General features: G+C 43.6%; 4 protein-coding genes across 9 annotated transcripts; 3 read left to right on the top strand and 1 right to left on the bottom strand.

Annotated features, from left to right (window-relative positions):
* Positions 1–48307: 48307 nt before the first annotated feature.
* On the top strand, positions 48308–58766 carry LOC311104259 (chromobox protein homolog 1-like). The gene is made up of 6 exons (XM_084146036.1): positions 48308–48529; positions 50860–51024; positions 54711–54885; positions 56323–56506; positions 56611–56705; positions 56836–58766. Exons 2-6 carry the CDS (start codon positions 50910–50912, stop codon positions 56978–56980), a joined length of 714 nt encoding a protein of 237 aa, XP_084002162.1. The 5' UTR covers positions 48308–48529; positions 50860–50909; the 3' UTR covers positions 56981–58766.
* A 2583-nt stretch (positions 58767–61349) lies between these two features.
* LOC311104225 (endoplasmic reticulum membrane sensor NFE2L1-like) lies at positions 61350–81022 on the bottom strand. Its single transcript, XM_084145966.1, has 6 exons — positions 80859–81022; positions 75586–76391; positions 65652–65813; positions 64640–64729; positions 64385–64540; positions 61350–64237 (listed from the first exon to the last, which is right to left on the bottom strand). The coding sequence occupies exons 2-6, from the start codon at positions 76129–76131 to the stop codon at positions 62897–62899; spliced, it is 2295 nt and encodes a 764-aa protein (XP_084002092.1). The 5' UTR covers positions 76132–76391; positions 80859–81022; the 3' UTR covers positions 61350–62896.
* Positions 81023–81670: 648 nt separating this feature from the next.
* LOC311103306 (coatomer subunit zeta-1-like) lies at positions 81671–92505 on the top strand. Of its 6 annotated transcripts, none has more exons than XM_084144837.1 (10): positions 81686–81754; positions 83881–83949; positions 84112–84196; positions 85037–85128; positions 87084–87139; positions 87858–87935; positions 88404–88455; positions 89454–89492; positions 90313–90345; positions 91596–92505. In XM_084144837.1, the coding sequence occupies exons 1-10, from the start codon at positions 81695–81697 to the stop codon at positions 91641–91643; spliced, it is 612 nt and encodes a 203-aa protein (XP_084000963.1). In that variant the 5' UTR covers positions 81686–81694; the 3' UTR covers positions 91644–92505. The 6 variants fall into 6 exon arrangements, with proteins under 6 accessions (XP_084000965.1, XP_084000964.1, XP_084000963.1 ...); XM_084144836.1 differs by having other exon boundaries at positions 85034–85128; XM_084144841.1 differs by lacking the exon at positions 90313–90345.
* Positions 92506–117615: 25110 nt separating this feature from the next.
* LOC311104317 (uncharacterized protein) lies at positions 117616–122536 on the top strand. The gene is made up of 7 exons (XM_084146131.1): positions 117616–117993; positions 118121–118219; positions 118870–118929; positions 119072–119177; positions 119385–119656; positions 120695–120881; positions 121696–122536. The coding sequence occupies exons 1-7, from the start codon at positions 117877–117879 to the stop codon at positions 121860–121862; spliced, it is 1008 nt and encodes a 335-aa protein (XP_084002257.1). The 5' UTR covers positions 117616–117876; the 3' UTR covers positions 121863–122536.
* Positions 122537–123200: the final 664 nt, after the last annotated feature.

The raw sequence follows: 123200 nt of genomic DNA, 5'->3' as shown, positions 1-123200 counted from the left end.
CTGTTGTCACAACATTTGCTTCAGGGCATTGCAACTTATTTTCAATGCGATTTTGCTCCACTCAGCACCAAGTGAAGTAGAACATTGTTTTGTTCAACACCTAGCCACGCACAGCGAATTATGGAAATGGTATAATGACCCCAGCAGCATAGATGTTCACGTTAGGACACCAGTGTTGGTTCCCTACTGCTGAATTAGACAGAATTAAGACAATACTGAATTGGACCTAAAAGACAGGTTTAACAAATTAAAGCCACATCCATGTGCAGCTGTAGAGTTGGAATTTGATTAATTTTCGTAGGACTGTCTGGGAGTCAGGGCCAACTCTAGCCTTTTGGGGGATCTAAGCAGGAAAACATTTGTGGCTCCCCTCTTGATGGTGGAGAGAACATTTTTAGTTTTAAAGTTAATTTCCTGCAATTCTACACATTTTGCCATGGGGTGTAGAGGAAATGTTGGCAGAAATGTCAGCCTGTTTTGGTGGGATGGAGTTTTGGCCTTCCATGGGGATATCACAATGCGGTAAATTAGTTAATAGACCAATAAGCAAGACAGTTCCAAATCTCTCTGCCAATAACAGCTAATTGTCAGTTTTCCCCTCCCCACTCAGACCACTCCCAGACAGTCCTAGCAAAATTATTGCTTGAGAAATTGCTCTTTGCTAAGAAGAAGAAAAAAAAAACTGCCGCATTGGACCTTTAAAGCAGGGTTTCTGCAATTCTATACATTTTGCCATGGGGCGGAGATACAATCTTTTTCTGTTTTAAAGCTACTTTCCTGCAATTCTATACATTTTGTAATGACTTATGCCATGCTAATATGATATCTGAGTGAGAATGACTAACAAAATCAATGGGGGCCCCTTGGAGGTCAGGGCCCCTGGGCACGTGCCCTGTGTGCCCGGTCGGTATTCGGCCATGATTACTACAAGTGTAGATAGCTGGCTAGACTAACTACTAATCAAAAATGTGTTAGCTGATATGGCTAATTGAGTGACTGCCAGTGACTGACATAACAAGAGAAAAACTGCTTATGCACTACCAAATTTAGAAATTGCACTTGGTGTATTCTACTATTCTTACTCTCAATAAGTAAGTAGGTTGATTAATTAATAAGTAAGTAAGTTGAGACCCTGACTGAGTACTCAATTATTTTGTTTTCAATATTTCACCAGGCAAGCCAAAGGTCCATCCCACCCAAACAGGTTGAAATTGCAGGTGGTCTTTTCAAACAGCTCTTACAGTTTAATTCCAAACTCATAATGTGGAAATATACGCTGAGTGTACAAAACATTAAGGACACCTTCCTAATATTGAGTTGCCCTCAGAACTGCCTCAATTCATAGGGTGTCCAGTATGAATTTATTTATTTTAATTATTATTATTTTTTAAAATTATGCAGTCACTAACTGTAAGTCGCTCTGGATAAGAGCGTCTGCTAAATGACTAAAATGTCAAATGTGTCAAAAGCGTTCCACAGGGATGCTGGCCCATGTTGACTCCAATGCTTCCCACAGTTGTGTCAAGTCGGCTGGATGTCCTTTGGATGGTGGACCATTCTTGATACACACGGGAAACTGTTGATCGTGAAAAACCCAGCAGCGTTGCAGTTCTTGACACAAACCGGTGCACCTGGCACCTACTACTATACCCCGGTCAAAGGCACTTAAATCTTTTGTCTTGGCCATTCAACCTCTGAATGGCACACATACACAATCTATGTCTCTCAATTGTCTCAAGGTTTAAAAATCCTTCTTTAACCTGTCTCCTCCCCTTCATCTACACTGATTGAAGTGGATTTAATAAGTGACATCAATAAGGGATCATAGATTTCACCTGGATTCACCTGGTCAGTGTATGTCCTTAATGTTTTGTACATCACTCCGTTCACAGAAATGGTTAGCTCCTACAGACAGTAAGTCACGTGGCCGTGGCTTGCTATATAAAGCAGGCAGACAGGCATTGAAGCATTCAGCTACTGTTCGATTGAACGTTAGAATGGGCAAAACAAGTGACCTAAGCGACTTTGAGCGTGGTATGATCGTCGGTGCCAGGCGCGCCGGATCCAGTATCTCGGAAACGGCTGGCCTCCTGGGCTTTTTACGCACGACAGTGTCTAGGGTTTACCGAGAATGGTGTGACAAACAAAAAACATCCAGTCAGCGGCAGTCCTGTGGGTGAAAACTGCTCGTTGATGAGAGGTCGAAGGAGAATGTCAAGAATCGTGCAAGCTAACAGGCGGGCCCCAAACAGGCAAATAATGGCGCAGTACAACAGTGGTGTGTAGAACGGCATCTTGGAACACACAACTCGTCGGTCCTTGTCACAGATGGGCTATTGCAGCAGACGACCACACCTATCAGCTAAAAAGAAGAAGAAGCGGCTCCAGTGGGCACGCGATCACCAACACTGGACAAATGAGGAGTGGAAAAACATTGCCTGGTCTGACGAGTCCCGATTCTTGTTGCGTCATGTTGATGGCGGAGTCAGGATTTGGCGTAAGCAGCATGAGTCCATGGCCCCATCCTGCCTGGTGTCACCTGTACAGGCTGGTGGCGGTGAAGTAATGGTGTGGGGAATGTTTTCCTGGCACACGTTGGGTCCCTTAGTACCAATTGAGCAACGTGTCCATGCCCCGAAGAATTCAGGCTGTTCTGGAGGCAAAGGGGGGTCCGACCCGGTACTAGAGAGTGTACCTAATAAACTGGTCATTGAGTGTATATCAAACAATGATAATCATGCTTTTGACTGTACTGGGCCTTTAGAAATATTGTGTGTGATGCTTTTAGCTTCAAATGCTTTTACTGACATCTGGCCCCACCAACCATCCAGTTACTGCCATGATATAATCAGACTACACTGTAACTATCTATGGCATTCCCATCAGTGAGTTTGGAAAACCCTACACCTCTACACTACCTAACACAGTTGGAAGGTTTTCAAAACCAATATACGGCAGATTTTCTATGACACCTCAATGAGACTACCTGGCGCTGTATCTCTGGAAGATGGAGAGCGATAGAGGGAGAGCGAGGTAGAGGGACAGAGAGACAGAGAGAGGTAGAGAGAGAGAGACGGTGCTACCTCTCTCTGGTCCATCTCCTGAGATAATGACGGGGCTTCTCATCCTGCGCTGGGCTAAATGAGGAGCCGAACAACCGTCCGTTCACGCGCTCACACAAACACTTTGCTCTCGCTACGGGGAGAAAACAGAGATGACAGTGCGATGAATCTCCATTAAAAGACGCTGGCGCCTTTTATATTGACTTTCAAACTTTACGGGAGGGAAAGGTAGCAGTAGAGAGTGGGAGGAAGAGAGAGGGAGAAGAAGATAGATATAGAAAGAAAGGGAGAGAGAGAAAAGGAGGAGCGAGATGGAGGTAGAGGAAGAAGAAATGCCACAGCTGTGGTTATGTTTTTTAATGTTTTATTATTATACCGTCCATTCCAGGAAGTAGTATGAAAGGGCGCATTGTGTGGAGTATTGGGTTGCGATGATGTTCTTCAAGATGGATGGTGGGAACAGGAAGTGTGGTATCTGTGTCAGCTCTGGGGTCATCGATGGTCTCTGTTGTCAGAGTATCTCCTTGAGACCGTGAGTATCTGCCTGAGACCCTCAGCCAATCAGTCCCATAGACAGAGCACTCAACAGCATCAGCAAACAGCTGATGAAAACCTTGAGGGATGACTTAAAAAGGCCACAAACCAAGGCAGACGATTTGGTGGGGCACTATATTTCTCTGAACAACCCCAAATGACTCTGAGAGAGTGAGTAAAGCTCAAGCCCTTAGCTGAATTGGCCCATGTTAGATTTACGCTAGCGCCACGTGTCTCTGAGTCGTGCGTGGGAAATAAAGGCCCTGCTGTCTGAGCGGATCATTAGGACATTACAGGAAATCAATGCTATAGAGCTCGCCACTCATGTTTGTTTGGCACAAATTCGTTTCTGCCTCTTAATCTGAGGCTAATTAGCTAGCGATCGATACAGCAAATTGCCTGAATTCCCTAAGCCCATAAACCAATGCTAGCGACAGACAGGCAGGCAGGGGCCTCAGTCCCTTCCACCACCACCTTTGGACAGGCTGACATCCCATCGCTCATGATTTAACCTCAGTGCTTACCATACTGTTTGAACTGTTGTTGACGTTTATGTACTGTACTACGAGGCTATTGTGCTGTGAGACCTACTGGAGCTGTGTTGAATGATTGAATGGAGAGTCTAGCTAACGATCAAGTGGTAACTTCCACCTTTCAGGACAGGAGTGTAGAACTTTTGCTTTTCATCATCCTCCCTCTTCTCTTTACACTGCTTACCTGTGGATAAGGTTGCAACAATTACCCCAAACTTTCCCAAAATGTCCAGGTTTTTCTGGAAATCCTGGTTAAAAGATCCCCAAAATCAGAAGGGAATAAGCAGGAACACCCGGAGTCCTCCAATCAGGATTTCTTTTTTTTTTTTTTTTTAGATCAGATATTATGTATTTTACCAATGCAAAAATTCTCATTAGCAAAACAGTCCAAAAAAGTTATAAACAAATCAATTTCTAATAAAATAATGTAGATTGCTCCCGTAATGAAAAGCCCTAACACTGAAAATAAAAATATTTAAAATGTAATTATTAAAATATATTTTGTAATTTATCTCATTACAGTAACACATAACCTTTTTTGAATATTTGTTTTGTCATAATCACTTGTGTTTATGTATTTTATTTATGTAAAGAACAAAAGTCACACTATCAGATTCATCCAAAATTGCTGAAGTATTTGTTAGATGTTTTGTAATATTGAATTAATATTACGGTAATGATGAGCAGGTTTCGGAGATGAGACTGCATATTTCGTTAATGAGTTTTGCACAGTTTGCCAGAAAACTTGAGCGTGCATAACTATTCACCCCCCCCAAAGTCAATACTTTGTAGAGCCACCTTTTGCAGCAATTACAGCTGCAAGTCTCTTGGGGTATGTCTCTATAAACTTGGCACATCTAGCCACTGGGATTTTTGCCCATTCTTCAAGGCAAAACTGCTCCAGCTCCTTCAAGTTGGATGGGTTCCGCTGGTGTACAGCAATCTTTAAGTCATACCACAGATTCTCAGTTGGATTGAGGTCTGGGATTTGTTTAGGCTATTCCATGACATTTAATTGTTTCCCCTTAAACCACTCGAGTGTTGCTTTAGCAGTATGCTTAGGGTCATTGTCCTGCTGGAAGGTGAACCTCCGTCCCATTCTCAAATCTCTGGAAGACTGAAACAGGTTTCCCTCAAGAATTTCCCTCTATTTAGCGGCATCCATCATTCCTTCAATTCTGACCAGTTTCCCAGTCCCTGCCGTTGAAAAACATCCCCACAGCATGATGCTGCCACCACGCTTCCCTGTGGGGATGGTGTTCTCGGGGTGATGAGAGGTGTTGGGTTTGGGGGAGACATAGCGTTTTCCTTGATGGCCAAAAAGCTCAATTTTAGTCTCATCTGACCAGAGTACCTTCTTCCATATGTTTAGGGAGTCTCCCACATGGCTTTTGGCGAACACCAAACGTGTTTGCTTATTTTTTTATTTAAGCAATGGCTTTTTTCTGGCCACTCTTCCATAAAGCCCAGCTCTGTGGAGTGTACGGCTTAAAGTGGTCCTATGGACAGATACTCCAATCTCCGCTGTGGAGCTTTGCAGCTCCTTCAGGGTTATCTTTGGTCTCTTTGTTGCCTCTCTGATTAATGCCCTCCTTGCCTGGTCCATGAGTTTTGGTGGGCTGCCCTCTCTTGGCAGGTTTGTTGTGGTGCCATATTCTTTCCATTTTTTTATAATGGATTTTATGGTGCTCTGTGGGATGTTGAAAGTTTCGGATATTTTTCTATAACCCAACCCTGATCTGTACTTCTCCACAACTTTGTCCCTGACCTGTTTGGAGAGCTACTTGGTCTTCATGGTGCTGCTTGCTTGGTGGTGGCCCTTGCTTAGTGGTGTTGCAGACTCTGGGGCCTTTCAGAACAGGTGTATATATACTGAGATCATGTGACACTTAATTTGCACATAGGTGGACTTTATTTAATTAATTATGTGACTTCTGAAGGTAATTGGTTGCAACAGATCTTATTTAGGGGCTTCATAGCAAAGGGGGTGAATACATATGCATGCACCACTTTTCCGTTATTTATTTTTTAGAATTTTGTGAAACAAGTATTTTTTTTTAAATTTCACTTCACCAATTTGGACTATTTTGTGTATGTCCATTACATGAAATCCAAATAAAAATAAATGTAAATTACAGGTTGTAATGCAACAAAATAGGAAAAACGCCAAGGGGGATGAATACTTTTGCAAGGCGCTGTAACAAAGGGGCTTTTATACAAGGTCTTTACAGGTAATATTGGTGTATTAGGATGAGGATATTTGTGGTTGTAAGGTATTTTATATGTATTTCTGGATTGAATGGGCAAACAGCATAACACAATATGCCTATAAAGTATCAAAATATGTGAGATATGGACCAAAAACTGTGTTGGGATATCAAACAAGAGTATAGGTAAGTGTGAAAACAGGTACACATGTCAAAATGGGGGTTATCCTCCTTTAAGTTGTGGGGTTGCTCTTTGCTGAAACACAAACTGCTGATTGTGGCCTAAAGTAAGTTAAATGGGGTTTATACACCCCATATTTCTTGACAAACCCTACTTACAAATAACTGTTCATCTATACAATAGGTCCTAGTAAATGAATAAAGTTACCAGCAGAGCACAGCCATTGACTATACATTAGAATCAGCTTATTATCATTTCCAATATTACGGTTCTCATTACCGAAACGTACCTAAAAATTACATGGTAATGAGACATTTGTGTTTTGTAATGAGATGACCTTAGCTCAATATGCAAATAATAGGAGACATTATGAGTTAGCAAACAATTGACCCCATCACTAAAGCCCATTCATGACTCTGTGTTGGTAAGATAATGGTTCCCTGACTTTTTCCCAATTTGAGCTTTATAGCCGTTTCGGTAATGAGAAGGCCAAGTGGGGTAAAGGGGGTGTTTGAGAATCTAATTCTGAAGGCATAAGCGAATAAATTAACTTAACTTGTGCTCAGCTAAGCACTACTCTTCCAGATGATACATCAAGGGTGAATGAAACTTTATTTAAAAACTGACAGGAGTTTTTACAGGAACTTGAAAAAAAATTATGTTAATGAGACATGACACATTTACGTAATAAATATTATAGCTTAATGTAAACTTCAACTAGTATACAATTAGTATGATTTATGGACGAACTACATCTAAATATTTTGTGTTTTATTCAAATAAATGAGTTTTTTCTAAAGTAAAATTGTATAAAATGACCCGAGAATTTAAACCAGACACATTTCGGTAATGAGAATTTGGAGTGTTTCAGATAGTTGATTTTTGCAGATGCATCATGGTTATCTAACTCAATTTGCTACAGACATGTTTAAAACTGGTTTCATGAGAATCACCCACCTGTGGAAAAACATCTTAGCAGAATATGCTACGTTGACGATGTCCTGTATTTTGTATACTCTTGTTGTTTACCCCCACAACTTTTTAATAGTGACATCATAAAACTCAGTTAGACCGGACTGACGGAATCATGTAAAGTTTCCCCCCAAAACCAAAGCCTCTGTCTTTAATGACTTTTTGTTATTCTCTCTGTTCTTAAAGAAGACGCTATAGCTGCTGCTATTAAGATAATCCACTCCAACATCCTGAGGAGCTGATGAGAATTAATGAGGGTCATTTAGGGGAGAGCCGTTCTGGACCAGCTCCTCTTCTCCTCTTCTCCCCTCGTTTGGACCCCCCCCCCCATGCCCCCGTCCGCCCTGAGCTGGCCAGCGGGGGAGTAGCGTTGGGGGTGGGGGGCAGTAGAGGGGGGACATGTGTGGGAGGACAGAGGCCCTGAAGCCTGGTTGGTGGAAGAAGTATCTGAATCGATGCTAATGCCCTCGCTGGTCCCTCAGGGTCCATTTGGTTATGAGGGAGTGTTGACGTCCACTGAAACTTTTCTACTCAGTGTCTGTGAGTGTGTGATTGTACTGGTGGCCCTGTGTAAGGGGACGTGTATGGGGATGTATGATGGTTGGATACGGTGAATGAATGAGCATGTTACTCTGATTTTAGTGGTCATGGCTGTGTGTTAACATGGTGCTACTTTCGAGTAGGTTTTGTGAGAATGTGGCTCTGCATGTACAGTATATATAATTGGGTGTGTGTGAGTATATATTAATGTGTGTGGATGTGTGTGTGTGAGAGTGTGTTTGTGTGGTGTAGGAAGCCACTGAGGGAGGAAACACCGGCTCTCTGTCCTGTCTGAGAGGAAACAGAAGCTGTCCTCCACTGGGACAGGAAGTGAGGTCACAGACATATGATGATGTCTGATGTATGTACCAATATACTAATATATTGAAATATACTAAAGCCAGTATATGATATACCATACCGATATGGAATAGGCAAACGTGTTCCTTATAGTTTTATACAATTACAATAATAGAGATCCAATAAGAATACGTTTCTTTTTTCTTCTTACTTACTTTCCTTCCTCTTATTTAATTCCCAGAATCTTAGAATCTTCAGTTATTATTATTTGTGTGTGCGGAGACGTTCCCAGCATTCACAGAGATGCTGGGGGAGTTTGAGGGACTGGGAGGAATGTCTGGAATGCCGTGGCGTTTCCCTTCCCTTCCGCTCCGTCCCTGCTCCCCGTAGTGGTAATGGGCTCTCAGGGAGAGCCTGGCAGATGGACAGCTGTGTCCGGGCCCAGGCCGAGGGGAAGTCTCCTGGTGTCCTTCCTACAAGCACCTCCTCCTTTTATTGGATGAGAGGAGCACTGGGGTCAATGCCGGGGTTGATTTGCCACGTCAGAGGGGTCACTTCCTGGATAATAATTATATCCACGAGAGGAGCATACAAACCAGTATGCATTCAAACACACTATGCGCCAACACTCACACTACAAACACTACAATCACTACAATTCTAATCATCACAACAACAACACACACACACACACTGGCCACATATGCTAAAAGTGGAGCAGACAGTCAGGCAGACAGCAAGGCCGTAGGAGGGGTTGTGGCTGATGGTCTTTCCTCCCTCTCACCTGCAGAGTAACAGCGGGGGGCGGTGGGGGGGTCACCCGGTTCCCAGGTCGTAAAACTCTGCGGATGTTGTTTTTTCTGAACACACCGCCTCCCTTTACCGTCCCCCCCCCCCACCTCCCCTCCATAGCGTGTGAGCCTCCCATTTAGGCAGCAGACCCAAGCATCCTCTCTCTCAAGGTGGGTATCTCTCTACTGTTTTAAACCCAACGCAACACCAGTCTGAGAGAGCTGAAGGACAAAGCAGGAATGCTGCTAGTTCGATGTGACAATGATATAAGTTCTATCCTGGGCTTCCCTGCACGCTACAGTACATACCACACTCCATCCATCCCTGTATTCTCTCTCTTTTTTCTCCATCTCTTTTAAAACCATTCTTCCTTCCTCTATTCTCTCCATCTCTGTCTCACTGGGGATACCATTTTCCTTCTTTTTCTATCTCCCTCTCCCCCTCTCTCTCTCTCTCTCTCTCTTTCTTCCTCTTTATCTTTCTCTCTCTTTCCTTCTCTCTCCCTCTCTCTCTCTTTCTTACTCTCTCTCTCTTTCTTTCTCTTTTTCTCTCTCTTTCTCTCTCTCTCTCTCTCTCTCTCTCTCTCTCTCTCTCTCTCTCTCTCTCTCTCTCTCTCTCTCTCTCTCTCTCTCTCTCTCTCTCTCTCTCTCTCTCTCTCTCTCTCTCTTTCTCCCTCTCCCCCTTTTCTCCCCCTTATTGGGCCCTCAGGGCTTGGTACCACACCCCATTACCCCATTACCCCACTGTCTCTTCTCAGTGCCACGCTGGCACAATGCCCAGTCAGGCCACTGCCTCCAGGCCCCCTGGTCAGAAACCCCAGTGGAGCTCCTGCATGTTCTGTCCCGACAGAGGGCCCAGGTTGGCCACACACTGCCCAGGGATGCATCCTGTATGCATCACTTTTGAAGTTGGGCACTATAGGGAATCGGGTGCAATTTGGGATACAGCATATAGACACTGAGCTAGGGGCAATGGACTATGCGCTTGTAACCAAAATGTTCACTGACATCTAGGAAGGTGTGTGTAGTATTTAGTTGGGAAACATTTTGGACAGCAGCTTTGCCAAACTACAGAATATCGAGAGAAGGGTTGTTCCACTATTTCGATGCCTTTTGTGAAGTGTAACTTGATAAAAAAAAATACTAATATATGATTTCACCCATTTTAACATTCTGTCATAAAGAGCACATGTTCAACTTCATAAAAAAAACATTTTCCCATCTCAAGAGGTTAAATTAAAAAAAAAAGATTATAGCAAGTGCCAAATAAGTAAGTGCCAAATAAAGTAACAGTGTTCACCGTAATAGGGTTGATGATTTCATCTTAAATCAGCCATGAATTCCCTTGTGACAGGGGGAATGGAAGCTTGTTGTGTGCAACAGAGAGGGGCAATTGAAGTTTCACCAAAATAATTTAATATTACAGAAATTCTATCCTGTCTTTCTATGGGTAACAGGGTTGATTTGTTGATTTCAGTTTTACCCCACAAAACACTAGAAAATGGCCATAAAGAGAAGAACTAGCTCACCTGCTTTTACACTATGATTTGACCATTATATGTTTATTTTGAAAATAATGTTTTAAAAGGAATAGTTTCAGTTCACATAAAATGAGGGACAGACGTAAATGCATCACTTGCATCACAGGCTTTTTAAAATGCAATATTGGTGCACAATTTCTACTTAAAATATCAAAGGCACTAAAAGGCACTTTTCGTGGAACAACCCAGAACATGACCCAACAGGAGACAGAGTATGAACCCATGTGAACTTTTTAAACGACTTGATACATTACTGCTCCATTATACCAGACAGGTCAATAATGCCAGTTCACTGGAATCCCAGCTGTCTGCAGACTTCTCAGTCTGATATGTTTGGTGGTATAGAAAAACACTCAAACATAATGGTACAGTAGCCATACAGACTCCCTCTTTCTTACCTAAGCCAGGCTGACTCCACACACACAAACACACACACCACCAAGCCACCTCCACCACTGTCTCCTAACCCTCCCCTGGTTGGCTGGTATAGAGGCAGAGGGATCAATGCCGATGGCTCAGCCTCTAGCATCCTGTCTAGCTGTGGGCTCATTTACTGAAGTGCAGGGATGGAAGATGGTGAGGTACCAGAGAACTGTGGCTCCAAGCTACGGCCTCTGGCTCCGACTCTGTCTGGCATGGGGCCCAGTCGCATCGTCTGCCATCGTCGCAGACAGACAGACTGAGCAACTGGAGCGAGGGATAGAGTTTTCGTCATAGAGTTCTGAGTAGGCATCGAGTTGACTTATACAAATGTAACCTACATGACAAACTTAACCACAGAAGTCTGACATCCAAAGATCAACCAACAATTATGCACTTTCATAAATACCAAACACAGTACACAGTACTATCCATTAAACACATAACCTTAGAGGAGTGATAACCAGCTCAGTATACATCCTCTATCATCTTTTATACTCTCCTTTCCTCACCTTCTACATTACTACCGCTTTCATTTGCAGTTATTGTCTGCATAAATCAACCAGGAGACTCTCCTGTCCTGCTCCTGTAATTGTCATTTGTTTCTCGGACTGCAGAGTTTGGTTCCACCCACCTGCCAATGAAAATGAAATAAAATAAAATAAATCTGGATGGAATTATAAAAATTGGCCAATTTGGAGCATCCCCCACACAGACAGACACACATCAGCTCACATGTGCGTACCCAGAAACACACGTACACGTACGCACACACACAGTCACAGAGATATGCACACATGTTCAGCCTAGTTTGATTTATGTGCACTCTGCAGGTAGGCCGGCATTTGCACACATGGCAGTTATGCAAGCAAACACATGCATGAGAAGTCATGCTGGGCTACTGCTCCTTATGGTTTGGTTGAAGTGCACAGACCCTTCCTCTTTTCGACTGTCTCTCCCCATAAGCTTTCTTTGTCCCTGTCTTTTCCTTGTTTTCTCCATATTTCCTCTCCTCCCCCTCTCCCGTCTTCTTTTCCCTCTCCTCCCTTATCCTCTCCTCTTTTCCGCCGGCTCTCACCAGCTATCCTGCTCTCTCCCTTCCTCCCACCTTATTGGCTCTCCGTTCCTCTCCTTTCTACATATCTCCTCTCCAGCTGCAGTGCAGACAGTAATGATGAGCTATGTGCAGTTGGCTCAGGGATGAAAGACACATCAATCTGTCCACACTGACAGACTTTACATTTGATTTGTTTTGTGACAGCGCTGCGTACCGGTACACACTGAGAAAGAGAGAGAGAGAGAGAAAGGTAAAGGAGGTAGAGAAAGACAGAGAGAGTGAGAGCGAGAGAGAGAGGGGGTGAGAGAGACAGAGAGATGAGGTGAGGTGGAGGCAAAACATAAGGAGATGGAAAGAGAAAGAGAGAGGTCAATGGAGAGAGAAGGACTGAGGGAGAGTGAGTGAAAGATGAGTGCCCTGAAAGGTATGTCCTTTGATAAACGGATAAATAGAGTGAATGACTGATGGATGCCTGACCGAAACAGAAGTAGGGGGGTTAGGAGAGAGAGATACCTGGCCTCTGACAACCAGGCACAGGTAGAAAAAACTGTGATATGGCCTCTGGTAAGCAGGAAGAGAGAGAGGGAGAAAGAGGGGGGATTGCAAAAGTCAGCTGCAGCCGTGGGTCACTCCGACATTTGCAACATTGTTTACCAATATTCAAATTCTTTCTCCAGCTGTCCCATAGTAATGAACGTGTCGGGAGTCGGGATGAGACAGACAGGCAGGCAGCGTTTCTCAACCAGTCGAAATCATGAATCAGCTGGCATAATTTTTATGGATATATAACAAACGAAACAAAGTGCAGCTAGTTTGCAGTCTTTCCAGCTTCAGTTTGAAGTGATTGTGTTAGCTGTGTTGTTGCCTAGCTCCTCTGAACAACAGTGTCCTGACAAGAGAGCACATTTTCTATGCCAGGTGAAATCGTGCCTCATAGGCTCATTGTTATGAATGTGTCCAAATAAATGTCACTAGAAAACAGCTTAAACAAATGCAAATGCAGCTATTCTGGCTGCACTGTTTGACGTGAATGTAAGTTAGCCGTAGTTGGCTAGCTAGCACGCAAGGGATAAGAACATTACCAGCCAGAATGGCAATGGAACATTTAGAACGAACGACTGGGCCGATAGAACGAACGACCAGCCGGCTTGGGTTGCACCGCTAGATTTGTGTCAGGACTATATCTTGTGGAAGGATGAAATAATATGAATAAATGTATCAAAATAAAAATTGTAATTGAAATATGTCAATCATTATTTGAATATGTTGGCAACCCGTTTGGATGATATATTGACAACACCCGTGCCAATATATCCTCCAAACACCGGCTTCGAGGGCATTATCACTTAAATGTATATCCTTTGTATGGCATTGGCTTGGTCAGTGAACATGTATCTGAAGTGTTATTGTTGTCATTTATGTACTTAAAAAACTATCTTAGATCTAATCTGTGAAACCACCGACCAGACGTTTTCCATCCAATAAAGGCAAAATGGAATGTAGCATTTTTCTCCCCCTGTTGAGATGGTATGTACATGTACAGAACGTCTATGAGGACCATTCATTTTTCACATTAAAGTGAGCAGAATGCGCCCGGTGCTTCTGAAGAGAAACTACACAAGAAAGAGAGAGAGCGTCGTCTGGTGGCTTGTCGCTAAGAGACGCCACGGTGTGGTCGCCGGCGGGGATGTGTTGTGGCATAATGGGATCGGTGTACGAGGCTAAGGCTGTATTAAAGGAGATAATTGAGTTGCTCACTCAGGCGAGACCGAGACTCTGTGTGTCGCTTTGTACTAAAGGTACAGAACCAGAGCATGAGAGAAAGAGAGCTCGTAACTCTACTCATCTCCTCCCTCCCCCTCTCTCAGAAAGCACCCTCCAATGAACACACACACTCTCTCTCTCTCTTTCTCTCCCTCTCTCTCTCGCTCTCTCACACACACACACACACACACACACACACACACACACACACACACACACACAGATATTGTGAAGTGCACAATTCTACAATTTGCCTACTCATTCCTCTGAAGTGACCATGTGACCGAACATACTGAGTAAAACATTGTCTGGTCGTTTACTGCAGACACTAACCATGTTACTCAACATGAGTCAAATTCTGTCCCAGATATTGTTTAGGGTAATATACTGTTAACATTATTCACTGTCACCTATCCATTGTCCAGTAATGGCTCTAAAACCCCACCCTGTCACTCTATCTCTGTCTTGGTTCTAAAGCTCTGTCTTCTCACTAAAACATGACCTGCTCAACCACAGTAAACACTGAACCGTCACTCCAACCGAGTACCTGTCAACATACTTTAATGCCACTACTACCCCCCATTCCTCCCCAGACCATTAGTAGGACTAAGCCACTCCTGTGTCACTGAAGTACTGCGCTGACATAAGTAGGCATACTTAGTACCTTACCACCTGCCCCTGAAATATTGTCCTGTCACCAAGTATTACTGTGGCGTCGTGAAAGTATTGTATTCCCACTGAAACACTGTCTGACGGCTGGGTCACTGATAGTGTCAACTGTAGAGTTGTGTTGCTACACCACTGGCAGGTGGCGAAAGATGTGGCATGTCAGGTCTGACAGGCAGGTTCACAGAGTCGTGTGTGGGAGTGACTGTCACTGATTCCTACCTCCTATTTCCTATTTCTCTCCCTCTCTTTCAGCCTCTCTCCCCACCTCTCTATCTCTTTCTCTCCCTCTCTTTCTCTCTTTCTCTCCTTCTCTTGTTCTCTTCCCATCTCTCTCTCTCTCTTTCTCTCTCCAGATGGCATGTTCTCTTCCCCTCTCAGCAACAGCACAGAATCCTCCAGAAGCACGTTTATTTAAAAAACTAATTCAGCTCCAGCACTGAGCTGTGGTGGGTGGGTGCATTCCTCTGTACATAAGCATGTGTGAAGTATGTGTAGTATGTCTATAAATGTTTTGTGTGCATATGAGAGTGCTTGCGAGTTTTTCCCTTACAGCTAAATAAATAACAGAACAGATAAGTGTAAAAACGAGGGATGGAGGGAGGGAGGGATGGATGGAGCGGCTCAGCTGCGACTTGTTCTCATTTTCAATCTCGGCCCAATTAATTTGGCTGAATTAATCTCACGCTGCGTGCAGACACCACTGCTGCAGCACGCTCACACACTCACACACACACACACACACACACGCGCTCTCTCCAACACACACTCTCTCACACACAATGCTCTCTCTTTCTCATCTCTCACACACACACACATGCTCCCACACACACACACACCACCCTCCTCCCCCTCTCCTCTGGCACCCAGCACAGTGAAACATGAAATAGTGTCTAATGCCACCATCCATCTGGCATCTTTACGCCCGCCCCGCTCCGCAACCCTGCCACCCCTGCCACCCCTGCCTCGCCCTCCCTCTGACATTTGGAGAGAGGGGGCAGGGGGAGGAGGGATGTTTATGATTTCCATTTCTAATTAGAATTAAGGAGCGAGTTCTCGGGTGGTTGAAGTAGAATAGCTTCTCATCTCCTCTGGCTCCATGGGACAGAAGGGGAAAGTTGTCTTACGTGTGTAGACTCCCTGTCATAAATTCAAGTTACATTTGACAAAAAGGTTGTCCCTTCTCAATCCGATTGAAATGTAACAACTTTTAAAAGCACATTACATTTACTAGATACACAGATCTACAACGCACCAGCTAATCAGAATTCTGTGAGAAAAACCAAGCCTCTCTTTCCACCAATGAGCATCTACAGTAGCTACACATTTGATTGGTAGGTCACCTCGGTTGAAGAAGGCAGAGCTGAGGAAATCTTCTTTCATACACAAGTTCACCCTGCCATGCCATTGGCCCCTCCTAGGTGTCAGGGTTCTAATTTATGCATGTGGGACTGAAAGGTTCCTCCTCAGGCCAACCGACAGTCTGCATTCCAGCGTTCCCACGGGGCAGATTTACGAGCGGAGGGATCATGGCCTTCCCAGGTGCAGATTTGACAGAGGTCCCCATAAGACTGTCTTTCTTTCCCCCTGAAACGGCTCCCTGATTGGCCCCTCTATTCTCTCTACCCACCCTCCCCACCACCATTTTGAAAGCTCCCAACATTGGGTGAATACGCCAGTTTCAGATAAATACACATTCAAGGGATATGGCTAAAGCTGTGTTGCTATTAAAACCTCTCTTCTCCCTCTTTCTTCTCCCCCTCTCCCAGCAGGATTGGGTGTCCCTTCAGTGGCTGTCCTGTGAGTCGATCCATCAGGCACATCGATCCAGATAAAGCTGCCATGTTGGATCCCTCCGGCTTTAACTCAGTTACTGGAAGTCCACACATACACAAATCATTTACAATGTATTTCACACTGCTCTGCATTTACCGTAGGGAAGATCCCATCTTTTATCTTTTGGCTGGAGTACTGGCTGAGGCTATACCAGCATACTACAGGATACACACACTCTGAAGATCCTGCCGAATAGACATAAGTGATACTGATCAAGAATACATTTGAGACTTTTCTGTTGTCCTCCTCACATTGAAGTGCCTTGTCCAGTCACTACATCTGATGTGTGGTGAACATTCTGATAAAAATGCCTACATTATTCTCTTTGAAAGGTATGTTGAGAGAACCAATGACACCCATATAATGTGCATAGCACTCATGCACAGCACACGACTGTCCTTTGGCTTGTGGTGAGAGAAAGTGAGCAGGGAGTGTAACAGCAGATATTAGCTGTTTGCTAGCTGGTGGGTAATAGACATTAAATCTCTCTGGCGCTCTCCTGGCAGGACCTTGCTCCGCTCATTAGATGGCTGGCCAACTGCCCCTCGGTCGCTCGGCGACAGGTTGCCCGGGCAACGGTGCCACAGGCAGAGCCCAGGCCCCCGGCCACTCCTCATTGGTTGGTTGCAACAGGGTGAAGTCAAAATGGAGGTGGTGAGGATAGGGACCACTACATTGAAGGTAAACATACACAGAATATGTTGAGAAAAGCTTTGATAATTTCCTTTCTCTTTTGGAAAAAACAATAGCAAAACAATTCAAAGCTGTCTATATTCTTAATAATGTTGGAATGACTAAGAATGGCAAAAGGCTATACTTGCAACTTAGAGTGTGTGACTCTTTTGGCCTGTGACTCAGAATAAGAAGGGTTCCTGTGGAGGCTTATGAGAGGATCATTGTTGGACTAAATCAGAATGAGAGTGAATCAAAGTGGGCTACTATGTGAGTCCTGTATGTGGTACTGAGAAAGAGACCATTTAGAATGACACTCCAACTCCACTGTCTCTGACAGTCACTGCTGACACCTAGGGGCCAAACCCAGGCACTGCCTTCCATTGCTACATGCTATAGGTCCTTTAGAAAACAGAAGTAGGTTCATCTGAACTGTGACTGTTTCGTTTCGCTAGTCATTATTTCCTCTGGTCATTCTACTCAGTCTGACCCCTTGTGAGGTCAAATGGTTCAAATGGGCAAAGGAACCCTGAGCCCATCATGACTATATGCAAAATGACAAGACAGAAAACCTCACGTTGACTTGTGTCTCTTTCACTCTGGTATGTCCTTGTTGCTATGTAGTTGTTCTTTGTTCACTACTGTAGCCTATGTCAGCCATGCCAATGGCCGTTCTTCAGTGGCCATGCAATGCCTTTCCCTGATGGCGCATCATGCTGGCTCTGTTTTAGTAGCAGTAGTATGTGATGTGGGGCTCTCAGTGTATTTAGAATGCAGCGTTGTTCACTGATCTTTCACAGTAATAAACTCAGCAAAAAAAGAAACGTCCTCTCACTGTCAACTGTGTTTATTTTCAGCATACTTAACATGTGTAAATATTTGTATGAACATAACAAGATTCAACAACTGAGACATAAACTGAACAAGTTCCACAGACATGTGACTAACAGAAATTGAATAATGTGTCCCTGAACAAAGGGGGGGTCAAAATCAAAAGTAACAGTCAGTATCTGGTGTGGCCACCAGCTGCATTAAGTACTGCAGTGCATCTCCTCCTCATGGACTGCACCAGATCCGGGCTCTTCGCTGGCCATGGCAGAACACTGACATTCCTGTCTTGCAGGAAATCACGCACAGAACGAGCAGTATGGCTGGTGGCATTGTCATTCTGGAGGGTCATGTCAGGATGAGCCTGCAGGAAGGATACCACATGAGGGAGGAGGATGTCTTCCCTGTATCGCACAGCATTGAGATTGCCTGCAATGACAACAAGCTCAGTCCGATGATGCTGTGACACACCGCCCCAGACCATGACGGACCCTTCACCTCCAAATCGATCCCGCTCCAGAGTACAGGCCTCGGTGTAACGCTCATTCCTTCGACGATAAACGCAAATCCGGCCATCACCACTGGTGAGACAAAACCGCGACTCGTCAGTGAAGAGCACTTTTTGCCAGTCCTGTCTAGTCCAGCGACGGTGGGTTTGTGCCCATAGGCGATGTTGTTGCCGGTGATGTCTGGTGAGGACCTGCCTTACAACAGGCCTACAAGCCCTCAGTCCAGCCTCTCTCAGCCTATTGCGGACAGTCTGAGCACTGATGGAGGGATTGTGCATTCCTGGTGTAACTCGGGCTGTTGTTGTTGCCATCCTGTACCTGTCCCGCAGGTGTGATGTTCGGATGTACCAATCCTGTGCAGGTGTTGTTACACGTGGTCTGCCACTGCAAGGACGATCAGCTGTCCGTCCTGTCTCCCTGTAGCGCTGTCTTAGGCGTCTCACAGTACGGACATTGCAATTTATTGCCCTGGCCACATCTGCAGTCCTCATGCCTTCTTGCAGCATGCCTAAGGCACGTTCACGCAAATGAGCAGGGACCCTGGGCATCTTTCTTTTGGTGTTTTTCAGAGTCAGTAGAAAGGCCTCTTTAGTGTCCTAAGTTTTCATAACTGTGACCTTAATTGCCTACCGTCTGAAAGCTGTTAGTGTCTTAACGACCGTTCCACAGATGCATGTTCATTAGTTGTTTATGGTTCATTGAACAAGCATGGGAAACAGTGTTTAAACCCTTTACAATGAAGATCTGAGAAGTCATTTGGATTTTTACTAATTATCTTTGAAAGACAGGGTCTCTGAAAAAAGGACGTTTCTTTTTTTGCTGAGTTTAGTATGCTGATTTTATATGAGGCTACTCTCCATAGTGATATTATTATGGTGTGCATTGCATTGGCATAAATCAGCATACCGTGACACAAAGTGTGACACACACACACATACACATACACACACATACACACATTCATTTCAGTGTCATGATTAGGTTCAGGAGGTTGAAACTCCTGGCTCCAGTCTTTGTGCCCACTCCTCCAAAAAGCCCTCCGAAACACAGACTCTTATACCATAGCCTTGACAGGAAAGAGCCTGCCTTATTTAGCCAATATGGGCCAATGAAACGCCCTCGGTCAGGGGAAGTCCAGGGGTCAGAGGTCAACCCCAACTTATGGCCCAGCAGGAGATCAGCCCATCTTTCCCTCCCTCACACTGACTCAAAGAATGGACAGAGGAAAAAACCATGCTCTGACCTTTCACCTCTGACCTGACTCCTTTCTCTCGAACTTCACTCTCTCTTTCTGTGTGTCCAGTGGAGACCCACCCTGTGGCCTTTGTGTCCCCTAGTAGACGACCACAACTCCAAACGTCCACTTTGAGGGGTCAACCATCGGCCATGGCGACGGGGTTGAGTCTGGGGTCGTGGGGTCATCGTGGGGACAGCGATCATCTAAAGGTCAGCTCCTCTCCCGGTCGGCTCAGCCCGGGGTCACCTGCAGGTCAACTACAGTGGCTCATTGTCCGAACACCCCCCCTTCCTGGAGCGTTGGTCAGTCCCGAAGGCATGCGGTCCCATCCATCCAGGGCCTAATCATTTCAAATGGCGGGGAGAGCAGCGTAAACAGCCATCATTACAGACACTCGGCAGCGCACTCACGTCCACTTTAAACGGCCATTATGGCTAAGGGGCCATCCGTAATGCCAGGAGGGAGGGAGGGAGGGAGGGAGGGAGGGAGGGAGGGAGGGTGTGCCCAGAGGGAGGAGGAAGAATGAGAGTGGGAAAGGAAGGCTTTTGTTGAGGAATTACTGTGTCCTCTCCCATGATGTTTTGTCATTGTATTCATGACCGCCATTAGGCTCAGTCTCTATCTAACCTGTTGACCTGAGTGATCAGACTCCTCCAGAGGAGGGCGCTATCCCCTCAGAGAACTGGGCAAGGCACCGTGACCCGGCCTTCACCCCTCCCCTCCATTCACGGGGCATCGGAGAAGAGGTCACCAGACGGTCGCACAGAGGCTTCAAAATGGCCGCCGCCATTTTCTTGGGAAGTAAAGTTGGTGTGCTTACCAAGATTGATGAGCCACATAATACAGGGTGCCAAATCAAATTAGCCCTCCAGCAAGCCATTTGATGTGTGTTGTCAAAGGTGAAAACATCACATGGACAGCACACAATATCCTTGTTAGCCGAGGAAACACAGATGTTAGGATATTGTGGCCGTGGATCATGTTTAGAGGTCTCACTGAGTTTGCATGAAAATGGGAGGATTTTCGTTATGTTGTGCAAATAAGGGCCGGTAGCAAGCTAGTGTGTGTGTGTGTGTGTGAGAGAAAGAGATTGAGAAGGGGAGCGAGAGAAAGGAGGAGGAGGGAGAGATGCACGCTGTGAGTTCAACGGCAGGGCAATAACAGACTTCTCATTCTCCATCACAACCCAGCCCTGGGGGCAGGCAACGCAACGTGGCGTGGTGCTACTGTTAGCAACCAACTGCTCCGTGTGTGTATGTGTGTGTGTTTAAGTGTTCAGAGGCACCAAATGAGCCCCAATATTGTACAACAGCCTGAATGAACAAGAGAGAACAAGATGGAGGATAGGAGAGAGGGAAGAGGCTGAATGAGGCGAACAACAAGAGAAGAGGACAAAATAGGAGAGGAAATGAGAGGGAATGAGGGCAGAAGGGATTGAATAAAGACAGGCAAAAAGAAAGGAGAAAGAAAGAAAGATGAGAGCGACATTAGAGAGAAATGATGGAGGGTGACAGTTGCCTTGTGATAAGTGACATCATCCCTCACCATCATCCACCTCCCCACCCTCACCCACACACACGCCACTGGTTACTGAATTACAGCGCTTACGCTGCCAGTCCCAAAGCACCCCCTCGGCGGTAAACACATGATATCACAGGTCCACCACTATAGGCGTTGTCTAGGTGACCAGCACCCCAACCCTCCCCCTCCCTCTGCCCCCCCACCCATCCTTTGCTTTCTTCGATACATGTATGGATCCTTCCCTCTTTCTCTCTTTCTACATCCCATTACATCTCTCTCATTCTCTCTCGCTCCCTCTCTCTCTCCCTCTCTTTCCACCTGCCTTTCACCCCATCAGAAGTGGGGTCGCTGCGAGGTCGGGCAGGAAAGATTAGACGCCCTTGTGGTGCTGCGCTGCACTGCTCTCTGCTCTCTGCTCCCTCTGCTGATGAAACGACAGCCCTCCCTCCCTCCCTCCCTCCCTCCCTCCCTCTCTCTCTCTCTCTCTCTCTCTCTCTCTCTCTCTCTCTCTCTCTCTCTCTCCCCTCACTCCATTTGTTCTCATTCTCCTCTTATCTCCTCCGTACATTCTTCCCCCTTCCACATTCCTCATCCCCCCTACCCTCCCTCTCTCCCTCCCTCCCTCTCTCCCTCCTTCCTTCCCTCCATCCACCCCAAAATGGAGTCACGCTAGCGATGCGGGTTGGTTCCCGTGGCATCTGGAAGATGGAGAGCCCCTCACTGTTGTAAGAGAGAGCGTTCTGCCATAGCGGGGGGTTGGGGGGGATTAGGGGAGACTTACTGTGATTCCCACATATTTACCCTGATTTACACTGAGAGAGAGGTGATTTACCACGGTCTGAGATGCATGGCTATGGTTCTCACCCTGATGTATGGTGCTGGGAGATGTGAGGGCTGGTTGACGGGATGGATCTGTCTCGATCACATCAGAAATAAGACCTTTGTAGTCTGGGCTAGTTCAGTGGGAGAGCAGAGTGAATGTTAAGATTGATTGGAATTTGGTTGCTTATGGGTACATTGTGTGACTGTGTGTAATAAAGGGTATGTTTGTATGTAATGATGATGTGCATATATATTGTACACTGAATATAAATGTATTTGAGAGTATTCAAGTGTGCGTCAGTCTGTGTTTGAGTTGATATCCATTCTTGACTCCCTCAAAGTCATGCTATGCTGTGCTAAGCCATACGGCTCAGTTTGAGAAACACCAGAGAGAGAGAAAATGTACGTAAAGCCAGAATCCCATTCAACCCAAAGCCTCACTGATCCCCCATACAGCCCCATAGGTCAAGAGTTCAAGGTCAGAATTCAGTTACATTATCAACATAAAGCTTGAATGAAGAAGATGAAGCCAAAGTGTCTCCAAAAACATACTTTTGCTTAACCTTGCCTATAGCCCTTTAAATTAAGAGAAGTAACAGTGTTTGTTTTCTCGCTCTTCAGATGATGCATCCATTTACATTCATTTATAGTGGTTCACTCCCTCTGACTGCTCCCAGCATTGAACTGCAGCAATATTCATCATCACAGAACATTAACGCTATGATTACCCCTCTAACATACGACATACATCCATCTCTACATGTCAATATTCATTGCCTTCTCCTCTTGTTTTGTTATGTTTCCTAACGCCAACCCCACCTCCTCCTTGACATTCCTAGAACCCCACCTCCTCCTCCCTCACCCCCCGCTGCCCCCTTAACCAAATCAACCTGGTGCTCTCCACCGTCAGGCCCGTCACAGCATGGCTTACAGATGGTAGTTTAAGCGTCACGCCGATCAGAAGTATTGACCATAGCGACGGAGTCAAAATAAGTTCAATTGAGCGGGGATGATGGGTAATGCGTTAGGATGAGGCATGGGGCCAAGGTCTTCCCCCTGGAATAGGCTGGCTTGGGCTGGAACACAGTGGGGGGGGGGGGAGGGGTTAACATGGAGGAGAGGGAAAGAGGGGAAAGGGGGAGTGAAGAGAAGAGGAAGTGATGGACCATAGGGGCTAGATGGAGTAGTTTTGAGGGCAGCAGGGGAGAGAGTGTGTGTGGGGGTTGGGAGGGGGTGGGGAAGGGAGGGGAGGGGGAGGGGTGACTAGTAGTCATGAAGTGCAAACCGTACGCTCCCAAACTAACGTCGTCAATGTGTGTACTCTGCGTGAACTCTCTCGGCCTCGGTGAAAAAGAGCAGGAGAGGGTGAAAGGGAGAGCGAGCGAGCGAGAGGGAGAGTGTGAACAAGAGGGAGTGAGGGATCGAGAAAAGGAGAGAGAGGAGAGAGAGGGATAGAGAGAGGGCATACATCAGTGCCTGGGTGCGTTGGCTCGGTGCATCTGGTGATGAAGAAGCATATTAAAAAGGCAGTGATGATCATCAGAAAGCCCTTTTCTCTAGCAGTGGGGGAATGTAGAGAGAGCAGCGCACAGATGTGCCGGGGAGATGTTAAAACTGCCTGTCACAGCGGAGAGCGGGAGCTGCAGGAGAGATGGAGAGAGGGAGCGAGAGAGCAGAGGAGGAGGGGGGATGTAAGAAGGAGAAAGAGAGAAGTCGAGGAGGAAAGAAGGGAATGGAAGGAATGGAGTAGGAAAAAGGAAAGTGAAAAAGAGAAAGGGACTGTGTGTGTGTGTGTGTGTGTGTGTGGCTCATCATCTTGTTTAATTAGCCATCTTCCTGCTACCTCTCTTCTCATCCTTCCCTCCAGCAGAAGAGAAGGGCAGGATCAGTGGTTTTGGACGTGAGAGTTGGGGCGCCCTCTGGTGTATCTGTCATTACAACCAGAGTCCCGCGTTCTGTTTGCAGCATTTGGGTGCTGTGGTTTGTAGCTATGTGCAGAAATAGAAGACATTAGGAAACAGCTTTCCCTCCCTAAGTCTTAACCTTATCCCATAAGGGTAGTGGAGTCCAAAAATGACCTTAGATCAGTGTCATGGGGCAACACATTATGTGGTTTGTTGGGGAAAAGTTGACTCCATTTTGAGCCAATGGTTCTATCACATGACTCCATTTTGAGCCAATGGTTCTATCACATGACTCCATTTTGAGCCAATGGTTCTATCACATTACTATATTTTGAGGCTATGTGCTCTACCTTCACACACATCTTAATAATCAGCACTGTCTCAAATGGTTCGGGGGGGGGGGGGGGCATCTTATATTTGTTTGGGCTTCTTGTGGTCAATTTTCAGTCTACAAAATATTTGTAATTATGTTCTGGCCCCCCGACCATCCGCTCAAGACAAAATTGCCCCGCGGTTGAATCTACATACAGTTGATCATCCCTGCCTTAGGGTATCCATACAGCTTAAATCAACCTTGCTCTGAAGCACCACCTGGTGGCCAAAAGCAGCAAAGCTTATAGCTGTAAAGCATTCAGCATCGGACAGAGGAGGTATGTTATGGTCCCATTAACGCCTGGGGTGGGAGATTCGTATTAAAGCCTGCTATAAGTAGTGGCTCGGTTTATGGCTTAGACAAGCCAGCTGAGATAATAATGTATTGATTTTCTTCTTCCCTGTAAGACCATGCAAGCCCTTGAAACAGTAGACTATATAGTATACTACAGGGTAGGGGGAGTGGCGGACAAAGTGATATACTCTCCCAAGGGCACATAGGCTGAGTATGCACTCTGATCTGGTAGTGCTCTGCTTGTAAATATTATGTTTGGGAAATGTTTATTTAATATTGCTTTAACTATACCCAAAGAGGGCAGAAACACTAGGTAAGTTAATTGTGTGTGGACACATTCTCATTTACCATTACTGCTCTTGTGACCAATGCCTGATTCAGAGGGGTTGTGTTAAATGCAGAAGTTTCCTTTCCATGGAATCTGTAGTGAGAGAGTCAGCACCTCGTTTTAACATTCCACCCAAAGAACAGTTTATATCTGTTTCAACTTGTACTTTAACTGTCACTAGGACACATGTAAATCATCCAATACTACCTCCCCTATTGCTACAGCAACATTTTACATGAACCCAATCTCATAAAGCTGCCTTATAAAAATGGGATAACAGTTCTCACAAGCAGTCATTATATTCAAATGAAATACCCCTTGCAACTCAATATTAGGAAGGTGTTCCTAATATTTGGGATACTCAGTGCAAATGACAGAAAACCCTATAGTCTGCTTTGCCTATGACGATGGTGCCACAGCTTCCCATGGGCTGTAGTGTGCCAGAACCCTTTAACTTCAGTATCATGTTAGGCCAAAAAAATATTTTGCGTTTTAATTGCAATTGTTCTACATGTGTATATTATGTAAATGTAAATGTAAATGTATCAGTGACCACTCTCAGTATTTGTTGAAAGAGAGCGCTCAACACTTTTATCCACAAGGTGGGAGCATTGAATAACCTTTGGAACTCATCCTTCCACATTAACCAGTGTGGACAATGCAATGGCATGTTGAGAGGATGTGCACTGTTTTCCGATACTAATTCATGTGTTAGTTAGTACTTTCCTCATCTCCTGCAGTGCCTCTTGCCCCTTGATGCTTACAAAGTAGGGTTTTTGAGCAAAAGTGTGGTGACCTCATAAAGGTATCCCAACATCATGACAACATGCAGTAATCAAAAGAAAACATAGAATTTGAATTCAACTGAAATCATCCTAGAACGTAATGTCACAAACAACATATCCCAACAACACCAAACATTAAACATTCTAGGAGTGGACCAAAAACGACATTCTACACCAAATCCAACAGTTCTGTTTTGCTACCAAAGAGAAAAGACTCACTGCAATTTTGTGCACACCATTTGAAGGATTCTTTCATGTGATTTCAGTCTAATTTCAAGGAAACAGATCATAAGTAAGACTATTATTATAATAAATTAGAGCTTTGAGATTTGCCATTTATCCATAACTCTAGCTTCAGTCTCTAAACTGCCATAGCTGACGGGTAGTGTTGTGTGTCTCTCTGTGTGTCAAAGGATGGATTCATATACATCCTATCAGCTTTGGGGTCCTCTCTCTGCCTTTAAGAAGTCCCTGTGTGGAATGTGGTGGAGCTCGGCCCTGGATGAGCCTTCAGTGGACAACTCATCAGTCTGGGACCTCCATCCTGTCAACACCACTGATTGGCCAGAGAGCCATGAAGTGACCTCAGAGTTTGACCAGGTTGAGCGTGCCATCAAGAGGCCCTCGCCCCTGGCTTTCAGCCCGCCTGTAAAAGGCCTCAGGGAGATGAGCCTCTCTCTCAGCCTCCACTGCTTCAGTGACTGGGCATTAAGCCCCACTGACCAGCACTATGAAGACCTCTGCTCCCTGTTCCAAAACCATACTCCATGAGAGCTCTATCCTAGATTTAAATAGAACAGATATATTCAATAAAACATTATTTTTATTTTTACAGTAACATCTGTTTTGTGCCTTTCATTTACTAGCTCTTATAGTCAATATTCAGATACATTTCATTTTTATAATTTACATTATACATCATTATAAACTGGGTGGTTTGGGTGCTAGATGGCGCTGCAGTGGATAGCAGCTGCCTTACAGGCTCCTGACCAATTCTGCTATTTTATGTGGGGTGTTTTACGCTGATCTTAACTTTTTCTGTACATAATGTCTCCGCCATCATTTCCTACGACCGAAAAAAGCTTCTGGACATTAGAACAGCGATCACTAACCTCAATTTGGACAAACATTTCTACTTCAATGAGTCAGCAGTTCTGGATGTTCTGCTTACTCTAAAGTGGAAGCAGCGGCGAAAATGAGGCAGGCAAGCTGGCACCCTGATGAGACTACATCAGTGAGGAAGCCATTGCCCTCTGTTATATTGGCTAATGAGCAATCACTTGAGAATAAACTGGATAAGCTCTGTTTGAGACCATCCTATCAATGGGACCTGAAAAACTGTAAAATCATATGTTTCTCAGAGTTGTGGCTGAACGAGGACATGGATATACTGTACATCTTGCTGGTTTTTCTATGCAAGACCGGACAGCAGACTCGGGTAAGAGGAAGGGAGGAAGGGTGTGTCTCTTTGTTAACAACAGCTGGTGCGCAATCTCACATTTTTGCTGGCCTGAGTTGGAATACCTCATGATAAGCTGCAGACCATATTATTTACCATACTATTTTCATAGCTGTCTATTTACCACCACAAACCGATGCTGGCACTAAGAACTCACTCAATGAGCCAAATAGGGCCATAAGCAAACAACTAAATGCACATTCAGAAGCTGCGTTTCTTGTGGCCTATGATTTTAATGCAGGGAAACTGAAATCCATTTTACCTCATTTTTACGAGCATGTCACCTCTGCAACTAGATGTGACAAAACTCTAGATCATCTTTATTCCACACACAGAAACTCATACAAAGCCCTCCCTCGCCATCCCTTTGGCAAATCAGACCATGACTCTATCCTTCTGCTTCCTGCTTACAAGCAAAAACTCAAACAGGATGTACCAGTGACGCGCTCAATACAGAAGTGGTCCGATGAAGCGGATGCTAAGCTACAGGACTGTTTCGCTAGCACAGACGGAGTTTACCACATCCGTCACCGGCCTCATTAATAAGTGCATCAATTACGTCGTCCCCACAGTGACCATACATATCCCAACCAGAAGCAATGGATTACAGGCAACATCTGCACTGAGCTAAAGGCTAAAGCTGCCAATTTAAAGGAGCGGGACACTAATCCGCAGTAGCGGTGAGTGAGTAAAATCACCGGGGAAGTCAGAAAAAAAACAACTATATTACAACCTATGTTCCAGAAAAACGCATATAAAAAATGTTATACATTGATTTGCATTTTAATGAGGGAAGTAAGTATTTGACCCCCTCTCAATCAGAAAGATTTCTGGCTCCCAGGTGTCTTTTATACAGGTAACAAGCTGAGATTAGGAGCACACTCTTAAAGGGAGTGCTCCTAATCTCAGTGTGTTACCTGTATAAAAGACACCTGTCCACAGAAGCAATCAATCAATCAGATTCCAAACTCTCCACCATGGCCAAGACCAAAGAGCTCTCCAAGGATGTCAGGGACAAGATTGTAGACCTACACAAGGCTGGAATGGGCTACAAGACCATCGCCAAGCAGCTTGGTGAGAAGGTGACAACAGTTAGTGCGATTATTTGCAAATGGAAGAAACACAAAATAACTGTCAATCTCCCTCGGCCTGGGGCTCCATGCAAGATCTCACCTCGTGGAGTTGCAATGATCATGAGAACGGTGGGGAATCAGCCCAGAACTACACGGGAGGATCTTGTCAATGATCTCAAGGCAGCTGGGACCATAGTCACCAAGAAAACAATTGGTAACACACTACGCCGTGAAGGACTGAAATCCTGCAGCGCCCGCAAGGTCCCCCTGCTCAAGAAAGCACATATACAGTGGGGAAAAATAGTATTTAGTCAGCCACCAATTGTGCAAGTTCTCCCACTTAAAAAGACGAGAGTGGCCTGTAATTTTCATCATAGGTACACGTCAACTATGACAGACAAATTGAGAAAAAAAAATCCAGGAAATCACATTGTAGGATTTTTTATGAATTTATTTGCAAATTATGGTGGAAAATAAGTATTTGGTCACCTACAAACAAGCAAGATTTCTGGCTCTCACAGACCTGTAACTTATTCTTTAAGAGGCTCCTCTGTCCTCCACTCGTTACCTGTATTAATGGCACCTGTTTGAACTTGTTATCAGTATAAAAAGACACCTGTCCACAACCTCAAACAGTCACACTCCAAACTCCACTATGGCCAAGACCAAAGAGCTGTCAAAGGACACCAGAAACAAAATTGTAGACCTGCACCATGCTGGGAAGACTGAATCTGCAATAGGTAAGCAGCTTGGTTTGAAGAAATCAACTGTGGGAGCAATTATTAGGAAATGGAAGACATACAAGACCACTGATAATCTCCCTCGATCTGGGGCTCCACGCAAGATCTCACCCCGTGGGGTCAAAATGATCACAAGAACGGTGAGCAAAAATCCCAGAACCACACAGGGGGACCTAGTGAATGACCTGCAGAGAGCTGGGACCAAAGTAACAAAGCCTACCATCAGTAACACACTTCGCCGCCAGGGACTCAAATCCTGCAGTGCCAGACGTGTCCCCCTGCTTAAGCCAGTACATGTCCAGGCCCGTCTGAAGTTTGCTAGAGTGCATTTGGATGATCCAGAAGAGGATTGGGAGAATGTCATATGGTCAGATGAAACCAAAATAGAACTTTTTGGTAAAAACTCAACTCGTCGTGTTTGGAGGACAAAGAATGCTGAGTTGCATCCAAAGAACACCATACCTACTGTGAAGCATGGGGGTGGAAACATCATGATTTTGGGGCTGTTTTTCTGCAAAGGGACCAGGACGACTGATCCGTGTAAAGGAAAGAATGAATGGGGCCATATATCGTGAGATTTTGAGTGAAAACCTCCTTCCATCAGCAAGGGCATTGAAGAGGAAACGTGGCTGGGTCTTTCAGCATGACAATGATCCCAAACACACCGCCCGGGAAACGAAGGAGTGGCTTCGTAAGAAGCATTTCAAGGTCCTGGAGTGGCCTAGCCAGTCTCCAGATCTCAACCCCATAGAAAATCTTTGGAGGGAGTTGAAAGTCCGTGTTGCCCAGCGACAGCCCCAAAACATCACTGCTCTAGAGGAGATCTGCATGGAGGAATGGGCCAAAATACCAGCAACAGTGTGTGAAAACCTTGTGAAGACTTACAGAAAAGGTTTGACCTGTGTCATTGCCAACAAAGGGTATATAACAAAGTATTGAGAAACTTTTGTTATTGACCAAATACATATTTTCCACCATAATTTGCAAATAAATTCATAAAAAATCCTACAATGTGATTTTCTGGATTTTTTTCTTCTCATTTTGTCTGTCATAGTTGACGTGTACCTATGATGAAAATTACAGGCCTCTCTCATCTTTTTAAGTGGGAGAACTTGCACAATTGGTGGCTGACTAAATACTTTTCTTCCCCACTGTACATGCCCGTCTGAAGTTTGCCAATGAACATCTGAATGATTCAGAGGAGAACTGGGTGAAAGTGTTGTGGTCAGATGAGACCAAAATGGAGCTCTTTGGCATCAACTCAACTCGCCATGTTTGGAGGAGGAGGAATGCTGCCTATGACCCCAAGAACACCATTCCCACCGTCAAACATGGAGGTGGAAACATTATGCTTTGGGTGTGTTTTTCTGCTAAGGGGACAGGACAACTTCACCGCATCAAAAGGACGATGGACGGGGCCATGTACTGTAAAATCTTGGGTGAGAACCTCCTTCCCTCAGCCGGGGCATTGAAAATGGGTCGTGGATGGGTATTCCAGCATGACAATGACCCAAAACACACGGCCAAGGCAACAAAGGAGTGGCTCAAGAAGAAGCACATTAAGGTCCTGGAGTGGCCTAGCCAGTCTCCAGACCTTAATCCCATAGAAAATCTGTGGAGGGAGCTGAAGGTTCGAGTTGCCAAACGTCAGCCTCGAAACCTTAATGACTTGGAGAAGATCTGCAAAGAGGACTCGGACAAAATCCATCATGAGATGTGTGCAAACTTGGTGGCCAACTACAAGAAACGTCTGACCTCTGTGATTGCCAACAAGGGTTTTGCCACCAAGTACTAAGTCACGTTTTGCAAAGGGGTCAAATACTTATTTCCCTCATTAAAATGCAAATCAATTTATAACATTTTTGACATGCGTTTTTCTGGATTTTTTTGTTGTTATTCTGTCTCTCACTGTTCAAATAAACCTACCATTAAAATTATAGACTGATAATTTCTTTGTCAGTGGGCAAACGTACAAAATCAGCAGGGGATCAAATACTTTTTTCCCTCACTGTAATCTCTACAGGCCTGGACATGGTGTAGTTTTTAAATGCATTGGGCTCATGCGGGGCCTACAGGTTGGTATGCTTTCTCTCTATATGCAGCTATTAAAAGGCTATATTTGGTTATGTTGATATGTATTAAAAAGCTGTTTAAGATAAATTAGCAATGGAAGTCATTACTCTATTCTTCAGTATTGCATTGTATTAATTGCATGAATTTTTGTTTCTGAGGTATGTAATTTTGAGAATATATTTTTTTTACATCTCAAAATAGGACGCTACCCGTTTAAGAGAACTGCGTTCCAAAAGAGATATCACCTGGCTGTGTGTATTTTGTGTATATTTTTTTTGCAGACTATCAACAGTAGCCATCATATTGCTAGTATGTTGTTCACTATTGAAGGTTTACTTTTGTAAATTACTTTCCCTCAAATAAATAAGCTCAGCGATTAGATTGATGGGCGCTTCTTTTTGCTCAGGACAGCTTGCATGTGTTGTGTGAGTGTAGCTATCAACTTCTGTACAATCAACTTCTGCACTGCTCGACTCCAGTGCTCGAGAGGTTGTGAGTGACTCGCGGGAGTGTCATGGTGCTTGAATGAACAACCAATCATATTGCTAAAATACAAATAGCACGACTTTTATGTGTGTAGTCTTCAATGGTTTTTCAATGGTATACTACGACAGAGCAGGTAAATGTTAAACTGCAACTCAAAAATGTACTGAGAACTGGCCTGGTCAGTGCTGCTGCTCTGCCGCCACACCTGACTGAAAATTACTGGGGCAAATGCGGTCTTGCCACACGTTTTCCGGCAGGCTCTGCAACTTGGTACGGAAATACAAGGCAGCCGACCACCAGGCGCTACAGATGATAGTGAGTACGGGCTGAGCTCCCTGCCACCCAGAACCTCTATACCAGACGGTGTCAGAGGAAGCCCCCCAAAATGGTCAAAGACTCCAGCCACCCAAACCATAGACCGTTCTCTCTGCTACTGCACAGCAAGCGGTACCAGTGCACCACGTCTGGAACCAACTACTAAAGACTGCTAAAAAAAGGCTGCTAAATAGCTAATCAAACGGATACCCAGACTACCTCCATTGCCACTTTTTTTACTAACTCTCTTGCACTGACTCTATGCACACACACTGGTCTTTACCAACACACTTACACATATTTACGCTGACACCCACACACACACACACACACACACACACACACACACACACACACACACACACACACACACACACACACACACACTGCTGCTACAGCTCAGTCTACTATCTATCATCTTGCCTAGGTTACTTTACCACTAGCTATATTTACACTGAACAAAAATATACACGCAACATGTAAAGTGTTGGTCCCATGTTTCATGAGCTGAAATAAAAAATCCCAGAAATGTTCCATACGCACATAAAGCTTATTTCACAAATTTGTTTTCATCCCTGTTAGTGAGCATTTCTCCTTTGCCAAGATAATCCATCCACCTGACAGGTGTGGCATATCAAGAAGCTGATTAAAATGTGCAGATTTGTCACACAACACAATGACACAGATCGTGTAATTGGCATGCTGACTGCAGGAATGTCCACCAGAGCTGTTACCAGAATATTGAATGTTAATTTTTCTACCATAAGCTGTCTCCAACGTTGTTTTAGAGAATTTGGCAGTACGTCCAAACGGCCTCACAACCACAGACCATGCCAGCCCAGGACATCCACATCCGGCTTCTTCCCCTGCGGGATCGTCTGAGACCAGCCCCCCGGACAGCTGATGAAACTGTGGGTTTGCACAACCAAATAATTTCTGTACAAACTGTCAGAAACCGTCTCAGGGAAGCTCATCTGCGTGCTCGTCGTCCTCACCAGGGTCTTGACCTGACTGCTGTTTGGCGTTGTAACCGACTTCAATGAGCAAATGCTCATTGTGTGCTCTTCACGGATGAATCCTGGTTTCAACTGTACCGGGCAGATGGCAAACAACATGTGGGCGAGCGGTTTTCTGATATCAACACTGTGAACAGAGTGTCACATGGTGGCAGTGGGGTTATGGTATGGGCAGGCATAAGCTACTGACAACGAACACAATTGCATTTTATCAATGGCAATTTGAATGCACAGAGATACCGTGACGAGATCCTAAGGCCCATTCATCCGCCGCCATCACCTCATATTTCAGCATGATAATTCATGGCCACACATGTCGCAAGGATCTGTACACAATTCCTGGAAGCTGAAAATGTCCCAGTTCTTCCATGGCCTGCATACTCACCAGGCATGTCATCCATTGAGCATGTTTAGGATGCTCTGGATCGACTTGTACGACAGTATACAGTTACCACCAATATCCAGCAACTTCGCACAGCCATTGAAGAGGAGGGGGACAACATTCCACAGGCCACAGTCAACAGCCTGATCAACTCTATGCGAAGGAGATGTGTTGCGCTGCATAAGGCAAATAATGGTCACACCAGATACTGACTGGTTGTCTGATCCACGCCCCTGCCTTTAAAAAAAAAAAGGAATCTGTCACCAACAGATGCATACCTGTATTCCCAGTCATGTGAAAACCATAGATTAGGGCCTATGTGAATTTATTTCAATTAACTGATTTCCTTATATAAACTGTAAAATTGTTGCATGTTGCATTTACATTTTGAAGACACAAAGGGGCGAATCTGCTACCTGCCAGTTCATAGCAGACCAAAATAATAGAATGTAAACGGATATATGATAAACCAGCTACTCAGGTTAAAACATGTCAGAATCAACTTTAATTCACCAAATACATTTGCATGTACAGGAATTTGACTCTTGTGAAATGGTGCTGCCACAATAAACAGAATATACAGACGATAAACAGAATATACAGATCCACATACAGTATGTACACTATGAACACTATAAGCTACATTGTAAAGTATGCTTGTGTAAAGGACGTCACGCTGCTTGCTTAGCGAGTACCACTTCCTCCCGATTCGGCCTATACCTGGCGGGAATGCGGGACCTCTGCCTCACAAACACACGTGACCGTCCTCTCTCAAGCGTCTTAGCCAATCGCGCCACCTCAAAAGCTAGCTAATGAGGTGACACAAGCGGGACACTTAAGGCTGAGGAGAAGGGTCACACATCCCCATCGGCTACACATGTAAGAGATGTGCAGAGAGCGCAAAGAGCAACTTTTAGTTCTGGGATGATAGTGCAAGGTGCCTAATCTGTGGATGAATAGTGCAGAGTGCGAAGTCTATGGATGAGAGGTTCATCATGGACCAGGTGGCCGGTTGGTGAGGGCCACGAAACTGTTCAGTTGGCGGGAGGTTTCAGTCATGATTGACCTGAACCGTTTGCCAGAGGGGAGTCTTTGGAAGAGGGTGTGGAAGGGGGTCGGGAATTATCTTTCCTGCACGCTTCCTTGCCCTGGAGTTATGCAGGACCTCGATGGAGGGCCAGTGGTTGCAAATTACCCTCTCAGCAGACCGGACAATCCGTTGCAGTGGAGGAAGTTAGGATGGACTCGATGATGGTCAAAGGAGGACTGAGGACAAAACACCATGCATTCACCAAACATTGCACTGAGGGAAACAGATTTGTTTTATAGCAATTGTCTGATTGGGAACAACCATTGTCTATCAATTACATAATCTACAATTATTTCAATTTGGCATTGGAAGTTTTATTGAATACAGTCAGTAATACAGGAGTCAAATCGGATAAGGGGTCTCATCTGATCAGATGTTATCAGCAAGCCATCTGTGGAAAGAGCACAAGTAAAACAAAGATATAAGTGCAAACAGAATAAATGTTTCATTCAACATGTTTCCACCTAAAACAATGACATGAGCTCTATCCCAATTAATCTCTGCTCAACTCCTCACTTCCTCTACATGCCTCCTTCTCAAAAGCCATTGGAGGAGGTCTGAGGAGAGGAACCTTGGGTCGTCTCCTCCAATGGGGTTTTAGGAGGCACGATGGTCAGTCCTTGCATCTATAGCTCTGTCTATGAATTTGAGTGGTAACATTTCTCCATCTCCATCCCTCAGCTTTTTACTGAAACAGGGGCGGAGAAAACGCTTTGTTATTGTTTGAACTGCTGATTGCTACTTTAATAAACACATAAATAAACATACACGTACAGTTCTGGCTGCAGTGGAGGCTGCTGAGGGGAGGACAGCTCATAATAATGTCTGAAACGGAGCAAATGGAATGGCATCAAACACATGGAAACCATCTGTTTGATACCATTCCACTGAATCCGCTCCAGCCATTACCACGAGCCCGTTCTCCCCAATTAAGGTGCCACCAACCTCCTGTGGCATACAAGTATGTTTAAGCATACATTACTTTTGGGAGTGTACAGTTGTGGTCAAAAGTTTTGAGAATGACACAAATATAAAATTTCACAAAGTCTGCTGCCTCAGTTTTTATGATGGCAATTTGCATATACTCCAGAATGTCATGAAGAGTGATCAGATGAATCGCAATTAATTGCAAAGTCCCTCTTTGCCATGAAAATGAACTTAATCCCCAAAAAACATTTCTACTGCATTTCAGCCCTGCCACAAAAGCACCAGCTGCCACCATGTCAGTGATTCTTTCGTTAACACAGGTGAGAGTGTTGACGAGGACAAGGATGGAGATCACTCTGTCATGCTGATTGAGTTAGAATAACAGAGTGGAAGCTTTAAAAGGAGGGTGGTGCTTGAAATCATTGTTCTTCCTCTGTTAACCATGGTTACCTGCAAGGAAACACATGCCGTCATCATTGCTTTGCACAAAAAGAGCTTCACAGGCATGGATATTGCTGCTAGTAAGATTGCACCTGAATCAACCATTTATCGGATCATCAAGAACTTCAAGGAGAGAGGTTCAATTGTTGTGAAAAAGGCGTCAGGGCGCCCAAGAAAGTCCAGCAAGTGCCAGGACCGTCTCCTAAAGTTGATTCAGCTGCGGGATCAGGGCACCACCAGTGCAGAGCTTGCTCAGGAATGGCAGCAGGCAGGTGTGAGTGCATCTGCACGCACAGTAAGGCTAAGACTTTTGGAGGTTGACCTGGTGTCAAGAAGGGCAGCAAAGAAGCCACTTCTCTCCAGGAAAAACATCAGGGACAGACTGATATTCTGCAAAAGGTACAGGGATTGGACTGCTGAGGACTGGGGTAAAGTCATTTTCTCTGATGAATCCCCTTTCCGATTGTTTGGGGCATCCGGAAAAAAGCTTGTCCGGAGAAGACAAGGTGAGCTTCACCATCAGTCCTGTGTCATGCCAACAGTAAAGCATCCTGAGACCATTCATGTGTGGGGTTACTTCTCAGCCAAGGGAGTGGGCTTGTCACGATCGTCAAAAGGAGCGGACCAATGCGCAGCGTTGCGAGTGAACATGATGACTTTATTATGTAAAGCAACCACGAAGAAAACAACAAATGACGATACGTGAAGTTCAAATACGGATACAGACTAACAGCAACACGGAAACAATAACCCACAAAACAAAGGAGAAAACACACAGAATATATATGGCTCCCAATCAGAGATAACGAGCCGACAGCTGACACTCGTTACCTCCGATTGGGAGTCATAGACCAATCACCATAGACACAAACAAAATGAAACTCACCCATCCCCAACACCACCAAATGAAATACACCCAAACACATGAAAATGAACAACCCTGGCTCAATTATAAAGTCCATAGAGCCAGAGTGTCACAGTACCCCCCCCTAAAGGTGCGAACTCCGGGCGCACCAACATCAGGACTAGGGGAGGGTCTGGGTGGGCGTCTGTCCACGGTGGCGGCTCTGGCCCCGGTCGTGATCCCCACCCCACCACAGTCACAACCTGCTTCGGTAGCCTCCTCCCAATGACCACCCTCCAACTAACCCCACCTGGACTAAGGGGCAACACCGGACTAAGGGGCAGCATCGGCCTAAGGGGCAGCACCGGGATAAGGGGCAGCACCGGGATAAGGGGCAGCACCGGGACAAGGGGCAGCACCGGGACAAGGGGCAGCACCGGACTAAGGGGCAGCACCGGACTACGGGGCAGCACCGGGCTAAGGGACAGTACCTGACTAAGGGGCAGCACCGGACTAAGGGGCAGTACCAGGCTGAATGGCGGATCCCGGCTGGTCGGCTCTGGCGGATCCCGGCTGGACGGCTCTGGCGGATCCCGGCTGGACGGCTCTGGCGGATCCAGGCTGGACGGCTCTGGCGGATCCTGGCTGGACGGCTCTGGCGGATCCTGGCTGGACGGCTCTGGCGGATCCTGGCTGGACGGCTCTGGCGGATCCTGGCTGGACGGCTCTGGCGGATCCTGGCTGGACGGCTCTGGCGGATCCTGGCTGGACGGCTCTGGCGGATCCTGGCTGGACGGCTCTGGCGGATCCTTGCTGGACGGCTCTGGCGGATCCTGGCTGGACGGCTCTGGCGGATCCTGGCTGGACGGCTCTGGCGGATCCTGGCTGGACGGCTCTGGAGGATCCTGGCTGGACGGCTCTGGCGGATCCTTGCTGGACGGCTCTGGCGGATCCTGGCTAGACGGCTCTGGCGGATCCTGGCTGGACGGCTCTGGCGGATCCTGGCTAGACGGCTCTGGCGGATCCTGGCTGGACGGCTCTGGCGGATCCTGGCTGGACGGCTCTGGCGGATCCTGGCTGGACGGCTCTGGCGGATCCTGGCGGGACGGCTCTGGCGGATCCAGGCGGGACGGCTCTGGCAGATCCTGGCGGGACGGCTCTGGCGGATCCAGGCTGGACGGCTCTGGCGGATCCTGGCTGGACGGCTCTGGCGGATCCTGGCTGGACGGCTCTGGCGGATACTGGCTGGCTGACGGATCTGGCTGCTCATGGCTGGCTGACGGATCTGGCTGCTCATGGCTGGCTGACGGATCTGGCTGCTCATGGCTGGCTGACGGATCTGGCTGCTCATGGCTGGCTGACGGATCTGGCTGCTCATGGCTGGCTGACGGATCTGGCTGCTCATGGCTGGCTGACGGATCTGGCTGCTCATGGCGGGCTGACGGATCTGGCTGCTCATGGCTGGCTGACGGATCTGGCTGCTCATGGCTGGCTGACGGATCTGGCTGCTCATGGCTGGCTGACGGATCTGGCTGCTCATGGCTGGCTGACGGGTCTGGCTGCTCATGGCTGGCTGACGGGTCTGGCTGCTCATGGCTGGCTGACGGATCTGGCTGCTCATGGCTGGCTGACGGATCTGGCTGCTCATGGCTGGCTGACGGATCTGGCTGCTCATGGCTGGCTGACGGATCTGGCTGCTCATGGCTGGCTGACGGATCTGGCTGCTCATGGCTGGCTGACGGATCTGGCTGCTCATGGCTGGCTGACGGATCTGGCTGCTCATGGCTGGCTGACGGATCTGGCTGCTCATGGCGGGCTGACGGATCTGGCTGCTCATGGCTGGCTGACGGATCTGGCTGCTCATGGCTGGCTGACGGATCTGGCTGCTCCTGGCTGGCTGACGGATCTGGCTGCTCATGGCTGGCTGACGGATCTGGCTGCTCATGGCTGGCTGACGGATCTGGCTGCTCATGGCTGGCTGACGGATCTGGCTGCTCATGGCTGGCTGACGGATCTGGCTGCTCATGGCTGGCTGACGGATCTGGCTGCTCATGGCTGGTTGACGGATCTGGCTGCTCATGGCTGGCTGACGGATCTGGCTGCTCATGGCTGGCTGACGGATCTGGCTGCTCATGGCTGGTTGACAGATCTGGCTGCTCATGGCTGGCTGATGGTGCTGGCTGGGAGGCTGGCGGTGGAGGCGGACCCCAGCCTCGGATTGCAGTCATCACCTCCAGCAGGGCGGCTCCCATCTGCAGGAGCTGCTCTTTCTGGTCCCGAACCTGAGCTTCCAGTCTAGTATGGGCTGCGTCGGCTCCTGCTGATTCCATAGCAGGTGTATGATTCTGTCTGGCGGCAGGCTCTAGCGGCTCCTGTCTGGCGGAAGGCTCTAGCGGCTCCGATCTGGCGGACGGCTCTGAAGGCTCATGGCAGACGGACGGCTTTGCAGGCTCAGTACAGACGGGCGGCTTATGCAGCGCTTGGCAGACGGGCAGTTCAGACGCCCTAGGGCAGACGGCAGACTCTGGCCGGCTGGCGACGCACATCGTGGACCTGGTGCGTGGAGTAGGAACAGGCCGGTCCATACCGGGAACACACACCAATGGCCTTAACTGCGGATCAGGAACGGGCCGGACCGGACTGGTAACACACTTCAGTCTCTCATGCCGTGCCACAACAACTTCCCTCCTTCCACTCGCCAATGGCTCCCGTACTCCGTTAGCCTTCTCTCCTTTTCTCCCTGTGGCAGCCTCCTGCTGCCCAGCTGCCCAAGCCATGTGCCCCCCCCAAAAAATTTCTTGGGGTTGCCTCTCTTCCACGGGCTTCCAGCCTCGCCTTCGCGCTGCCTCCTCGTACCACCTCCTCTCGGCTTTGGCTGCCTCCAGCTCTTCACAAGGGAGGCGATATTCTCCCGGTTGTGCCCAAGGATCCTTTCCGTCCAATAACTCTTCCCATGTCCAGACCCTCGGCTCCTGGACACGCTTGTTACGCTGCTTGGTCCTTTTGTGGTGGGTTATTCTGTCACGATCGTCAAAAGGAGCGGACCAATGCGCAGCGTTGCGAGTGAACATGATGACTTTATTATGTAAAGCAACCACGAAGAAAACAACAAATGACGATACGTGAAGTTCAAATACGGATACAGACTAACAGCAACACGGAAACAATAACCCACAAAACAAAGGAGAAAACACACAGAATATATATGGCTCCCAATCAGAGATAACGAGCCGACAGCTGACACTCGTTACCTCCGATTGGGAGTCATAGACCAATCACCATAGACACAAACAAAATGAAACTCACCCATCCCCAACACCACCAAATGAAATACACCCAAACACATGAAAATGAACAACCCTGGCTCAATTATAAAGTCCATAGAGCCAGAGTGTCACAGGGCTCACTCACAATTTTGCCTAAGAACACAGCCATGAATAAAGAATGGTACCAACACATCCTCCGAGAGCAACTTCTCCCAACCATCCAAGAACAGGTTGGTGATGAACAATGCCATTTCCAGCATGATGGAGCGCCTTGCCATAATGCAAAAGTGATAACTAAGTGGTTCGGGGAACAAAACATCGACATTTTGGGTCCATGGCCAGGAAACTCCCCAGACCATAATCCCATTGAGAACTTGTGGTCAATCCTCAAGAGGCGGGTGGACAAACAAAAACCCACAAATTCTGACAAACTCCAAGCATTGATTATGCAAGAATGGGCTACCATCAGTCAGGATGTGGCCCAGAAGTTAATTGACAGCATGCCAGGGCGGATTGCAGAGGTCTTGAAAAAGAAGGGTCAACACTGCAAATATTGACTCTTTGCATAAACTTAATGTAATTGTCAATAAAAGCCTTTGACACTTATGGAATGCTTGTAATTATACTTCAGTATACCATAGTAACATCTGAAAAAAATATCTAAAAATACTGAAGCAGCAAACTTTGTGAAGACCAATACTTGTGTCATTCTCAAAACTTTTGACCACAACTGTAGTGCCATACCTTTAGCTCCCAGGTGCAGCAGAGCTGACACCCTAAAGATGAAGTTGGGGCAGATGTCTTGACCACCCTCTGGCTGTTCTCTAGACAGTGGTAGCGGCTAGAAGGTGTCCTAGACACTGTTTGTGGCCACATCCCCTCCCTCAGAACCAGTGAAGATCTCCAGGTTCTTACAGTGGGGCATCAGCATAATCTATGCAGAGGGCAGAACAATACAGGAGATGGAATTAGATTTAGTATCCTTGAACAATCCTTAGACATTGATAAAAAGGTCAACAAACGTAAGGCACTGGAGTTTGAGGAAGGTGGAGCGATACAAATGTGCTAAGTTGTGTAAGGCATAAGATGAGTTGGTGACTCACTGGTCCAAACTTGGCGTCCTCTGCCTCGTTGGTCTAGTGGTCTAGGGAGATGAAATAGAAGCCTGACGTGTTCTCTCTACACACACGCACTGACCTGTCGCCTGAGAATAACTGGAGTGAGAGAGAGAGGAAAATAAGATGCCAGAAAATGTCAGAGTTCAATTGGAGTCTAAATGTGTTAACATCCATTTTAAGACTGCTGTGGCTGTATCAAAAGAGGCAACTATGGATGATAATTTAGCCAAATAAGTGATAACACACGATTTGGGACTGGACTGAGCCGAGCTGTAGGGCAATTCCACGGTACAGAGTGATGCTGACACTCAGAATTTTCATTTTAAAATGTATGTCAAACAAAGAACAATGATTTCAAAGTGAAACAAACCATACAACTTTTAATAATTTGCAATCATTGGTTTGTTTACCATACATTTTAAAGTGAAAAATCTGAGTCCCAGCATTACTCTGTAACTGTGGAATTTCCCTGTACCAATCCACGCCACATGTCAGTCGGCATGGCTCAGTATTGAACAGCTTGGTGTCATTTCATGCCCAACCCAACACTTTGAGAGCTATTGTTTAACAATGACTATCGCATACATTCAGTATATAACTTTTTTTCTAGCCAATAGACAGCAGCTGGTCATCATCCTCTTTATGTGACAAATGTCCTATGGCACAATGCCTTCATACAGCGTCAAAGACATTTGAGGAACTCTCAGTACCACTAATGATTAAGTTAATGGGGTGATTGGTGGATGTCATGGTTACCTGCAGGAAGTCCCCAGACTGCTGTGCATAGAGGAGAGCCAAGGTAACCTACTTGGAACAGAATGGTCTCCTGTATTTCCCATCTTTGTCATCTGAGCTGCGAATAACTTCACCACTACATTTTAGTGACAGTGGACCTGCATGGAAAGAGGGATGGAGAGAGAGAAATGGTTTAAGGTCATGCTCATTTATTGTAACTGCACAAAATCTGAACGAGTGAAAGTTATACAATCTTTATTTCAGTCAGATTGTATCTTAAAGTATGCGGTTAGCGGTTGACAAAACATTGGCTATTATTTGGTTAAGAGCCTGACCTCTCTTGGCTCCCCCTCCTCAATCACTGACCTCTTCCACAGACCTCTTCCCCTGTCTGTTCTCACCCTGCCTCTCACCCCTCTTCTGCCACCCAGTCATGCTGATCTTCCAAGCCCTCCTCCTTTACTAAACCCCTCCTAAACTTAGGTACAATGCTCTTAGTTAAACCAGAGACGGTATAGAAAATTAAACTTACGTTTCTCTACTGAAAAACAATCGAACGTACCTCTTTATTATTGTCAGCTATCGTTCACCTTTCACTGTCCCCTTTTATCTCTATGGTCAAAAATCCAGATAGAGAGCAGTCAAGCCGTGATTGGTCCAAAAACCTGACCAAGTGCGTTTCAGTAGACTGCTACAGGCTATGTTCATTGGCTAGAAATTCCCCCTGTTATAAAATTATAGTACGCAGTTGCGAGAGTAAAATGGATTTTGGAGAGCAAACTGGAAAATTGGTGTGAGAGGGAGAAAAGACATCCATGTAGGGACGCAGCGTATTTGTGAGTGCGGTAATTTCTGCGTCTTGGCATGTAGTAAGTATTTCTTCAGGACTGTGGGGGGCGGGGCCCAATGGCACGCTCAGCAAGGAAGAAGCCACTGCTCCAAAACCGCCATAAAAAAGCCAGACTACGGTTTGCAACTGCACATGGGGACAAAGCGTACTTTTTGGAGAAATGTCCTCTGATCTGATGAAACAAAAATAGAATTGTTTGGCCATAATGACCATCGTTATGTTTGGAGGAAAAAGGGGGTCGCTTGCAAGTCGAAGAACACCATCCCAACCATGAAGCACGGGGGTGGCAGCATCATGCTGTGGGGGTGCTTTGCTGCAGGAGGGACTGGTGCACTTCACAAAATAGTTGGCATCATGAGGAAGGAATATGATGTGGATATATTGAACCAACATCTCAAGACATCAGTCAGGAAAGTTAAAGCTTGGTTGCAAATGGGTCTTCCAAATGGACAATGACCCCAAGCATACTTCCAAAGTTGTGGCAAAATGGCTTAAGGACAACAAAGTCAAGGTATTGGAGTGGCCATCACAAAGCCCTGACCTCAATCCTATAGAAAATTTGTGGGCAGAACTGAAAAGGCGTGTGCGAGCAAGGAGGCCTACAAACCTGACTCAGTTACACCAGCTCTGTCAGGAGGAATGGGCCAAAATTCACCCAACTTATTGTGGGAAGCTTGTGGAAGGCTACCCGAAACGTTTGACCCAAGTTAAACAATTTAAAGGCAATGCTACCAAATACTAATTGAGTGTATGTAAACTTCTGACCCACTGGGAATGTGATGAAAGAAATAAAAGCTGAAATAAATCATTCTCTCTACTATTATTCTGACATTTCACATTCTTAAAATAAAGTGGTGATCCTAACTGACCTAAAACAGGGAATTTAAGTATTTCTTCAGGCGAACAAAAGTCTCTGGACTCGAATTAATTTACTGCGTGCGGAAATGCAGTTGTGCCTTTCTAAAAGTCACACTGGCAAGCTCTCAAGTTTAATTTGCACACCATGCTGGCCTGTGCTCGTGGGACCCGTCATCTGCTTGCTCGACCACATTTCTTCTCTCTCCACTCAAGTGTTAGCTTGTTTCATCTTTCGCACGATCGCCATCTCGCTCCCATTCGACTTTTGATTCGGATTTGACGCCATAGATAGCTACCTCAATTACCTCATACCCCGGCACATCGACTCAGTACTGGTACTCCCTGTATATAGCCCTGTTATTGTTATTCGTTATTAACTGTGTATTTATTCCTCGTGTTACGATTTCTATATTTTAAAATATAGATATTTGATGTTTCTCTTTAACTCTGCATTGTTGGAAAATGACCCGTAAGTAAGCATTTCACTGTTGGTTTACACCTATTGTTTACAAAGCATGTGACAAATAAAATTTGATTTGGATCCTGGATGCTGATTGGCTGAAATAGCTTTTCAGCCATGTGTATATCAGACAATATACCACAGCTATGCAAAAATACAATACAAATATTTATGTTGCTAACCAGTTTATAATAGCAATAAGGCACCTCTGAGGTTTGTGGTACACTATATGGCCAATATACCACAGCTAAGGGCTGTATCCAGGCACTTCGCGTCACGCATAAGAACAGCCCTTAGCTGTGGTATATTGGCCATATACCACACCCCCTCGGGCCTTATTGCTTAATTATAATAGTAATTCCAATGGTAGCACATAATCTCTTGAAAGGTTGATCTCATGCTGTTATCACTGTATGTAGACTGTCGACACTTTTTTCTACAACACAACTTTTTCTACAACCTTCTCCCTCTTTATTTTTCTCTCTTTATCGGACCCTCTCTTTTCCTATTACTCTGTTTCTCTATATCTACCCCTCTTTGTCTCTCTCTGTCTTTTTCTCACCCCCCCCCCCTCATACACAGGGCCACTGGTCCTAGTGAGTAATGGGGTAATTAGACCAATCATGCTGCAGAGACACAAGATGAATTCTGTGTGCTTTCTTCTTTTGTTCTCCGCTAAAACCCAATCAGGTTTCTTTCCTCAACATTACCTGAGAGAGACCCTCTCACCCCTTATCGCCCTCCCTCCTTCCCCACCTCTCCCTTCACCCCTTCTCTCTCTATACCCTCTTTCATCCTACTGGGGTAGACTTCACCCCTCTCAACCTCGGTTATCCTCTCCTCTTTCAGTAAGATCTCAAACTTTTCCTTGTCCTCGTTTCCTCCTAGTTCGTTCACAACTTATTTCAATTTTTGTTCACCTATTTCCTCTATTATGAACTGAGATTGCTGGTTGAAGATAGATAAAGAGAGAGAATGTTCTTTGTTTTTTAAACTGTTTTTCAACAGAACATTCATGCTGAATTGTGAGTACAACGTACATTTGAATATAAAAATTGGCAATACTAACTAAACCACAATCATCAACTACATAGACTAAGGACATGGACCATACAATCGGAGCAGTTCTTTGGCCACCATATCATCGAGACATTTTTTATTTTATTTTTATATACAGTGGGGAGAACAAGTATTTGATACACTGCCGATTTTGCAGGTTTTCCTACTTACAAAGCATGTAGAGGTCTGTAATTTTTTATCATAGGTACACTTCAACTGTGAGAGACGGAATCTAAAACAAAAATCCAGAAAATCACATTGTATGATTTTTAAGTAATTAATTTGCATTTTATTGCATGACATAAGTATTTGACCACCTACCAACCAGTAAGAATTCCGGCTCTCACAGACCTGTTCGTTTTTCTTTAAGAAGCCCTCCTGTTCTCCACTCATTAACTGTATTAACTGCACCTGTTTGAACTCGTTACCTGTATAAAAGACACCTGTCCACACACTCAATCAAACAGACTCCAACCTCTCCACAATGGCCAAGACCAGAGAGCTGTGTAAGGACATCAGGGATAAAATTGTAGACCTGCACAAGGCTGGGATGGGCTACAGGACAATCGGCAAGCAGCTTGGTGAGAAGGCAACAACTGTTGGCGCAATTATTAGAAAATGGAAGAAGTTCAAGATGACGGTCAATCACCCTCGGTCTGGGGCTCCATGCAAGATCTCACCTCGTGGGGCATCAATGATCATGAGGAAGGTGAGGGATCAGCCCAGAACTACACGGCAGGACCTGGTCAATGACCTGAAGAGAGCTGGGACCACAGTCTCAAAGAAAACCATTAGTAACACACTACGCCGTCATGGATTAAAATCCTGCAGCGCACGCAAGGTCCCCCTGCTCAAGCCAGCGCATGTCCAGGCCCGTCTGAAGTTTGCCAATGACCATCTGGATGATCCAGAGGAGGAATGGGAGAAGGTCATGTGGTATGATGAGACAAAAATAGAGCTTTTTGGTCTAAACTCCACTCGCCGTGTTTGGAGGAAGAAGAAGGATGAGTACAACCCCAAGAACACCATCCCAACCGTGAAGCATGGAGGTGGAAACATCATTCTTTGGGGATGCTTTTCTGCAAAGGGGACAGGACGACTGCACCGTATTGAGGGGAGGATGGATGTATCGCGAGATCTTGGCCAACAACCTCCTTCCCTCAGTAAGAGCATTGAAGATGGGTCGTGGCTGGGTCTTCCAGCATGACAACAACCCGAAACACACAGCCATGGCAACTAAGGAGCATCTCAAGGTCCTGGAGTGGCCTAGCCAGTCTCCAGACTTGAACCCAATAGAAAGTCTTTGGAGGGAGCTGAAAGTCTGTATTGCCCAGCGACAGCCCCGAAACCTGAAGGATCTGGAGAAGGTCTGTATGGAGGAGTGGGCCAAAATCCCTGCTGCAGTGTGTGCAAACCTGGTCAAGACCTACAGGAAACGTATGATCTCTGTAATTGCAAACAAAGGTTTCTGTATCAAATATTAAGTTCTGCTTTTCTGATGTATCAAATACTTATGTCATGCAATAAAATGCAAATTAATTACTTAAAATCATACAATGTGATTTTCTGGATTTTTGTTTTAGATTCCGTCTCTCACAGTTGAAGTGTACCTATGATAAAAATTACAGACCTCTACATCCTTTGTAAGTAGGAAAACCTGCAAAATCGCAGTGTATCAAATACTTGTTCTCCCCACTGTATATACAGTATACAATGAGAGTTAAGATTTGTTGAAAGTTCCCACCAAGGTCACCTCTTTCCTACATGTAATTGACTTGGGATCCTGGGTGAATAATGGGCCCCCTGTTAAAAGAGGTTGCTATTGGCTAATGAAGCTGAACGTGTTGTTTGTCCTGTCCTCCTCCCCATACCCATCTCCCTCCTCTCCCCCTCCGCATCTCCTTCCTCTCCCCACTTACTCATACTTCTAATGCAGACACCATTTGTGTGCATGTGTTTCTGTACATGCAAAAGGTGGTAGGGGTGCATATGTGTGTTTGCAGGGGGAATAGGTGTGTTTGCATGCATGCATGTGTGTGTGTGTGTGCGTGTGTGTGTGTGTGTGTGGTGTGTGTATTCATGTATTTGAAGAACACATACGTTACCCAGCCTCAGGAGACAGGGGACATGATCACACCACTTGTCATCCTGCCTGACCCTTAACGCTTCGCCACACAGTCAAATCAATTAAGGATCTCCAAAAACAAATATACATCATACAGTCCACCTGCCCATATAGACCTATGAGTTCATTCCTTCTCTATTTCAATTATATCCAAATTATTCAATTCATGGTTTTGATGGGAAATGGAGAGGCATTTGCATTTCCATTCAAAAAGTACAGGTATGGTTGGACAGCTCCTTTTTTGTGTGTCAAAGGAACAAAGAGATATGACCCTATGTGTGTTGACAAGATCACATACTGTAGATGTGGGAGAGCAGCAGAAGAGATCCTGTTTAATGGCTTTTGTTTGTGCATTCCAGATACAAATAATAATTATCATCATCATCATCATAAACACATACACACACATGTTGGATACAGTGTCAGCCGCAAGGCTAAGCTCTGCAGCAGTGTAGTCTTGTTTTTAACAACCTTTTGACTGGTGCGTGTGCAGGTAATACAAGCTTTTTACTGATATTTTGTTTGTCCGCATTACATTAATGTTGTGTTTTTTCATCTGTTCCTTTTTCTTTACATGACAACATAATGAATGCACATTTTGTTGTCTATCTCTGGAAGCATTGTTTTTCTGGGCTATTGACTGTTCACTATTAAGATTAATCAAACAATTAACAGGATGGCTTCTAATGATATCCCAGAGGACACAGAGAGGGTGAAGATGGCAGCTCTCATGGGTGACATCGTCATCAAAGGTGTGAGTGATTTCACATACACCAGTTTGTCAGTCGGGACATCGAAGATGCTATAACTTCAGAATATGTATGATATAAGTGTCAGTGCAGTCATGCAAGTGCAGTCAGTTAAAAATAAATCTGGCAATGGAGAAGGAAAAGGGAAAGTCTGCCATTCGCTTTTCATTGGCCGAAGTCAGTGAAGGCTAACCAGCCAAAAGGAATAGAGAGAGAAACATGGAGAGCAAGGTGGGGGGAGACGAGTTCAGGCTTCAACAACTGGTTGGTGTCATAGGTTTTTGAATTACTACTGTCTTTCTAGAATTTGACATTTTTTATGGTACATTTATGAATCAATCCTGAAATTCTACAGTATAGAACCAAGTACAAGACATTGCAAGTAAAGTAATTGCTCTACCCATTGGCATGCTGGACCAATAATTAAACATTGAAAAACAAAAGATAATCAAACATCTTTGAATAATATGTTTATAATAGAGAAAAGAAAGAACGAAAAAGAAAATGTGTAAAGACTTCATCTCCCATGGTGCCATACAATAACACGCTGCGTATCCACGCTCTGCCGGAGTTGGCGGGTACGAGGGAGGCGCTGGAAGGCTTTTGTCTGTAGCTTTACGCAAAAACGAGAAGAGTGTCCTTTTAAAATAGATATTACAATTTGATATTTACATAAGATAAGCACTAACATTTTTTAGATAAACCATTGGTATCCTACTGGTTTTAATTTGATAAAATTAACTCAATTTCAGACAATTCATTCATTAGAGTCAATTCTCTGTAAAGGTAAGTGGCTAGTGACTTCACCATAGCCTTCTGCTCTGTAGCGGTTTTCCCCCACAGCGTTAACCTTCTATTATGCACAATGCGTAATAAACATGTTTCAATAGGCCAATATATTGACATTGCAATGTGCATCTTGCTACGTTGTTGCATGCGGATTCTGTTTTGAGTATTCAATTGCATTGTTTTCGCGCGAGTTCGTGTAGCTTGCTCATGCTGTGATTCAGGTCAACATGGACGACTAGTCATTCCGTCTCGAGAGCTGTGGGGAAAAACCCCTAGCACCACCATTTGAAACGGGAACGGCTGATGGCATAGTGAACGGGTTGGTTAATACATTGCAATTGTGTGTAGCCCTTTACAGTTCTCATCTATTTAACCATGTTGTTACTTTGTTGCACTGCTTGATTGCCCGTTATTGAAGTAGGAAAACAATTAGGATGCTTCATTTCATTACCCCCTTTCAGGCAGGAATGTGGCTCATCGAATTGGTTACTTATAAAAGAGAGGAAATGTGCTGTAGCAAAGAAAGGACTGCTTATGAGACATATATTTGCATCGATTTACACGTGGCCAAATTCGCATCATTGATTGGCATTGCCTGTTACGAACATTATAGCCACCAGCGAACTACAGCGTGCACCTAAACTCAATGTTACCCAAATAGGGCAATGCAATCAGAAATGATCACCTTCTTGGAATTACTTTCATTTTGAAACAAACTGTTGAATTGCACATCAAAGCTGGCACTCATAAATGCGTTGTTTAGCCTACAAAATATTGGATGACACTGAAAAACTATATGTCCTATTAAATTATGTTTTTAATACATTTGTGTTGTCAGTGTTCGTATGATAGTGATGGTTTACCCCTGCTTACACCAATGTTCAGTTAGGAGGGGGTGGGGTAAGCGTTTTATTGGTGTTGTGTGTTCTATAGGGTAAGAATCTCTCCCCCCCCCCTTCTTCCTCCAGACATTCTCTTGTCCTCACCATGTTTTCTGCCAGTGGTTTGTAGTGATTGTGTGCTTTAGTTGATTCGACTGTATGTGGCATAACTGTGCATTGATGTCTACATTAGAAGCTTGACCCCTTCCCCTGCTGAATCTCATGTCATTTTATGTGCTTAACTGCATGATTGCTGGTCTGATTGAAATGATTGTGCTTCTGACATGTTTAAACTTTCCTACCATATTGGTAGGTGTGCTTTAGTCTACATCACATCAAGGCTACAACCCCAATGAATGTTCAAGAACTCGTGTAGTCCCTACCCCCTGCCTAGATCATGTATTGAAGATGGGTACCAACCCCTAGGGCTCTCCTCGGGGAATCACACCAACAGTATACCATCATTTAGACTGTCTAGTCATAAATATTTCTGGAAATGGTGATGACAAACCTAGTGATTCTAGTCAACTATGCGTTTTTCTGTGTATTTGTTTGCATTAGTTGCAGACTTGCAGTACAATCCATGCATGCCAGCTCTTTTAATAGAAACATAATATATTGCCGCTCCATGCGTTTTAGGAACCGTAGTCAAAGATTATAACTAATCCAAGATAGATCACAGCCTGTTGTTTCCAATAGGCGCAAATGAATCATAGTGGGCAGAGCCAAGCAGGAGCTAGCGAGATCCTATTGGTGTGCTCTAGCATGTCTGTTAAGGAAAGGAAAGGCTACTTTAAAGTGCTCGTGCATTAACTCATTTCGCCCGTGCACAGAATTTTTTACAACTCTGGCAAAGGATAAAGTTGACAACTTAGTCCATTCTGTTTGTAACAGATTGTAGTTTTGGCACATAACTGTATTGAGATCAACTGTTTTATAGATGAAAAGGTTGAGCTTCCTCTTATCACCATGTTTGGTGGGTGGAAATGCCAACTCGATGCTTCACATTTATACATCCAATGAAACATCTGTCTCATTGTTCTATCTGTGCTGTAGTGGTATGCATGTGTAACAGTTTTGCTTCCGTCTCTCTCCTCGCCCCAACCTGGGCTTGAACCAGGGACCCTCTGCACACATCGACAACAGTCACCCTCGAAGCACCGTTACCCACCGCTCCACAAAAGCTACGACTACTTCAAGGTCTCAGAGCGAGTGACGTCACCGATTTGAAATGCTACTAGCGCGCACTGCTAACTAGCTAGCCATGTCACACCGGTTACACATGCATTACGCGTTAATCGATTGACTGTGAGAGATGATACCATGTGTTCTTCTTACCAATGCCATTCTCTCCTGCCTTCTGTGATTTCTCCCTGATGCCTCTGATCCATGCCCCCTCCCATCACCCATGCCCAAGTAACCCCACTCCTCTCTCACCCTGTTTAGCTGTGTTGACAAGGAACCCGCTGGTTCCACTGCCTTCTCCCAGCCCGAAAATGAGCGAGCCTACCACTGCAGCTACAGAACCCCCTAGTGATGTGACCCCCAGTGTTACTACTACTACTGGTGTTACCACTGACGGTGTAGATCAACTTTCTTCTAATGCAAACGGTAATCCATTGTTTCTGTCTTATGAATGTCATAGGGGTGGGGTGGTGGACTGGCCAGCTTCGGCAGAACTTAAACGCCCACGAGTGGAAATTCACTTTTTTTTAGGTAAAAGACGATGCCCATAGCTTATCCATGATGTTGCACAAGGTTTTAAGTCAATCTCTTTAGTCAAAGTATGATATATTTGGGCTTGAAGTGAGAATTCTGAAGTGGTAACTTTGGATATTTTCCGTGTCAATGCTGTGTGTTTCCCCTTGAGATTACGTGCTAATACTTCTCAGTTTTTTCAGGGCTGGGTTTTATTTGAACGTTACCACCAACTAGCATGGCATTGTTTAATAATCAGAAACACCTGCAATGTTAGGGGTTGTTTTTGCCCCTCCACATTTTTTACCAGCAAATTATCATAATCCATTGGAGAATTTGTCAAGTTTCACTTATTTTTTTTAGCTAGTCTGTATAAAAATAAATAGTAAAACTGCCTGATATGCATTTTGGAACCCCACTCCCCCCCGTCGCCCCAAGATGAATGATTTTGACCACTAAAGTTTTGGGAGAATTCATTTTGCATGGTCCGGTGCCCCAGGTGGGCGGGGTTTGCTCATTTTATACCATTTCATTGGTCCTACGAAGAAATCTCCGCCCACCTGGGGCAAGACTAACTTGCCCATTGCTTCACGACATGCTCCACTGCTTTGATTGGTGCAGCTAGAAACCACAATATCCTACAATGAAAAGGCACCCGCGAAAGAAAATCCAAGGAACTTGTTTATATATTTTGTTGTGCTGTTACATTTGTATTGGTGTTTCGTGTCTGATGTGCTTAGGGTGTTGTTGCATGTCATTTGTGGCGTGCATCATGGGCAAAGTTATGGTAGTCTCATTTCACTTCCTCTGTGAGAACCGTGAGCACGGGCTGGTTTTGCTTGGCTGTACTGCAGCCAAACCCTGCCACTTTCCGTGTCCATTACAATGTAGAAAAACACATCTCTAAACCTTTCAAAGTTATCCATATTACCGGAGCTTCATCTTAAAACTTTCTATGGTGGATTAGCGGTCGCAATTTATGTCAAAGATACTGGTTTCCATCTGTGGCAAAGTTTTCTCTAAATGATTATAACAAATCCAGCTCCAGAACCAGTGATTATGACAAATCCAGCTCCAGAACCAGCCATAGCCACCTGGCTAATCTTTTGAATACGGTGTAGTTAAAAAGACCTAGCAACAACAGATAACATTAGCTAGCTAGATAAGGTTGGCATGGTCGCTAGCTACACTGACAGCTGTCAGTGACATATTTGTTGATGTTTCTCCACTCCACGGGGAAAGCACCTCTGGAAGATCTCAATTGCATAATCCTTGCGTCCTCTCTCCTCGTCTCCTCCTCAAAACCCATTGGAGGATAAGGTCAGAGGGGAGGGACCTCTGGCTTTCTCATCCAATGGCTTTTGAGAAGGAGACGAGCGGCGAGGACGAAAGCATTATGCAATTGAGATCTTTCCCTCTACGTTCCTTCCCACCTCCAATTCGTGAATATGTAATGTAGCCTGCGTCATTCTTCGGAGGTAGAACCTAAACAAGCTTTTCCGTTCTAGAACAGGAATTACCTCAAAATGTTTTTTTGCGGGGCATCCAAAGGATTCTCTCTGACTTAGCTGCCGACCTTGACAAGATTAAGGGGATATGTAGTATGCTTGGGCGGTATCCAGATTGTCATACTTTCATACCCACCTTGTGCCATACCGGGATATTCGGTAATACTGGCACTGAACACAAGGGGCGCTGTTCTCAAACTCCACTGATACTCTGTAATCCGAAGGTTAGCAATGCTAACAAGTACATGTACAATTCCATAGCGAATGCTAACAAGCGCATTGCAAACATTTTGTACAGTTTCTGACCTAAACTATACAAGTAACTAAAAAAATGCTACTCACAGTTTACTGCACACACAAAACAAATATTAGCCAGCAAGGCTCTTGATCCAGGAGGGGATTCTCTGCTATTACCAAGCGAATGCTTGATTTTGGAAAAGCTAACCACTTAGCTAGATAGCTAACTAGCTACTAAATTAGCAAACCAAATGCACAACTGCAGAGTATTTAGCACATTTTAGACAGTTAACTTAATAGTTATAATATATCTAGCTGGAAAACATTTAGCTGTGAATTCCATGCTGCAATTAGATCACCTGGCGCATACTGCACAACAGTGAGTGACTCAAGGCTCCGGTCTCTCGTCTTTGTGTGCTTGTAAACAAACACCAGGTGACTGGGGACTACCATAAGCTTCATAATAATGTGACAGCCGAAATGAAGAATACAATCTGCTTTATCTCCTAACGTATTGCACAAGTTGACTGCAGGTATTTACTTAAGTAGCTACAAATATTCAAATGTATTAAAACATTTCAAATAAATAGTTTAAACGGTATTGAAAAACCATCCCGTGGCTTTTTCCAAATACCCCGAGATGCGCTATATACGGTATACCGCCGAAGCCTAATATGTACTGCACTGTGTCCACCCTCTACACACACACACACACACCATTCGTCAACTATGCACTCATCTGTGACTGTTTACTTTGATCGTCATCCTTTACACCATCCTGTCCATCCTCTTTCAGATATCCATGAATCGTATAGGTCGTGCCCTTTACTTTTTCAAGGGTGCAGTCCAGCTCTTTGATGTTATGGTCTAAGCTAGAGGTGGACCATAGTTTCAGAAACCTTGGGAACACTTTTTCTGGATAGTCCATCTGTAGATCCTATACATACTATCAGTATCATTTCAACTAATTATCTACTAACCCTAATATTAACCTTTACCTTCATCCTAACTCTAAACGTAGCCCTAACCCTTATTCTAAACCTAACCTTAGCAAGCAGTTGCTTATCAACAGATAGTTTGTTGATAGTATGACCATCTGTAGAGCATCTACAGATGGACTATCCGGACTATCCAAATAAAGTGTGACCGAAACCTTTCATTGGCTGTGATGCCTCTTATCCTTTGCCCAACCTGTATGTCTATGTCTATTTGGGCTTCAAATCAGCAGTGATAGTGCATCCCTCTCCAGGACAGTGTATTTATGTATGTCCTTGAAATGTTCAATCCTTGGGTCCAGTACCCATACCGGACACCTTAAAACTACTTCAGGAGCATACCAAGCTCATCTAACCCCCTCTAAAAACAAATCCATGAGGGTCAGTTGGAGGATCTCTCTTTGAATACAAAAACCCATTGCCATGGTTTGGTTGGATTTACAGAGTTACAAAAACACAATTGAAAGTGGATCAGCTGGATATTAGTGATTCAGAACCAGAGATCTTGAGGCACACTGAAGCTTACATCAGAGAGCCCGTCTCAGCATAATCCTCTACAATTCCATGAACTGTAATGAAGAAACGGTTGGCATACTGGGTTGATGATAAAAATATACGAAGGTTGCCATGCTGGCACTGCTGCTTAATTGCAGAAAAGACACAATTTGTATTTTGATTGGCAAATCAAGTCCAACATGATTTGGACTTGATTCCTGCATTTTGGGACGAATCCCATCTGTATAATCTGACTCACTCAACCTGACCATAGTGAAGTGTGCCCATAATCATTGGGGCCTATAGCCGTGAACCAAGGCTTTGGAGTCTAACCAAACTGTTCTGCACTCCTCCCCTTCACTAGAGCCCCCCAAGGAAGAGGTAAAGTTGGCGGCAACAGCAGGGAAGAAGCAGACCAAGAAGAAGGTGGAGGAGGTGGTAGAGGAAGAGGAGGAGGAATATGTGGTGGAGAAGGTGCTGGACCGACGGGTGGTAAAGGGACGCGTGGAGTTTCTGCTCAAATGGAAAGGCTTCTCAGAGTGAGTTAAGACTTAATGCTTGTAATGCTACAGTCACAGAAATTAAATTAGCATGCATTACATAAAATCATGTAGACATAAGCTATTTTTATTATAATTTTGCATCTCTTTATTGGTACCCATGGGGTAGTGGAGCTTGGGGTAGCTGGGGGACTTGCGCAATGCAACAGGAGTTGTCATATGCCCTGGGCCCTCCGGATCTGCAACAGGTTGAGCATATTGGTCACCATTTTCCTCACAGAGCATGTTGTGCAAGGTCTACAATGGTCTCCACTGTCTCTGGCTTGAGACAAATGGTGGTGTGGAACACTTGCCAGCGGTTGGCAAGTATGCCAAATGAGATCTGGCTGTCCTGTTTTCAAGGGCATGTTGAAGAGAGCATCCCCCAAAAACACCTACAGTGAGGGAAGAAAGTATTTGATCCCCTGCTGATTTTGTACGTTTGCCCACTGACAAAGAAATGATCAGTCTATAATTTTAATGGTAGGTTTATTTGAACAGTGAGAGACAGAATAACAACATCAAAATCCAGAAAAACGCATGTCAAAAATGTTATAAATTGATTTGCATTTTAATGAGGGAAATAAGTATTTGATCCCCTCTCAATCAGAAAGATTTCTGGCTCCCAGGTGTCTTCTATACAGCTAACGAGCTGAGATTAGGAGCACACTCTTAAAGGGAGTGCCCCTAATCTCAGCTTGTTACCTGTATAAAAGACACCTGTCCACAGAAGCAATTAATCAATCAGATTCCAAACTCTCCACCATGGCCAAGACCAAAGAGCTCTCCAAAGATGTCAGGGACAAGATTGTAGACCTACACAAGGCTGGAATGGGCTACAAGACCATCGCCAAGCAGCTTGGTGAGAAGGTGACAACAGTTGGTGCGATTATTCGCAAATGGAAGAAACACAAAATAACTGTCAATCTCCCTCGGCATGGGGTTCCATGCAAGATCTCACCTCGTGGAGTTGCAATGATCATGAGAACGGTGAGGAATCAGCCCAGAACTACACGGGAGGATCTTGTCAATGATCTCAAGGCAGCTGGGACCATAGTCACCAAGAAAGCAATTGGTAACACACTACGCCGTGAAGGACTGAAATCCTGCAGCGCCCGCAATGTCCCCCTGCTCAAGAAAGCACATATATATGCCCGTCTGAAGTTTGCCAATGAACATCTGAATGATTCAGAGGAGAACTGGGTGAAAGTGTTGTGATCAGATGAGACCAAAATGGAGCTCTTTGGCATCAGCTCAACTCGCCGTGTTTGGAGGAGGAGGAATGCTGCCTATGACCCCAAGAACCCCATCCCCGCCGTCAAACATGGAGGTGGAAACATTATGCTTTGGGGGTGTTTTTCTGCTAAGTGGACAGGACAACTTATTTAGGAAATTCAAGCTGTTGTAGCCTTTTTAACCTGTATTTATTTGCCACAGTGAGGACAATACATGGGAACCGCAGGACAACCTGGATTGCCCTGACCTGATTGCTGAGTACATGCAGAATCATCATAACAAAAAAGAAAGTTACAAGAAAGAGTCTGGTGGCAAGAGGAAAGCTGGCGAGTCTGACACAGAGGCAGGGGGTGAAGAAGGCAGGCCAAAGAAGAAGAAAGATGAGGTGAGAGCCTGTACTTGGTTTCAATATTAAAGAACATGCCTGATACTATAGACCGTGAATGTAGCCTTGTACTGAACCTTCTCCCCCTTCCATCACTCTTTCAGGCAGAGAAGCCCAGAGGCTTTGCTCGTGGACTTGACCCCGAACGGATCATTGGAGCCACAGACTCCAGTGGAGAGCTGATGTTCCTCATGAAATGGTGAGTTCTGGGCAGCATTGGGATTTTGACACTTTTTGCTATACGGTACTGGGAGAGTGGAAGATTTGTCAAATACTAGTTGTCCCCTCCAGAAAAGTGGGACAAAAAAACGTACATTCTGTCTCCACAGGAAGAACAGTGATGAGGCGGACTTGGTGCCGGCCAAGGAGGCCAACATTAAATGTCCACAGGTGGTCATCTCCTTCTACGAGGAGCGTCTGACATGGCACTCCTACCCCACCGAGGAGGAAGAGAAGAAGGATGAGAAGAACTAGCCACAGGTCCAGGATGAAGGGGGAGGGGGTTTAGAGTGGAGGGGTGGGACAGAGAAGCTGATTAGTTTCAAAACCCTTCTTTCTGCAAACCTGGACTGTTGAAACTTAAACAGAGGTTGACAGATGGGTAGGGATGATGGGAAGACTTGTCAAGGAGTTGGGTTGGGGGGCATGGGTAAATAGAACTCGCAAGTCTCAAGATCATTTTATCAGGCCTCACTTTTGGGTCTTATCAGCTAGGATCATGGGAAATGTCGTTTTCAGTCCCTGAGCACTGAATTGCTTCAAAATCACCAGCCTCCTCTTACTGTAGCTTCGCCTCAGAAAAGCTTTTGTCAAGATACACTTTTGAGTTAGCAAGGTATTACTACAGCAGCTGAGTTTACAAAATGGAATGGTCAGATTCCAAAACATGATCCAGCAAAAGTTCTCAGCTAATTCAATTGAAATAGCCAATCTTAATTTCCAGTTTTCTTGCGTGAAATGTTGAAGTTGATTTCTAGTCAGAGCATTATCTTGTACCTACACAAGATAATCGAGCAACTTGCGGTGCTTTTTGTTTCTCTTTCTACTTTTTAAGAAACTCTGTTTTAAGTGTTGGCACCTGCCTTCCTTTGCCATATCATTATCATATAATGTGTAAATAGTTGTGGTTTTATTTGGTTAGTTTTATTTGGTTATGAGTGCGATCTAAGAAGAAGGATTCTATTTGAGTGTTTTGGATTAGTTAGTCTGGATTCTGGTCTTTAAGTGTTACGCATAGGAGGTATATAGAGTTGTGAACAATGGTATGGAGCAGGGTGTCCGTTAGGAAAGCGTGGTGCTGGACATTTGACTGGCAGCATTTTAATTTACCGGACATTTGAGAAATGTATCCGACCCATATGCATTGGGTGCGTAACCTGATTAGGGAGTACAGCCACAGTGCTCAGAATGACAGAAATCACATTTGGATTATGGTAATTCATCTAAAAATAACATGCAAATCGAGGATGCAATGGCGTGCATCCTTACCAAATTCCGATGCGCACTTTGAAGATGTTAGAATAACTGTCCACATTTTACTTTTCCTCAGCCAACAAGATGAGTAATGAACAGCAAAATCACTAGCCTATGTCAATCTACTATCCCCCATAGTAGAACGTTTTACCTATTTATTGGTCAGCTTGTCATTCTGTGCGAGAAAGAAATGGCCTACTCCAAACAGACTCTGGGACAGTTGTGGGACGAAAGATCCCAAATTCATACAACCAGTAGGCCTAGGATACATTAACAAAAAACATCAAAGCAATGAGGCTGATGCAATGTTCCACAATGCTGAATGTTCGTTCCATAATGCAATTAGCAGGAAAACACTGTTGTTTCATGAGATGAAAATATCCATTAGATCTCCCCTCTTCATCTAAAGATGCAACAACTAGCATGGGTTGCTAATATGACTAGGATTGTGCCTTTGACTACTGGACAATGAAAGAAAGTTGATTTGAAAACCAATAGAACATGAGAGAAATAGGCTACTGGTTTCAATAGCATATGGAACTCTAAAACAATTGCCTTTACGTTTCTATGGTCGGAATTTGGCTAGGCTACTTTGAAGCAAGGTAAGACATGTCTCATAATATGTAGTAAAACATTCAGGTTTCAAACAATTAAGAATGTTTTCTAAATGCATACTGCCTCCATTTCAAGTGGTTTGTGACGGGCTGAAGCCTGCATACCGTTGCCTAGGCACTTAAAATAAGGGCGCTTCAATTACCAGTTAAGAAATAAAAAGAATAGCTATTTTTAATGGTGGCCATCAACTTTTTTCAACACACAAATGCATTTAGAATTGTTGCTCAATGATTGGGCTTATAAAAGCATGTTTCACTCCAGCAGCAACGAACACATTTCACTCCAGCAGCAACGAACACATTTCACTCCAGCAGCAACGAACACATTTCACTCCAGCAGCAACGAACACATTTCACTCCAGCAGCAACGAACACATTTCACTCCAGCAGCAACGAACACATTTCACTCCAGCAGCAACGAACACACTGTTTGAGAAGCTGTACCAGCTGTCTGACAGATTTTCTGCTCAAATTAGGCTCTGCATCTGTATGCGTGTGATAAATAAGATACATCAAGACTAATGAAAATACACACGCGGCAATTTAATTCCTCTAAATTATCCTAATTAACCTATAGACTGATAAGCTTGACCGGTCAAATGTATTTGCATCGACTGGTATTTCAATCAATTAATAGGCTAAAAAGCTTTATTTTGCAATGTTTTTTTGTTTTTTGTTTTCATACAATTGGCCGGTGCCAATTTCATTTATCGGCTTTTCACTTTTTTTATCGGCCAAAAGACTGCTATTACCGGCTAGCAGAAACCCTGCTATGGAGCTACTAACTTTATTGTAGAGCACCAGTATGACCTATGTAACCTGAGTTGTTTGTGGTCTCGTACCCGTGGCTAGTAAGACTTGATTGGTGTGATAACACCCTCAGAAAACAGGCAACAAGTAAGAAGCTAGAGATGAAGATGGGAAAGATGGGCTTTCACTCAGATTCATCTTTGGTGCAAAGCTTCATTTACTATAACGCCCACATATTCTGTCCCTATTTCTTGTTGAGCTCTTCCCATGTGCAGTACATGCTCACCATTCATAGGCTTCCTTGCGGTGATTGGGGCTTTTAGGAGGTTTGGTATTAGCGTCAAACTGCACTGTAAATACGTGGATTTGGATTAAGGGGGTGGGAAGGGTAGGGCTCAGTCAAGGCCCATGGTTTTATTTGATTGGCAATCAGTAAAAATTGGCTATGTGGTTACGAAGATGATGGATCGACAAAAACCAATAATGATGACATTTAATTTTTCTTGCAATGCAACCAACATAAGCCAGTAATTCAAGTGTCAAATCTCTCCCAATAGGTATACACAGAGGTAAATGTAGTGTCTATGCCAGGGCTCTCCAAACCTGTTCCTGGAGAGCTACCGTCCTTTAGGTTTTCGCTCCAACCCTAATCTAGCGCACTTCAACGGGGGTTGAAGATAACCTACAGGAGAGTAGCTCTCCAGGAACAGGGTTGGAGAACCCTGGTCTATGCACATGCACCTCTTTTAAATAAAGATGATGGGCCCCTAGGTATAGTCTGTATTGTGATTCAAAGTAAATACAACGGTTTTATGGTGGTCTGTTTTATAGTGTAAAGTAAATCTATCCAAGTTGTTGGCAGCCATGTGAATGTAGATCAATCTAGCAATTTATCCATCTCACACAACTGACAAACTGATTATGGGCCTTCTCCCCAGGAAATCGCAAGACCAGATAAAGACGACTTCTCCAACTAAGCTATTTCTATTTTCAGACTTTACCTTTGAGCTCTGATGTTAATTCTCGCTGTGTCTGGACCTGTTATATTAAAATGAGCTGCCAATTAAAGATCTGACACCCTCACAGAGGTGGGTGGGTTATATTCAAGTTTGGTTTGTGGGGCTTCGCTACCTCAATTGCAGAATTGTTCACTGCTCTACTGTGTCTGAATATCCCTCTTCTGGCATCTTTTAAATCCTAAATTGTTGTCATTGATTTAATTGATTAATCACAGCTAACAATAGCTTGAATGAAAAAGTGTTAATCGATTTTAACTGATTTAATTGTGACTAACATTTAAATGTTGAGGTACTGAAGACAGCCACCAGTACCAGGGTTTTACAGCCCTGGTTATAGAGCCCGTTGCCTTGGATTGATTTTGCATTGGCATTTTACTGCTCATTTTAACATGACAAGTCTAAGAGGGCTGTATATCTTTTCTAATATACCAGACCGGAAGATGTCTATATATACAGTATATCCTAGTCAAGTGGCTCATATGTAACCTTTTAGTTATTTTGTCTTTGACTCTTTCTCGTGTCTGCTGAAGATACATCTCTTGTTGCATGTTTCTTGCTTTCAATCAATGTCACCATTTGCAGTGGTTAATTTTACTTGTTTAAATGTTTTTGGACAATAAATCTTTTTTGTTAACAATGGTGTTTCATATAATTTGTTGAAACAAGTTAACTTGTAATTCTTTAGTACGTATAAGTATTCTTAGAAATATCACTCAATCGTCAAGGCAAAAAGGGATCAAAAAGAGATGTAGGTTGAAAATGTTTGATTCACCCAAAAGTAACAACCCTTGGTTGCCAGCAAGTATTCAAAAGCATGAAACAGAATGGGGTGAGAACTCCTCGTAAAACAAAATCTTATTTTCAAACCAATAATACAATAAAGCACCTCTAATTCAGTGTTTTTGTTAAATACTTTTCTGTTGATGATATTGGACACTTGGAAAGTGCTTTATAAAGCATAACAGTAGTGTAAAGACACAATCACAGTACTTGTAGTGGCATTTAATACATTTCTTTACTTATTTTTAACGTTTATGAAAATGCAGTGATATTTTATGCAGCTTTAATCGTTGTATTCCAGTATGATACCGGTGATAAGGCATTCAATTTCAACTTGTTACACATAAAAGTCCACAACCATATTATTAACACAATATTGTTGGCACTGGGCCTGAATAGATACTATATCCAGGTACTTTAAACCAATCTATTTCCTGAATATCATTGTACCATTGTCTGCATCATGTTGTCATACAATCACATCCCCTGAGAACCACAGATCGCTGTGTGGGTAACTAAGGCTTTACTAAAGGCACTATCCAACTCCTTCACAATCTGACAGCTATTATGCACCAGTTAATGGCAACTTATGTTGTGTTCGATAGGCTTTAGACAGGAGCAAACCCTTTTGGTTCCCTTTTGTTCTCAACCATGTTCCCCTGTCTTACCCTTTTTACTTGGGTATACACTCACCGGTCAGTTCATGAAAATTGATCACTCTTACAGACAGTGAGTCTCGTGGCTGAGGCTTGCTATATAAAGCAGGCAGATGGGGATCGAGGCATTCAGTTACTGTTCGGTTGAACGTTAGAATGGGCAACAAGTAACCTAAGCGACTTTGAGCGTGTTATGATCGTCGGTGCCAGGCTCGCCGGATCCAGTATCTCAAACGTCCGCCCTCCTGAGCTTTTCACACACAACGGTGTCTAGGGTTTACCGAGAAGGGTGCGACAAACAAAAAACATCCAATCAGCGGCAGTCCTGTGGACGAAAACAGCTTGTTGATGAGAGGTCGAAGGAGAATTGCAAGAATCGTGCAAGCTAACAGACGTGCCACAAACAGACAAATAACGGCGCAGTACAACAGTGGTGTGCAGAACGGCATCTCGGAATGCACAACTTGTCGATCCTTGTCACGGATGGGCTATTGCAGCAGACGACCACACCGGGTTCCACTCCTATTAGCTAAATACAAGAAGCGGCTCCAGTGGGCATGTCATCACCAACAATGGACAATTGAGGACTGGAAAAACATTGCCTGGTCTGCTGAATCCCGGTTCCTGTTGCGTCATGCTCATGGCAGAGTCAGGACTTGGCGTAAGCAACATGAGTCCATGGACCCATCCTGCCTGGTACAGGCTGGTGTAGGTGGTGTACTGGTGTGGGGAATGTCTTTTGGCTAAAGGCCTTAGGCTAGCCCTTCCTCCTTGTCACCTTAGTGTTTTTATGTACTGTATTTCTTTGGAAGGCTGACACGGTCCTCCCAACAGTTATTTTGCTCCTGAGACAGGTTTTCCCTTTGTTTTTCCAAGATGCTCACAAGATTCTTGCATGATCATATTTGTGCTACATGTCCTTTCCAGCAAATAAACTATCAGAGCAGATTAAACCGATTTAGGAAGACCATTTGCATCCTCTTGCATCTTTCCTTTTCAGTTCCCTCTTCTTGTGAGACATTCTTGAATCTCTACAACCATCCCCTTGTCAATCGACTCCTTGAGTCCTACACCAAACTAGACACCCAACTAATCTTTTCACTTTTTTCTGTCCTTCTGTTTCTTGTGGGGCTTGCGGTTTTGCTCACTGACTGAACCGTTCCGTGTCGCAAGCAGGACCTGTCCATCATTGCCAAATTGGAGGGTGTAGTCAGTGGTAGGCAAGGGTCTTCCTTGCTCATCCCGCAGACGGGAAAAAACCTCCTGGTACAGACTACTGAGCCGCTGCTTCATTTCCCGGACGGAGCGAAGGTTCTCTGCCTTTTCCTTCAACAGGCGGGCCTTGTGGCGGCATAATCCTTCTACTCCCTCCTCGAGCCCAAACAGGACATCGAGCTTGCGTCGGCGGCAGTTCTGAGCAGCCATCTTGTTTTTGCCCCGCCTGCGAATGTCACGGATCAGGTTGAGCTGGGCCTCACTGAGATGATGCTTGGTCAGAAGTTCGTTGAAATCCTCCACGGGCAGGTTGACGATGAGATCGTTGGAAAAGGGGATCTTCATGGTGCGAGCCCGGCGCTCATCACGGCCCCAAAGCTTATCGGAAATGTCATGCTCATAGGGTTTGCTATAACGCGACTTTGGTAGCTTGAGGGATTTTCCCTGCGTGGGAGAGGTGGCCCTAGGCTGGTTGTAGGTATGGTCGTGGCCCACTTGTTCCAGCCAAGGGAGGTTGTTGAAACGCCCAGGCTTCTGGTAGCTTGTGCTGCACATCTTGCTGACTTCTGGGAAGTAGCCTCCCACGGCACCCTCCTCTCGCTCCACAATAGCCTCCATGTCAGAGCTGTAGCCCACAGCCCCTTCGTCAGAAAACACAGAAGAGTCAGATGATGAAGATGACGAAGAAGATGAATAGGATGCCTCCGAACTGCTAGGGGATGCAGGGCTGTGGCTGAAGTTCAGAGAAAGTCCAGAGTCCGAGTCTAGCTCCTCCTCAAGTTGGGAGGCCTGTGTTGGGTTGAATCCTTCCTCCAGAGCCAGGTCCAGGAAGCTAATCTCATCCAGCAAGGCATCATCCAAGAGGGAGCCGAGTGGGTTAGGCAGGACTGGTTCCTCCAGAAAGAGACTTGACTGAATGGAAGGCATGTGGTTGCCAACTGTGCCATTGAGTGCCAAAGGAAGGGCGGTATCTGTCAGGTCAGATGGGCCAAAGGTCAAGTTAAGGTCAAAGTCAGGTCTGCTGGAGGACTGACTAAGCAGGGCTGGCTGGAGTGGGGCCTCCAGGGGAACACTGTCCCCGAAGCTGGGGTTGAAGGGGTAACTATCTTGGCTGCTTCCGGGCAGGATTGCCTGATGAAGGCTGACATCCTGGTGAACAGGGTCCATCAAGCTGGAACTCTGAATAGATCCAGATTGCATTACATCTCTGCCAAGGTCCATATCCTTCCAAAATAATACAAGAAGTTGGATTAGATTTATTTTGAATTGCTCTCAGGGCAAGGTTAGTTCGACGTTTATACCCTTTTTGACACATTTAAACAAATAATGATTTTGTGAAGGGGATAAAAGCAGAAACCACTTAGGACTTACTTCTGGCTCCATGATGGCGAGAATATCATGCCACTGCTGCTCCAAGTCCAGAGAGGGATCCTCATGGGACAGCAGGGGGGACAGAAGAAGCTCTCGGACAGGGGTTGGGTCGTCTCCGCTGGTTTCCCTCAGATCTATGCCAACTGGGTCTGACAGCTAAAAACAGAAACATCACAATGGTCATTCAATGGTCAACAAACCTATCAATGGTCATCTCTTACCCTAGTAACATCAAATAAAACAACTGTACTGTACCTCTATCTCCTCTCCAAAAGGGAAGGTGTCTTCCATGAGCTGTAGACATTCCTGGAAGGACATTGAGGACTGAGCTTCCAAGCTGGCAAACTGATGAGAAGAGAACAAGAGTGAGCAGAGAGCTACCTGGATGTTCTGGATGGTGACAATGGTTCCTTTCTTCTGAGCTGAACTGACACAGATGGTGGAGATGATTAGGCTTTTTTACAGAACATGATATGGCAAGAGGGTAAAACTAAACAGTTGGAACAGCGTGGCTTTATCTGAATCATTTTGTAGTGTGGTATCAAATGTTCATTTCATTTCACTATATTGTATTTCTCCTTAGGCCAAGGAAACTCATGCTCCAGCTACACGCCACTGAGGAGTGCAAATGCCTTTGTAATGATATGTGGCTGCCCCTGTTCCTGGAATTAGGTATAGCGGATTAGCAAGAGTTTCAGGTCTCTTCTGACCCGTAGGAGTGCAAGAGATTGCTGGTAGAGCACGGCGCTTGTAACGCCAAGGTAGTGGGTTCGATCCCCGGGACCACCCATACACAAAAAAAAATGCATGACTGTAAGTCGCTTTGGATAAAAGCGTCTGCTAAATGGCATATTATTATTATTTATAAACTGCCATATAAAAGGGCAGGTTTCTGGGTTATGTTCTTATTTTACAAACTTGGGAAGACTGCTTCCTATCTCCACCTCATCTACCCCAAACACCCTATCCTGTTTCACGACGCACAGCCAGGGTAGAAAACCCATATTTGGTTTCAAGCAACCAGAGTGTTACTCTTTCCCAAAATGCATGTGTCAGGGCCTCTCACTCGGTCTCTCAGCTGACGGGGCAAGTTTCCAATGTATGGAGAAAGCGGCTCCTATTCCATTTTGAATGCCGGTCTTGCCATGTCTAATATTTCAGCATGTGCGTTTTATAACATAATTGTACCAGGATGTCTAAGAACAAGACCAAGTGTACAGGTATGTATGACATATGGACATTTATAAGCCTCAGGACGGAGTCCCACCTGATCAGATAAATCCTGTGCAAGTTCTCTATTCGCACGGTCGTAAGAGCGTCCACCATCCCTCCAGATTTCTCTCCAGGTGTCCCCCACCGGCTCCTCTCCCTCCTCAGGCCTCTGATGGCGTCCATGATTAGAGTGATCCTGCCAAAGCGTATCTGTATCCTGTGAACATACAATAATAATTGAAATGTTAGGTGTAGCATAATAACTATGAAATTCAATCATCCATACAATGCCCTATGTATCCTTGTATGTTTGATTTAAGTTCTCGCTCTACTATTATTAGATAGGACACAGGCCAGGGACAAAAAGAGTAAGCGGATTTCAGCCACTGCGTTTGATCTACTATTGTTTATTTTTCCATACAGGCCCATACATTAGTAGACATTGCATACAAACAGTGAGATGGCTATGAATAGATTTAACCTTTTCCTTAAGTTGGAGCTTAGAGATACCAACTGCTCCAGTCGTGTCCCTAAACCAGTTCTAAATTTGCAGCTGATCCTCTCGCCCTCCACTGAAAGGGACTATCAGAGTTCGGGATGTTGCCCTTTGTGATGCCCCGATTCTAACCTTACAGTACAGCGACCTGAGTGAAACTGAGTAACTAACCGTCTTTGGCCTCTCCTTGGCTGTTTACACTTTGACTGTTTGGAACATTCTGAACTTGGTGACCGACCCCTTGAACAGTATTTTACAACATGTTTGACCTCTGACCAGGGGTTGGAACCGAAATTATATACTACACATTAGGAATATTTTGGTAACAGAAAATAACATTATTAACCGGTTCTCAAGGTTAGAAAATAATGGTTCTGTTCCAGAAGACTAGAGATCACTTTTGTTCCTGGTTCTGTTTCCCTTCCTAAAAAAAGGTTCTCTGGTTTTCTGTTTTGTTCCCTGAACCGGTTCCAACCCCTGCCTCTGAACATTCCCTGAGGCCTGTGGTCCTGCCACTCTGGCATCACTCTTATGGGTTTGGATCAATGTGTACCTAAATGTGACTGGAAGGGATTGCACAGCATGTTTTCCTCAAGCATAAGCACAACATGAGAAGTGTTAGGTAAGGGGGATGTGAGGCCAAAGGCAGCAGCTCTGGACAGATTTGGGCAGTGGATGGGGTCCATAGGGCTATGTGTAGAGGGCTCTGGGTATAGGGCTATACATATACCTGCTCCTGTCTGAAGAGGTGATCTACTACTAGCCTAAGCTAGTAAACAAGCGTTGCGAAATCAAAGATATGAATGTGTGCCAGAATGATGCCACCTCGTGTTACAAAACAAACAAGCTGTGGTCACAGGGGCAATATTCTGAGTGAAACATACCTACAAAGCTCTCTGAGTGCTATTTGAGCTGTGAATCCAAGTTTCCAAGACAAACATCTGGGGTCACAGCAGAGCTGGCGGGTCAAGACGTTGTCAGTTTGCCACCTTCCACAATATTGACATGTCACAATATTACTGCCCTGAGAGGCTCAGACAAATGAGCCTGGCAGCACTTCAGTGTTTCATTGAGCAAGTCAAGGTATTAGAGCAGAGATGAGTTGTAATAACTGAATAACAAGTCTGGGAAGTTAAAACAAATTATAGCACATGGCCTTAGGAGAGGTCCTTGACCCCTCTCTCTGTATGAATGCACAGAGAGAGGGGAGGGCAAATGGTTCACTGAGCAGTATCCCAGAGGAAACATTGTTGACCTTCCTCCTCAAACATAATATTGCAGGACTGGTGATGTCTGGCACTTTAGACATGTCCAGCCTGGTGATTGTCTGGCACCCTGTAGCAATAGCAACACCTATAAGAGGGGGAGATGTGGTGGCATGCCCCAGCCCCAGACAGTACCACACATTGCTGCCATAATATGATGCAGCTGGAGTTAAAAAATACAGCCCAGCTGTCTCTGTGCAGTTGCTGCTTCCCTGATGAGTTAGTCTGGGGGAAGGTCGTTATCAGGGACGCTTAGTTCCTTGGAGGGAACTAAGAGTATCAGTATGTCTGAATAGTTACATCACGATTGCAGCACCTAACTTGTCCCCTAACTTGGTCTCAGATGCTCAGTTCAATATAACTTACCCAGAAAGCTTAACCATCTATGGAAGGAAGAGCATAAGAATATATATTTTTAACTATGTTCCAAAACAAAATATACAGTTGAAGTCGGAAGTTTACATACACTTAGGTTGGAGTCATTAAAACTTGTTTTTCAACCACTCCACACATTTCTTGTTAACAAACTATAGTTTTGGCAAGTCGGTTAGGACATATACTTTGTGCATGACACAAGTAATTTTTCCAACAATTGTTTACAGACAGATTATTTCACTGTATCACAATTCCAGTGGGTCATAAATTTACATACACTAAGTTCACTGTGCCTTTAAACAGCTTGGAAAATTCCAGACAATTATGTCATGGCTTTAGAAGCTTCTGATAGGCTAATTGACATCATTTGAGTCAATTGGAGGTGTACCTGTGGATGTATTTCAGGGCCTACCTTCAAACTCTGTGCCTCTTTGCTTGACATCATGGGAAAATCAAAAGAAATCAGCCAAGACCTCAGAAAAAAATTTGTAGACCTCCACAAGTCTGGTTCATCCTTGGGAGCAATTTCCAAACGCCTGAAGGTACCACGTTCATCTGTACAAACAATAGTATGCAAGTATAAACACCATGGGACCACGCAGCCGTCATACCGCTCAGGAAGGAGAAGCGTTCTGTCTCCTAGACATTAACGTACTTTGGTGCGAAAAGTGCAAATCAATCCCAGAACAACAGCAAAGGACCTTGTGAAGATGCTGGAGGAAACCGGTACAAAAGTATCTATATCCACAGTAAAACGAGTCCTATATCGACATAACCTGAAGGCCGCTCAGCAAGGAAGAAGCCACTGCTCCAAAACCGCCATAAAAAAAACCAGACTACAGTTTGCAACTGCACATGGGGACAAAGATCGTACTTTTTGGAGAAATGTACTCTGGTCTGATGAAACAAAAATAGAACTGTTTGGCCATAATGACCATTATTATGTTTGGAGGAAAAAGGGGGTGGCTTGCAAGCAAAAGAACATCATCCCAACCGTGAAGAACGGGGGTGGCAGCATCATGCTGTAGGGGTGCTTTGCTGCAAGAGGGACTGGTGCACTTCACAAAATAGATTATATCATGAGGAAGGAAAATTATGTGGATATATTGAAGGAACATCTCAAGACATCAGTCAGGAAGTTAAAGCTTGGTCGCAAATGGGTCTTCCAAATGGACAATGACCCCAAGCATACTTCCAAAGTTGTGGCAAAATGGCTTAAGGACAACAAAGTCAAGGTATTGGAGTGGCCATCACAAAGCCCTGACCTCAATCCTATAGAACATTTGTTGGCAGAACTGAAAAAGTGTGTTTGAGCAAGGAGGCCTACAAACCAGACAGAAAGGGTGGTGGGGTTGGAAAGTAATAAAGGGGACTATATATTTTTTTTAAAGGATATGTATGTGTGTATGTATGTATGTATGTATGTGTGTATGTATATGTATGTGTGTATATATATATATATATATATATATATATATATATATATATATATATATATATATATATATATATACACAGTGGGGAGAACAATTATTTGATACACTGCCGATTTTGCAGGTTTTCCTACTTACAAAGCATGTAGAGGTCTGTAATTTTTATCCTAGGTACACTTCAACTGTGAGAAACGGAATCTAAAACAAAAATCCAGAAAATAACATTGTATGATTTTTAAGTAATTAATTTGCATTTTATTGCATCTCTCACAGTTGAAGTGTACCTATGATAAAAATTACAGACCTCTACATGCTTTGTAAGTAGTAAAACCTGCAAAATCGGCAGTGTATCAAATAATTGTTCTCCCCACTGTATATATATATATATATATATATATATATATAACATGGGGGCTTGGAAGTGATGCAGACTATTACATTGATGGAAGTTACAATCTATCTGCAATATTAAGCTGATCTACCGCCCAAAAAAAGAAGAAAAAAAGAAAAGGAGGCCTACAAACCTGACTCAGTTACACCAGCTCTGTCAAGAGGAATGGGCCAAAATTCACCCAACTTATTGTGGGAAGCTTGTGGAAGGCTACCCGAAACGTTTGACCCAAGTTAAACAATTTAAAGGCAATGCTACCAAATACTAATTGAGTGTATGTAAACTTCTGACCCACTGGGAATGTGATGAAAGAAATACAAGCTTAAATAAATCATTCTCTCTACTATTATTCTGACATTTCACATTCTTAAAATAAAGTGGTGATCCTAACTGACCTAAGACAGGGAATTTTTACTAGGATTAAATGTCAAGAATTGTGAAAACCTAAGTTTAAATGTATTTGGCTAAGGTGTATGTAAACTTCCGACTTCAACTGTATGTCAACAGGACTATATTCATGGGGGGTTGGTGGGAAAACATGAGGCATGTACATTTTACACTGAGTACCAGTTAGCAATGCCAAAAAACATGCCCTCCTGTCCAGAAATAGCCAACAGGGCTACACGTCCAGTCTGAACTGCATACTTGGTCAACTGTGACAGTGGACAGGCCAAATAACACCACTTTCTCTGCCCTGAGAGTGGCAGCTGATTTGGGAGGCTAAAACTAAAGCTGGTGTCTGTGGATGTCTGCAGTCACTGTGGCTGAGACTGGGTACGCAGTCAAATGGCCCAAAAGACCAGAGGCCAGGAGATGGCAATGACACACAGAGGACTAAAACAAAACAACCCCCATACTTTTCCCAATCCAAAACAATCCCATTATGGAGTGTTGGAGAGTCCAGTGTAGGGTGCATACTCAGGCATGTTGCCAAGCAGATATATATATTTAGACCCTACAGTGGCTGAAAACTCCCTACACTCCCAAAGTGACTAATATTGTACCTCAGTGCTAAATGAAAGTGATTTGATAGGATTAGGAAATTCCCCTTCAAAGTCTAGGTTAGAGCAGAAAAATCTGTCCCCCGTGTTTGCAATATTCAACAAATCTTTTAACCGCAATATTTTAGGTATCTTCAGATAAGTTTATTTCCATAGTAAAATGAAGTATTATTGCGATTGCACTTCTAAATATGATTGGTGTACAAATACAATTAGCCTACACGGAATGTGTGTACTTATGATGACTATGCCAGCCAGTTTATTCCTACACCAAATCAGCTAGGCTGAGATGGGCGTGGATAGCTGTATATATGGGGCAAGACTGAACAGCCAGTGGCTAAAGTGGGACACATTTCCAGTCACACACCCCTCTCTGGCCTCCATTCCCCTGACACAGAGCAGCCTGGGCCCGGCCAGCGCGCCCCTCACAGTTAGTGGAACATATCAACAAGCAGCTCTCCCTCAGCTGTTGAAAAACAAGAGGAAGTCCAGCCAAGCTATTGGCATGCTGCTGCACTAACTCCTCGTGATTCAGTCATTCAATGCCCAACACTGTTTCTCAATGAGTGTTTCAGCTGGCAAAACACAGGCTCGAACAAAAGTGAGCACCTGCTAAAACATAATAATAATATAATATGCCATTTAGCAGACGCTTTTATCCAAAGCGACTTACAGTCATGCGTGCATACATTATATTTTTTTGTGTATGGGTGGTCCCGGGGATCGAACCCACTACCTTGCCGTTACAAGCGCCGTGCTCTACCAGCTGAGCTACAGAGTGATGGGGTTGTGACTTGGGTTAATTGTAATTTCTTACAATTACTCAAATGTAACTGTTGCAATACAGTTGGATATCCACACTTACAGTGGGGAAAAAAGGATTTAGTCAGCCACCAATTGTGCAAGTTCTCCCACTTAAAAAGATGAGAGAGGCCTGTAATTTTCATCATAGGTACACGTCAACTATGACAGACAAAATGAGATTTTTTTTCTCCAGAAAATCACATTGTAGGATTTTTAATGAATTTATTTGCAAATTATGGTGGAAAATAAGTATTTGGTCAATAACAAACATTTCTCAATACTTTGTTATATACCCTTTGTTGGCAATGACACAGGTCAAACGTTTTCTGTAAGTCTTCACAAGGTTTTCACACACTGTTGCTGGTATTTTGGCCCATTCCTCCATGCAGATCTCCTCTAGAGCAGTGATGTTTTGGGGCTGTCGCTGGGCAACACGGACTTTCAACTCCCTCCAAAGATTTTCTATGGGGTTGAGATCTGGAGACTGGCTAGGCCACTCCAGGACCTTGAAATGCTTCTTACGAAGCCACTCCTTCGTTGCCCGGGCGGTGTGTTTGGGATCATTGTCATGCTGAAAGACCCAGCCACGTTTCATCTTCAATGCCCTTGCTGATGGAAGGAGGTTTTCACTCAAAATCTCACGATACATGGCCCCATTCATTCTTTCCTTTACACGGATCAGTCGTCCTGGTCCCTTTGCAGAAAAACAGCCCTAAAGCATGATGTTTCCACCCCATGCTTCACAGTAGGTATGGTGTTCTTTGGATGCAACTCAGCATTCTTTGTCCTCCAAACACGACGAGTTGAGTTTTTACCAAAAAGTTCTATTTTGGTTTCATCTGACCATATGACATTCTCCCAATCCTCTTCTGGATCATCCAAATGCACTCTAGCAAACTTCAGACGGGACATGTACTGGCTTAAGCAGGGGGACACGTCTGGCACTGCAGGATTTGAGTCCCTGACGGCGTAGTGTGTTACTGATGGTAGGCTTTGTTACTTTGGTCCCAGCTCTCTGCAGGTCATTCACTAGGTCCCCCCGTGTGGTTCTGGGATTTTTGCTCACCGTTCTTGTGATCATTTTGACCCCACGGGGTGAGATCTTGCATGGAGCCCCAGATCGAGGGAGATTATCAGTGGTCTTGTATGTCTTCCATTTCCTAATAATTGCTCCCACAATTGATTTCTTCAAACCAAGCTGCTTACCTATTGCAGATTCAGTCTTCCCAGCCTGGTGCAGGTCTACAATTTTGTTTCTGGTGTCCTTTGACAGCTCTTTGGTCTTGCTTGGAGTTTGGAGTGTGACTGTTTGAGGTTGTGGACAGGTGTCTTTTATACTGATAACAAGTTAAAACAGGTGCCATTAATACAGGTAACGAGTGGAGGACAGAGGAGCCTCTTAAAGAAGAAGTTACAGGTCTGTGAGAGCCAGAAATCTTGCTTGTTTGTAGGTGACCAAATACTTATTTTCCACCATAATTTGCAAATAAATTCATAAAAAATCCTAAAATGTGATTTTCTGGATTTTTTTTCTCAATTTGTCTGTCATAGTTGACGTGTACCTATGATGAAAATTACAGGCCTCTCTCATCTTTTTAAGTGGGAGAACTTGCACAATTGGTGGCTGACTAAATACTTTTTTCCCCACTGTATCAAAAATAGACTGGATAAAACAAGACTTTTTCCTGTCTTTAAAGTGATTTATGTCTTAGTTACACCAGCTCTGTCAAGAGGAATGGGCCAAAATTCACCCAACTTATTGTGGGAAGCTTGTGGAAGGTTACCCGAAACGTGGTGAATACATATATATATTTTTTTATTTTTTATTTTTTTATACTGGCCCCCCGTGGGAATCGAACCCACAACCCTGGCATTGCAAATGCCATGCTCTATCAACTGAGCTACATCCCTGCCGGCCATTCCCTCCCCTACCCTGGACGACGCTGGGCCAATTGTGCGCTGCCCATGAGTCTCCTGAGTGGCGCAGTGGTCTAAGGCACTGCATCGCAGTGCTAACTGTGCCACTAGAGATCCTGGTTCGAATCCAGGCTCTGTCGCAGCCGGCCGCGACCGGGAGACTCATGGGCGGCGCACAATTGGTCCAGGGTAGGGGAGGGAATGGCCGGCAGGGATGTAGCTCAGTTGATAGAGCATGGCATTTGCAATGCCAGGGTTGTGGGTTCGATTCCCACGGGGGGCCAGTATAAAAAAATTAAAATAAAAACTATATGTATTCACTAACTGTAAGTCGCTCTGGATAAGAGCGTCTGCTAAATGACTAAAATGTAAATGTTTGACCCAAGTTAAACAATTTAAAGGCAACGCTACCAAATACTATTTGAGTGTATCAACTTCTGACCCACTGGGAATGTTTTCAAGTTCAGCAAGACCTCAGAGAGTAAACATTGACTACTAATGTCCTAAATGATTCGCCTCGTCATATTGGATATTATACTTCTGCTATTGAAATCTGAAGAGGTCAGCCCACCAAACACCATGCCTAATATACAATCCCCTGAACTTTTTTACTAGAATAAAACAAATATTTTACTTTAAGGCCTTTCCACACTGTACGTTGGATTCAGTCTTTTACGATTATTACATGTCACACTGTGCAATGTTACCAAATCAAATTCTTTATCAACCTGGCCAGATTGTATGATTTGCTTCAGTTTTGTCGTCACATTCTGCGATTGGCTTGAGAGGTTACGTCAGCTGACGTAGGCTAGGCCAACTGCAGCAGTGTATTTGATCTGCGCATTTGCCAGCACCAGCAGTGCACGCCTCCTACGCTTATGCACGAGGGAAGTGAGTTCGGAAAAACTGAAAGTATGCGTCTATTAATAGTTTTCAAATACAACCTTTATATGTCAGAATCAAATATGCTTCCCAAAAATAACATGGTCACTGTGGTAAAACGTTTATTTTGACTTGCGATTTTGTGCATTTATCGAAATCCCATTAGGTAGCCTGATTTCTGATGTCATGTAAAGATTATTAGAGAAATCATTCTTCTTGCAAAGCATGTAAATGTTTAAATCAAACTATTATATTAATCTGACTATTCAATCATGTTATTGTGTGCATACTCAGTGCCGGCTGTGTTCCTATTGGTCAGTCACTGGGATCAGCTCGTAACACCAGCCACACTACACGATAAAGGCTCAACACTTTGTCAGAGCCTACAACCAAACATTGTGGTACTTAATCTGCAGACCTAGACCCTGTCACACAACAACCGGATGTTCCGGTTTTCAGGGGAAATGGAAAGAGAGCCTGTGACGCGACTTCCGCTTTTGGACGTTAACAAAGCGCCACTCCATCTTAACTCCACCACATTTACTAGATTGGTTGAACAGTGCAGAAGGGAACCTCCCCCAACATTTTTTCCTTCTCATCAAGAGCAGCATGTAGGGGGATCTAATTTCAGGCATGTCTTTTACGCCTGCTAAGTTATGTTAGTCACACTGAATGAGCCAAGACGTCTGACAATCGTTTACGACCTAAGAATTTGCGCACAACGTGGAAATTTTGTCTGAGACTGCAAAAATTGTGGTATAAGATGGCTAAAACCGTACAGTCTGTGCGGGCCTTTAATTAATTATCAGTCACTTATTCTGAAAAGTAACCTACACTTACTTCTTGACTTGCAATCTTAGATGCATTCCCTAATGTTGTAAATTAAGGGAGTTATAAATAGTAAATATCTTGCCTTGTGTGCATCACAATCTCTTAGCTATGCAGGTTTGAAATTAACAGCATGATACAGCAAATACAACCAGGAAACTTTTGCTTGCTTGAATCCGAGGAGGGTGGGAATCGCCACTGTGTTTACTGAAAGGCTGTTCTCATACAAGGGTGTTCTTCTCTCCCAGTTAAGCCTCCTTTTATAGAGAGATCTCAGCCTCTGGTAAGTCCTGCCTTTGATCCGTAATGATATATGACAGGCGTAGCATTTGCCTACTGTAAGTCAACAGTTTGATAGGTGCCTAATTGAACATACTTCTCCAGTGGCAGAGTCTTGGACTGATTTGCAGTAATGTAGTTTACACTATTTCATATTGTGATATTGTGTATATTCTAAGGATGGAATTCATTTGTTTCAGGCACTGCATTGTATTTGAACATTAAATAAGCTCTGAATCAGCCAATTATCTTGAACACCACTCTATGCTACCACTGCTCCTACTGACATGGAGTGTAGAAGAGTGCACCATAGTTTACCTCTTCATAGAGATCCTCATCCTCATCCTCCTCCTCATGGCTTCTTCTTAGAAGGGGCGCCAAGGTGTCCAGACTGTCCTCTCTGATCGGCCCGTAACCCGACTCCGGCGACCCCGCCCCCACGCTTGACCTCATGACCGACCCCACCTGGTCACCTGCATGATCCTCCAACCCACTTATCCCTCCCTCCAGGGGGGCTGGCTGACTAGGAGCCCCCACCACCAGGGCATCAGGCTCGCGCCGCACCAACCAGGTTTCTAGCTCCGAGCTGGGCACCCAGAGGCGGTCCAGGGAGCGGACCCAGCCCAGGATCCTCCGGGCTGTGAAGAAGCCGTCCAGGTCCACACACTTGGGATGGAGGTCCTGGCCGTCCAGCTGGTTGTGGAGGTTGTGGAACTGTGTCTGGATGAGGGCCGAGGTGGGGCCCTGGATCATCTCGTGCCAGGGGGGCAGGTAAGGGCCCACATCTACTCTGACCCCAACCAGGCTGAGCAGTATGGTTACCTGGATCAAGCCTTCTGTGAAATATTTCTTCAGACACACCATGTCTTGTCTTCAGAGTTTACAGGGTGAGTGCAAGTAATGAGGGGAAAGGGAATGGAGATGTGGTGGGTGGCAAAATGCCAAGTGTCAGCCTCCGAAGAGTTATTGTCTGTTGATGGGTTATCTATAGCTTCAAGTCAATGTCATAAAGAGGGAAAATAAAGCTATTTTGGATACACCAAAATAGACACTATGGTGAAATAAAAAAAAAGTGATGTATCCAAAAGTCCTCTCCTCTTCACTCTTCCAAATATCGTTAAATCCTATATAGACAAACACAACATGAAAGACTAAAGTTAGATAATACAATTAATTGATGAGTTATTTCAAAAGAATGTCACGTTGAAAATATGAATAAAAAGTAGTAAATCCAACATAATTCATGTAATAGCAGAGGAAGAGGCTGCTGAATTCAACCCCATGCTATAACATCAGGGCCGGTTCCAGGCATACAGTGAGGGGGGAAAAGTATTTGATCCCCTGCTGATTTTGTACATTTGCCCACTGACAAAGACATGATCAGTCTATAATTTTTATGGTAGGTTTATTTGAACAGTGAGAGACAGAATAACAACAAAAAAATCCAGAAAAACACATGACAAAAATGTTATAAATTGATTTGCATTTTAATGAGGGAAATAAGTATTTGACCCCTCTGCAAAACATGACTTAGTACTTGGTGGCAAAACCCTTGTTGGCAATCACAGAGGTCAGACGTTTCTTGTAGTTGGCCACCAGGTTTGCACACATCTCAGGAGGGATTTTGTCCCACTCCTCTTTGCAGATCTTCTCCAAGTCATTAAGGTTTCGAGCCTGACGTTTGGCAACTCGAACCTTCAGCTCCCTCCACAGATTTTCTATGGGATTAAGGTCTGGAGACTGGCTAGGCCACTCCAGGACCTTAATGTGCTTCTTCTTGAGGCACTCCTTTGTTGCCTTGGCCGTGTGTTTTGGGTCATTGTCATGCTGGAATACCCATCCACGACCCATTTTCAATGCCCTGGCTGAGGGAAGGAGGTTCTCACCCAAGATTTGACGGTACATGGCCCCGTCCATCGTCCCTTTGGTGCGGTGAAGTTGTCCTGTCCCCTTAGCAGAAAAACACCCCCAAAGCATAATGTTTCCACCTCCATGTTTGACAGTGGCGATGGTGTTCTTGGGGTCATAGGCAGCATTCCTCCTCCTCCAAACACGGCGAGTTGAGTTGACGCCAAAGAGCTCGATTTTGGTCTCATCTGACCACAACACTTTCACCCAGTTCTCCTCTAAATCATTCAGATGTTCATTGGCAAACTTCAGACGGGCCTGTATATGTGCTTTCTTGAGCAGGGGGACCTTGCGGGCGCTGCAGGATTTCAGTCCTTCACGGCGTAGTGTGTTACCAATTGTTTTCTTGGTGACTATGGTCCCAGCTGCCTTGAGATCATTGACAAGATCCTCCCATGTAGTTCTGGGCTGATTCCTCACCGTTCTCATGATCATTGCAACTCCACGAGGTGAGATCTTGCATGGAGCCCCAGGCCGAGGGAGATTGACAGTTATTTTGTGTTTCTTCCATTTGCGAATAATTGCACCAACTGTTGTCACTTTCTCACCAAGCTGCTTGGCGATGGACTTGTAGCTCTTTCCAGCCTTGTGTAGGTCTACAATCTTGTCCCTGACATCCTTGGAGAGCTCTTTGGTCTTGGCCATGGTGGAGAGTTTGGAATCTGATTGATTGATTGCTTCTGTGGACAGGTGTCTTTTATACAGGTAACAAGCTGAGATTAGGAGCACTCCCTTTAAGAGTGTGCTCCTAATCTCAGCTCGTTAACTGTATAAAAGACACCTGGGAGCCAGAAATCTTTCTGATTGAGAGGGGGTCAAATACTTATTTCCCTAATTAAAATGCAAATCAATGTATAACATTTTTTATATGCGTTTTTCTGGATTTTTTTGTTGTTATTCTGTCTCTCACTGTTCAAATAAACCTACCATTAAAATTATAGACTGATCATTTCTTTGTCAGTGGGCAAACGTACAAAATCAGCAGGGGATCAAATACTTTCTTCCCTCACTGTAAACTACATAAGCAGTCGCTTAGGTCCTACGGCCACTAGGGGGCCCACAACCATTTTTAAAAAATATACACAACCAGTCAAAATGTTTGACACACCTACTCATTCAAGGGTTTTTCTTTATTTTTACTATTTTCTACATTGTAGAATAATAGTGAAGACATCAAAACTATGAAATAACACATATGGAATCATGTAGTAACCAAAAAAGTGTAAACAAATTCTTCAAATAGCCACACTTTGCCTTGATGACAACTTTGCACGCTCTTGGCATTCTCTCAAACAGCTTCATGAGGAATGCTTTTCCAATAGTCTTGAATGAGTTCCCACATATGCTTAGCACTTGTTGGCTGCTTTTCCTTCACTTTGCCTGTCTGACTCATCCCAAACCATCTCAATTGGGTTGAGGTCGGGGGATTGTGGAGGCCAAGTCATCTGATGCAGCACTCAATCACTCTCCTTCTTGGTAAAATAGCCCTTACACAGCCTGGAGGTGCGTTGGGTCATTGTCCTGTTGAAAAACAAATGATAGTCCCACTAAGCCCAAACCAGTGTGTCGCTGCAGAATGCTGTGGTAGCCATGCTGGTTAAGTGTGCCTTGAATTCTAAATAAATCACTGACAGTGTCACCAGCAAAGCACCATCACACCTCCTCCTCCATGCTTCACGGTGGGGACCACACATGTGGAGGTCATCTGTTCACCTACTCTGCGTCTCACAAAGACACGGCATTTGGAACTAAAAATCTCAAATTTGGACTGATTTCCACTGGTCTAATGTCGATTGCTCGTGTTTCTTGGACCAAGCAAGTTTCTTCTTCTTATTGGTGTCCTTTAGTAGTGGTTTCTTTGCAGCAATTCGACCATGAAGGCCTGATTCACGCAGTCTCCTCTGAAGAGTTGATGTTAAGATGTATCTGTTACTTGAACTCTGTGAAGCATTTATTTGGGCTGCAATCTGAGGTGCAGTTAACACTAATGAATGTATCAAGTAACTCTTGGTCTTCCTTTCCTGTGGCGGTCTTCATGAGAGCCAGTTTCATCATAGCACTTGAAGAAACGTTCAAAGTTCTTGATATTTTCCGGATTGACTGACCTTCATGTGTTAAAGTAATGATGGACTGTCGTTTCTCTTTGCTTGTTTGAGCTGTTCTTGCCATAATATGGACTTGGTATTTTACCAAATAGGGCTATCACTCCTACCTTGTCACAACACAACTGATTGGCTCAAATGCATTAAGAAGGAAAGGAATTCCACAAATTAACTTTTAACAAGGCACACCTGTTAATTGAAATGCATTCCAGGTGACTACCTCATGAAGCTGGTTGAGAGAATGCCAAGAGTATGCAAAGCTGTCATCAAGGCAAAGGGTGGCTACTTTGAAGAATCTCAAATATATAATATATTTTGATTTGTTTAACACTTTACAGTAACAATAGTAGAATACATCAGGTACAATTTCAAAATGTGATTGTGCATCAGCAGTTTTCTCATATGTCAGTCACTGACAGTCACTCAATTAGCCATGTCAGCTAAGAATTTTTTGATTAGTAGTTAGTCTAGACAGTTATCTAAACTTGTAGTAATCATGGCCGACTACCGACCGGGCATGCAGGGCACGTGCCCAGGGGCCCTGACCTCCAGGGGACCCCCAATGATTTTGTTAGTCATTCTCACTCAGATATTATATTAACATGACATAAGTCATTACAAAATGTGTAGAATAGCATGATTTTGCTTTAAAACTGAAGAAATGTTTTGAGCAAGGTGTGGGGCCCCCCACAACCAAATCTCGCTTAGGGCCCCCAAACGGCTAAAACCGGCCCTCCATTGTGAATGTTGAAACATTCCCCCTAAAGATAACAAACAGGGGAGTGTTCTTGTTATCAACAGATACCAGTGACTTCACTTCGATCTACTTCCGTCTATTCCTTCTAGAAGTTGTTTGGTAGTTAGTGCCAGGGCGGGATCTAGACAGACAGTGGTGAAGGTTACACCTTATGATGTAATCACACTGTTACCCGGGAAATAACAAGCATATTCTGCCAATCAACGGGTCAATTAATAACTTGACAACTCATTTCCTCAGCATTACTTCCGCAACTGTAGGCTACTGTTTGTAATTTATTATGTCATGTAAATAAACGAGTGACCAATGGTATTCTGCTAGATGTTTCCAATAGGCATGTCTATTGCATTCGATCCTGCATGTCATATGAGGCGACAGTTCAACCAAAGATGGTTTAAATGACTGCATTTGAACCTGTCTGACAGGAAGAACGTTGAGAATTTAACCTGTAGGCTATTTCCTCAAAGGGAACTGAACGACCCAGCGAAGAAATTAAGAGGTTAACTTGAAAATATCTGGAATTATGTATGAACGTCAAGGATCTAACAACTGTTGACAATACTTTTTCACCCCCCATTCTTCAGACATGTATAACTTTTATTGGCAAATAGAAATGGGTCCAGCAACTGAATATCCCATGTAAAACTGTTATTAACTGTTATTATTAACTGTACCATAAACTCCACTTCATCGCAAATCAAGGTCTACAATGTGTATAGCCTGTTTACATATTTACATTAATAACACCCATATTAGGCCTACATAACCGCCAAATAACATAAACGAATGTAGGTCATGTCAGTATCCTGTTTTGACTCTCTTACCTGACTATGGAGACAGAAGTTTTCAACAATAGGCACATCAGTGGAAAAGCAGCAAGCCCAATCCTTTTGGAAGACTTTGTATTCTGACTCTAAATCGGAGAGTGAAGACTTTTAAACCCTGCTCAGTTCACCACGCAGTTCGCTGTCCCCTCCCTACATGACGTAAAGCCTACGGTTTCACATGTATTTTTCTATAACTCTGCGGCGTCAAAAATCATGCCCCTCTATAGGCTATACCGCCCATCTATATCAACCCTGCCAAGTCAATGGCTAACACACACACACACACACACACACACACACAGCCACACGGTGCGCAGGCTCCAAAGTAGCATATCCCACTGTCTGTCTGTGTCAATCCATCCCTATGTTCATTGCTGCCATCTGCCGTGCTAGAATGAACTAGAACAGAATGACATCCACACCCGGTAATCCAGACTAGCCTCGCAACATGGATTGAATCACATATATTAGAATAAAGTAAACTATCACTTGTAACAAGAGTAGTTCATTTATGACATATACTATACACATGAGATTAAAGATACTACTGATAGGATGTATATCCATAATGTCCCATAATGCACTACTAGGCCATATGAGGTAGGTGAAGTCACCAAAACCTTATCGGTATTAATTTTGGAGTAACGCGTAAAAGCACCACTATAAGAAACTGACACCATTGTGGTTCCTAGAGAACAAGGACCGAACATAATTCACGAACAGCTAGAGGGAGCCAACATGGCCGAATGAGGGGCTGGTTTCGCGGAGCCTCCTCTAGGCCAGCAGAGGATCCGCCCACCCATGAGTCAGAGGATTTTGTGAGGTCTACTAGAATGACAGCTCAAACCTGTCCACGTCAACACCAGAGAACCACTATGGAAATCTCGTCTCTGGTAAGCAATCCGTAGGGATATGGCGATTTATACATATTTCTAAACGAGGATTACCTTGCAAATGCATGATTAGGCCTCGTCGGCCATTGCTTGAATAGCATTCATTATAGCCCTTTGCTGCGTAAAATGTTGTATTCAGTATTTTGCGTAATGGCCAGCCTAAGAAGTGATTTTTTTTAGGTCTGACTGGCTGGATCTAACATTTTCAGGTACGATAGGAGACATTAGGAGGTACTGTATTCTGCACGACTATCGTTGTAATCTGAATGTAGTCTATGCGCTATTTGAGTGTAGTGTACTGTAATTCCACAACCAGCAGCAACATGTGTTGCACTTTTTCCTTGTCAAGGGGCAATTGCTGTTATACAAACTCGGAACAGTTGCCAAATTCTCCAAGAGAGTGGGGCATACTGTCTGAAAAGCTACCCCCCATGTCACATATCTGAGATTATAACCTAATTTCTTATGATTTACACTTAAATGATTGGCATGAGTTGTCGTCTATCCGTTATACTTTTATTATAACTGTGACATCAGCCTGCCCAAGCACTGAAGGGTGAACACTGAACATATTGTGTGCCACGTCTACGATATTTGGTTTCAACCGGAGGAGGTGCGTTGCGCAGCATTTTACGCTTACCAAAAACTTGATTCCACAGGTGGGTTTTTCAACAAAATATGCATAGAATAATTTTACACTTTTGAACTAAACTCTAGACAGTTGATCATTGCACTAAGATAAATTAAGGTTTACGTTTCGACTTTACAAGTATTCTTTTTTTTTTACTGTAATTTAAACTTGGAATAAAACAAGAAGCGCTGGACAAGGCCGCAATTACTTTTCGTTGATTAACCAACCTGCTGTACTTGACCCTCAGCCTCAAAATATCTATATAAACCTTTTTTTTTAACACTGATATCATTTTAACTGATGTATTGCACTATTTAAATTGGTAGTGTTTTCTGTTAGTAGGCGGAGTCATTATAGCTGCACAGTATAATGTCTGGATGTGGACTTCATAAGTTATGCACTCTTGATATTGACATTCAGTGTGCTTAATGCATAAAATAATGTTGCACAAAGGATCATAGGACTGGTTACTTGACACCTGCACCTCTTTGAACTGTTAAAGGAATTAGTTTCACTATTGACTGTTAATAATAGGCACAGACATCTGGATGACTGGTTTGGACTTTCCTCCAGTTCATCTCAATTCAGGGTCTAAAGTCCTGAATTTGATGTTCCTGGCCCAAGTTCTGTGATACACTTAGGCTCTGAGTCTGTGGTAGTCAGTGCATAACAGAACTTTGGCCCGGTTCAACCAAGCCACCGTGGGATGGAAAGAACTCAAGGACCTGGGACCATCGACATCTACACTCACATGTCAGAGGAAGGCCATAAAAATGGTCAAAGACTCCAGCCACCCTAGTCATAGACTGTTCTCTCTGCTACCGCACGGCAAGCGGTACCTGAGCGCCAAGTCTAGGTCCAAAAGGCTTCTTAACAGCTTCTACCCCCAAGCCATAAGACTCCTGAACAGCTAATCATGTCTACCCGGGACTATTTGCATTGCCCCCCCACCCCAACCCCCTCTTTTACGCTGCTGCTACTCTGTTTATTATTTATGCATAGTCACTTTAACTCTACCCACATGTACATATTAACTCAATTACCTCGACTAACCGATGCCCCCGCACATTGACTCTGTACCGGTACCCCCTGTATATAGCCTCCCTACTGTTATTTTATTTTACTGCTGCTCTTTAATTATGTTTTATGTTTTATTTATCTATTTTTTACTTAACACTTTTTTTTCTTCTTTTCTTATAAACTGCATTGTTGGTTAAGGGCTTGTAAGTAAGCATTTCACTGTAAGGTCTACACCTGTTGTATTTGGTGCATGTGGCAAATACAATTTGATTTGATTAGATCTCTTCCTGATATTGTCATATTCCTCATGTTTTTGAATAACTTGACTAGATTTATTATCATCACCAATATCATCGTCATCACCATCATCAATGTTCTATTAATAACTGTTAGGGATGTGTTCAGTATGCCTAGGTCCTATGGAAATGAAAATGGTCCTTTATTCTGGTCAACATGTGGTCATACTGTCTTTCAGCAACCCTCACTGTACACAGTGAAAGCTGTCTTCATTTTGGACAACGATGGCAATAGACTTCTATCAAAGGTAGGCTAATAACCGTTGTCCAATAGCGACTCACATTGGTTATTGTTGTGGAGTCAAGACATTGTGAGAACTGCCCCAAATAACTGCCTCAAATGGGCACTGTTGTAGATGGTGTATTAATCATAACTAATGCATCTAATATCTGTCTTTGTTGTGTTTTAGTACTACGACACAGAGCTCTACCCCTCCATGAAGGAGCAGCAGAACTTTGAAAAGAACGTTTTTAACAAGACACACAAAGCTGACAGTAAGTTTTGCCCCATAAAAATGTCCCAGGAGACTATTGGAGTGGATGGTGAGCTTGACGCCTGATATTATATTCCATATCATAGTTTTAATGAACCACTAAGATAACAAAAAAAAGCTTCTAACAGAGCTTCTAACAATGTGATGAGAGAGTTGAGAAGATGTGCACCATCAGGGAAATCCGTATCAAGAGTATCAGAATGTAAATCAATGCAAATGTGTACCAGTCTTCTTTGGCTTCACGTTAATAGGAAACTGTGTAAAGCATTATTTGGTCAGGACCCGTTGTTCACACAACTTTTGTGTATCCTCCACCATAGAAAACCAAGAGACAGTGTTAGCTGTATAGCATTAGCCTGCGGCTCAACCCTCATTGGTTAGTTTGTCTAAAACATGAGAAACAGTATTGGTTCCTCTGGGTTCTTCTGTCCTCCAAGATCACGTTACAGTGAACAAAAGGGGAGGGAACCAGTTCAGCGACAGACCGCTCTCACGCTCTTTTGTTCCAATGAAATTCACAGCAGTCATCCGACACCCCGGGTTCACCTGCCCCTAAGGAGGATGCCCACTCTCTATCTCTGTATCCCTTCGTCCTCTCCATCCCTTCTTCCCCACACACATAGGAGTTTAGCATTTTATATGACAACACTCACATTTAAATTGGAAGCCTCCATTATTGGAGACACCCAAGTGAGAGGTTTTATGGATATGTCCGTATATGTGAATAAGGAGTGAATGTGCTTTAATGTTGCAATAAAGATCACTTGGTGGCTTGAAATCTCAGCGTCTTTCTCTCTCTCTCTCTCTCTCTCTCTCTCTCTCTCATTCTCTCTCTAAGCAGATGAGATTGCCTTCGTGGAGGGGATGACGATCGTGTATAAGTGCAGCATTGACCTGTTCTTCTACGTGGCGGGCAGTGCACAGGAGAATGAGGTAGTTAATGTGCTTCAGATGCAGAAGGAGTACAAGGCTAGACTGGTGCTTCAAAGACTATACATTATGGCCCGAATCCTGACTTGAGATCCGCAGTCTGCATGCAACTCAAGTTTTTGCACAAGTCTTCCATTGACATCAACGCATAATTCACACAAGTCTGAGTTAAGCCCTCACATATCAATTTAGGATTCAGATCTCAGAAAGCAACATGTAATTTGCAGTAGCGGTGCATGGGTAAAATCACTGGGGAAACCAAGCCCCTCCCCCTCCTATTACAACCTATGTGTTGTGATAATTGTGTTGTTTGCTCTGTAACCTGTTAATTCATATGCCTTGCGACCGTGATATATAGGCCTAAAGGCAGAGACAATTCAACCACACCTTTGTTTTATCACACAACCGGAGAGCAACCTCTGTCCGGGGAAGTCCACAAAGTGCTGCCTCCACTATTCCAGCACCATTTCAACTTCAACAATTCAACCTCATCAAATTACATTTGAGTCATTTAGCAGACGCTCTTATCCAGAGCGACTTACAATTAGTGAGTGCATACATTTTTCATACTGGCCCCTCGTGGGAATCGAACCCACAACCCTTGTGTTGCAAGCGCCATGGTCTACAAACTGAGCTACAGGAGGGCCAATATCCTCTGCTTAGTCTAACACAGTGACAACTAAAATATACCAAAAACAATTTAGTCCAATCAACATAAGCTAAATATTATGTGGCTGTCCATGGTTCTGATTTCTTTGTGTGCGTGCGTGTTCGTGCAAGTAGAAAAACATGTTGACTACTTGTAGAGAAACGTCAATGCCATCCTCCTCTCTTTCATGTTGACAAAACGGTCTATCACTCTATAATACAGTACACGCTTTTATTTTTTGTTGTCCTAGGCTACCTGGCTAAAATGCTTGCTCGCTAGCCTAACTGCCATTCATGGGCAACATTAGCTAGTTAACATTAGCCTTCTACATCTAGCTACATATTGAACTTCCATCCTCTCAGGCCAGGGGCACAACAATGTATGAATTAATGGTTGGATCAGAATCGCCGTTATAATCATTGGCCTGTACGGAGAATTAAGTACAACCACAAGTCCAAATCCCTATTTCCATCCATGGCTAATTTAGGAAAGGACCAGTTTTAGCTAGTTGGCTAAATTCAAGTTGTTTCTGTCAATGACGTATGCGCTCGATATGATTTGATAGGAGTGACGCCAAATTCCAAGTTGGCTTCCTTTGACACTTTTTTTGTTGCGCCAGGACCATTCACAGTTGAGCTCGCTCAGTTTATCTCAACGCTGATTGGCTAATTTGTTATACTTTTTTTATCAAGGGAGGCCAAATGCTGGCTGGCTTCCTTTGCATTCAATGCTACGTGCGGCAACAATTTCATACTCGTTTGGACCAGACAGCATCAGATGGATGGCCTACACGTAGAGGGACAGAGGGGCACTGTTTTGCTCGCTCGGATGCTTTCTTCTGTGAGATACATTCAGCCTCTTGCGAATTGAAGGAAAATTATGAAACACAGCGAGACAAAAGCTAAATTATTGTATGTTGAAAAAAATTATATATATTGGTTAATTTTTTGGGGAAGCCTGGCTTCCCTTGGCAGCCATGAATACACGCCACATTTGTTGGGATGACGTCATCATTGGAGACTCTATATATAGCAAATGCCCATGAGAATAAATGGTTGATAATTTGCTTATCTTCAGCGCTTCTTGTTGCTGTGTACGTTGCAAGTGAAAGACAAGTCCCTTTATGGCATATTGGCATTCATAAACAACCAGCAGAGTGATTCAACCACACCTGACTTTTCGCTCTCTCTCTCTCTCTGTCCCTTTCTCTTTCTCTGTTTACTTCTCTTGGCTTCCATCTATACCCCTCAATTCTCTTATTTTCCTTTCATCCTCCCCTCCTCCACTGCCCTGCTCTCTCTTCCTATAGCTTATGCTCATGGCTGTACTGAACTGTCTGTTTGAGTCCCTCAGTCAAATCCTAAGGTAAGTGTACAAGTGTTGTCTATGTTGAAGTAACCTCACTTTTAAAATGGTCGGTCAACCTTTAGGGGCTAACAATTGTAGAAACATCGAGGAGAAAAACATAACAAAGTCAACATCAATGCAAGAAACGATTATTTGAAAAAATATTGTAAATAATTAGTGAAAATATCACTCTAGTAAATATGGAGAAAATTAGACATAAGTTAATTTCAGATTTGAGTAGCTCTGGTGTTTCCTTCATGCATTCAAGACATGGTGAACAGTATCAGTTGAAACCAGCAGTAAGTTAGTGATTCGTTTATTTTGGGTTATATTATGATGGGATGACAGTGACACACCCGTAGCCCTCTCAGTGAAGTGGAACAGCTTGACAGGGGCTGGTGCCGTTACCATAGAAACCAATGCAGTAGCAATGCAGGGAGGGAGAGAGAGTGAATGGATCTATTTGCTCCCTCTCTGCCCTCCTTTAATGCAGTTTTCTATTTTTTAAATGCCAACTGTTCTGTATCATTTCAAACCTTGACAACTGGTACTACAGGAAGTTTATTTAAGTCAGTGTTTGAAATGTACAGAATAGCCTAAGGTGATATGAGCAGGAGTGCACCATACATTTCTGATCACAAGGCAACAATATGAGACCCAATCACAGATTTCATCCCTGTTGGCTCAACATACTGAATACAATTCAAGTCAGTCAATCAAGTTTTCTTACTTACAGGAAAAATGTGGAGAGAAGGTCTCTACTGGACAACATGGACGGAGTCTTCTTAGTAGTGGACGAAATTATCGACGGGGGGTAACGTATAGACTGCATTTGGATTACTGTTACAGTGCTATTTGGGTTGATAATTGGATTCGTACTGACATTTCTGGATTTGAAACATTTGTGGATTATTTGTGTCCTTGTTTGACACTGCATTGTTAGGAACTAGTAACATAAGAATGTCACTGCACAGTGAACAGCTACCTCCTCTGTAGCTCAATTGGTAGAGCATGGCGCTTGTAACGCCAGGGTAGTGGGTGCGATCCCCGGGACCACCCATACTTAAAAATGTATGCACACATGACTGTAAGTCGCTTTGGATAAAAGCGTCTGCTAAATGGCATATTATTTATTATTTACTGCACCTGCTATAGCATCTGCTAAACTGTGTGCGTGACTAATAAACTTTTATTTGAGGTATCATTCAGGGGATGGTGGGAGTTACTGGTACAATATCTTGTTGCGTTCTCTGAGTGACTGACCCTACCGTTGTGTTACCAGGGTGATCTTGGAGAGTGACCCCCAACAGGTCATCCAGAAGGTCAATTACAGGGTAAGACAGCTACAGTCACTGACTGTGTCTACTGTATGGATTAATACATGGATTCTGATATGGGTACAATACTTGAAGATACAGATGACTAAAGGAAATTGTGTAGGGATTGTGTTTAGTGGATTGTTGTGGACTCTGATAACCTGTATGAACCCATTTTATGTCACGTTGAACAACCCCCCCCCCAACATTCCCTCAACACCCATGTCCATCTTCCTCTTACATGTGTCCTCTCTCTCCCCACCCCCACCCATCTACTCACACTGTCAGCTGGGTGGTTCAGAGCAAGCCTACAGCTTCGACCTCTTTGATTACATCGTTGGTAACATTGATGGACAGACGGACAGAAGCCAGTGTGCATAGCAACAGACTGCCCCTACAACCAGAGAGGGAGAGGGAGGGATAGAGGGTGAGGAAGGGAGTGTGAGAGAGAGAGAGGGAGGGAGGGGGAGATCCAGTGCAGGTAACTGCATGGTGAGAGAGCATGCCGCATTAGGTTCTGATATCCTCCAGGAAACCACCTCACAACGTTGGAACAACCGTCCACTAAGTCTGTGTCCTGCTGTGATTTGTCAGTGGTTAGCCTGAGGTTGCCAAGAGTGTTTCAATTAGTCCATATGGGGTTCCAGGAAATACCATGGGTGTTGGTACACCTTAAGAGCAGCAGGGCCCTTTGTAGTACTCCCTTGCACAATGCATACCATGTGTGAGGCAGCCATATTAATTGGATTGCGGTGGTCACTGACACATTCACCAGTGTCAGAGTGCATTTACATTAGCAATGCAAGGCATCAAATGACTGTTTTTAGGGCATTATGTTATCGTACAGTTGTTGCTTGCTTTATGTGTTTGACTCTTTACACACATATAGCCCCTAATGGTGTTTGTGTTGTGTGTGTGTGTGTGTGTGTGTGTGTGTGTGTGTGTGTGTGTGTGTGTGTGTGTGTTTGACTGCTATGACGTCATGTCCCTTCTTTCTTTTACTGTTTCTATTCCAGGCGGATGAGAACCCACTGTCAGAGCAGAGCGTGGCACAGGTGAGGTCACACACACGCACACACACACACACAAAGCAATGTCACCCTGCATGCATAGCATGATAATATTTTCTATTTATAGAGCTTTAGCCATTAATTTCAGTTTATACCTGATGACATAACCTTCTATTGTACTGTCATATACGTTCATTGCATATAAACTATAACATGATTCTTATCAGGGTTGGGGTCAGCGCCATTTTAATTCTAGTCAATTCAGGAAGTACACCGAAATTCCAATTATCTTCAATGCTTTGGAATTGGAATTTGGTTTACTTTCTGAATTGACTGGAATTTAAATAGAATTGACCCAAACACTGATTCTTATCTTTCCAGTTACCCTTTTTCATAATTTCTATACTAAATGTACTGTAGAATAAAGCCACAGTACACAATAAATTAATAATTGTCTCCCAGTATTGTTCAATTCGAAATTGATCAAATATTACTACTCATAATACTTGATTGTTTGAAGGATATGGTCCAGTTATATGACATGTTATCAATACTACAATAGGATTTCCATTTGACTAAAGTCACTGCATTCATACATAGATTCATCCGTTTGAATCATGTATTCTTTATGAGTGCCAAACACACTGCATTCATACAGAATGCTTTCAATATAATTTAGGAGATTTGCCAGCTTTGCCAGCATGTACTAACCTGCATCTGGATTTGATGACCTGCATAGTAAATGATGGAATGGCTCACATTGCATGATCAACATCGCTGCTGAATTGCTCTTTCCTTCATGCAATGTTCTGCCTGTTACTTCCTCTTTCCTTCTTCTCCTAACCCTCTGCTCTAACCCTCACAGCACATTACGGACAAATTGGCTATGACCTCCAATGTAAGTCCTCTCGCTCCTCACCCTCCAACATGGGACATTTTTGAGTATCCTGGGTCTTGTTCAGAAGACCAGAATGTTGCAGATAGTTATGAAGTGTATAGAATGGACACATCATGACTGTTCTATACTGGTCATCTCTATGTGTGACTTTCAGACTGCCCTGTACTCCTGATTCAGACCCTGCTTTCAAGGAAGGGTTCATATCCAAAGCTATTCATTAACCATTTGCCTTGTGGTAGTTTCTCTCCCATGTTGGAACCAAACGTTCAATGACAATAACTTTCTATTCTCTAATAGACATGGAATTGTCATGGTGCCTATATATAAACACTAGACCTAGACAATAAACCTAAAACACTAAACTAAACAGTAAACTACTAGACGTATCCAGGCTCTGTCGCAGCTGGACGCGACCGGGAGACTCATGGGCGGCGCACAATTGGCCCAGCGTCGTCCAGGGTAGGGGAGGGAATGGCCGGCAGGGATGTAGCTCAGTTGATAGAGCATGGCGTTTGCAACGCCAGGGTTGTGGGTTCGTTTCCCACGGGGGGCCAGTATAAAAAAATATGTATTCACTAACTGTAAGTCGCTCTGGATAAGAGCGTCTGCTAAATGACTAAAATGTAAATGTAAATGTTGACACTAGACACAAGTTCATAATCTTAGCTGGGTTCCTTGCGCCCCCTGGTGCATAGTTTTATGCAATGCATCTCTGTTTCCCACGGGGGACCAGTATGAAAAATGTATGCACTCACTAATTGTAAGTCGCTCTGGATAAGAGCGTCTGCTAAAAGGCTAAAATGTAAAAAAAAATTCAACAGCCCAAAAAATGCAGTTGTTTCTCTTGTGGAATTTCATTTTAGCAGGAAGAGTGACATTTATAAATCACTGAGGCACACAGGTCATTACTGATGTTGAATATAATTAAATTGTGTTTCTAAGCAAGATGAAAATGCATTTAAGCCTGCTCAGAGAAGCTGACTGTGACTTTTTTGTGTCTACTACACAAAATACACTTACACATTTTAAGGAGCTCATATTTCATGTAAAATATGAACGTGTGAGGAGTTCCATTCAAATTCACATGAATACAATAGTAACACCTACTGGTTGAAGTGTGTCACAATTAACTATAAATATAACATACTACTACAGTATACTATAATCGGCTACTATTAATGATCTGTGATAATGTTGTTTCCCACACTCAATCTGAAAAGGTGTTCTTTCTGTTGTTTTTGTTTTTTCAGATAATGCAGTCTGCCAAGGAACAAATAAAGTGGTCGATACTCAAATGATCCACACCTGCCTGTTCAAAGGTCAAATGTCTTACAGTAGAATGGACAGTACGAATTAATGTGTACATATTAAGTGGTGTATTTAGCGTTTTATGCTTAAATAGGCTATATTTATGGTAATTAGTGGCAAATACGGGCGTTTTTCCTACGAAGGCAAACTGACATTTATATGTATTATAATGGAAATAATCTGTTTAATTTATTTGATTTGCAATAAAAATCGGAAGATATTATGCTAGATTATAGCATATGATTTTGTTAATTTCCCTTAACCCACAAAAGTACTCTGTAAAGAAATGTTTGAACCAAACCAAAAAAACTGAATTTTGTTGTAATGTGTGCAGTACTACACAACTATGGAAACACTGTTGCTTAGGCTTCAAAGAGGGAAATTAATGCCATTAATTATGAAGTTATGTTACAGTGAACTTTAAATATGAAGATTTCTTAGTTTAACAGAAAAAGGCAATAGCCTGTGTAGTGTTACAGTAGTCCTGTTTGTAGTTGAAAGTCAGGTTACCCCATGTTAATTTATATTTTAGAATGATATAATGTGTGTTCATAATAAAACGTAGTTGGCATAGGTAGGTAGACCTGTGTTTTTTCTAAAGCACTGAGAACACCATTAGGACCATAAGAATAAAATATATTTTGTTACTAGCCTATGATGGACAAATAAACTATTTGAATATTTCCTAATTTCAACGCCAAAGACTGAGATTAATAATATTTGACGATAGATAATATTTTGTTTATATATTATCAAGTAGGCTAATCATTGTTCGTTTTATTGATTTCTATTGGCAGATTTTTTTCTAATTTTAGTCTGCCTGTTGTCAAGCTAATTAAAATATATATTTTTGTATTTTGTGTTGTCAAATGGCTGTTGTTCCATATTTATCATATCTAATTTTACACAGTATGTTTTTCTTGTTTCTTCGAAAAGGGTTCCTGTGAGCAGTGATGGCTGTAGCCCACAGTGTCTTTTGAAATGAGTATTTTGAATGGGAATCTAAGTAGTTAATATTCATGAGACATGGGGTGTGGTATCTGTTTTGATTGGACGTCAGGGTCTTACGTCAACATCCCCCGCCTTCATATCAAGAGCCAATGAAGCGTTTCAGATGTTAAGTCTCAATATGTGATTGGACGTGTCTGGTGCAGGGTGGAGCTTTCTGTATTCCAGATCACTCTGGTCAATATCGTTTTAATTGTTCAATATAGGCCGTAATTAGGGAAATTAACCATAGACAAAGAAGATGTGTCTGTGGTGAATGGTATAGTCTATGTAAAGAAATTGAATAACATACAAAAGTTGCTTGTAGGCCTATTTAGATTAAATTGCGATGCTTTAGATTTAGGAATTGGTAGATCAGGTACGCTATTATATAATTGGAAAACATTATTATAGGTTTAAGAATTATTTCGATTTTGAAATTATAATGTTGAACGAATTTGATGGCAAGAGGGCATATAGGTCTCTTAAAATGAACACTTTATCGAAATGTACAAGGAGCACCTGCTACTTTCATAGACGGATTGGAAGAAACGGAAACAATTGAAATTATCTTTATTTAGCCTACACATCTAAAAAACCGAGTTAACTCTAAATCTTTAGTTTACGATGTTATATGCAATTTTACTGCCATTCGTGTTTAGCCTATTTTTGTTGGCATTATACATTCAAAATTGCATTATAGGCTACACATGCTTCAAAACGCTTGTTAATCTGGTGTTTTAACCCTCCCGTTGTCCTAGGGTCAAAATGACCCGCCACTGTGTTGAACCAATGTTATTAAATTTTTATATTTTTTGGATCATTTGTGAGAAGGAGGCAGTGATACTTTCTTTAAAGTCTCACTGCCTCCTTCTCACAAATGATCCCAAAAATATAAAAATTAAATAAAGTTGGTTCAACACAGTGGCGGGTCATTTTGACCCTAGGACAACGGGAGGGTTAAAATGTACCTACAGTGGGGAAAAAAAGTATTTAGTCAGCCACCAATTGTGCAAGTTCTCCCACTTAAAAATATGAGAGAGGCCTGTAATTTTCATCATAGGTACACGTCAACTATGACAGACAAAATGAGAAAAAAAAATCCAGAAAATCACATTGTAGGATTTTTAATGAATTTATTGGCATATGATGGTGGAAAATAAGTATTTGGTCAATAACAAAAGTTTCTCAATACTTTGTTATATACCCTTTGTTGGCAATGACACAGGTCAAACGTTTTCTGTAAGTCTTCACAAGGTTTTCACACACCGTTGCTGGTATTTTGGCCCATTCCTCCATGCAGATCTCCTCTAGAGCAGTGATGTTTTGGGGCTGTCACTGGGCAACACAGACTTTCAACTCCCTCCAAAGATTTTCTATGGGGTTGAGATCTGGAGACTGGCTAGGCCACTCCAGGACCTTGAAATGCTTCTTACGAAGCCACTCCTTCGTTGTCCGGGCGGTGTGTTTGGGATCATTGTCATGCTGAAAGACCCAGCCACGTTTCATCTTCAATGCCCTTGCTGATGGAAGGAGGGTTTCACTCAACATCTCACGATACATGGCCCCATTCATTCTTTCCTTTACATGGATCAGTCGTCCTGGTCCCTTTGCAGAAAAACAGCCCCAAAGCATGATGTTTCCAACCCCATGCTTCACAGTAGGTATGGTGTTCTTTGGATGCAACTCAGCATTCTTTGTCCTCCAAACATGACGAGTTGAGTTTTTACCAAAAAGTTATATTTTGGTTTCATCTGACCATATGACATTCTCCCAATCCTCTTCTGGATCATCCAAATGCACTTCAGACGGGCCTGGACATGTACTGGCTTAAGCAGGGGGACACGTCTCGCATTGCAGGATTTGAGTCCCTGGCGGCGTAGTGTGTTACTGATGGTTGGCTTTGTTACTTTGGTCCCAGCTCTCTGCAGGTCATTCACTAGGTCCCCCCGTGTGGTTCTGGGATTTTTGCTCACCGTTCTTGTGATCATTTTGACCCCACGGGGGGAGATCTTGCGTGGAGCCCCAGATCGAGGGAGATTATCAGTGGTCTTGTATGTCTTCCATTTCCTAATAATTGCTCCCACAGTTGATTTCTTCAAACCAAGGTGCTTACCTATTGCAGATTCAGTCTTCCCAGCCTGGTGCAGGTCTACAATTTTGTTTTTGGTGTCCTTTGACAGCTCTTTGGTCTTGGCCATTGTGAAATTTGGAGTGTGACTGTTTGAGGTTGTGGACAGGTGTCTTTTATACTGATAACAAGTTCAAACAGGTGCCATTAATACAGGTAACGAGTGGAGGACAGAGGAGCCTCTTAAAGAAGAAGTTACAGGTCTGTGAGAGCCAGAAATCTTGCTTGTTTGTAGGTGACCAAATACTTATTTTCCACCATAATTTGCAAATAAATTCATTAAAAATCCTACAATGGGATTTTCTGGATTTTTTTTTCTCAATTTGTCTGTCATAGTTGACGTGTACCTATGATGAAAATTACAGGCCTCTCTCATCTTTTTAAGTGGGAGAACTTGCACAATTGGTGGCTGACTAAATACTTTTTTTCCCCACTGTATATGAATATAAATGTGTAATAGGGAAGACAAACGGAACATGTTCACTACAAAGGGCCTGTAAACTGTACATTTTGTTAGGCTACAGTGGTCCATTCATTAGTTTTAACGACAACAAAAACGAATTAATCTTTATCGAACGCTTGAAATTGCCTATTCATAATTATAATCGGCTGGATGATAAAACCTGTCTGCATACACCGTGCCACAAAGACTTGATTTCCCCAACCATGGCATTGCTGCCATCTAGTGGCCTATCACCGCCTTGCACCATCTCATTTGGAGTGATTTCCTCTCTCCCCACTGAAAAGTCACTGAAATGGATATCATCGACATAATATTGGAATTGATAAACTACAATGACATTCAATCTCATAACCAAGCCCAATCAAATAGTTGGGTATATTACCAGAATATGTCCATCTCATCATGGATAGCCTAGTACTAGTGCCTTGTAGTAAGGGAGGCCTATGCTGATAGCCTGTCATGTTTTTTCATTACCATTAGGCCTATTGCAATTTACAGAAACATAGGCTAATAATACTTGAAAAAGCATATAGTTCTAGGTTATTTCATAACCTTTTATAATCCAATAATAAGCCTATTGTAGTCTGTATTGATCTATGAAGATTGAAACATCATTTTTATATCATTGTTCACATTTCCTCTGTACCCTAGCCAAAGCTTTTATTTCAAATCAAATGTTATTTGTCACATGCTTCGTAAACAACAGGTGTAGACTAACAGGGAAATGCTTACCTACATGTCCTTTTCCAAAAATGTTAAAGATAAAAAATACAAAATCAAATAGAAATAGTGACACGGGATAAATACACAGTGAATAACAAATAACAATAAAGAGTAAAAATAACATGGCTATATATATATATATATATATATATATATATATATATACAGTGGGGAAAAAAAGTATTTAGTCAGCCACCAATTGTGCAAGTTCTCCCACTTAAAAAGATGAGAGAGGCCTGTAATTTTCATCATATGTACACGTCAACTATGACAGACAAATTGAGAAGAAAAAAATCCAGAAAATCACATTGTAGGATTTTTTATGAATTTATTTGCAAATTATGGTGGAAAATACGTATTTGGTCACCTACAAACAAGCAAGATTTCTGGCTCTCACAGACCTGTAACTTCTTCTTTAAGAGGCTCCTCTGTCCTCCACTCGTTACCTGTATTAATGGCACCTGTTTGAACTTGTTATCAGTATAAAAGACACCTGTCCACAACCTCAAACAGTCACACTCCAAACTCCACTATGGCCAAGACCAAAGAGCTGTCAAAGGACACCAGAAACAAAATTGTAGACCTGCACCAGGCTGGGAAGACTGAATCTGCAATAGGTAAGCAGCTTGGTTTGAAGAAATCAACTGTGGGAGCAATTATTAGGAAATGGAAGACATACAAGACCACTGATAATCTCCCTCGATCTGGTGCTCCACGCAAGATCTCACCCCGTGGGGTCAAAATGATCACAAGAACGGTGAGCAAAAATCCCAGAACCACACGGGGGGACCTAGTGAATGACCTGCAGAGAGCTGGGACGAAAGTAACAAAGCCTACCATCAGTAACACACTACGCCGCCAGGGGCTCAAATCCTGCAGTTCCAGACGTGTCCCCCTGCTTAAGCCAGTACATGTCCAGGCCCGTCTGAAGTTTGCTAGAGTGCATTTGGATGATCCAGAAGAGGATTGGGAGAATGTCATATGGTCAGATGAAACCAAAATATAACTTTTTGGTAAAAACTCAACTCGTCGTGTTTGGAGGACAAAGAATGCTGAGTTGCATCCAAAGAACACCATACCTACTGTGAAGCATGGGGGTGGAAACATCATGCTTTGGGGCTGTTTTTCTGCAAAGGGACCAGGACGACTGATCCGTGTAAAGGAAAGAATGAATGGGGCCATGTATCGTGAGATTTTGAGTGAAAACCTCCTTCCATCAGCAAGGGCATTGAATATGAAATGTGGCTGGGTCTTTCAGCATGACAATGATCCCAAACACACTGCCCGGGCAACGAAGGAGTGGCTTCGTAAGAAGCATTTCAAGGTCCTGGAGTGGCCTAGCCAGTCTCCAGATCTCAACCCCATAGAAAATCTTTGGAGGGAGTTGAAAGTCTGTGTTGCCCAGCGACAGCCCCAAAACATCACTGCTCTAGAGGAGATCTGCATGGAGGAATGGGCCAAAATACCAGCAACAGTGTGTGAAAACCTTGTGACGACTTACAGAAAACATTTGACCTGTGTCATTGCCAACAAAGGGTATATAACAAAGTATTGAGAAACTTTTGTTATTGACCAAATACTTATTTTCCACCATAATTTGCAAATAAATTCATTAAAAATCCTACAATGTGATTTTCTGGATATTTTTTTCTCATTTTGTCTGTCATAGATGACGTGTACCTATGCTGAAAATGACAGGCCTCTCTCATCTTTTTAAGTGGGAGAACTTGCACAATTGGTGGCTGACTAAATACTTTTTTCCCCCACTGTATATATATATATGAGTAACAGTACCGAGTTGATGTGGAGGGGTACGAGGTAATTGAGGTACAGTTGAAGTCAGAAGTTTACATACACCTTAGCCAAATACATTTAAACTCAGTTTTTCACAATTCCTGACATTTAATCCTAGTAAAAATTCCCTGTCTTAGGTCAGTTAGGATCACCACTTTATTTTAAGAATGTGAAATGTCAGAATAATAGTAGAGAATGATTTATTTCAGCTTTTATTTCTTTCATCACATTCCCAGTGGGTCAGAAGTTTACATACACTCAATAAGTATTTGGTAGCATTGCCTTTAAATTGTTTAACTTGGGTCAAAAGTTTCGGGTAGCCTTCCACAAGCTTCACACAATAATTTGGGTGAATTTTGGCCCATTCCTCCTGACAGAGCTGGTGTAACTGAGTCAGGTTTGTAGGCCTCCTTGCTCGCACATGCTTTTTCAGTTCTGCCCACACATTTTCAAAAGGATTGAGGTCAGGGCTTTGTGATGGCCACTCCAATACATTTACTTTGTTGTCCTTAAGCCATTTTGCCACAACTTTGGAAGTATGCTTGGGGTCATTGTCCATTTGGAAGACCCATTTGCGACCAAGCTTTAACTTCCTGACTGATGTCTTGAGATGTTGCTTCAAAATATCCACATAATTTTCCTTCCTCATGATGCCATCTATTTATTGATTTGCACCAGTCCCTCCTGCAGCAAAGCACCCCCACAGCATGATGCTGCCACCCCTGTGCTTCACGGTTGTGATGGTGTTCTTCGGCTTGCAAGCGACCCCCTTTATCCTCCAAACATAACGATGGTCATTATGGCCAAACAGTTCTAATTTTGTTTCATCAGACCAGAGGACATTTCTCCAAAAAGTACGATCTTTGTCCCCATGTGCAGTTGCAAACCGTAGTCTGGCTTTTTTATGGCAGTTTTGGAGCAGTGGCTTCTTCCTTGCTGAGCGGCCTTTCAGGTTATGTCAGTTTAGGACTCGTTTTACTGTGGATATAGATATATTTTTGTACCTGTTTCCTCCAGCATCTTCACAAGGTCCTTTGCTGTTGTTCTGGGATTGATTTGCATTTTTCGCACCAAAGTACGTCCATCTCTAGGAGACAGAGCGCGTCTCCTTCCTGAGCGGTATGACGGCTGCGTGGTCCCCTGGTGTTTATACTTGCGTACTATTGTTTGTAAAGATGAATGCGGTACCTTCAGGCGTTTGGAAATTGCGTGCAAGGATGAACTAGACTTGTGGAGGTCTACAATATGTTTTCTGAGGTCTTGGTTGATTTCTTTTGATTTTCCGATGATGTCAAGCAAAGAGGCACTGAGTTTGAAGGTAGGCCTTGAAATACATCCACAGGTACACCTCCAATTGACTCAAATTATGTCAATTAGCCTATCAGAAGCTTCTAAAGCCATTACATCATTTTCTGGAATTTTCCAAGCTGTTTAAAGGCACAGTCAGCTTAGTGTATGTAAACTTCTGACCGAATGGAATTGTGATACAGTGAATTATAAGTGAAATAATTTGTCTGTAAACAATTGTTGGAAAAATTACTTGTGTCATGCACAAAGTAGATGTCCTAACCGACTTGCCAAAACTATAGTTTGTTAACAATACATTTGTGGAGTGGTTGAAAAATGAGTTTTAATGACTCCAACCTAAGTGTATGTGAACTTCCGACTTCAACTGTAGCTATGTACATATAGGTAGGAGTAAAGTGACTAGGCAACAGGATAGATAATAGACAGTAGCAGCAGCATGTGTGTGTGTGTGTGTCGTCAATATGCATGTGTGTGCATGTGGGTGTATGTAGTGTGTGTGTTGGGCTGTCAGTGTAAGTATGTGTGAGTGTGTGAGTAGAGTCCAGTGTGTGTGTACAGAGTCAGGGCAAGAGAGGTAGTGTAAAAAAGTGTCAATGCAGGTAGTCCGGGTAGCAATTTCGTTAGCTATTTAGGATTTTGTTTAGTAGTCTCATGGCTTAGGGGTAGAAGCTGTTCAGGGTCCTGTTGGTTCCGGACTTGGTGCACTGGTACCGCTTGCTGTGCAGTAGCATATAGAATGGTCTATGGCTTGTGTAGCTGGAGTCTTTGACAATTCTTTGGGCCTTCCTCTGACACCGCCTGGTATAGAGGTCCTGGATGGCAGGGAGCTCGGCTACTGTGATGTACTGAGCCGTACTCTGCATCCTTTGTAGCGCCTTGCGGTCGGGTGCTTTGCAGTTGCCATACCAAGCGGTGATGCAGCCATTCAAGATGCTCTCTGGCACCACACAGCCAGGTCTCTGACCTCCTCCCTATAGGCTGCCTCATCGTCGTCAGTGATCAGTCCTACCACCATCGTGTCGTCAGCAAACTTTATGATGGTGTTGGAGTCGTGGACGGCTACGCAGTCGTGGGTGAACAGGAAGTACAGGAGGGGACTAAGCAGCACACACCCCTGACGGGCCCCGTGTTGATGGTCAGCCTGGCAGATGTGTTGTTGCCTACCCTCACCGCCTGGGGGCGGCCTGTCAGGAAGTTCAGGATCCAGTTGCAGCGGGAGGTGTTCAGTCCCAGTCCTGAGCTTATTGATGAGCTTGGAGGGGTCTAACCTGCCTAAATGACTATCGACCCTTAGCACTCACATCTATAGCCATGAAATGCTTTGAAAGGCTGGTCACCTGTGGATCTGTTGGGGTGGTACGCGAATTAGAGTGGGTCTGGGATGATGGTGTTGATGTGAGCCATGACCAGCCTTCAAAGCATTTTGGTTCATTACGTGGGATGATACATTTCCCGAGCAAAAGGATAAATGACAAACATTCACTCACAAACATCCACTCCCTCTCTTGTCCTTAGCTGCACTCAGCACGAGCTATCATCATCAACGCACCAGTTGACTGTGGGCACACGACGCACATGCGCCACATCCTCAGGAAACGCGCAACATCCATTATGGCCTTTTAGAAGCAAGGCGTGAGTGCTAATAGATATCAGATACATCTCCATCTGTCACGGCGAACTCAAAAGCAACCCAGCTGGCCTTTTATTCGTTGTTTTTTTTAGCCTACTAACATCTGTTTTCCGGACGTTTTCTCGCATGCGTTCACGTCCCTCCACTGTCTGAACTGTATGGGCAATAAAACACACACAAACACGTGGTTCCATCATCTCATATCAGACAGAGGCAGAAGAGAATGCTGAAAGGTCAGCGATAGTTCAACTTCACGAGGAGAGGAAGAATAAAATAACAACAACTGTAGGCTAGCAAATGCCCCATAATTAAATTAAAACAGACACTTTAATACACATCAGATATTAATTGTTGTTTTTTATAGCTTAATATGCCAATAGGCCTTGGCCTAGCAAATAGGCTTACCAAGTAAAATTATGAATTCATTTTGGTTTCAGCCACAGAGCTAATCAGAGAAAAGTAAAAAAAAAAAAAAAATATATATATATATTTATATATATATTTATATAAATAAATAAAATAATAAATGCCTTTCACAGACAACTTTGTTTGAGAACCACAAACCCACAATGTCACCCTTTGCCATAAATACCTAAAAAAGACAACAGCTTATTTAGGTTGCATGATCATTCAGCAGCTTGGGTACAGAGAAGTGGCCATATCATCAGTCAAAATGTGCCCTCAAAAAGCTGCCAGTGACTGGTGAGAGGATGAATGAGGTGGGGGGGAAGATGGAGAGAGTGAGGGAGGCTCTCTGGCAACATAACCTCCATTGCCCCCATCCCAGTAACGCCCACTGACAAAGCCTAAGTGGGAGTTTGACAAGAGGTTTTCACACAGGAATAGGCTACAATATGAGAGATAGAGTGAGAAAGAAAAATAGAGAGAAATGGAATGAGTGAGAGAGAGAAAAAATACACAGGGAGTGAAATTGAGAGGGAGTGAGAGAAAATAAAGAGACAGAGTAACGGGAGAGGAAAGCAGTGAAGAGAGAGAGAGAGAGAGAGAGAGAGAGAGACATGCGCACACACACCAATTCCTTCAAACACCATTACATTTACATTTTAGTCATTTAGCAGACGCTCTTATCCAGAGCGACTTACAGTTAGTGAGTGCATACATGTTTTTTTTCTTCCATACTGGTCCCCCGTGGGAAACGAACCCACAACCCTGGTGTTGCAAACGCCATGCTCTACCAACTGAACTACAACTATAAATTATTTTCCTATTCATCGGAATCCAGCCCACCACCATCGCTAACCAAAACAAGTGTAATGTTTGTGTGAAAGTGTAAAAGTTCAACAGGTACAACGTTTCTACCCTCTCCTCGGGCTCTGCAGCCCAGTGGTCTGGCCTCCATCAAAGCAGGTGTGACGCAGAGGTCCGAGGCTCCGAGCACAAGTGGGAAGCGCACACTTACACACATTCAGCCCCCTTTGTGAGAGAGCCAAGTCAAACAGGGTGAATGATGTTATACAGCCCTGACAGAGTGACAGGGGGTGATTTGTACAAGCCAGGCAGAGGCAGTGCATGGCCATGATGGGGCCATGGTGCTCTGGGTAATGGGAGGGGTTCAGGGGGGATGTCCAGGAGTGGAATGGGGATTTGGGGCTGGGATTCCTGGGATACATGGTCCGCAGTCGGGCCGTTGGGTCAGATTCTCCCAAAGCTGGGTCATAGGATTATCTAGGGAGCACTTAGCTAAGACAACACTGGACAATGTTACAGACAGACATAGAATGTAGTTATGTCATTCTGTAAATCCTGCCCTTGTCCACTCTATCAATGTATTTTCAGGCTGTTGTTGTTGTGTAATGTTACTAATGTGTTATTAATGTGTTTAATGTTCTTAATGAAGGCTACTTAAATAGTTGGTATTGACAAAACCAAATTCAGAAAGACACCCACATACATAAGTGTGTATATCCTCCCCCCCCCTAAGATAGTCCTACATCCATGCCTGGTCTCCATCAATATGCCTATAACATCAGCCTCAAGGTTTGTTCTGCTCAGTTTCATTTAGTTCCATAAGATCATCCAGCTGGCTCCCAACTGTCTATGTGACAGATGCAGCCCAGGTCCAATATATATATAGTCATGAAGCACAAAGGCTGACTCTTATTGGCTGGAATGTATTACCATATATTTTGCTGATTGGTGTGTGACCTGACATTGACAAATTGGTCTCCAGCTGATTGGCTATTCCAGTGATGATGTAAAAGTGGGCTGAGCTGGATGGAGACAGGGAAGGGTGGGGTGGAATAGGGGATATACTGTCAATCATCCACCGTGGTCAAAGGAAGATTTCTATTTTTTGTTTGTCTTTAAATAAGACTGTGGGATTACATATAGGTTGTATCATTTTCTGTAGTCTAAGATCATATTATGTGTTGTCTATTACAGTATAAATAAAGTATAAAAATTGACAATGCTTTACTGATAAACTAGCTTATGAGAACTAAAACCTCTTATGCAATTACAATTTATATAAGATTGTAACATTTTCATGAACTACACTACATTTCTAGGCTATAACTGTCAAATGCATCTGCCTTATTACTGTAAACTTTAATGTGAGCCCTTCCACTCAGTTGTTTACCCTGTAGGTCTGTTGTTGACGGTCTGTGGAGTATAGACCATCATCATTTTTGCAACTATAATTTGACTGATAGTAGGTCCTATATCTATTATGTTTTAAGGAGCGCGTTAGTTTTAATTGAACAATCAACAACACCCTTCCCAATCTAATTATCTTGCAAAGATTTAATTCGTTCAATATGAACGTTTAATTTCATATTTTCACCTGCACTATGGAAGCACAAGATGTCCTAAAATTAGTACATTTTTAACTCTCCAATATTTTTCCATTGCCAAATGCTTTAGCCTGTGAAATGTCATATTTAATGTAATCTAGAAATGTAATTACATTTATATGAAGTTCCAGCTGGACATATAAAATTAATTAGCATCCACACGGTGTTACAACCGACGCCATAAAGAATACGGACAGCCAACAGCCCGCACTCGAGGCGAGTCAGTCTCTGTGCCCCGCGCGCCCGGCGCGGTGGAAACAGGCGGGTCTGTTTCAACAAAACACCAGTCCTGTCTCCTGCATTTTGTCAAAAGCCGAGCCAGGCTGCCAAACTATCGTCTCTCAATCAGCGACGGGATGACCACATGCTCCTTGGGGCTGTTCTTTACCCTAGCGTGCCACATGCTCCATTTCAAATAAACACGTAGCCCTGTTTGGCGCACCAAAGCCCGCCATCTGCCCAAACAGAGCGCCCGGGATATAAATGATGCCCCATTCTTAAACAAATAAACTCGCACACAATCTCAGACCGCGGACGAACACAATCGTCGTAAAATGAAAACGATTTATCGTCTTGGAAAGTAAACAAGGCGACAGGTTTCTGAAAATATGAGGTGACAGGCGGGGCTGAGAGGTTACACAGAAAATATAATTAACAGGAAGTCAATCAAGCGAACGTAAATTCGAGCCTTATGTGGGAAAATAAAGGCTAAGGTAGACTAACTTAGACTACCTTGTTTTGAAAATGGGATTCTCAATGCCATATATGGCCGAAGTTTGTAGGCTATTTCCCCAATATTGGACTTGGCCACTCAGTCTCCAAAACTCCACATGCTGTCACTAAAAGGCCCAGAGCGTCCAATAGGCCTCTATATTTAGGCTGTGTCACCATAATTTGATGTGCTTCATTATATATAGCCTTGCTTTAGGGCTATACCCTACACATAAACTTTTAATTTCGTTTCAAATTATTTCAAGAATGTAATTGTACATGGTAGGCTATTTGAAAAATAAACATGTAGGGATCAGTTACATTTGATAATCTATTGAAATTAAAAAAGGCCTATATTTCCCAAAATCTGGACATTGCAATTGTTTTGCCTACTAACTCTTTATGTTTATAATAGTTCACATCAAGGTCCATTTCATGCTAAATATTGAGGGCCAAATATGGAGTTTCTATTCCTTCAATGCATACACTCTAACGCACGTTTGACAAAGATAAAATAAGTGTTTGGTACGCTATGATTTGTTCATTAATAACTAAGTAACCCCTAATCAATTAGTAAGATGTATTATTCTTACATATTTAAAGGATTATTCATAATTATTCGATTTTTGGGAACAATACATAATTTGTAGAGCTGTTTTCCATATACAGTGAGTATACCAAACATTAAGAACACCTGCTCTTTCTATGACAGGCAACTCAATATTAAGGTGTTCCTAATATTTGTATATTCAGTGTATAAGATAGGCTACGTAAACATGATCGGCATGCAAGTGGTACCTCCTTTTGGCCAGTAGATGGCAGAAGAGTACAATGGTCGTCAGAAAAGCCAAGCACTCCAATATCACTCCTCAGTCTCTGGCCGGCACCTCTCTCACTCAATCTGAACGTAAAATAAAACTGGCGACGTGTATTACATAAAAAAGACACCAAGAGGAGCCAACGTGGGCTCATATCTTTATCGTGAGTTATAATGATGGTATCCACCTTGCCTGAGAATGCATCTTTAGAGCATCTTTCTTACATTCAGTCCAAAGTATGAACACAGACATAACAAACCTGTCTTCAATAGCAAACGTGGTCACTGTCATTCCAGAAGAATCTTCCCAAAACAAAGACATTTACTTCAAACATGAGACGGTTTGAAGACAAAGGAGGAGGATTAAAACAGTGTGGGAAACACAAGGTAAACATACAAAGTAAACATACATGGTAGAGGTTTACAGAGCTGTAGTGTATTTATTTTTTCAATCCAGTACGATTACAAAACATTGGTTTACAATGCAGATCAAACCATTGCCAGAGGTTTATCAAAATGTCATGGTGTGAGTTTTGTGAACAAGTGCTCTCTCACCAACCCCCATCCTATACTCCATGATAAACTCAATAGGAAGGCATATGTGGAATGCAGTGTTCTTAAAACGTTGCCATGACGTTACTTTGGTGTTTGACACCCATGGGTCGTGTCTGATCGGGTCAGATGGGGACCAAAGCTTATTCAAACTTTCAAACGCTGCTGCCGTCAAATGCTTTCAATGGCCATCATATGCCTTCAACTGCAGTTATTTAGCTGGACCAAATAGTGGTGGTGACTGGGGAGTGAAGGCTTCTCGCTTGGCTGTGGCTGGCTATGATTGACAGAGCATGGCAGTTAGGCTGGTTGTGTGGGAGACTCATGTCGCCTCAGTGCCCCTTCACTAGTCAGATTTACAAAGGCAGACAGAGTCAACAAAGGCATGTCAGAATGCTCACACACACACAAGCACAAACAAACACCTCTCTCTCTCTCTCTCTCTCTCTCTCTCTCTCTCTCTCTCTCTCTCTCTCTCTCTCTCTCCTTGGGAAATAGGGCAGAGAAATCGGTGGAGGGCTGTCTGAGTGTTGGCGACAGAGAGAAAGTATTGAGAGGGAAAGCAAAAGTGATAGAGAGAAAGGTTTTACACAGCGTCCAGGTTACACACCTGCTGAATGAAGATGTCCCCATTGAGAGGGTACAGTAGTCCAGGCTGTTACATAACTTTGGAGATTGTTACAGGGCCACATAGATCCCCATGAGGCCCTCCTGGGAGAATAGTGAGTTTAGAGTCAGATTAACCACTGGTCTGGAGGAGCATACATATACAGCATGACACTGTTATCACATGTTTTATTAGTCCTGCAAATTGTAAAGACAATGGTCTCTCTGTAAGTGTTTGAGAAGAGTTCACAGCAGACACTGTGGCAAATTCAGGACATGACACTACATTCAGACACTCAGAGATTCTTAGAAAGTTGGACGTACACAAAGCAGCCCCAAGGATGTTCATTCTTAAGTACTGTGCTTGGCATATAGCCTCTTCACTCAATGTAAAAAAATGGATGACACACTTTCAACTGTGTGCTTTGTCTATTTCTGCTAACTGGTGAATCAGCTGACTCGCTCTGGGTGGAACTGCTCTATTCTTCTAGGAAATCAGATGCCATGAGTGGCTAGCGGGTACCAGGAATCAGCCACCACAGACAGTAAAAGTCTCCCTCTGCTCTGAGGCTTTGACGACTTCTTCTTCGAGTTCGTCTTTTTTATTTCTTTAGCTCCCTTTTCTTCTAACTAACTGCATCTAAACTGTTCACTTGAATGTTTCTTTAATGAAAGATAGAGTTAGATATGGATCGGAGAATCACTTGAAGGACAACAGATAGCATTAAATACTAAAGATTTCAATTGGCTCACATGCTGCACGAATGGGTGACAAAGACCCTTTGGTATTGTGTTACATATAGAGGTACAAGCTCAGCAAAAATAACCCCTCCAGGTTTGATGTGACCGAACACAGCCTGCCTCCCAAGTCCCCTTGAGGCCATGCCAACACTGGAAAGCTGGAGACCAAAATGGCCGCCACAAAATGGAACAACGACCAACCAATGTTTCTCCCTGAAAAGAAAGAGGATGACCTGAGATGTGACTGAAGGTAGAAGAAAGCTACTGCCAATACACTGGTGGATAAAAAAAGACGATTGAGTGAGTGGGTGCTCCTCAATAACATCAACCTGTCACACTCAGCGGATCACTTAATAAGGCACATAATCATATGAAGGGGGCGAGACCTGCCGTGACACTAAATCAATCCGCCAACCACGCTTCATCCCGGGGCCTCTGGCTCTTAGGTGCTGAATTATGACACGCTAGGCAGCCCACACTGGTGTCCGCCATGTTGCCCACTCCGCTGGCCTCCTCTCCTTCCCCTGCGCAAATTCCTACCTTTAAGGATCCAATAAATTCCGCCACCCCGTAGGGTTTTGACAAGGCACGGTCTAGCGTGGTTGTTTATGGTCGTGGGGACCGTGGTCGGGGATTATGGCTGACCGGAGGATGGACGGGGATCAATGGAAGAGCGTCGGAGTGGTAGAGGAGCAGAGGACTGTCCAGTGTTTAATGGGCGTTGGGGGAGTGGGGGGCGGAGGGTTCTAATTGAACTAATTGCAGAGCAGGCTCCTGTTATGATATTAGAATGGATTTAATGTGCAAGAAGCTACAGGGTAGCGGGATGAGGATCAATGAGCAGGACGGGATGGGACAGGAGGCCGTAGAGTGCAGGTTGACATAGTGAGACCTCTGAGGAGAACCATGGAGGAAAGCACAGGCAGGCAGTTACATGAAGGAGTGTGTGAGGCTGAGTGAGAGTCGAGGACATATTCACGCCTGAAGGAAGAGCAAAATCCTGACTTATGTCAGACGTGCTCATAATAGTAAATGCACGTAATGAAACGGCTGACTTTGATTGTCACGGAGTATCCCAAACTGTCAAGTGAATCTTCTATTGGCATCGATGCATACATGTCTCGTTAATATGTAGTCTATGCTGATGTCAGTGGAAGATTTGATTGAAAGCTTGAGTTACTGGCACATCTCAAGGCAATGGACCTCCGTGTGTGTAAGTACAAGCAGGCATTAGTATCAGTGTGTGAGGCCATACTGGCGGAGGGCTGAGAGAGATTTATGATGGAAATGATGCTAATTGCACTCAGCAGTGTGAGGCTGGAGCTGTCTCTAGTCTTCTCTTACCCCCACGTCAGCTTTCCACTTATGCACTGTAAAGGATCCAACCTCCATTGGTTGGAACGCACGTTTATGTCATACAAGAATACAAATACACCTCTACAACTGACACAGATCACACATCCCACCGTGGGTTTTTTTTCTCTCTCGACGCAGAGCCGTGTTTCTGCTAATCAAGACCCCGCGTACGCTTACAATAAATCTCAGGGCCTTGACGGGCCTTGCAAATAAAGCAAACAGCCCCCATGGTTCTGTCGTGATGTTTGATTTCCATCCGCCCACTGGAAAGTAGGCCCAGCCATCTATCACCCGCTGGATCTGCCTGCCTGTTAATCTCTCTGCACTCACCAGAAATGAGACCCAGCCTGATTGGGCTTAATGTCAAACACATGGCCCTGGTCGGCCAGCGCAACTTTCCCACCAGAGCTCCAGAAGAGGCGCCCTCTCTGATCAAGAGGGGAACCAACCAAAAGCCAGGCGTCATAGACCACCGCTTTGGCAAGCGGTAAACAAAACAGGATTTTCTCAGGGATTTTGAAACGTGTGGTTTGGGCCTAGGGAATGTTTTTGCCTTTGCATTTTGGTTAGCTATGGTGGTGATGTGGATTCCGATTAATAGGAAAATAATTTATATTTGAATGGATGGTGTTTGAAGGAATTGGTGTGTGTGCGTGTGTGTGTGTGTGTGTGTGTGTCTATTGTCTATAGTCCTGACTAAGGGATCTTGATTGAACCTCCCAGCTACCCCCCCCCCTCTCTCTCTCATTCATTCACAGTGCGGAAGGCCTTTGGTGGGCAGTAGAAGCCTTTTAACCTGGAAGTGCTCTGATTGGACCAGGGGTCAGTCTGTAGGCCTCTAATGTCGCTCTGCCCCATCCGTCACTGTCACACCACTATTAGTGCTATTATCATCAAAGTCACACTGTGAATTATAGCACATGCAAAAAGCCCGCTGTCCGGACTCTGCAGTGACCTGCGCCAAATGATATAACAGGGGTGAAACTCCCATCGGTGACATCACTGAGGGGTGAGGAAAAAAGGACTCTGCTTTTTACATAGAGGCTAAGATGGCTGACATAAAACATGACAGGCTGGCTGACAGGGTTTTGGCGGGGTGAATGGCATCTGGACAACTAAAGCACCCAAAACTATGCTACTATTCAGACACCTGAAGACACAATGGCTAACCTGTCTAAGACATTTGTAGTAATGTACTGTATCTGGCACGTTTTGGGGTCAATCCAGTCTCAGTCTCAATCAATTCAGCAGATTAATTTAAATTCTCTTCAGATTTATACCAAGGCCATACAATGCCATATAGTATTTTTATATGACTGTGCTCACAGCTATCACAATAGTGCACCTTGGCCAACCAAACCACATCCCTACATTTTCAACCAAACCACCTCCATACATTTACAACCAAACCACCTCCATACATTTACAACCAAACCACCTCCATACATTTACAACCAAACCACCTCCATACATTTACAACCAATCCACCTCCATACATTTACAACCAAACCACCTCCATACATTTACAACCAAACCACCTCCATACATTTACAACCAAACCACCTCCATACATTTACAACCAAACCACCTCCATACATTTACAACCAAACCACCTCCATACATTTACAACCAAACCACCTCCATACATTTACAACCAAACCACCTCCCTACATTTTCAACCAAACTAACTCCATACATGTACAACCAAACTACCTCCCTACATTTTCAACCAAACCTTCTCTATACATTTTCAACCAAAATACCTCCATATATTTTCAAACAGCGTTAGTCCCATTGGAGAAATAGAAAATACTATCTTTATAAGGGCTGCTGTGCAGCTGAAGCTCCTGCTCTCCACATGGTTCCTCATGTCTGAGGCCTTTCCCTCTACTTGTATCTCGGGAAGAGACATTCACTGTTCACAGCCTGGCCATGCCTGGGACACAGAATGCCAGAGCATTGTCCCATAATACCCTGTGTCAGTATTAGTTATGGCCAGAGCATGCTTCTCCCAGAAATCATTCTTTTCCCCTGGAATCAGCCGCTGCATATTCATGAGGGGCGAACAAAACGGCGTCAGCGGAGAGGAAAAATCGGCACGGCGGGGGGGCTGATCTGAGAGACAGAGCGTGGAACGTTCTCTAAACATTAGCCTTCAACCTGTCCATCAGCGGTAGGCCTGTGGACTTGACAAACAACAGGTAGCCACAGACTCACTCATGCTACACTCAGAGAAGCACAGGCATCCAGGCACACATACAGATATAAGCTACGATCACACACATATGCCCAGCACAATGAAACAAATAGACTCACATTTCTTTGATTCACAATCACACACTAGATATAAATACAGGAAGAGAGTAGCAAATTATTAGATACATCTACGTTGGATTGTGTTATGTCTATCAGCATGACTTCTTTCATTCATGCGTAATGTATGTGTTCTTGTATGTGTTCTTGTATGTGTGTGTGTGTGTTTCTATGCGTGTGTGTCATGTGTGAGTGTCTAGGCCTCAGCAGTGGTCACTGATCCCATGTGAATGTGTGTTTGTATGAGCTTGTTTGTGTGTGTCCACCTCGGCCACCACTGGCTCTGTTCATCAGAAATAATTTACAGCCCTCGGGACTGCTGGGGGAAGGGGTCAAAGTTCAACCCTGAAGCCCCCGTCTGGTCAATCAAAACCCACTCAATGTCAAAGTCCAGCCTCTCTCTTTATGGCCACATTCATTCTATCAATCTATAATGGGGGCCAGGCCGGGGAGGGAGGGAAAACGTCCTGCTTCTGTTGGATGGAGCTTTCATTTTTCTATTATCTCCAGGGGCATGGGGCCACAGTTTCAATTTCACTCCGGAGGAAAGGTTCCGTGTGTAACCTTATCGCCGCCTGATAAACATGACTTTTTCCTTTGAACCCCACTTTGGCCCTTCTAATATCACTGTAATCTGTGTTTGGCTCCTCAGCTGTCAATAGGGACACCCCTGAGTGGGGCAGTCAGGGCCCTGAGCAGGGGCCAGTCACCTGGCTTGGCGGAGATCGGCTTCTAAAAAGAAGTGCGATTGCATGGGAAGGAGGGAGGTGAAGCAACAAGCTATAGCTGTGGTTGGCTTTGTGTGTTTTGTGTGCTCTCTCTCTCTCTCTCTCTCTCTCTCTCTCTCTCTCTCTCTCTCTCTCTCTCGCTCTTTCTTTCTCTCTCTCTCTGTTTCTCTCTTTCTTTCTCTCTCTATTTCTCTCTCTCTCTTTCTTTATCTCTCTCTCTTTCTTTTTTTTTCTCTCTCTCTCTCTCTCTCTTTCTCTCTCTCTCTCTTTCTTTCTTTCTCTCTCTCTCTCTCTCTCTCTCTCTCTCTCTCTCTCTCTCACTCTCTCTCTCTCTCTCTCTCTCTCTCTCTCTCTCTCTCTCTCTCTCTCTCTCTCTCTCTCTCTCTCTCTCTCTCTCTCTCTCTCTCTCTCTCTCTCTTTCTTTCTCTCTCCATCTCTCTCTCTCTCTCTCTCTCTCTCTCTCTCTCTCTCTCTCTCTCTCTCTCTCTCTCTCTCTCTCTCTCTCTCTCTCTCTCTCTCACTCTCTCTTTGTTCTCCATCAAAGACAGGAGGCAGAGTATAGATTTGATGGCTTGCTGGTGCTCTGCAGGCAAATGTTCCTCAGAGAGAAGACTAGACGTCAATATTATATAATATATATCCTTTTTCAGTGTCAGACCCACTTAAGTGTGAAAAATATGCAGTGGATGAATCAATAGGTTATTCCTAGGGGGAGCCGCCCTGTGCTATCTGAAACACAATTACTACAAGGGAAAGGGACTGTTACATTTATGTAGCTCCTTTATGGTTAACATCCATGTCGTAGTTCAATGCCACACTTTATATAAGTTCTTACATCTTATCTCACGATGAGATTAAGTTCTACAAACATTTTATTAGAAGGACACAAAGGGGAACTATCAGGATATCAGGAATGAACTGTACTTTAATGAAAAGGCTATTGATTAATATTGCACATCAGGAGACAAGATATGGGTCATATTGTTTCTTTCAGTGGTTATTATGAGTCACTGCCCACTGGGCACAAACACCATTTCAACGTCTAGTTTGGATTTACATTTGGTTGAGTTGTCAACTAACATGAATTCAACGTGAAATCAACAAAACATTTCACCATGTCATTGGATTTAGGTTAAAAGTTGGGTGAAAAAAAAAGACAAAATTCTTACGTTGATGACTTTTTGTAAATCCAATCAGTTTTCCACGATGATTCAACATCATCACATATACTTTTTTTTTGTTGAAATGAAGTGGAAACACTGTTGATTCAACCAATTTTTGCCCAGTGGGTAGAAAACACCAAGAATACATTGACACCATGAAAAGCTCTCGATAAACCACACAATGTGCATCTGGTCACAAGTCACAACCCAGGAATTGGCTACACATCACCATTAAGGGAACTCTGATGCAGAGTATTGTGGTGCCATTGTGTTTAGCTCTTTAAGGAGAGGAACCACTGATAGTGATCTGTTTCCAATTTAATAAATTGATTCCAGAAAGTGTCTATTTGTATAGCAACCATCAGATCAGGGGTACCTAAAATGACTGGACAGAGTTCATATGAGAACCTACATTATGGGGCCAAACACACACACACACACACACACACACACACACACACACACAGTCTTCACACACACACGCACTCCTCTGATCCCTGAATCTGTTTCCTCTTTTGAAAGCTCATGTGCCTGTGGATTTTTTTTATCACTTTGGTGCAATTTTCACAAGTATGTGGTACATTTTCATAACTCTTAGTACAAAACTCAAAACAGATCATCAAAAAGGCAGTTGTTACAAAACTTTAAGCAAATGTTCAATTGACTAAGTACTACACACAAAATCATACAGTCACTTTTTCACCAAACTTAAACAGTGTTTCATCTAGAAATATGTTTTACATTGTAATCCATGTTCATATAGAGTAATTGCCTTTCACAATGCAATGCTCACGTTACTTTTGATATGATTATCTTCTCTTTAGTTAAAATACATTTGACTATTACTTAATCCGACGGCTCTTAATTGATGATCACTTAATTGTTTGGTAAATCTATAGATTTTACATGTCTACTATAGATTTTGAGAACTACATAATGAAAATGTATGTCTGTAAAGTAGAAACATAAAAAGTATGATACATACTCGAATGTATTACTATGATGATGACTATCATGATTTTACTACACAGTAAGTTTTTAAAAAATCACATATTGACAAGACCAGAGATGTATTGTATGTGACAAATCAACGTTTATTGGTCTCGCACACAGATTAGCAGATGTTACAGCAGCTATAGTGAAATGCTTGTGTTTCTAGCTCCTACAGTGCACTAATACAATATCAACAAAATAAAATACCAATACGCAAATTAAAGTGTCGCAAGCCACACTAATGATCCAGAAAGTACAAAACCAGAAAGAAATGCATCCCCTATACAGTAATCATGTATCCTAAATGAAGTTGCTGCCGTTGTTTTTAGCTTTACAAAAATTGCATTGGCCAACACAGTACTGTAATACCAGCCATTTACGTAGCAGACACTTTTATCCAAAATTATAACAGTCCACACATATTGGTATGTGACCCCAGTGGGAATCGAACCCACAAATCTGGTGTTGCTAGTGCCATGCTCTTATGAACTGAGCCACGTACAGGACCTCTACAATACAGAAGTACAATACAATAATGTAAAATACAATACACAATTACAATACAGGTAGAGATAGCCGCGAGAAGTAGGAGTGCTGTGGGTGCTACAACACCCCCGATAAATAAATATATATATAAAAATCCGACAAAATTAGTGAACTAGGCCTTTATTACTCCGCTATTAGAGGAGTAAAATACTCCTAATGTGAAACCATGTTGTTTTGGAACACTTTACATGGGATGATATTTCACACGAAGTTTCACGTGGATTAAAATCTTCACATGATGCCCTGCAAACAAAAACTAGTCTTTAGGATGTCCCCGGAACATGACAAAATAGCCCAGTGTTTTCCACTTACTTATTTGACACACTTTGACATACATTGTGTATGTTTATTTATACAGTCATTATTATTCAACATGTCCTCAACTGGGATTTTTTCTCACAAACTCTTGGTTCACAGCATTCCAGTATTCCTGCTACGCCATCATGTCTGTGTCAATGACTGATTTCACCTATATTCCTACACTTTGGACTTCAAGGTAAATCTCAGCTTTGTACAATACACTCAAGAAAAACGATTATATTCATCATAGTGATTCAGGAGTAACATTCAAACAAAATAATAATATACCCCACCAACATTAGACAACGATACAGAAAACATTAGACAACGATACAGAAAACCCTGAGATACAGTGCATTAGGAAGGTATTCAGACCCCTTCAGTTTTTCCACATTTTGTTACGTTACAGCCTTATTCTAAAATGGATCGAATAAATGTTTTTCCTCATCAATCTACACACAATTCCCCATAATGACAAAGCGAAAACAGAAATACCTTATTTACATAAGTATTCAGACCCTTTGCTATGAGACTCAAAATTGAGCTCAGGTACATCCTGTTTCCATTGATCATCCTTGAGATGTTTCTACAACTTGATTGGAGTCCACCTGTGGTAATTCAATTGATTAGACATGATTTGGAAAGGCACACACACCTGTCTTTATAAGGTCCCACAGTTGACAGTGCATGTCAGAGCAAAAACCAAGCCCTAAGGTCGAAGGAATTGTCCGTAGAGCTCTGAGACAGGATTGTGTCGAGGCACAGATCTGGGGAAGGGTACCAAAATATGTCTGCAGCATTGAAGGTCCCCAAGAACACAGTGGCCTCCATCATTCTTAAATGGAAGAAATGTGGAACTACCAAGACTCTTCCTAGAGCTGGCCACCCCGGCCAAATTGAGCAATTGGGGGAGAAGGGCCTTGGTCAGGGAGGTGACCAAGAACTCGATGGTCACTCTGACAGAGCTCCAGAGTTCCTCTGTGAAGATGGGAGAACTTTCCAGAAGGACAACAATCTCTGCAGCACTCCACCACTCAGGCCTTTATTGTAGAGTGGCCAGACGGAAGCCACTCCTCAGTAAAGGCACATGACAGCCCACTTGGAGTTTGCCCAAAGGCACCTAAAGGACTCTCAGACCATGAGAAACAAGATTGTCTGGTGTGATGAAACCAAGATTGAACTCTTTGGCCTGATTTTTTTATTTTATTTATTTATTTAACTAGGCAAGTCAGTTAAGAACAAATTCTTATTTACAATGACGGCCTACACTGGCCAAACCCGGACGACGCTGGGCCAATTGTGTGCCGCCCTATGGGACTCCCAATCACGGCCGGTTGTGATACAGCCCTGAAACTAACCAGGGAGTCTGTAATGACGCCTCAAGCACTGAGATGCAGTGCCTTAGACCGCTGCGCCACTCGGGAGCCCACTCGGGAATGCCAAGCGTCATGTCTGGAGGAAACCTGGCACTTTCCCTACGGTGAAGCATGGTGGTGGCAGCATCATGCTGTGGGGATGTTTTTCAGTGGCAGGGACTGGGAGATTAGTCAGGATCGAGGGAAACATGAACGGAGCAGAGCTTAGAGAGATCCTTGATGAAAACCTGTTCCAAAGCACTCAGGACCTCAGATTGAGTTGAAGGTTCACTTTCAAACAGGTCAACGACCCTAAGCACACAGCCAAGACAACGCAGGAGTGGCTTCAGGACAAGTCTCTGAATGTCCTTGAGTGGCCTAGCCAGAGCCCGGACTTGAACCTGATCGAACATCTCTGGAGAGACCTGAAAATAGCTGTGCTGCGACGCTCCCCATCTAACCTGACAGAGCTTGAGAGGATCTGCAGAGAAGAATGGGAGAAACTCCCCAAATACAGGTGTGCCAAGCTTGTACCGTCATACCCAATAAGACTCGAGGCTGTAATCGCTGCCAAAGGTGCTTCAACAAAGTACTGAGTAAAGGGTCTGAATACTTATGTAAATGTGTTATTTCCGTTTGTTCTTTTTAATACATTTGCTAAAATTTCTAAAAACCTGTTTATGCTTTGTCATTATGGGGTATTGTGTGCAGATTGATGAGGGGGAAAAAAAAAACAATTTAATCAATTTTAGAATAAGGCTGTAACGTAACAAAATGTGGAAAAAGTCAAGGGGTCTGAATACTTTCCAAATGCACTGTTAGTCAATGAAATCAATTAATAGACAATTGTCAGATTAACTGATAACTAAAACAGCAGTGCAGATGGCACTTTTGCCAAGTGCGGAGATGTATTATAGTTAATTAATGTGTAGGGGACTTCAGATAATGCTATAGACTTTTTAGCACAGCAGACAGATCAGCATAACCCAAATCCAGAGGTTATGTGTTTAAATCCCAGGTGGGGTTATATTGAAAAGTCAGTACTAAGTGATCATGTCAAATGTAATCATATTCTCATTGATTAAATATATATTTTTTTTTACACATTTTAGCTGAACAGCGTACCACTTAACCTCCTTAAAATCCCCATACCATTGAATTACTTCCCTTAAAACAACAAAAAACGTGACATTTTCAGTTTCACGTGAAATACATGTTTTCACATATTGAGCTGGAATGTTCATGTGAAAACAAAAGAGACATGTGAGGTCAGTTGTTCACATGTGAAACCATATGTTCACATGTATTCAATATAGAGTTCATGTGTTAACACCAACTTTTCACATGTGAGGAGGTTAACATGTTTTCACGTCACATGTGAATTGCAGATTCACATGTGACATTTGCCATTTTACATGTGAAACCTAACATGTGGAATTGCATTTTCACGTGTGAAAAAGAATGTGCACTTTCACATATGAACAATTTTCAAATGAAAATCTAACTCTTACATGTGGAATTGCATTTCCACATGTGAAAAACGTTCAAATGTTGTCATGTGTAGTTTCATGGTATAACATGTTGACATTTTGCATCCCCATGTTGTCACATTTATTTCATGAGATCATGTTTTTACTTGTGCTCAAATGTTTTCACATGTATAGTTTCATGTTATCACATGTTGCTTTTACATGTTATCACTTCACTTAAGATCACATGTGAAATTCATGTGGTTTTTCGTAAGGGACAGTAGCCTAGCCTAAACTATAGGCTATAGCCTAATAATGCAATTGAAATTCACATAGTGTACTTTAGCCCTTCGAATAAACCCTCCCATTTAAATAATTGTTAAATAATTATACAATAAATGCACTTGAAAGTCATGATCATGCCCAAAGCTATAACTTCTGCTTTCATCTTGAGCAGGCTTTGTCCAATGTTGCCATGTCATGCCACGGTACATTTCACCGCAAAACAGCTTAAATCAAGTGTGTGAAACACAGTTCTACTAAATTAGATGCAATAAGTACACTAAGTAGGACAACTGTAACAAATATTGTTCCCCGCGCCACGGTTGCTGCGGGTGCTTACCCAGCATTGACGCGAAAGTCGGGGAGCGGACCACAGTGTATTGATCAGCATGTTCAAGAAGCAGCCACTGTTTCAGCGGGGGAAAAGGAGAATGGCAGAAAGATGAGAAGGAAAACAATAGCAAAGCGCATTTTCGACCTCGAATATGAAGAAGAGGAGGAGGAAGACCCTAAATATGAAGACTTTGACATCACGACATCGCACAGCCAGCCTCTATGTGTACGTAAACGTTTAATGGTTATTTGTAGTCTGGTCTTTATACAGTAGCTGCCCATTCCGTGAGGGGCGAGTATTTGTCGCTCACGATTTATGTCGCTAATTACCCTACCCGGGCTGTCTATTACAGCACAGACTGCAGAAGAGAAGAAAGCACACACACCCGGTGAAAGAGAACGGAGAAGAGAATCCACCATGCAACACCGCTCTCCAGAAGTTGAAAACGAGGGTTTGGGTCGACTCTTATCATATAATATTTTGGGGACAAAGTTTTCTCTATTAATCTGTCGGGGTTGGCACGCGTCTGCTCATTATGGTGGCATCATATGCGCATGTTGACCGACCGACATAAATCCTATTTGTACGTTAGTAATATAACACCCCACCTCCTCACTTGAGGGTTTATAACTTGGAAGCCACAAGGCTGTAGTAGTAGTGACACAGAGAGCATTCACCTCTCAGCGGTGTTTTGTCATAATGGCGCTGATGTGAGAGAGAGGCATGGTGGGGGCAGCCATTGATCTCAATGATGGAGAGAGAGGAGGAGAGGAAAGCACAAACCTTTGGCAAGGGGAGGTGGTGAAAAGAACGACAAGCCAAGACAGCAACAAGTAACATGTTGCTGCTACTCCTAAATTAAGGAAGGATGCTGAATCATAGCTTGACAATGAAACTTTATGAATTTTTTGGCAAGACAAGAATTTATGAAGAACAATATTTTATCATCATCACAGTCTACCCCTGGGATTTTCTGATGTTATGATTTTGACCATATCCAACTATACATCATATAATAAAAAATAAAAAATAATCACTGACTGACCCACAATTACATACAAGTGAGACAACTTATATGACTGATTTCTTATCTCCAAACAGGTACTAGTGTCAGACAACCCCAGTGTCGAACGCATCGAGGATGGCGACTTCATGGCAGAGGTACACTGGCTGATGGCAGTGTGTATGAGTGCGTGTGAGTGTGTGAGTGCGTGCGTGTGTGTGTGAGTGTGTGCATGTGGTTTAGGCCACAGCGTTTCAGACTGTCTATGTATGACTTTTTGACTTCTTAATGTCTCTAAAGGGTCTTGGAGACCTACAGTCATGCTCAAAGGCTGACCTGGTTGCCATGGTGCTGAGCATGCAGCGAGAGATGGACAGCTTGAGGGAGCAAATCAGATGCCTCACAGGTGAGGGCCAGGCAGGAGGAGTAGGAGGAAGTTGCCCCTAGACACTGATCTAAGTTCACTTTTTTATTTCCCCTGATAATGATTAAGGTCAGGAGTCAGGGAGGGTATGCTGTTCCTAGATCTGTGCCTAAGAGCAACCCAGGATGCTTTAATCTCTTGGATTTTTGTGGGATTCATGCTAATGACTGCCATGCTATTGTATGCTAGCGTGTGGAAAGTTGGCACGTAACCTGGAGGCCCTGATCGAGAGGACGGAGGTGTGGTCGAGCAGCACGGACCGGAGAACTACATCTCCCAGCATGCCTGAGATCCTGGTGAGGAGTGGTGCCATGACAACGTCGGCTCTGCTGGCCTCTCCAGGGGTGTTGAACGGGTGCTGGGCTGCCAAACTAGAGCACCCCCACCCTCACCAGAACGGACACCCTCCGAGGTCTCATGAGGGGGGTTCTCAGATCAACGGACCACCCCTCTATCAGGAGGTGATGAACCCCTTTAAGTGTCTTTGACATCCAAAATATATATCAAACGTTTTCGGGAGAGGTTAAAAACTGTACTAGAAGTCACTTTTGATGTCAAGCAATATGCAAAAGTTTTCTTTGAAGTTGACTGAAAGGCCATTGTTCTTGGTCTTATAGCAGAATGTCAATATACAGTGGGGTCCATAATGATTGGCACCCTTGATAAAGATGAGCAAAAAAGACTGTATGAAATAAATAATACAAATACTGAGCTATATTGTATGCCAAAAAATTGGCAAATGTAATTATGTTATAGTAATACAATTGCTCAGAGAAAGAGATTTTGTTTAACAAGTAATACAATAAAATATAGGGGTAAAAATTATTGCCACCTCTGTTTTCAATACTCTAGCACGCGTCCCTTGTGAGGATAACGGCACTGAGACTTTTTCTAAAATGTGTTATGAGATTGGAGAACACATTGGGAGGGATCTTAGACCATTCCTCCATACAGAATCTTTACAGATCTTTGATATCCTTCGTCTGTGCTTATGGACTGCCCTCTTCAATTCAAACCACAGGTTTTCAATGAGGTTCAAGTTCGGAGACTGAGATGGCCATTGCAAAATGTTGATTTTGTGGTGAATTAACAATTTCTTTGTGGATTTTGATTAGTGTTTGAGGTTATTGTCTTGCTGGAAGATCCACTTTTGGCCAAGTGTCAACCTCCTGGCAGAGACAACCAGGTATTTGGCAAAAATACTGGTACTGGGTAAAGTTCTTGATGCCGTTGACCATAACAAGGGCCCCAGGACCAGTGGAAGCAAAATAATTTGGACCCCTATCTCTTTCTCTGAGCAACTGTATTAGTATATATTAATATAATTTACCAATTTTTTTAGCATACAATATAGCTCAGTATTTGTATTATTTATTTTATACAGTCTTTTTTTCTCATCTTTATCTAGTGTGCCAATAATTAGGGACCCCACTGTATCTCTAAAATGGGATGGGCCACTACAATTTTGAAGATGCAACCTAATGTCTTATACCCAACAGTTCATCACTGCGGAGCTGCTTGACCGCTGTAACACGGGGACAACTGCCCAGAAGCTGACCAACGACCTGCTCCGGGGCCTTTATGAGAGGGACTGCCTGGCCTCTCACTCTATCTCCGGCATCGTCAACAACAAGAGGGGCCAACCCAAGCCTGCCCTGCCTGCAGACGAGATCCAGGCAATACTAAGTAAGGTCTCGTCTTTACTGCAACCTGAGACAGCTAGACACACCCCCTCATAACAGCTAGACACCCCCTCCCTCATAACAGCTAGTCACACGCCCTCATAACAGCTAGTCACACCCCCATACTGCAGTTAAACATGTCTCACTTCCCACACTTACCTCATGCTACAATGGAAATACTTTTCACATCAACTTCATACTTTCCTATTAAAGTTAGTTGAATGCAGTGACTGTAAGTCGATCTGGATAAGAGTGTCTGCTAAATGACTAATGTAACAGTGTTGTTATTTCCGTTTGACTTAAAATCTGCCATTGTCTGGGACCTGAACTGTCGTTTATAGACTACGGTAATCTTGGGACAGGCATAGAGATGTACAGAGATCTCAACGTTGTATCTGTGCCATTATGGCATCTGACAACATGGGCAGCGCCATTGAGGATATCTCCATTTTAAAGATGTTGATAATTTTGATGTTTGAAAAAAAGTCTAAAGCTAATATTGGTGATTTACAGCCACCTGCAGTGCTGGAGTCTTGAACCAATAAATGAATGACAAGATTTTTGTCATTCATTTATTGTGGCCACAAGATGGCGGTGATATAGCTTAAAGCCATTTACAAACTAGGCAAAACAATTTTGAGAAGACAATGCTCTGATCATTGGCTGATCGCTCCCAACCCATAGGAATCCCCACCCAGTTGACTACTTTAAAATGGTGGAAGCCCTCAATGGCAATGGCAATGAAAAAACGGGTTATTTCCAAGTAATGATAACTTTACATCTCTATAGGTTTCTGATCTTTGACCTCTCACCCACAGGGGTGGTGCAGCACTACTTCCCAGGGAAGACGGACTCAGAGATCAAGGGCTACATCCGCCAGAAGCTGCAGAACGAAGCCAAGCGGCTCCGCAAGAAGCCTTATCTGGCCGTGAAGGCGGAGCCAGAGGCCGGGTCTGAGGGGGCGGGGACTAATTTCTACACCTAAGGGGTGGGGCTCGGCGGGGCCACACCCCTTAGGTGTAGAAAGTAGTCTCCGCCCCCTGTTCCACCCAGGGAGTGAAGTGCCCCGCCCCTGTCCAGGTTAAAGTGCCATTATGAGAGGGAGACTCACGTAAAAACTGCTGTGAACCAAAATGGAGCAGCCTTATCAACACCAGTCTAGTCTATCTGTTTGTCTGTCCTTTCCCAGCCATGTCTCTGGGCTAGGAGAGAAATAGGCTAGTGAGGGAGGAGTCCATTTGTCTGACAATGTGATCATTCCAGGGGGAGTGTTATTGGCTCCAGTCTGATCAGGACTAGTTACTGCTCAGGTTATTGTAGATGATACTGTAGCTTATTCTTCCTCTGCCCTCTGGCATCGTTCTCAAGCCTTAGCCAGCTAGCCGGCCAGCAGTAGTAGGCCTAGTAGATGGCAAGTGATTTGTTACCAAGTTTAGTACTCTTGTTTCTGTGAAAGAGGTAGCAGTCAGTCGGTGCTCTATAGAGAAGTCGTAACAGAAGTCCTGAACAACATAGCCGTCAGCAAAGCTGCGCTGCACTCTGTGTCACTTCAGTTTGATTTACAGTATTGTCATTGACCTCGTGAAATGAACCTAGCCTTAGTATTGAATTAATTACAATGTTGCTGAATAAAAAAGTACTGTTTTTTTTTCTCCAAAAGCATCATTGTGCTTTTTTAAATCTCAAATTTTTTTAACGTTATTATGTCAGAACTGGGCGAAACTAGAACTGATAGTTATGTGTCATGTTATCATAGCAGTAATACCCTCAAGACATTTTAGAAATGTATTGCTTTTTACAACTACGGTATCTTATAAAACATAACATTGAAATTATTTTAAAATTAAGAGATCTAACCCACCTTTTTCTAATGATTACTCTACATTGTGAGCTGCATCAAAATTAACCCCTAATTATTACCTAACAATCATGCCAATGTAACTGGAGACCAATAACTTTCCCAGATATTGGCCACAAGATTCAGCTGTCTTTCAAAAGGACCTGTGTTCTTCCTGAAGCCCCAGGATGAACAGGAGTTTTCCCTGGGCCCTCAGAGGAACCCAGCCTGGTCCTCACTCACCAGCTGTGCTCCCCACAAAAGACCCACAACAGAGAGGCTTCCACCGGGAACAAAGGATGGCGTGGGAACCACATATGCTCCATAATCAATACACCCCTATGCTAACTCTCTTATCCCACACCCACACACTCAGACAGACGTATGTACGCCACAAATCTGCTTCATCATTATCTGTGTTGCATGAAGCTAATCCATTTAGGTGTCAATGACACTACAGATAAGTGTGTGACAATGGTTTGTGTA

Source organism: Coregonus lavaretus (genome assembly GCF_964263955.1).
Source record: "Coregonus lavaretus genome assembly, chromosome: 28".
Taxonomy (NCBI): Eukaryota; Metazoa; Chordata; class Actinopteri; order Salmoniformes; family Salmonidae; genus Coregonus; species Coregonus lavaretus.
This window is presented reverse-complemented; position numbering and strand designations above follow the sequence as displayed.

Excerpts from the sequence above, each read along its gene's own strand:
- LOC311104259 (XM_084146036.1), top strand. The coding sequence starts at position 50,910 with ATGAGCGAGCCTACCACTGCAGCTACAGAACCCCCTAGTGATGTGACC. Across the intron at positions 54,886-56,322 it reads AAATGGAAAGGCTTCTCAGA|TGAGGACAATACATGGGAAC; the intron begins GTGAGTTAAGAC and ends TATTTGCCACAG. Across the intron at positions 56,706-56,835 it reads CTGATGTTCCTCATGAAATG|GAAGAACAGTGATGAGGCGG; the intron begins GTGAGTTCTGGG and ends CTGTCTCCACAG.
- LOC311104225 (XM_084145966.1), bottom strand. The coding sequence starts at position 76,131 with ATGGTGTGTCTGAAGAAATATTTCACAGAAGGCTTGATCCAGGTAACC. Across the intron at positions 65,814-75,585 it reads ATGAGGATCTCTATGAAGAG|GATACAGATACGCTTTGGCA; the intron begins GTAAACTATGGT and ends GTATGTTCACAG. Across the intron at positions 64,730-65,651 it reads CACAGGATTTATCTGATCAG|TTTGCCAGCTTGGAAGCTCA; the intron begins GTGGGACTCCGT and ends TCTTCTCATCAG.
- LOC311103306 (XM_084144836.1), top strand. The coding sequence starts at position 81,695 with ATGACAGCTCAAACCTGTCCACGTCAACACCAGAGAACCACTATGGAA. Across the intron at positions 87,936-88,403 it reads GACGAAATTATCGACGGGGG|GGTGATCTTGGAGAGTGACC; the intron begins GTAACGTATAGA and ends TTGTGTTACCAG. Across the intron at positions 88,456-89,453 it reads TCCAGAAGGTCAATTACAGG|GCGGATGAGAACCCACTGTC; the intron begins GTAAGACAGCTA and ends TTTCTATTCCAG.
- LOC311104317 (XM_084146131.1), top strand. The coding sequence starts at position 117,877 with ATGAGAAGGAAAACAATAGCAAAGCGCATTTTCGACCTCGAATATGAA. Across the intron at positions 118,220-118,869 it reads TCCAGAAGTTGAAAACGAGG|GTACTAGTGTCAGACAACCC; the intron begins GTTTGGGTCGAC and ends ATCTCCAAACAG. Across the intron at positions 120,882-121,695 it reads CGAGATCCAGGCAATACTAA|GGGTGGTGCAGCACTACTTC; the intron begins GTAAGGTCTCGT and ends TCTCACCCACAG.